General features: G+C 41.9%; 2 protein-coding genes across 3 annotated transcripts; both read left to right on the forward strand.

The window, feature by feature from the left end:
- Nucleotides 1–2,770: 2,770 nt before the first annotated feature.
- SPI1 (Spi-1 proto-oncogene) lies at nt 2,771–39,801 on the forward strand. Of its 2 annotated transcripts, none has more exons than XM_056850781.1 (5): nt 2,771–3,039; nt 24,724–24,817; nt 28,898–29,109; nt 37,191–37,347; nt 39,004–39,801. In XM_056850781.1, exons 1-5 carry the CDS (start codon nt 2,995–2,997, stop codon nt 39,318–39,320), a joined length of 825 nt encoding a protein of 274 aa, XP_056706759.1. In that variant the 5' UTR covers nt 2,771–2,994; the 3' UTR covers nt 39,321–39,801. The 2 variants fall into 2 exon arrangements, with proteins under 2 accessions (XP_056706759.1, XP_056706760.1); XM_056850782.1 differs by having other exon boundaries at nt 28,922–29,109.
- Nucleotides 39,802–48,673: 8,872 nt separating this feature from the next.
- Nucleotides 48,674–121,451, forward strand: MYBPC3 (myosin binding protein C3). Its single transcript, XM_056851370.1, has 34 exons — nt 48,674–48,782; nt 62,999–63,265; nt 63,710–63,817; nt 65,450–65,536; nt 65,658–65,806; nt 67,517–67,634; nt 68,941–68,989; nt 70,598–70,642; nt 71,587–71,643; nt 74,742–74,765; nt 76,403–76,569; nt 77,330–77,462; nt 77,734–77,736; nt 79,543–79,667; nt 81,535–81,640; nt 84,547–84,713; nt 85,086–85,251; nt 87,533–87,639; nt 96,454–96,483; nt 96,606–96,742; nt 98,546–98,623; nt 99,096–99,255; nt 100,418–100,522; nt 102,781–102,969; nt 106,369–106,503; nt 107,383–107,550; nt 108,997–109,085; nt 112,118–112,313; nt 114,793–114,932; nt 115,420–115,579; nt 118,074–118,210; nt 118,847–119,033; nt 120,787–120,829; nt 121,275–121,451. Exons 1-33 carry the CDS (start codon nt 48,758–48,760, stop codon nt 120,795–120,797), a joined length of 3,825 nt encoding a protein of 1,274 aa, XP_056707348.1. The 5' UTR covers nt 48,674–48,757; the 3' UTR covers nt 120,798–120,829; nt 121,275–121,451.
- The last annotated feature ends 11,615 nt before the right edge of the window (nt 121,452–133,066 follow it).

The raw sequence follows: 133,066 nt of genomic DNA on the forward strand, positions 1-133,066 counted from the left end.
CCATTGGACTCTATGGCATTGAAGTCCCTCCCCTCCCCAAACCCCGCCCTCCTCAGGCTTTGCTCCAAAAACCTCCAACCAGTGGCAGAGGGACCTGGCAACCCTATACTTGTTCCAGAACTAGCAGGTCTTTAAGTTTGTTGCACCCACTGATGCTGTATTTTCATGTGTCACAAGACCCAAACAGGAGTCAGTCAGAGGTGACAGGTTTATTTAACACTTTCAGGACGAAAACGCATAGTCACTTTAGCCTCCTTTATTCCCTGTTTCAGCCAGGATTCAGCCAGGATCAAACGCATGCGTTTTCGCCGAACGTGCGTTCGATTCTGGCTGAATCCTGGCTGAAACAGAGAATAAAGGAGGATAAAGCGACCATGTGTTTTCACCCTCAGTGTTTTAATTGCTGAGTTCCATTGCTCTGTGGGTGTGTTGAAGAAGAGGTAAAATGGTCATAGGCCTTTTATGCAGGGACGTTTTCCCGCGGTCACCCATGCCGACTGCTTTGGGGCTTCCTTTTGATTATGCAGGGTCGGGGGGGGGGAGCAGAAGCATGGCACATGCGCACGTCCTACCACAAGATGTGTACATTAATATGTGAGTTTAAAGTTGGTTAAATGTGACATCTGAAGGCAGTGAATGCCCTGAACTCCCTGCACATCTTTTCAGTGCTTAGCACTCACTCCGGTCATCTTCGGAGGGCCTGCTTCTGTTGCGATCTGAGGCTAGATAGGTGGCAACCTGAGAAAGGTGGCACCAAAATTTTGGATCTCCCTTCCCAGGGAAATTCATCTGTCTCCCTCTGTCAGTGTCTTTCAACAGGAGGTGAAGACTTTTTTGTTTTGTCTGGCATACCCCCAGTACGCCTCCCTGGTTCTGGGGTTGTTTGTTTATGTGTTTTTATAAAAATTGGGTTTTTGTTAAAATTGTTTTATAATTTTAAATGTTGTTTTTAATTGTTCAAACATTTCAACATTTTTAAATTCACCACCTTGGGGATCCTGATTAAATGGAAAGGTGGCATAAAAATGTTTTAAGTAATTTAATAATAAATAAAATTTTACAACCAGCACCTTCTTTCTATTTGTGCATGCTCTTGTGCTCTCCATACAGGGCTCTGCTTGCGTCTTCAGCTGGCTGCTCAGAACCGCACCCAGACTCTTTTCAGAGACCTGACCCCATCCCACTCTGGAATTTAAGATTCTCCATTGAGTTCCATTACTCACGACTCAAACTGTGAATTGGACCAATGTTCTTGCTAACACCGAAGAAATGCAATCCAAAATCTTCGGAGTACGTTTTCTTAACTTCTGCAAATGTGTTTTGGTTCTAACTTGCTTGTATATTGAATCTGGAATTCTGAAAAGAGAGGGTTTTGGCACATGGAGGAAAGGTATCTGTAACATTAGTTTGATCAGGGCGTAATAAGGTCAAGGCTTGATTTTGAAATTGTATTTAATACCTTTTTTAAGATAAGCAGTGAAAAGGAGACTGTTAAAAAGCAGAAATCTCTGTTGCTCAGGTCATATAGCTAAAGGAAACAACCCCAAAGATCAAACGTCACTTTTCATAAACATGAACAATGAATGGTAGTTGTGTGTTTTTTAGGAGTGAAAGAGAACTTTAGCCTCACAAAGTTCGAAGGTCCATCTCACATTTATCTGTGTGATCTTTGCAATTGCTTTATTCTTATTGCAGAACTGAAAATTGTTCACAAAATTACTACCAGCAAGATATGGTTTGCTTTGCCACAATGAATGTATACAGGCTAAGAGAATAAGAACATAAGATCAACGCCTCATCAAATAGTCTGGTATAACAACATTACAGACTTGAAACAATCATTTCCACTAGGGGAAACTAGGATTACTAACAGAATTCTCAGTGGCCTTTTATGCATGGCTGTTTCCCTCGCAGTCACCCCTCCAATGACTTTGGGTCTTTGCGTTGGTTATGCACGTCATTTCCGACTGTCAGAGGTCGCCTCACTCTCCCCCTGTGTTTCCCCGCATTTCCCCCGCATTTTCAGGGACCTGTTTTATCTCAAATTTGAAAATGCGAGCAAAACACAGGGAAACACAGGGGGAGAGCGAGGCGACCTCTGACGGTCAGAAACGGCATGCATAATCAACACAAAGACACAAAGTCATCAGAGGGGTGACCACGAGGGAAACAGCCGTGCATAAAAGGCCAGCATCTTACCAAGCTATATAGCCCAGGATTCTTTGGGAAAACACAAAGTAGGTGAAATAGTATAAAAAATAGTACATGAGTGTTTAGTGTAAATAGGATATGAATCTTCATGATTATCTATTTTCCATTCAAGAACTTTCTTTCAAAGGATTCTCACTGAAATCGTGGTGTTCTTATACCTCCTCCTCCTAAGGCCGCATAGGTATAAACTTCCATCAACAGCATTTTTTCCTAACCATGTTTTATTATCTAGGTACAACACCATCACTGTTGCCGGGCTGATGGTCCTGAATGACTGCTCCAAAGATGGTTGTCCGAAATGATGATTTAATTATTCCCAAGAGAAGAACTACCATCATGCTATACACACGAAAGCTTTGGCCCCTAGAAATGTTATCTCTCTGCACCCATTTGTTTCTGTTTGCCTGATCTAGGCTTATATTGTGTAGTGTGTAGCAAGCACCTGCCCATTACTGATCTCAGGCTGGCGACAGACTTCCTGTTAACGCTACAACTCCTTGAAATGAGATTTATGCAAACTGGGTTTGAGGCTGATGTCACACTAGGCTGCAACAGCTCAAGGGTTATCTCCATTCTACAGTTACTTCACAAAATCAGGAACTTCAGATACGCCTGAGGAAAGAGCTCACCTTTAGAACTCTTTAGGGAAAGTATGAAAACTAATTAGGGATCTTATTGTCCTGCGGTTAATCAATGCAAAAGGAACTTCAAGGAATTCCATATTTTTTCCCTTTGGTTTGGATCATCAAAATTAGAGAATTATTTCACTAAGAAGTTGGCTGGATGTTGCAAGCTTGTAAAATGGAAGGGTTCTCCCTCATTTCCCCTGTGAGTATCTGGAATCAATAATTGATTTGTTTCTCTGGCTTTACGGGTAGAGCACAGAGCAAAAAAAACAACAACCCAGGAGTTGTTGAAGAATGCTATACTTCTGATAATGCCTGGAAGTTGCATAGAGGAGTTTGGTGTATAAAGTTAGAGGTGTGTTACTTAATGCACGGGAAGTAAACATTTCTTCTCTGTTTCTGATCTCGGTGAGCTTTCACTGATATGGCACCAAGTTATTTTTGTGGGTAGCAAGTAGTAGAGTTTTCTGAACACTTGGGCTTTGTGGTTGATAAGATTGTTTTTTGTAATAATATTGCAATTTATGGTCAGAGATAAGACTGTGAATTCATAATATCTTGCTGTATTTTAAAAAGATAATACATGATCAAGAGCAGAGAGTTCTGTTCTATAAATTCTAGGAAATTTACTCTTGTGCTCAGTGTCTAGACTCCTCTAGATAAATCTTTGTTTAGAAGTGGTTACATTAATTTAAAGTGAAATTTGTTGTCTCTTACATGACCCAGTTTTCTCAGCTTCTCAAACTTAAATGGTGGCAAAAACAAAGAATTAGACAAAAACACAAGCCTTTTCCTGCCCATGGAGTGCTTAGGGTACAATCCTAGGCCCTGGTTTGGTTTTATTGCCCTGGAGATACAACCATTCCTCTTTCATTCCAGATGTGATGATACCTTGTCCTTTGAATATATTTTATTTCACTTTTTTCAAAATCAATAATTTGGGTGGATCTCATAATTTTCCAAAGGTGCAATCCTAAACAGAGTTACACCCTTCAAAACCCATTCAAATCACTGGACTCAGAAGGATGTAACTCTGCTCAGGATAGCACTGTAAGGTGTCAGACAAATATGGTCTAGAAGCTTCTGTATTATTGGATACTCTTTGAAAGTACAAAGTGAAGATTCTTGTAATCAATGAGATCCAAGTCCTAAATATGTTTACTCAGAAGTAAGGCCTGCTGAATTCAGTAGTTTGAACTATGGTTTGCAGCCCCACGCACAATAGTGCATTGAGTCTCAATAAAGTTTAGATGCACCTAAAATTCTTCAGATTCTGCACATTAACATTGCTTAAATATATAGACGTTTTTGGAAAACAAGACTAACTGATCTGATTTTTCTTTTCACTCTGATTCACTTTTCACTTTTCTTTTTCCTGTGTGATCAGGAGGGATGGGTAATTTAAAAGTATCTGCGCCATGGTGTGAAGGATATGGTCATAGAGATTTGGGCAATATTACAGTGGGAGCACTGTAAAAGAGGGCTGCCTTACAAATCCCCTTACATAGCTGTGCATAAAACACAAAGATTCTTGAGTGAAATATAATCTTTTTTCTGACCGCATCATTGTTTTTTTTCTTCTCTTTCTCGATTTTGCATTGGTGTGTAACTCTTTTTTCCATCTGTATATGTAACCCTTTAAAAAATTATCAGCTACTTTACATTATGTAAATAACTTTGATGAGAACAGATTCAATTTGTTAATATATGTAGCTGCAATAGGTCCTAGTTGGAATGTGCAGAATTTAGTAACTACTAAATGAATATTGAGAATCAAGAAAAGAATTGTATGTATACATAACCCCCTGTGTTGCCTAAATGTTGCCTAGTAAATCTTCTATCTTTGAGTATTTTCACAATAATGCTACACGTGTACACTAACTTTGAAGTCAGCCAATTCAGTTCGATGGCACATGCCTTTTATTAATATCAGTGTAAAATGCAAAATTAAAAAGAAGTGTTTTAACGCAAGGTATACATTCTCATCAGTGTATTTCATTCTGTTTATAATATAGGAATTGTAAAACTAGATTAAGCATAGTTTGTGTAAACACACTTTGAAAGTAATCAGCATAATCTTTAGATCATTTTCTATTTGGGGTTTGTTTATTTATTTATTAGTTTTATACCCTGCCCTCACACCCCAGCCAAAGCCTGGCTCAGGGCGGCTCACAACATGCAGTCCATACAATCAAATCAATTAAATAATAAAATTCATAATAAACAATAAAATCTTCATAATAAAACCATAAAATAGCAATCTATTATTTCCAGATTTCTCAGCAAGCAGGGAAATATTAATAATACAACAGCAATTACAATCCAGTATTGTAGGGTTTTTTTCCTTATCAATCCCTTCAAATTGGATTATTCCATTCAGGGTATTTTCATACATCTGCTAGGCTTGCCATCTATTCCTTATTTGATATAAACAAAAATACTCATTGAAAAGAAGAGATGCACCATGAATGCAAAAACAAACAAACAGAGACCCTTAAATGTAACACAATATATTTCAAGGACAATATATTCCAATAAATTATTGTTAATGTTCTCTAACACATGTAAGACGTAATGTTCTGACAATCTCATTTTTATTGTGTTATTTTGGAGATTGCAACCCTAATTAGGGTTGCCAAACTCCAGGTGGTAGCTGGAGATCTCCTGCTATTACAACTGATCTCCAGGCGACAGAGATCAGTTCATCTGGAGAAAATGGCAGCTTTGGAAGGTGGACTCTATGGCATTATACCGCATTGAAGTCTCTCCCCTCCCAAACCCCACCCTCCTCAGGCTCCACCCCCTAAATCTCCAAGTATTTCCCAATCTGGAGCTGGCAACCTTCTCTCTAACTGCACATGTGCACACATTATTAATTTCACAGGTGACACATTTACACCATAGGAAGAATAGTTACTCAGCATACCTATTTCAAATTGTGAGTAAGCATGGGGGTCACTGATAGGAGAGTATCTATGAATGACAGTTGCAATATGGGAATTGTTACAGACTAACAGTCAGTTAAAAAATTAGTATGCCCATTTACTGACAAGACATTTTTTCCAGTTTATAACCATAAACTCTCCATAGCCTTACAAGTGGTAAGTAAGAAAACTAGCATGGCGTACTGGTTAGAGTGTTGGACTAGGGTCTGGGAACCCAGGTTCAAATCCCTACACTCCGAATGATGTGACCTTGGACCAGTCAAACCCTCTCAGTCTAAGATACCTTGCAGGGTTGTTGTGAGAATAAAAAGAAGGACTGGAGGATGATTTAAGTCACTTTGGGCAGCCATTGGAAAGAAAGTCAGGGTATAAATGAAGTAAAATTTAAAAAATAAAATAAATAAAACATCTACATGGGGATGAGGTTGAAATATGTTTGCCTCCCTACTTAGTAAATTACCTGCAGATGAATAAATACCTCCACCTATCACTTTTTTATCCCACCATTCCCCCAAAGAGCTCATGGTGGTTTACTTGGCTCTCTTTATTTTATTATCACAGCAACCTAGTGAGGGAGATTAGGATGAAAGGAGCCAGTGTGGTTTAGTTAGAGAGCGTTGGGATAGGATCTAGGCAACTGGGGTTCAAATCCACACTGAGAAGTTCTCTTGGACAAGTCACTCTCTTTTATCCTAACCTACCTCACAGGGTTTTTGTGAGGAAAGGAGAACCATGTGTACTACTGTGGGCACCTCTGAGGAAGGATGATTAGATAGAAGAAAGTGATCATCCCACGGTCACTTACACTGCATTCCTAAGGAGAGTTACTCCAGTTTAAGCCCATTGAAATGAATGGGCTTAGGCTCTCCTTAGGAACGTACTGTTAGTTTCATGGGCTGAGTAGGGCTTTGAATCTTGATCTTCCAGTCCTCATCTGACAATATAACTACTGAACCACACTAGCTCTCACGCAGGCAGAGGGCTATATTCATATGGTTGCTCCATTCTTTAATGCTCATGATTTTATGACGAATAATACAACTTTGAACTTTCAGGTATTACTATCACTTCAAACCTATCATAAATACCTTCTGAGGAAAATACATTAGGAGGCACATGTTAGCCAGCACAAAATTTATACAAACCATTGTTTAAATCTTCTATTCTTAAAATTAGAGGTGGCTCAGTATAGGGTTTCCAACTCTGGGTTGGGAAATTCCTGAAGCTTTGGGGGTGGAGACTGGGGAGGGACCTCAATAGAGTATATAATCCCATACAGTCCTGCCCCCAAAGCAGCCATTTTCTCCAGAGCAACTCTTCTCTGTAGTCTGGAGATCAGTTGTGGTTATCGGAGATCTTCATGCCCCACTTGAAGGTGGGGAACTGCAGCTCTGCATGTCTCATCTGGTTTTTGGTCATGAATTCATGTTTCTGGAGCACATTTATTAGAAACATTATGTCAGAACCAATAGTCTAGATAACTCCTCCTGGATAATTACACCATATTTGTGTGTTTTGTAAGAACACTAAAAAAACCCACCCTCCAAGCTTCCTTCTGATTCTGCTGGGAGGAAACCACCCTGTTTTTGTGCCAGTTAAAGGCAGGAAAGTCACATCTCCATCTTTTGTGTTTTAAAAAACAGAATGTAGAAGAGAACTGGGTGCGGACTATGTTCTGTAAACTGGGCAGTTCTGGTCACCTCATGCAAAAAAAAGGATATAATAGAATGAATAGATGAAAGTCTTAAACATTTGGGGCTTTTAGAAGGGAAAAGACAACTGAGCAGGAAGCTTTAGAGAGATTTATAAAACTATGAATGGAGTGAAGAGAACACATTCTGGCCATCTCATAAAACAGATTAGCAGTAGTATGTTCTTATGACTGTATCTATAAAGTGCCATCAAGTCAAAGCTGACTTATGGTGACTCCATAGGATTTCCAAGGCAAGAGACTAACAGAGATGATTTGCCATTACCTTCATCTGCATAGCAACCCTGGAATTTCTTGGTGGTCTCCCATCCAAATATTAACCAGGGCTGACTCTGCTTAGCAGCCAAGTTCTGATGAAATTGGGCTAGTTTTGGCCATCTTATGACTGGATCTCTTTTAAAAACAGGAGCATATAGGCCAGCTTTAAAAATATATATAATGGAAAACATTACTGTGCCACACCCTTGTTTGTTTGTTTATTCATTTTATATCTCACTCTACTCCCACCAAGGTGGGGCTCAGAGCAGCTACTAACAAATCAAAATAGATATAGTACATATAATTAAAAGCAATACACAATAATTAAATATAGAACAGCAATAAAACCAAATCTTAAGATTCAATTTTGGTCAAGCCACTATAATAGCAGCTACAGCTAAACCAGCGAGCCCTGTGATGCAGAGGGCAGTACTGCTGCGGTAAGCTGCAGTACTGCAGTCACAGTTCTGCTCACAACCTGAGTTCGATCCCGACGGAAGTCAGTTTCAGGTAGCCAGCTCAAGGTTGACTCAGCCTTCCATCCTTCCAAAATTGGTAAAATAAATACCCAGCTGCTGGGGGTTAAGTATAGGGGACCGGGGAAGGCAATGGCAAATCACCTCATAAACATCGGTGTTTTATGCATGGTCGCTCTAACTTCCTTTATTCCCCATTTCAGCCAGGATCAAATTTTTCAGTATGCATGATCTCTCATTCCTTGGAAGCTCAATGCTGTTTTGACGCAAAACGAACCTGGCTTTTCCCATTCCTCTTCTGGCCTGAATTAAACTGTGCATCCTGGCTCATTCCGGAGTCACAGAGCATGCATACTCCATTTTCGGGTTGAGCTTCCCCACGCCATCATGCCCCACCCTTTTCCAATCCCCTCTTCAAAGCAGCATGCAGGGGAAAACAGAAGATTGGCTTGTCTCACAGCCAATCACAAAGCAGTGTGTAAAGAGGCGGGGATTCAAGTGCTTCCTGCTAGCTCAGAGCTCTTTCTGAGCAAAAGACAGTCTTTAAAAAGGAGGGTTGGATTTCTCCGCCCCCCTTCTTTCAGATTGCTCAGTTTTTTGTTTTGATTTTTTGGTTCTTAAAATGATATTTTATGCGGCAGTTGGGTTTGGGGGGAAGTAAATCTTCTCTCGGGGAGCACTGCGAGGTAAGCCAATTACAGAGCAGCATTTAAAGGGGTGGGACTTGATTTGAGCTTGGGAGACTGCTTTTCTGTATTCATGGTTCAATTAGCACACAGTTTCATCCCTGATCGTTCAAGCCAGTGCATACAGTTTCCCCCAACCTGGGTTACTTTAATGTGCAATGAACCCAAGTCCAAGCAGGGAGATCCAGCCCATGCATAAAAGACCATAGTCTGCCTAGTAAAGATCATGATGTGACATCATCCCGTAGGTGACCCAGTGCTTGCACAGGGGACGACCTTTACAGCTAATCCAAATGGCGTAGGCGAGAACAGCCAGCAATTTAACCAATTCCTCTCCCCAGCATTTAAGAAAAACAATGAATGGGGGAGGGGTTACCTGGTTACCAACCATAGTGCTAGGGGGAGCAGATGAGATTAAGTAAACAGTAAACAGAACCTTTATTGGCATTTACAATAACAGAATAAACAGGGCAAAAGCAGCTAGATATAAATCTAAAAACGTAGGAATACACAGTTCATCAGTAATTTCATAATAAACAATTAAATGTCTGCTCCCCTCCTTCCTTCTTCCTCCTTTAGGACCTTGGCCAGGAACTCGGCTACCTGATTGGTAACTTCAGGGCTTTTATCAGCCAATAAATGGGCTATGTTTCCAGTAATCTCCGCAGTAGTAAATTGTGGAAAAAAACTAATTAAACTGCATCGAAGCTGTGTAAAAAGTGGACAGTACAAGTGAATATGTTGTATTGTGTCAGGTTCTTTGCATTGGCACCTACAACATCTTGCTTCACGTGGAATTCTCTTGTATCTACCTCTAACAACAGCTGAAGGAAATATATTAAATCTGGCCATCAAAAATCCTCTACGGTGAGAGGGTATAGTTAAGTTAGAAAGATACTGGGCCATAAAATTTATTTGATAAGTAAGGCCTAAAAAACGTGGGGAGCAGATACCTTCTGCACCGGCTTTTCTTATTTGGGAATCAATGTCCCATATCCTCTTTTGGATTGTCCTAAAAATATAAAATTCACTGGAATTGGACAAGGAATCAAGATCGATCCCAAGTGATCCAATCCTATTTAAAATAAGCCGAGACCATCTAGAAACAGATGGGTCAGTATGAAAGGCTGCCAATAAACTACTTGGGGGGCATCGAAAATAAAAGCGTAACCAGTATTTAATAGTAGTGATCCATGCACCAGATTCTATCGTGTGCAGTCCTAGCTCAGCACACAGAGAAAAATAGCAAACTGAGTGTGTGACGCCAAGGATGCGTCTCAAAAAAACTGCCCTGAGATGCTCCACATCTTTATTAAAACCTTGGATCCATACTGGGATTCCATACAAAAGTTTTGGGATCACTGTAGCTTGGAAAATCTGTAAGGCTGCCGGAACAAAGTGGTTACCTTTCTTGTAGTAGAAACAAGTTATCGCAGCCATCTTATTTTTTGCCAAGGTAAGGGACTGATTACAATGTACGGTCCATTTTAAATTATAATGAAAAGAGACCCCCAAATATTTAAACGTTTTTACTTGTTCGATTTCTCTTCCCTCAATTTTCCAAACCGATTGCTTCCATGTCTTAGAAAAAATCAAAATCTTGGTCTTGAGATTAAGTACTAATGCGATCTACAAGAGGGAAGAGGTTGGTCCATCAACAAGAGGAGCAGTGTTGCCCTCAGCCATAAGCATGGTGGACCATCTCTGTCTTACAGGCCCTGCAAAACTGGGAGAGGTCCCATGGGGCCCTGGTCTCTTCAGTCAGAGAGTTCCATCAGGTAGGATGGCCAAAAAGCCCTTTGCCCTGGTCAAGGACAACTGGATGGACTTTGGGCCAGGGACCACCAGGAGATTCTGAGTATTGGATCGTAACGTTCTTGGGGGGACATATCAGGGGAAATGGACCGAAGGTATGATGGTCTCAGACCTTAACACAGATATATTTGTGGAGTAATTCAGAATACCTGTGTTTCAGAACAGCCAACATTATCTTTAACTGATTTTAAAAAGCATTTGTATACATATAGACTGAAAGTTTTCACACAGGCTAGTTTTGATAGATTCCCTTATAGTCATTTGTTCCATGCTGTGAGATTAGAGGTGAGAACATGCTGTGAGAACAAAAAGACAATAATCTTGCCACACATTCTGTTGTCCATTTTGCCATACATGTGTATTATGTAGGTGACAAAATCTCTCTTGACACTTTGGAGGGTGATAGAGATTACCAAATTATGATGAAGGAAGAAAGCTCACATGAATGGACTCCTTTGCTTCACTATCATAGGTAGCATCTGTCTCATGCTACAGAATGCTAGTTTTTCCACAGAACTCTGGGCCTCATGTCACCATGTTTATCAATATCTCTTCAATATCTACATGAAACTGCCAGGTGAGATCATCTGAAGATTTGGGCTTGGTTGTCATCAATATGCTGATGACATTCAGCTCTACCTTGTGATTCCAGCCAATCCAAGAAAGGCTCTCAAAATCCTGAACCAGTATCTGGAGGTAGTTTTGAAGCAGATGCAGGTTAATAAACTAAAGCCTAATCCCCAAAAGATGGAAGGGCTACTAGTGAGTGGAAGGTCTGATCCAAGATTCAAAGTGTCACCCTTCCTGGATGGGGTTTCACTCCCTTTGAAGGAACAAGTCTCGATTTTGGGGGTGCTCTTGGACCCAGGCCTACTGCTGGATAAGGAGGTAGCAGCTGTGACCAGGAATGCCTTTTGCCAGCTTTGACCGGTTAGCCAGCTGCAGCCTAGACAAAAAAAGATCTGGTCACTGTGGTTCATCTAGGTTAGATTACTCCAATGTGCTCTACATGGGACTGCCCTTAAAAAGGGTTTAGAAACTTCAATTGGAGACTGCTGCAGCCAGGACTGAAGTGGGCTGTAAGGACTCCAGTCTTGGCCCATCTACACTGGTTCCCATTCTGTTTCTGGGCACAATTCAAGGTGATGGTGTTGACCTTGAAAGTGCTATATGGTTTGGGACAACATACTTGAAGGACGGCCTAATCCCTTATGAGCATGACCACTGCAGTCATGTTCCTTGGTCCTAATTTGGATGCCCCTACTTTGGGAAATTAGGTAGGTGGCAACCCGGGGGAGGCCCTTTGTTGTGGCACCAAAACTCTGGAACTCTCTCCCTAGGGAGACTCTCCTGTCCCCTTCTATGCCCATCTTCCAGCAGTGGCCAGACTTTTTTGTTTCATTTGTCATTCCCCCAGTGATCCCCTTTTCCTGCTCTATGTTTTTTGGTTTAAATTGTTTTAATGATGTGGGGGATTGGTTGGTTTTAAGGTTATACTGACAGCTGTCAAGTGACAGTTTGGTTCATTGTATGAAAGGGTTCTCACAGATCAGGTTTAAAATAGTGGAACTAGAATTGCCAGCATTTTCTACTGGCAGGGCTCCTGTCCATTAACAGCTGCATGACAAGATGAAATGTGTCAAGCAGTATTTTTCTGGCGTGGAGATATTTTCTGGCGTGACTAGGAAAGCTCCACTTGATAAATTTCTGCTTATAGCTCAGTTGTCAAAGCACAAGAACCTTACAGAAAAATAGTTAGCAACCCTCATACTGGATAAGCACCACATAATTTTTGACTGTATGGCTAGGGTTGCCAGTTCCTGGTTGGGAAATACCTGGAGATTTTGGGGGTGGAGCCTGAGGAGGGCAGGGTTTGTAGAGGGGAGGGACTTCAATGCCATAGAGTCCAATTGCCAAAGCAGCCATTTTCTCCAGGGGGACTGATCTCTGTCGCCTGTAGATCAGTTGTAATAGTGGGAGATCTCCAGCTACCACCTGGAGTTTGACAACCCTATATATGGCCCCTACGGTGAACCATAGCAAATAGTTGCTGCAGCTTATAATCCCCCCTTATTTTTTGATACTTAAGAGCTAATACAGAAAAATGTAAACTGCTGCTGAGTTTTTGAGGTATATACTTTGTGCTGCTGGATTTTCGCTGTTCCACTCTCAACAAATGACAGGTTAGGTTTCTGCCACAGAAACTGAAGGCTTATCCATGCAGCCATAGACCACAAGGATTGGCTGGAACAGCACACTGTGCTATCATCAGTGATCTTATGGGAAGAAAGTTTCTTCCTTATCCAGGGATTCTATACACATGAACCTCTTACTCTTTTCAAGTCAACCGTGGAAGCATTCTTCTTTCTCTCAGTAAGTGCTGTTACAGCTAGACTAAGGGCGAAACTACACATTGTAATTGACACAAGTTCACCCAGGAGAATTGCAGCCATACTGCAGCTGCAAGTCCCAATGACGACTCTGTAGAAAAGCGTCTCAGGGTCCAGATTTGGATCAGGGCCACAGCGCGGGGTAAGGAGGAGCTGCCAGTCTGAGTAGACAATACTGACTTTGATGGACCAGGGGTCTGATTCAGTATAAGGCAGCTGCAAATGTTCAAATGTTCTGCCTTACCACCTTGCCAACATTTTGAGCTAAAAGAGCCCAGAGGACATTATTGGCCCCATCAAAGGGCTGTACATATACTGAATGCTTGTATATGCAATCGCCAGTGGGGCAAACACCCCACTCAGTGCCATGTCAGCTCTGCAAAGTGGGACAAGGTGGCAGGCAGGAGCCCCTCCTCCCCTGTGCTGCTGTCCTTACCCAAATTGGGCCCCATGGCATTTTTACACAGAGTTGCTAATGGGGTCTTGCAGCTACAATATGGGTGCCAGTCCCTGTTGGGAACCCATGCAAAATGTAGCATAGACTTTGGCCCTCAAAGTGCAATCCTAAACAGATTTACAACCCACTGGAGTCAATGGGATTGGAAACATATACATTTGGGATTGGAAGTTTAGGATTCCACTGTTAACCCTGCTGTTAGGGTGAGGTGGTCCGCCTCAAGCAGCTGTTTTTGGGTAATCATTGTAGGTCAGTTATTTACACTAGTGTGCGCTTTTTTGATGCAATCCCAAGCAGACCCTTCTAAGCCCCTTGACTTCAATGGATTCAGAAGGGTGTAACGGTTTTGGATTGCATCCAGTACTGGCCTAACCTGACTCAACCCAATCGCCAAGTCGCCAGGTATTGAGGAGTGCCAAAAAGCCTAGCACTGAGCTTCTCCTCTCCTCCAGGCTCAGCAGCTGCCTTCACCTTGCACCACTGAGGTGCCACCTGCAGCTGCACACACAGCAGGGCTGGCAGAGCATGTGGGAAGGCGGGGCTGCTATCTGCCAGCTGAGCCGCCGCAGCCACTGTCACCCTTGTGCTGCCCAGATGAAGCTCCTGGACATGCAGCAGGGAAGGGGTTAAGTGACAGGCAGAGGCAAGCACTGCTAGGGGTTCCCAGTAGTGGAGAGAGGGCCTTTTCTCCTGCATGAGGCAGAGGAAGAAGATGCAAGTGCGCACTCATGCTTTTAATATTTTTCTTCTGGTTAGGGTTGCCAACCTACAGGTACTAAGCAATCTCAAAAATATAACCTGTGCCAGTATTAAGAATACTTTAGAGAAGAGGCAGCACAAAGGCTCATAATTCAACAATCCATAGAAGGTAAATGTACACTTTGGATCTTTTATTTCTAGGCAAATTCAGCATTACTCCATACTGTTGCCTGAATAACAATTACACACAATAACATAAATCCCCTATCTACCTAAGACAACCTAACATCACAAAACATACAAGGGAAAAGAATTGCAATACAACAACGACGCGAGAGAGTCCATGTAACAGACATGCAAACGCGTCTGCACCCGTTCTTGACCACGATGGTTCCAGATGGTGCCAGAAGGTCCTATTCCTCCTAGGGTGCAGAAAAGGCGCGCACCCTGGAATGCCACGGGGGAAACAGGGTGTGCGCCTTACAGTCTTGGACTAATTGACGCACTTGTTGGGTTCAAGGAGGCATCCGACAGCATGCAGTAAATGTGAAATTGACATGCACTCGGAGCCTATAAACATTGAATGAGCTGACGAAGTGTAGCGAAACGTGCTACAGCTGGCTACATGTTTTCTTTGTGTTGTATTGTTTTGCCTTTGGGCTCTCCCTTGGACTTTCCTGCACCCTAGGAGGAATAGGACCTTCTGGCACCATCTGGAACCATCGTGGTCAAGAACGGGTGCAGACGCGTTTGCATGTCTGTTACATGGACTCTGTCGCGTCGTTGTTGAATTGCAATTCTTTTCCCTTGTATGTTTTGTGATGTTAGGTTGTCTTAGGTAGATAGGGGATTTATGTTATTGTGTGTAATTGTTATTCAGGCAACAGCATGGAGTAATGCTGAATTTGCCTAGATATAAAAGATCCAACATATACATTTACCTTCTATGGATTGTTGAATTATGAGCCTCCGTGCAACCTACAGGTACTAGCTGGAGATCTCCTGCTGTTACAACTGATCTCCAGCCAATAGAGATCAGTTCACATGGAGAGAATGGCTGCTTTGGCCATTGAACTTTATGGCATTGAAGTCCCTCCCCAAACCCCACCCTCCTCAGGCTCTGCCCAAAAACCTCCGGCTGGTGGTGAAGAGGGACCTGGCAACCCTAGTTCTGGTGTTGATTTTTTTCCATTTGTATTGTTTCTGTTGTAAATTTCAATGTTGTCTTTATGCTGTTTTGGAAAAGCCTCTTGGAAATGTGGCATATGTACAATGTAAATGAACGAAAACAAAATAAATATTCCTGGTTGTGTACTAAAGCACTGACCTTGGGAGCCTTATGGATATTCCTAAAGAAAACATTTGGAACTGTTCATACAGCCAACAGCAACAGGTATAAAAATGAGATGTCAGATGGGAAAGGAATCTAGTACTAAGGGTGGGATAAAAACACAGAGAGAATAACTACTTTAATAGCTTTAGTCCAGAACGCATTCTAAGAAGGAACATTTAACATGTCCTTCCAACCCCTTCTGAAAAACCATAGTTATTTTGTAATTCTTTCCAAGGAAATGAGGTTAGGGCTGTCCGTTAAACCAGCCTCAGCTGCACATCACGGGGAGTCATATTGGGTATTTCTGAATCATCTGCCGAAGAATATTTATATCATAATTAAAAATAACTAGATTTGTGGTCCATTTATGAAGAAATCTGAATTAGCTCTATTATATGCTGCAAAAACCATATGTTGTGAATACCCCGCCCCACCTTCTCCCCATAGTAATGATTTTGAAAAATGTTCTGATTTCTCCCTAATATTATCTTCCAAGTTGCAATTCCACTTGAGGTATAAGAACCGACACTCTTTTTAAATGTAGCAGATAGTAATTGTCATAACACAATATGGATCCTGTCCATTGATTTAACATTAGTATTAGCTGCCAATTTTCTACCATCATTATGTACCCCTCTGTCCATGTGAGAAATAAAACTGGTTCTTGATCATGGAAAAAATAAAGATGAGGGTGCACTATAATTTGTACAATTAGTAATTAATTCACAGATAAAGGTCTTGCCAATCTGTGCAGTTATCCCTGTAAGTCTTGTCCATTTGATTCTTTGGGTTTAGACTAGGCAACTTTGGACTGTGCTTTCAGATGCTTTCCATAATACTAGCATTGCCAAAAGCATACTGGGTCATTTCAAATGTTTTGGATGTTTACTCTGTCAACAACTCTAACAATTCTAAAGCCTTTCATGACCTCGGACTCACAAATTTGAAGGAACGTCTCCTTCCATATATCCCTGTGTGCAAACTATGATCATCATCAGGCAGCCATCTGTTGCCTATCCCACATAGGTTTGCCAGGTCCCTCTTTACCACCGGCGGGAAGTTTTGGGGCAGAGCCTGAGGAGGGCAGGGTTTGGGGAGGGGAGGGACTTCAATGCCATAGAGTCCAATTGCCAAAACAGCCATTTTCTCCAGGTGAACAGATCTCTATCAGCTTGAGATCAGTTGTAATAGCAGATCTCCAGCTAATCCCACGATTTAGAGCCTGGGCCTTTTCCATTGTGGCTCCAGATGTGTGGAATGGGGTCCCTGAAGAGGTAAGGGGGAGCACCCGCTTCAGAGATCTTCAGGAGGCACTGCAAGCCTGCTTGTATTGCCAGAGATTTTAAGGGGGGTTGAACGGCAGGCAGCTTGTAAAGGATTAGGGGGTTTTAAGGGGGGAGAGGGTAGAGATTCTGGGTTTGCTATTTTATTTTGGTTGTAACTGAAAATGTTTTTAACTGTTATTGTAAGCTGCCTTGAACCACGAAGAAAGGTGGAATACAAATGTTTTAATAAACAATTAAGACACTTTTTTGCACACCCATAGGATGGGAAATGATGTATCTTAATTCAGTTTATGAACTGCAATAGCAGTTTATATTACTGTTTAACATTATAAACTGTTTTACATTGGAAAAGTAGACAAGTAGACTCCGCCTCTAGATTAGAATTACAGAACATAAGAATAGAATCCGCAGAAGACTTCAGGAAGACTACAGGAAGCACTGCTGGAGCAACATTTTGAAGCAAAAAACCCACACTGACAAGTACTTTAGTCACGCAGTTAACTGCAAAACAAGTTTGGAAACACAATTATTACAACAGGAGGCCTTCTGGTTACATATTTTGAATACCAGGTTGGTAGGGTTGCCAACCTCCAGGTACTAGCTGGAGAGCTCCTGCTATTACAACTGATCTCCAGCCAATAGAGATCAGTTCTCCTGGAGAAAATGACCACTTTGGCAATTGGACTCTATGCCATTGAAGTCCCTCCACTCCTCAAACCCCACCCTCCTCAGGCTCCACCCCAAAACCTCCCACTGGTGGCAAAAAGGGACCTGGCAAACCTACCTCCTGGCCTGAATGCCAAATTAGAATTGGTTTGGTACATACAGTGGGAGGGGGCTCTTGAGCTATAAATAGTTGTTCTTTTTTGGTAGCATGAAGCATTTCACAGGCTGTGTAACTATTAGGCAATATTACAGGGTGATAACAGCCATAGTGCTCCTGTGTGCTTCTCAAGAGAAAATGTTCCTAGTGGTGCCAGATGAAGAAACTTGAGGGAGGTTTGGCAGCCATTTTAGCCCAGTTTATTGGTTCATGGTTTGATATTAGTTTCTGTTTTCATAATATTGCTTTTTCATATAACAACTATAACCTATTGTCTCAGTTCAGCCTTATTTTGAAACTGCAGTTTATTTCAACTTTATTTTTGGAAACCAGGATTCCATTTATGGATGACCACTCAGATCCTGGTTTGCCTCAACCAATAATCATACTGTTTTCTTTGCTCTGTAGCCAAGGAGGGTGGTGTTGGGGAACAAGCCATGATGTTTGTGCTAGTACTTCACATTAAACCATAGACTAATGGGTTAACAAATCAACTTCATTCCACAGTTTCAGATTCTGGTTTGATGGACCTTAATTAACTACAGTTAATATAGTGATCCATGGTAAGACAATCATAAGTACTTATATTTAGTTTAATTAAACCATAATTTCACATAGTGCCTGAATAGGGTTGCCAGTCTCCATGTGGTAGCTGGAGATCTCCTGCTATTACAACTCATCTCCAGCTGATAGAGATCAGTTCCCCTGGATAAATTGGCTGCTTTGGCAATTAGACTCTATGGCATTGAAGTCCCTCCCCTCCCCAAACTCCGTCCTCCTCAGGCTCTGCCCCAAAAATCTCCAGGTATTGCCCAACTTGGAGCCGGCAACCCCATGCCTGAACTGAGCCAGTGTGGTCCTTTTTGAAACAGATACACTCCCTCCTCTTTCCCCAGAGTAAGTTTTTAGCAGTTTTAAAAAATGAACTCCGTTTCTCTACTTTTTTCTCAGACACTTTACCTCTATGTATTAATAATTTTGTCATGTGTTATAATGATATGGCTTCTGTTTGGATAATTCCTCAGTACTGGAACTAGTCCCTCCTAAAAAAGCATGGACTCGCCTGAATATACTTAAGTGAAAACCCCATTGTACCTGGTACTATTTTCTTTCTTGTCTAGGTTAACAACATACAGATCAATGAGTGTCTGAAGTGAATATGGTTCATATCTATATATTTATTTATTTACTTCATTTATACCCCACCTTTCTCTCCAGTGGGGACCAAAAGTGGCTTATATTGTTCATCTCTCCTCCATTTTATTCTCTCAACAACCCTGTGAGGTAGGTTAGGTCAAGAGTGTGTGACTGGCCCAAGGTCACCCAACAAGCTTCAATGGGAACATGGGAATTCAAACTGTAGACTCCCAAATCCTAGTCTGACACTCTAACTACGACACCACACTCTAGTTCTGGCTGTGAAGAGAAAGGTAACAGCATTTCTTCTGACATGAGTGCTGCGCATCATCAAAGATGCCACGAAACATTGAGACTTTATGGCAATTCTGGCAGGAGCAGGTGGGCATTGGTCACTCTTGCCTGTCTCTTCCTGGCCCAGTATACTAGAGACAAAAAGCCCCCTAAATCCAATGTGTGAAAGTCACTGAGAGTGAGAGTACCATTGCCCTGTAGTGTTAGGATGTCAGACTAAAAGTAGGGAGACCCAGATTCTAATCCCCACTCTGCCATTAAACTCAGTGGGTGGCCTTGGGCCAGTCACTGTTTCTCAGCCAAACCTACCTTACAAAGCTGAAAAGATAAAATGGAGGAGGGAAAACCTGCCACCCTGGGCTCCTTGACGGAAAGATGGAATAAAAAAAGCTAGATAGGGAAGGTGCCAGGAGCTTCAGTCGTATTGTTGTTTCACATTAGAGTGACACCTAGGGTTGCCAGGTCCCTCTTCTCAACCGGTGGGAGATTTTGGGGACCGGGCCTGAAGAGGGTGGGGTTTGGGGAAGGGAGGGACTTCAACGCCATAGAGTTCAATTGCCAAAGCGGCCATTTTTCTCCAGGTGAACTGATCTCTATCGGCTGGAGATCAGTTGAATTAGCAGGAGATCTCCTGCTACTACCTGGCAGTTACAATCCAAAATGATAAGGCACCTCCGTGCTGATACCAAATGGTTAGAAAAAACTGCAACGGAGTCTTCAAATACAAAAGTAGCAAAAAATCTTATTGGTGTTTACACACAAATGACAATAACAGAACAGAGTGAAAAACACTTGAAGATATATACAATATATACAGTATAAATTTTAGTGCAGTCTCTATGCAACATAGTGATTTGTTCTTTAGGTATATATTTCTATTTTCTTCATTGAGTCCTATAATAGGTACAATAGTCCCAAAAGAGTCGTTTTTTGGGAAACTATGGGGGACGGCCGTTTCAAGTCTTTTCTTCAGCCCCAATCAAAATTACGTTTCCAAAGGTAAATTCAATTATCAACTCAGTTCACGGTTCCCCGAAGGATACTCCAAAGTGCAGCCGAGTCCTGCAGCGACTCTTTTGGGACTATTGTACCTATTATAGGACTCAATGAAGAAAATAGAAATATATACCTAGAAGAACAAATCACTATGTTGCATAGAGACTGCACTAAAATTTATACTGTATATATTGTATATATCTTCAAGTGTTCTTCACTCTGTTCTGTTATTATCATTTGTGTGTAAGCACCGATAAGATTTTTTGCTACTTTTGTATTTGAAGACTCCGTTGCAGTTTTTACTACCTGGCAGTTGGCAACCCTAGTGACACCCTTTTATAATTTAGGCTTGAAAGGCATTCATCCCCAAACAAACAGGTGTTGTGTAGAATCACATAAGTGGCTTTGAGATAGAAATAGAGGAAATGATAGGTAACTCTCAGATTGCTTTCTGGTTTACAGAAATTTTTTTTTTTAAATGCAGTGCACACACTTCTCCTTCCTTGATGTACAATCATAAATGCTGAATGGGAAAAAATGCTCCTGTGTCTTAATCTGCAGTGTGATCTACAGAAATGAGCAGATGAAGCTTTTCATTGTATGGTGATCAGCATTATTACCTGCTAGTATCTGCAGAGCAATCTGCCAAAGGGGCAGTTAAAAGTTGGCAGCCATAAATGAAACATGCTGAGAATACTTGAAATGCACAAAAGAAAAAGAAAAAAAGGGGTGGGGGCAACCAACATATCTTTTGTACCATCAGGAACTAGTTATAATGTACTGACATTTCTGTGTGTGTTGATAGGTTTTGATGGAATATACTCCCAGGTATGCATGGTTTTGTAACATTGGATTAGAAGTAGATGACAGCAGATCATGTAACTACTTATGTGCCAGCAAATTAACAATTATACCATGGTTAAAGATGGAATCCACTAGCTATTGCTCTGTACCCATACATTTGCATGAAATTAATAGCAATTAGTCATTATTAAAAAAAACACACACACACAAGCCCAACTGACAATACTTGTTAAAATTAATATATGTTCTCACCTTACGTTCAACTCATCTGTAACCCATAATTATCTATTGTCAGCTTGAGGCAGATCTTTATTGCCTAGTAAAATTAAACTTCATATAAGATTCAGGAACTGTTGCATATTTAAAATAGCTAAAGCAATCTACCAATTTAATTTTTTCCCTTTTATTTCCAACACATTGATTACATTTAAATATGATGATACCTTAATTCAGGAGTATCTTGATGAAAATAGAAAAAAATACATCAGCAAAAGTTAGTAAGAGAATATCTTAAACACATCAGCTGCTCTGATAGCTCAAACAACTTACTTGTGTTTATTGCTACATTGTTCAGTCTTTCCTTGAATAAAGAACTATGGTTATTTTTAAGACATGGAGAGTTTGATTAATGTTTCAGTGCATCTACTTGGCCAATGTATTAACTGCCAACAAGGCTTCCATTGCAAATATTAAAGGGTTTAAGGACCCATCCAAATATTTTCTGGTGGTGGTTAATTTCAAGCCATGATTGATGGCTGGAGCAGTGCAGAATCAAAGTCAGGGTCATCCAGACCCTGTGCATGTATCGTTCAGACCTGCCCAATTTGTGAATTGTCAAGGCAAACAAAGCCTGCTGCCCATGGATTGAGGCTTGTCAAATGGTTAGCTACCCCCACCCCCACCCCCTGCTTTTGCAGGATCATTCAGGCAGCATAAACATGAACTTCAGCCAGTGGTGGGTTATCATATATGGCTAAACATTTGCCAGAGTAGATGACAAATTGTGCTTCCTTTTAGTGCTATTGATGCTTGAATGAACCACAGAGGATTAAAAAATCCTATTTCCAATCTATAGGCAGGTTCTGTTTTCAAATCTGCAAGATGCTTACATCTTTCTTACTGCTGTCTTTTCCAGTACTACCATAGTTGCTGTGGATTTGAAGAGTTCATTTAGGTTCTAAAAGCCTCTATAGCTTTAAACCCTTTATTTGATAGTTCTGGCACAGTGGACCCAAAAAAATGTCATCAGCTGGCTTACAGCGAGGGTTGCCAGGTCCCCCCTCTCCATCATGGGAGGTTTTAGGGAGCGGGGATGGGTTGATCACACAATACGTGATTACATCACTTTTGGGTTTATCTGGGGGTTTGAGTGCTAAAGCAGCCGCGGTGATGCGGCACTTCTGGGGGTAAACCCGGAAGTGATGTAATCACATTGTGTGCGGCTGTGCACACACGCAATTGCTGCTCTGGAGCAGCCGGGTGGATTGGCGGGCAAGCATCCACTGAGGCTTTATACCCGCATAACAAGATTGCATAAGATAAGCTTGGATCAAAAATGAAAGTTGCTATCAATCTGTATTATTTTACATCCAGTTTCTTGCCAAGTATTACTTGAGCTGATTAATACTTTCTCATCTCCATGTTTTTCTACAATGACCAACAAAACAGAATTTCCTCTTCTACGTTGGGGGGTTGATCTACTGCATACTTTTGACTTTTTTAAAAATAAAACTGTTCATCTACTGATTTGCTTGGCAGGAGCAATCATCAAAAATGTCTTTGTTTTGTATTAGGACAAACAAAGATTCTAAAGCATTCAACACACATTTGCTGAATTTGTTTTCAGGATGGAGCATGTGTGTGGAAACAATTTCTTCCCATCATATAATGCAGGATGGCCTTCATGTATGAATAGAAAAAAGAAAAAGAGTTCTGAGCTCTTTCCCCTCTTTGCTTTTAGTAATAATTTTACAAACAGGTTATACTTTAAATCCAACAGGCACCCCAAGAAATTAGCTGCCTGGGCAGAACACTATCATAAACACTCTGTTTATTGCAGGGTCCATGGATATTTCATACTGATTTGATTTGCATAATCCTTATATTTTTCTTCAAAATTGTGATGTTACATTTGCCAAGTGCCCAGAGTGCTGAGATGTGATGTACCCCCGCAAATGCCACAGGCAGCTACTGGTTATTTTTCTGATGTAATTATTAGTGTTTCCAACCCTCAGGTGATGGCTGGAGATCTCCCGCTATTACAACTGATCTCCAGGCAATAGAAATCAGTTCCCCTGGAGAAAATGGCCGCTTTGGCAATTAGACTCTATGGCATAATACCCCATTGAAGTCCCTCCCCTCCCCAAACTCCACCCTCCTCAGGCTTCACTCCCCCCCAAATCTCCAGGTATTTCCTAACCATGGAGATGGGGACACAATTCTCCCCTCCTTTCCCCTTGCTGAGGCATACATCGTTATGTGACCTTAAAAAAAAAAGGATGTATGCTCTTGTGCAAGTTAGTTGTGTCAAGAACAATTTCGCAGTTTACTCTATGCAGTCTTCTCTGCACATACTACAGTGAGACCCTTGTCCCTCTAGGGCCTTATTAGGCTGCTAAGGCATTGCTATTCCACATGATAATCCTTTCATGTCCATCCCTATGGATAAGATTGTGATATGGGCTGCATCCACACTAGGGTTGCCAGGTCCCTCTTCACCATCGAGAGGAGGTTTTTGGGGTGGAGCCTGAAGAGGGGAGGGTTTGGGGAGGGGAGGGACTTCAATGCCATAGAGTCCAATTGCCAAAGCAGCTATTTTCTCCAGGTGAACTGATCTCTATCGGCTGGAGATCAGTTGTAATAGCTGGCGATCTCCAGCTAGTACCTTGAGGTTGGCAACCTTAATCCATATGTTGTTGGATATTGCACTATAGCAATAATTTGCAACTGGATTGTCTGGCTCACCTTGGAAAATCCAGTTGCGAATTATTGTTATAGTTCAACAGTAGAGTCCAATAATGTATGGATGCAGCCAGGTTTACTCAGAAATAAGTTTAATGAGACTTACTTTTTAGAGCCTCTGTTCCTCTATTTCATGCTTTCCAAAGCAGCTTCTGCTTTTTCCAGCTGCTAGCCATTTAATTAGTTGTTTCCTGAACTTGTTACCTTCCTGAAAAAGTTATAAGCATTCCAAATGCTCAAGCATAATGTTTCCAACCATTGCACTTAATTTATAAGCTTTACTTTTTGTAAGTATCATAGCACTTTGTTAATAAAAATATTTTTAAAATTAGTGTTATCATTAAAGCATGATAGCACTGATTTAAAACAAAACAAAAAATATGATACCAGCCAGTACAATAGTTTTCCTCTTCTTTCTCTCCTGCCTCAGATGATTCACCTTAATCAATGATCTCCAGCCACCACCTGGAGGTTGGCAACCCTAGCCATGGCTAGATCTCAGCTAAACGGAATCTTCTTACCTATTATAATGTTTTTGTCCTGCTTTATAAATTCATGTTAAATATTTATATTGTACTAAAACAAGGGAGCTTGAAGGTTTTAGAGAGGAGCTGTGGCTCAGTGGCAGAATATCTCAAGGTTCAATCCCTGGCACCTCCAGTTAAAAGGACCAAGTAAGAGATGAAGTGAAATGGTGAAAGACTTAGAGCTGCTTAGAGAGTTGCTGCCAGTCAGAGTAGCCATTACTAACCTTGACAGACCAATGATCTGCTTCAGTATAAGTCAGCTTCTAACAGTTTCTCCCCTCTCTGCAGCCCTCTGAAGACCTGATAACCTATGACTCAGACCTCTACAGACAGTCCCATGACAGTTACCAGTATCTCAATAGTGATGCAGACAGTCATGGTGGTAAGTGAAATATAAAGCATCTGGGAATATCAGAGTGAAGGATTTATGGACATTTGGAGGGTGGATTTATATTGTTAGCAGGTGTGCTTTATGTGCAATGTCAAGCAGTTTTACAGCAATTTTACAGCACTGGGATTCAGTCAACATATATACTGTTTGAAGGCCCTAGCGTCACAAAACAAAGTTAACTCCTTGTTTATTTAACTCTATGGACTGGGCATTTATAATCTCAGGGAAGAAGCGCGCACACTCAAACGCTAAGGACTCGTGATAGATAGATAGATAGATAGATAGATAGATAGATAGATAGATAGATAGATAGATAGATGTAGCGTGTGAATGAAGCAGTGTTTGAGTCCCCAGTCCCAATAGCTCTGTGCAGTGTCTGAGTGAAGGGTGATTACTAAAAAGGGACTGGGGTACCCGGTCTGCTGATGTCTTTGTGAGTGAGAGAGAGGACCTGGAATGTGAAATGGTCATGGCTCTATATATTTTAAAAGAGGCAAGACGGGTGGTAAACTGTGACCGCCTGACCTACCTGTAATCCTGAAGCTGTGGATCAGAGGTTATGGAGGGTGGTAGGCACTTTGAGTGAGTGAAAAAGGGTGTCACAGTTGCATATGACAACATTTCAAAAATTCATGTTTTTATTTCAGATGGGTCTATTAAAATGCAATTATTCTGGTACTGAAGATATCTATAGGGTTGCCAGATCCCTCTTCACCATCAGCGGGAGATTTTGGGGAGCCTGAGGAGGGCAGGGTTTGGGGAAGGGAGGGACTTCAATGCCATAGAGTCCAATTGCCAAAGCAGCCATTTTCTCCAGGTGAACTGATCTCTATTGACTGGAGATCAGTTGTAAAAGCAAGGGATCTTCTGCTATTACCTGGAGGTTGGCAACCCTAGATATCTAGGCAGAAAAATTGATGTCTTCCCAAATTTAGCTAATAGGGAATCAAAGGTAGGAAAAATATAAAAATTGTCTCATAGAAGGGAGTATATCCTATACATCAGAAGGGGGTAGCAGAAGTGGTTCTGCATCCCAACCTATGAATATCCCCTCTGTGAGTAAGGAGAGGGAAGTGACTCTTGCCCTGCCTTTAACCTTTCACTACATAAAAGACAAACACTCTCCATGGCTCTACAACAAAGTATTTTCTCACATCCTCTTTCACTTCATATTATATTTCTCAGAATGACTCCAGCTTTTTAAAAGCTACCCAATACTTACTGATATTTTATTTTGGCAAAAAGCCTTTTTTATTATTCACACATTACAGAGAGCACAGATTGGGTGTGGGTTATCAAATTAGTTCCCCTGGAGAAAATGGCTGCTTTGGAGGGTGGACTCTATGGCATTTTACCCTTCTGAGGTCCCTCCCCAAGCTCCACCCCCCAAAATCTGCAGGTATTTCCCAACCTGGAGCGGGCCTAAAGCCACAGTCTGAACCACAGTCTGTATAGTGTCAACCTATGCCATCACATGTTGAGATTGTGGGTTACATTTAACTATACGTTTGACGAATAATGATGGCCAGTCATGTGATTGCTTTAACACAGAGCTAGCTCACCTTGAAAGACAATTCTTTCTCAATTATTCATCTCCTTTTAACTTTGAAAAATGTATATGTATATGTGTGTTTGTGTATATTTATACTCACATTTTCCACATTCAAAACATGGTACTCCTATAGTATTATAAGAAAATGTATAATGTTCTTTTCTATTTTTGAACATTTCGATATCAAAGATGAAGGAAATCCCAAACACTAAACAAAGTAGTAACCACCTTCTAATGAGAAAGCCAAACTTGAAAGCTAGGCGAACCCCAAAATAGTTAAACATTGAGGGATTCAGTACACAATACTAGACTGGCTAGCTAGTATCTGACTAATAAAAGATCACATGGTTCTTTTGCTTCATCCTATACTGTTAACATTACTTGTTATGAAATGAACTATTCATCTAATCAGAGGAAGTTATTACACCTTGTGGGTAATTCCACAGTTAAGTATCTGGCACACATGAGACAGGCTCATAGCTTCTGTGTGCAAATTGGCATCACAATCAGGAATGTCAAGTACTGTCCATTAATGTATTTATTATCAGAGGATTGGCTTCAACGTACTGTAGAAATGATAAGTTAATGAGGTCTAACAATTATAACCTTTATCCTTAGGGCTAGTTAGCTGGGCAGTAATGGATATGATGTCACAGAATTCTAGTTAGCCAGGTATTCATCCAGCTGGCCAACTGCTGTTGTGTTTAAAAGCTATCATTGTATAGTTGTGTTTAAAGGTGCTTAGATAAAAGGCATCTCTTATGGCAGGTTAGTTGATATGCAGCTGCTATGGCAGATAGGTGGTTTTGCACCTACCTGGAAGGTAGGTTTCAGAAGACAATGCTGAGGGACTGCCACTGGCCTCCTTGATCTCTGCCTGTTGTGTCCCAAGTGGTTCCATCTTGTCCCCCATGCCTTTTTAACATCTACATGAAGCCACTGAATTGGGTCATCTGGAGATCTGATCTGGGTTGCCACCAATAGGAGGATGAAACTAAGCTCTATCCCACATTTTCAGTGGATCCCAGGGAAGCTGTGGAAACATGGAACCAGTGCCTGGAGGCAGTTTGCAGATGGGTGAAGGCTAACACACTAAAGCTTAATCCTGACAAGAGAGAGGTGCTATTGATGCACAGAAGGACTAACCTAAATGAGAAGATTCTTGGTTTGGGGGTTCTGCTAGATCCAGGCTTCCTGTTGGATGAATCGGTGGCAGCAGTGGCCAGAAGTGCCTTTCACCAACTTTGGCTGGTGAGCCAGCTGCAGCCTTTCTCTGGGTAAAAAAGATCTTGTCATCATAGTGCCCTGGCAACATCTAGATTAGATTATTGCAATGCACTCCATGTAGAGACACCCTTGAAGAACAACCAGAAAGTATAATTAGCTCAGAATGCTGCAGCAAGGATGTTGACTAAAGTGATCCATAGAGAACCATATCATTCCAATCTTGTTGCTTCCAGGTCCAGTTGAAGGTGCTGGTTATCTTTAAAGCCATATGCAGCTTGAGACAAGCATATTTTAAGAACACCAACTCCCATATGAATTTACCCAACCTGGAGCTCCCGTCATCTGAACCCAGATTGGTGGCAACTCGAGAAAGGGCCTTCTCAGTTGTGGCACTAAAACTATGGAATTTCCTCACCAGGGAGATTGAACTATCCCCCTCTATCATCATGCCTCCTTCTATCACTATGAAGAATTTTTCATTTAATTTGGCATTCCCTTACTCTCCTTCCTGTTTATATATAATACTAAACTAAACTAAAAAGACCTTTAAAAACAACTATATATAACACTACAGATAGATAGATAGATAGATAGATAGATACACACACACATATACATATATACGCTAAACTAAAAAGACTTTGAAACAACTTGAAAAAACAACTCTCAAGAAACAGTGTGTGTGTGAGAGAGAAATTTATTTATCTATCTATTTATTTTACTTCTGTCGCACCCTTTGACAACCAAGGTTGGGCTCAGGATGGCAAACAACCAATAAAATATACAGTGTGAAATGGATACATTATACAACATAAAGGTCAACTTTTTTAATAATTTCCAGCATTAACATTAAAATTCCAAGTGACACCCCTACTAATAATGTGAGAACCGACAAGAAGGACAACATTGTTTTTAAAGGTCTTTTTAGTTGTTTGCCACACTGAGGGCCCTTATTTGGGTGGAAAGGTAGGATAAAAATGTTTTAAATAAATAATAAAATAACTTCAAGTTCAGCTGTTTTCTACAAATTCTTACCATGAACCATCAGGCCTAAAAGCTTGCAGTTTCTTTCTTTTCCATAATGAAAGTCAAGACTCTCAGAATGCCTAATTCCACCCCAGACATTTGACTCCGTACTAAAATGATTGTAATTTCCAATGGAAACAAGCTCCCCAGGGAACGGATTCAAACCAGCTTGGTACAACTCACCACTCAGTGAATTGACCGCACTTTACAAAAGCACATTATGTGAAAGGGAAAGATTGATTTCTCCCCCTGTTCTGTATTAACAGGTGAATTGCTTTTGTGTCCATCAGAGCACTACTGGGAATATCACCCACACCACCTGCACCCCGAGTTTGAGAGCTTTGGGGACAACCACTTTGCAGAGCTCCAAAGTGTGCAGGCACCTCAGCTGCAGCAGCTCTACCGGCATATGGAGATTGAACAGATGCACGTTCTAGACCCTGGGATTCCAAACACACATATTGGTCTCAGTCACCAGGTACGGCCATCAGCCAGCTCTATAATAATTCTGTCTGGTGGGGCTTTTCACTCCAGGTTTAGTGTGACAAAAACATTGAAAAGAAGGTTCCAGGAAGCAGTAATGTGATAACAAAGGAGACACTTGGATGAATGATAGAAGTGTTTGCTCTCTCAAGCACGCCTCCCACCTCAGGCCTTATTGAACGCTCGTCGGGTATGATCTGTTTATCTGTGAACCCATGGCCCACCTCAAGCCTGGAAACTTCAGCTTCTTGCTGAAGGAAGCTGGTCTAATCAGACTCAGTCACAGCAGACCCTGACACTGTCACTAAGGAACACTATGTTTTGCCACATTTTCCTCACCCCAGCAATTCCTCCTGGCCTAGGGTTGCCAGCTGCAGGTTGGGAAATACCTGGAGATTTTGGGGGTGGAGCCTGAGGAGGGCAGGGTTTGAAGAAGGGAGGGGCTTCAATGCCATAGAGTCCAGTCGCCAAAGCGGCCATTTTCTCCAGGGGAACTCACCTCTGTCACCTGGAGATCAGTTCTAATAGCAGGAGATCTCCAGCCACCACCTGGAGGTTGGCAACCCTATCCTGACCCCTGGAAAGCTGACTCCTGGGGCTGCCAGATCTTCAAGGAATAATAGTCACTCGGGTTGGAGCGCGGTGGGGAGGGAGAAGGGGGCAAAATAGGTTCACTGGATGTAGGACTGAAAGCTTCATGTGACCCTGTGTACACTCAAACAGTATTACTATTTACAGGTAAGGAAGTAAGCAGGGTGGTGCTAGAATGTTAGGGTTGCCAAACTCTGGGTACTATTCAAAAATCACAGATGTAGGCTAATGATTCACTTATATCAATGTTTATAAATATAATTTCTTCAGATTACACTATTGCTTCATAGTGCCTTTTCAATCAACAAAATTAAATGTACAGTTTTATATATACAAGGCAAAATTCATAAAAAATCAAATTCAACAGAAATTAGCAATTGACTTGTGGTGTCTTTCTTTCATGAATTATGCATATATTGTCCATAAATGTCCTTGAGTCCAATTGGGTAGAACAGGATTCCGGTATCTTTGCCTGTTTCAATATTTCTTCAGCTACCCTGAAGGACATATATTTATGACGTCTGGATCCTCTCTCAGAACTTCCCTTGTATCCTCAGCATTTGTTTGTAATATCAGAATGCTGGTCTGTTGATAAATTATTTAAATAGAACTATAAATTAACATTCTAAGCATTGTAATATTAATTATTTTACACATATATAATATAATTACAATTATACTTACAATCATAAATGAATTTTCATACACAGTGACTTGTGTGGTGTCAACCCGACAAGAATCCTTTCTTGTTTCCAGTCAATTAATTCCATACAGGCAGTATACTTAAATGCTTACTGCATTACTCATTAGGATCGATCCCAGGTGCAGGTGTTAATTTACAAAAAGGAGGTAAGATCATTGGCCATATTTAACCCCTTAGGGGATATGCAGTCAAAGAGTTGCACAAAGCGTGCTTCCTGCTGACTTAAAATTCGTTCTATGTTAGATCTCTGGAACTTCTTAGGTGTTGCTTGCCAAACCACAAAGAACTGAAAGTCACTATCTGTATGTTTGCACTTCAACCAATGCTCCACTAGGGGCGCTTCTAATACTTGATTTTTTATTCTGGACCTGTGCTCCCCAATTCTTAATTTAAGGGGGCGTGTGGTTTTTCCAACATAAATTAATTTGCACATACAAATGACTAAATAAATAACATTTGCAGAGGAGCAATTTGTAAATTGACGCAGTACATATGTGAAACCAGTGTCTTCCCTTGTGAAACTCTTTACTGGGAGGGAGAACCGGCAGACTGCGCATGATCCACAGCGATGATGTCCAACAGCCCCTGTGGTGGGAGGTGCTACATTGAGATCTGTATGTATTAGCGCGTCTCTTAAAGAGCCCGTTCTTTTAAAACCAATCAAGGGTGGTATTGCACATCCTGCAATGCTCTGTACTATGTGCCAGTGTTTATAAATGATTCGTTTTATCTTAGTTGCCAAATGTGTAAATTGTAAAGAAGCTGTTAAATTCTGTTTATCACGTTTCTTGCAAGTAAAAAGAGTAGACCTATCTATCCCATCAGCTCGAAGGCGTGCACTATTGATGATATGTGGTGGATAACCTCTGCTCAAAAGGGTGTCTTCCAATTCTGATGCTGCTTTTATATAGTCCTCTGTGCGTGTTGCATTCCTTTTTAACCTTAAAAACTGGCCATAAGGTAAATTGTTCCTCATAAAGGAGGGATGATGAGACTTATAATGTAACAGAGCTCCCTTATCTGTGGGCTTTTTATAGGGAGCTACCCAAAGCTTTCCCACTGAGTCAACATTAACAATTACATCAAGAAATGGTAGACTGTCATGATCGGTCTGAAAATCAAACTGAATATGCTCATTGTATTGGTTAAGCTGTTCCAAAAACACATTACAATTCTCTTGATTGTCAAATAACATGATCAGATCATCCACAAAACGGCGAAAGAATAGAACATGTTTTTTAAATACCTCATTACAAAAAATAAACCTCTTTTCAAAAGAAATCATAAAGATATTTGCCACCGATGGAGAAATCATAAAGATATTTGCCAAACTCTGGGTACTAGCTAGAGATCTCCTGCTATTACAACTGATCTCCAGCCGACTGAGGTGAGTTCCCCTGGAGAAAATGGCCGCTTTGGCAATTGGACTCTATGTCATTGAAGTCCCTCCCCTCCTCAAACCCTACCCTCCTTAGGCTCCACCCCAAAAACCTCCTGCCAGTGGTGAAGAGGGACCTGGCAACCCTATAGAATGTTCTGAGGCTGCTTCCATGTGGGGATTTCCCCCCTCCCCAGATTTAAGGGGAACATGACATTGTGCTGATTCCGAGCATGGCGCATGCATTTTGAGGGCTTTCCCCTTTACCCTGAATAAAAAAACCTTTTTCTGGTTTAAAGGGGGAACTGTTGGGTCATAAAACATCTGTCTGGATATTCTACCCATATCCACCACAGGGAAGAGGAAAAGCTAAGCTCTACTTTGAAAAATGGTGTGGGGGGCAGCTTGTTTCCATGCACATTTTCCCCTTCTCCATTTAGCCCTTTAAAGGGCTTTATTCCATTTCTCTGCTGATCTGCAGTGAAGTGTTACAGGCACAGCACAGATCAGCAGGGAAGGGGGGTTCTGGGCCATTGAGGGATGATTGCTTTCATATCTGCACAAGCACAATGCAGGCAAACAGAGTGATGATCTCAGTGAGGATGTGGATGATCTCAGTGTGGATGTGTTTCCCACTCTTTCCCATGCTTGTTGCTGCTGCTGCTGCCATTTGGGGACATTTTTCATGCCCTGTCGGGAAGCAGCCTGAGATACTACTATGGATGGACGGGTATAATAAGCAGTAGTTCTTAATGTGTTCGTTGCCATTAATACAGATCGTGCTCTACAACATAAATAAAAAGCCCTTTCTCTGCTCATGGAGCTTTCTTCCGGCCTAAAGTTTGTCAGGGGGAAGAGAACAATGAGAGGGGAAGGAGCTGGAGAGGCAACGGTAACAATAAAGTAATATGAAGTTACAAATGTGCTCAATTGACCGTTAGCAAAAACCACAACTGTGTTAGGGTTGCTCCAGGTTGGGAAATACCTGGAGATTTTTGAGGTGGAGCCTGAGGAAGGTGGGGTTTAGGGCGGTGAAGGACTTCAATAGGGTATAATGCCATAGAGTCCACCTTCCAAAGTGGTCTTTTTCTCCAGGTGATTTCTGTTGCCTGGAGATCAGTTGTGGTAGCAGGAGATCTCCAGCCACCACCTGGAGGCTTTCCCCACAAGGAAAGCCTAAAGTGTTTACAGCTAGCCAGTTTAGAAAAACAACAACAAAAGTTATAAGAGCATGGAAGGCCTGGAGAAAGTGGTAGGAAGGACTCTCCCCCCCACAAAAAAAATAACAATGGAACTCAGGGGCACTTAAGGCCATTGATGGGCAGTAGATTCAGGACAAACAAAGGAAGTACGTTTTCACTCAATGAGTAATTAAACTATAGAATTCATTGCCACAGGATGTTATGATGGCCACTAGCTTTGATCGCTTTAAAAAGATTAGACAGATTTATGCAGAGGAGGCCAGCAATAGCTGTTAGCTGTAATGGCTGACATCTTGGACCTCTGTGTCCTTGTTGTGGGCTTTTCAGAGTACCTGATCAACCTGATTTAGGAAACAGGATGCTGAACTAGATGAACTGTCCATCTAATCCAGTGTGTGTCTTCTTATAGATTTTTGAATTAACATTGGAAATGATATCAGAGAATTCTCGTTTCACCTGTAGCCAGTCACATGATGCTCTTGCACTTTAGGGCATCCTACTGACTTTGTCTGCCCTCTCCCATATGGAATGCATTTTCATTGCCCCCAGAGACTTTACCATGGATCCAAATCAGCAATTATTAAGAGAGGGCAAACACACTGCATGTGTCACAACACACTATAAGAAAAAGTGACACATTTTGAACAGTCATGTTGTTTTGCTACACAGTACAGATTTGGAACCCTTTAATACCTTTAAGCCAACATACCTTGAAAATGATTTCTACTCTTCTAATCGAGTTCTCAGTTGATGTTACTGGAAGGAAAAGACAGGATGGCTGAGTGGGGGCCAATGTTCCCCATGTGAACTTTGTCCTCCCTCCTAGCTGTGTGACATCTGCATGGAAATGGACCACATTGTATGCCACATTATTTCTGCATTCAGTGGTGCATTTAGGGAATTATATCAATTATAGACTCTGGACTTAATGATAAAGCACAGAACAAGCATACAATGAATTTATCTAATCTAATCCTACCCTCCCCACAGATAAAAACACATAGTGTAACTAGGACATAGGAATTGCTAACTAGAACTTGCATGGGGGGGGGGGGCTGCTGAGCCTGTGAGCTGGGGCCCTGCCCCAAAGGTTGCCCCTGACAGCACCCCTGTCTGCATTTGACCATGGCCAGGACGGTGTGAGAAGTACCCTTTGGGAAGTGGCTCCTGCAATGCTGTGATAGCATATCAATCTATTCTGAGAGAAGACAAAGGAAGGACAGTTTGGTGTTCATCTTGGGATATACAGAATACCCATGAGAAATACTCGTAAATTAATTAAGCACTTTAAGCTTCTTTTGGCATCCTTCAGAAGTGATGTGGCAGGGCCCACTAAACCTGTGGAAAAAGCAGAATGTATAAAATCCAACGCAGTTTTGAAATGTTAGCTCTCTGAATCATTTCATTAATCATATGCCCCAACAGATGCTGTGGTCGGAACATTGTGACCTATTTTGTAATATCTTCAGGACCTTGTCACCTTGTATATATTGAATTTCATACTTTGGTGCAATCACTGTTACCCCCGCCCCCAAAAGCTAAACTGTAAAACATACAGATTCTGACCAGAAAAAAACATAAAGAGAGAAGAGTAACTTATCCAATGAGAATAGAGGAGACAAGTTGATATGAATAAGCCTGAGCAAGATTTTTTTCTACAAATTCTCATTTTCTTTCTGTTGATGGACACCCCCGACAATATCTCAGCACTTTTAAATGTGTTTTGCATATTCCTACAATTTTCTACTCGGAGAGTCACCACTCCTACCCTGCCTTTCTAACTGTCCCTCACTTTACAGTAGACATTACTAAGAATGTGCGCAACTCTGCTGAAATTTATTACTAGTTTCAATAAGGTTACATGAGTTTCTCTCCAAATGCCTCAGGCTGCCTGAGGAAGAACCACTAAATGTGCAATGAATTTCACTTCAGGCAAAATGTTGTGTTCACCTTGGGACATACAGAACACTCAAGAGGACTTCCGGTAAACTTAATTAATTTCATTCAACTTTTCTTGACATTCCTCACAATTCACATGAAGGTGACCCCCCCCCCCAGTTCATTGTACATAACATTTTTGATGGCAACTCTAGATGCTGCCTCTCCATTTTCCACTGACCCTTAGCCTTCTATCTCCTCCATTTCTCCCTGACACTTAGGCTGCAGTTCTGTTAACTGTAAAGTGCTCAGTGTGACTCCATGGTTGAGGACGAGGTCAGTAATTTTACACTTGAGGATTTGGCAGGAAATGTACACACACTCTTACCCAATCCTAGCTCTTCCTACCATACTCATCTCCAGTCAATCTGCCAAGTCACTAACCGCCTGTCTTTCAGGCCTTGAAGCAACCCAATTGCACATGCCTCACTGAGGCATTTCAGAATAACTTGCACACCAACAGAAAAACATCAGACGTCCATGACCCATGCCACTAGGTGGCAAGTCAAGGACAAAGTGCTATTTCTTATCTTTCAGAATCTAGCAGACCCAAGTAAAAATGAGAGCAGCCTTTAATTGTGGTGGAAAACTGATATCCTTATACAGATCTTTCAGCAATGTATCTGAAAACTAATACTCCTGAAGATATGTACTCTGCTCAGAGTTCCTACTTGTATTTGACAACGGGAGCTTTGTCTCTCAAAAGTTTATATCCCCAAAATCTTGTTGGTCTCCAAGGTTCTACTGGACTAAAATCTAGCTTTTCTACTGCAGACCAACACGGCTACCCACCTGAAACTAGCAGACCAACATGGCTACCCACCTGAAACTTCTCAGAATACATGTCTTCTAATTCAAATTATTACATTCTTTATCCTACAGCACTATCAATGAGAGTGGGGTTTCATGCCAATTGTACTGCTGTAGAGAGAAGCGAAATAGCTACAGCCTAAAGAAAAAAACTAAAGGGAACAACACGGTGTTATGACTGATTTTTAATATATGAAGATATGATTCTGTTCTCTCATTTATATGGCTATTAAACTGCTATTGTGATGTCTTTGTACATCTGCCCAGGACTGCCCTCCATTTGCCATCCCTGTTGGAGCCAGCATGGTATAGTGCAGGGGTGGGGAACCTTTTTTCTGCCAAGGGCCATTTGAATATTTAGAACATCATTCGCGGGCCATACAAAATTATCAACTTAAAAAATTATCAACTTAAAAATTAGCCTGCTATATTTAGTCAAACATTCAGCCAAGAGGCACGACCGGAGACAGCTCCGAGTATCTGCCACATAGAGCGACTCGCTTTTGAGCTCTGCCTTTCCCAGCTGGGCCTGAGAGATTCAGGCAGGGCAGCAAACACAAGACACAGTTTGTTGGGTGGTCCTAGCAGCTCCATAGCTAACGACTCTTCTTCAAGGGGGGAAAAAGGTTCCCTTTCTCAGCAAGACAAACTCACATCTGCCTTGAATAGAGGCTATTCCTGTCCGCGGGAGGGGGTGGATCGCTGGTCTTAGATCCTTCTGAGCTAGAGATCTGCCAGGACCCACAAAGGGCCAGACCAAATGATTTCGCGGACCTTACGCGGCCCCTGGGCCTGACGTTCCCCACCCCTGGTATAGTGGTTAGGAGCAGTGGACTCTGATCTGGAGAACCAGGTTTGATTCCCCACTCCTCCACATGAGTGGCAGACTCTAATCTGAAGACCCGGGTTCAATTCCCCACTACTCCACATGAAGCCTGGGTGACCTTGGGCCAGTCACAGTTCTCTTCGAACTATCTCAGCCACATCTACCTCACAAAGTGTCTGTTGTGGAGAGAGGAAGGGAAGGGAATTGTAAACTGGTTTGAGACTCCTTAAAAGGTAGAGAAAATCAGGGTATAAAAACCAACTGTTCTTTCTGGCATAGGAAACATCAACTGTCACAATAGAAGGAAAGGACATCTCTGCTGTAGCCCTTCAACATCCATTCTCAGTAGCAGAGAGAGGAGCCATCCCGCTACTTTATTATTGTTTATTACGACGTTAGCATAAGTTTCTTACCATTATTCTTATCTTCCATGGATTTACAGAATTTTTTCCATGCAATTTTCATTTTGTTAAGACATCCTGAGCATGCTAGTGAAAGCTAGGATACAAATGTAATCATCCGGGTCAGTCATTAGTCCCATAAACGCCTTTGTAGTTATGGACAATACACTCACCTTCTTCAGTTCTCTAACATTCTTCATCTCCAACATTCCTGCTGTCTCCTTCAGGTTACCTATGTGCCTCGGGTGTGCGTGCCGTTTCCCTCTCCTCACCAGCGCAGTTCTGATGAAGAAGATCTAGAGAGACGGAGCCCCCCATTGGAAGTATCAGATGGAGAGACTGATGTTGGTGAGCCGGGTCCTGGAATTATGGGTGGAGAAGCAGGTCAGTAGATAGTAAAAAAAAACAGAGGAACTTACCATGACTCACCCTATCTGTAGTATTTTTTAATCTCACCTTTTCTGTAAGTTATCTTCACAACAACCCTGTAAAATAGGTTACAATAAGGGAGAGTGTCAGGTCAAGGGTCATCCAGTGAGCTCCAAGGTTGAGACGTGGTCCTTGTCCATTCATTACCCCACACTGGCTCTGCCCTTATTTCCTGTTCTATCCCAGCCTGTGACCAAACTTCCCACATCCATCTGTACTGTCCTAGCTTCCTCTTCCCTTAAACAACTCTCTTGTTACTCTTTACCTCTTATACTTTCTCCCTGAATTCCTTCATGGCTTTTCCTTCAAACTCACCTTTTTTGTGAAGACTTTGGCTTAACCCATTGGTCCTCATCCCCATTAAATTTAAGTATATGTTCATATTGCCTGACATTATTTGTTGTTACCAAAGTCTCTGCCTCCCTCCACTATTGAAATACAGACTGTTAGCTCCTCATAGCATGCCTTATTTTGCTTCTGATATTTGATAAATGTTCACCTACAGTTTAAAGCACATATTGAACATTCTGTATGGAATGTATAATAGCTTAGTAAGGTTAAAATGTTACGATTATGGAAATTCTTCAATAAGAGGCCAGTCCAATAATCTGTTTCAGTTGAATCCCTTAATTCGGGAGTCAGCAATCTTTTCTAACATAATCATAAGGGCTGTATTGATTTATTAGCATACAAAATAGATATATATATTTGGAGTGTGACAGTGTCCTCAAGAATCACAATGGACTCCAGAAAACAATTGTGCAATTATTAATATTCTCTACATCAGTATCTTCTTCAGTGACAGAGGTTATTTTTGCAGCAGGTTTTTGAAAGAGGCTCTAACTTCAGAGTCAATGATTGTTACATCTAACCATTTTGTGATGTGTATGAGAGCACAAATAATTTGTTATATCCTAGACTCTGTATTTATATTGGATGCGAATTTATCAATCTTTACAATTAAATTGTTAAAATGAACAAGCTATTAGTTCAGCTTCCAACTGATGAGTTATCAGAAACCTGTATGCAAAAGCTGGACTTTACTGAAGCAGTTACACAATTTCATATGGATATTCAGTATGTATTTTGAATTTTAGGTGAACCTTTTCTTTCTTTCAATGTACTGTATTTGAGTTTACTTGTCTTCTTCTTTTTTATTACTGTATAAAGCACCATGTGCACAGATGTCTGTGTTTTAACATCAGCAACAACACATGACAATTATTATTTTAACATAAAAAGTGCCAACACTATAAAAACCCTTCATATATCCATCCCAACTTAGTTATTACCGCCAGGGTATGCAGGGTATGGCTCACGAATGTTCATATGGCTCACGAAAGCTCATGCCTTGTCAGAAATGTTGTTAGTCTTTAAGGTGCTACTGGATTCTTGCTCTTTTCTACTGGTATTGACAGACTAACCCGGCTACCCATTGTAAGCAAATACATAGTAGAGGTATATATGTCATGATGCAACTGCCTTGAACAATTTAGGTAGTGCTTATTATTAGTGTCAAGTAGCAGTCTCCTCTCCCACTCAATACCTGGGGAGTATGAATCCTTTCCCACTAAGGAGACTCTCCATTTCTTTCTCTGCTTCCTACCACAGGGAATAAGAAGAAAATTCGACTGTACCAGTTTCTTCTGGACCTGCTTCGGAGCGGAGATATGAAGGATAGCATCTGGTGGGTGGACAAGGAGAAAGGCACTTTTCAGTTCTCCTCCAAACACAAAGAGGCATTGGCTCACCGCTGGGGCATCCAGAAAGGCAATCGCAAAAAAATGACCTACCAAAAGATGGCACGGGCATTGAGAAACTACGGCAAGACTGGGGAAGTCAAAAAAGTCAAGAAGAAGTTGACATACCAGTTTAGTGGAGAGGTGATGGGAAGGGGAGGCATAGAGAGAAAGCACTATACTCTTTGAGCATAGATCCTGGAATCCTGAAAAGCCAAGCTATAAAGACACATTGGTTGGACTTAGCAGAATTGCTGAGCACATCTTTTACTAAGCTTACCATGGCCACATCCCTATCTTGTTGAGGCTTTTTAATGTCCAGTGTTTCTGGTACGAATTTCCTTCTTCAGCTTTCAAATTCCTACAGAATTCTTTGCTTCCACCCATCAAGCTGGACATACTAGGAGTTTATTTTAATGTATAGATTTATTATTTGCAGAAAACATTTTATTGTGATGTAATGAAGATAGGCAACTGAAACAGTTTGTTGTCCTTCACAGGCAGTACTGTTTCTTATTTGGAGACTACCTTAGCTTACAACTTTTAAACTAGCATTAATTCAGGCTCTGCTAAACCTCTCCATGGCTAGAGAGAAGTTTGCAGATCTTGGAAAATATACCTAACTGTTTAAATATTAATAACATGTATATATTTAATAAAGTCTGGAGTAATGTAAACATATTCTTTGTATTAATGGGGAACTGGTTCATGGATATACGTTTCATAGTAGTTGAGCACATAAACTATGCCTTAAACTTAAACTGGTTTATTAATTGTCCAAATTAAACACTACTATGTGAGTATTCAATTACATGGAACAATGACTTGGAGTGCTCACAGGAGGGAACTTCCTGGCCTATCCCCCTCATAGAAACCTGTCAAGCCCTCCAAATTCTGCTCTGGGGGTGGAGAGGGGGCGTAATTTGGAATCTGCCATGAAATGTTAGGAAGTTGCCAAAGATCATCCCCTTTACAGCATGCAGAAGTATTTTCCACAAGCAGAAAAATAGGAACTAAACCACATTAAATAATCATTCAGGGCCAAACTACACATGATGGCATCCTCGTGGCCACTAGGTAGGGTTGCCAGGTCTCTCTTTGCTACCGGTGGGGTTTTTTTGGGTGGAGCCTGAGGAGGGCAGGGTTTGGAGAGGGGAGGGACTTCAATGCCATAGAGTCCAATGGCCAAAGCGGCCATTTTCTCCAGGTGAACTTATCTCTATCAGCTGGAGAACAGTTGTAATAGCAGGAGATCTTCTGCTATTACCTGGAGGTTGGCAACCCTACCACTAGGGGATGCTGCTGCCATTTTAAAGTGATTTAAAATTGCTCCAAGGATGCAGAGCAGTGGGCTTAGGCACTCTTGTCCCCCCCACCCGCACCTTATCATTAGCCAAAATGCCCCCACAGGTGTTTCAGAACTTGAAAATGTGCAAGGGGGAATGGACGAGAGCACCACTCTATGCGGCTGATCATGATCAGGCCCCCCACTGCATTTTTAAATTACTTTAAAATGGTGGCGGCAGCCCCATGTCGGTCACAAAGATGCTATCATGTCATGAGGTGGGGCCAGGGCTCAGAGGTAGAGCATCTGCTTGGCATACAGGCGGTCCCAGGTACATTCTCTGGCATTCCCAATTGCTGAAACGTGCCTGTGTGGAAGAATAGATGTCTCTGAGTATATGCAGAGTGCATTTTATTCACTACTGAATAGCCACTGTCAAGCTCCTATCTTCATCTTCCCCCAGTTCTGAGATTAGGCCTACAGTGGCCTATACAGTGGTATAATGCTCAGGCAGATTGAAACTCCGAAACCTCTCAGATAGGGTTGTTGATCCCTCTGCCCCTAATGGGTGCTTCCCACCACCACCGGGGGAGGGAATGGCACCAAAATGAAAGGGACATCAGCAGTGTACCAACACACTGACACCACTCCTGGTGCTCCCAAAAGTGACAGCAGTGCGTTGTGGAGGGACACCGAGGATGTTCTGGCATTTGAGCAAAACTGGGTGCACAGAATGTTATATCAGCGTGTTGCTGGCAACATCAGTGTGTTGCTGGTTAGGGCCCCCACCACTTGGTAAGACCCCCCACACACACCATTTGCCAGGAGGAACCTGGCAATCCTACAGGAGAAAAAGTATTTTAATACAGAAGGCCAAAGAGCCGAGGGGGCAAAATATCCAAGCTATTTTAAGCTCTACCACCTCTCGCTAGAGAAAAGCAGGGTTTTCAGAGGATCTAAATAAATGTTGGGCCAAAAATAATTCCTTCTCTGAATGCTGAGACAAGCAAAAACACTCAGCACAAACCCAGAGTACTTTCCCATTACTACAAAGTAACCTCACATATAACTATGTGGTTCTAGGGGATACCTTCTAGGTTGGAGGAAGTGATTTGCAAGCAGGTGAAATTTAGGAATCTCCTATTTTAGTAATTAAGGCACTGATTTAACTGCTACCTCCTCCACCCATCCACCCAGCTTTCCCAACACAGTTTTGAATCCTACCCCACAGTCTTATGCCCTGAGAGTAGAATATAGGTACAGTAACTAAATCTACATAGTCTATTTACTTATAGGTTTGTAATTTGGTTGATGTGTCCTGGCTAATGCCATAAAAATAAATTCATTCATTCATAGTATGGTCATAAGCACATCACTTCTCCTTAGGGTTGCCAACCTCCAGGTACTAGCAGGAGATCTCCTGCTATTGCAACTCATCCCCAGCCAATAGAGATCAGTTCACCAACAGAAAATGGCTGCTTTGGCAATTGGACTCTATGGCCTTGAAGTCCCTCCCCTCCCCAAACCCTGCTCTCCTCAGGCTCCGCCCAAAAAATCTCCTGCCAGTGGTGAAGAGGGACCTGGCAACCCTACTTCTCCTGGGATAGCTGATGGTGTACCATATTGCCAATATATGGCTTCTAAGACTTCTACTCATGCCTCCTGGAGGCCAAGTCCTATGAGGAAAGGTTGCAGGAGCTGGATACGTTTAGCTTGAAGAGGAGAAGATGGAGAGGGGATATGATAACCATCTTGAAGGGCTGTCATATATAGGAGGGTGCCAAGTTGTTTTCTGTTTCTCCAGAAGGTTGGACCAGAACCAACGGGTTGAAATTAAATCAAAAGAGTTTCCATCTAGACATTAGGAAGAATTTTCTAACAGTTAGAGCGGTTCCTCAGTGGAACGGACTTCCTTGGGAGGTGGTAAGCTCTCCTTCCCTGGCAGTTTTTAAGAAGAGACTAGATGGCCTAAAAAAAATCCAATTAATTAATTAGATAATGTGCTATGGGGTTAAACTATCTGTTGCAGATCAGGTGAGGAGTTTAGGAGTCCTCATGGACCCTGTTCGGTTGCTTGAAAAACAGGCTGCTGGTATAGCCAGAAGCATCTTCTAGTAATTATATAATTGTCAACTGTTAATTCATCTGTTCTAGTCATGCTGATCCATGTTTTTCTAATCTTCAATTGGTCTGCTGCCAAAGACTTTACATGGGGCTGCCCTCAGAACTTCAGCCGGCACAAAACATATAGTCCCTTTGTTGCTGGAGGCTAGATGGCACAAACATGTTACACCTGTTATAAAGTGCTGACAGTAGTACCTGTTTCTTTTCAAGTTCAGTTTAAGAGGCCTTGGACCCTCATATGTGAAGAACTTTCTCTCCCCATATGAACCCCTGGACCAGTTGTTCTCCTCAGGCCAGTTTCTGCTTACCATCTCCCACCCCATGTGTGTCCTCCTCCAGAGTGTGTACTTTTTCTGTTCTTCCATGCACTATGTGGAATGGATTACAAGCGGAGGTGAGGATGTTTCCCTATTTTCAGGTGTTCCAAAATGATGTGCAGGATTGTTTTGTTTGTGAGGGTGTGTTAATGTTTGGTGCTTTTATTAATATTTTTAGTGATTGATTATAAGTTGCCTTGAGCCTAGCGTCAGCAAAAGACAGGATGTTTTAAATCGTTTTCACAACAGTCCTGTAAGTCCCATAATTATGAAATATTGAGTTGGGTTTGCGAAAGATGGGTGTGGTGTGCTTGTGTGTTCCTCCCTCCCCTTACATGACTACAGTCAATTACCAAGTTATTCTGGAGCACAGGTCATAATTTAAAATTACACCCTAACTGGCATACTGTGATTAGTATTTCCATGGAAAACCAGGTTTGCCAACCATGCTTTTATCCTGATTTGGAGAGGGAAATCAAACCATAGCTTGCCAGTTTGGACGTAACTCCAACGATGGTTTTTGCAAAAGAAGCAGTCATTCGTTGACTCTGACCATTCAAGGGGAAGGAAGGCACAGGTTTATTCACCTGACATCAAATTATGGTGAGGTTTAATATGGTAATAATTCTATAATACCAAAATGAAACAAGGAGTCTTTTTTGTCATGAAATTTTTAAAAAAGATTCTAGGTGCACCATTATATTCTAACCCATATTCATTTCAAAGCTAAGATGTTTTTCCCTTCCTTATTTTAGCTTTTCTAAAAATATTAAATCCCCATTTGTGACTGGTTGAGAGTTTCCCCTTGTTTGACCATTTCTGGATCACAGCTGTGAAGGAAACAAAATAACCTAAGCCTTGCCTTTTGTCCAGCTGCATTTTTTTTCAGCTGTGCATCTGCTGTCGTGTTTTAGCCAGCTGCATTCTCCAGGCTGTCAGCTATTCCTTTACCATAATCCAGAGGTTCCTTGCACGCCTACACCAAGACCCCAGCGCACAGATGGAATGCTCCTACATCTGAAGGCTTCCCCTTTCAGTTTAATGAGGAAGAATGCCCACAAAACGCAAGTGTAAAAAGCTTCTGTTTTAGAGGCTAAAAATAAACTCTTCTCCACTGTTACAAAACCAGCTGGTTATAGTTGGCTGGGCCACAGCTGAAATATGCAAGAAGCTTTCAGGAAAAATAATGATTGGATGCTAAGTGTGTGTGTAACTTTGCCCACAGATATTTCCAGAATCAATATTAAATCATACCTACCAACCATTATCAATCCTTTGCACATTTTCTTGGACTTCTCATTCTTATTAAAGAAGCTAAATCCTTTTGAGATTGCTATGTTGCCCCATTCAGAGATCTGAAAACCTCACTGGGTAGATATACGGATGGTGGAGATAGAACTGGAGCACCCTCCCTGTGAATTTAGTTTGCAATAGTTTCACAACAGTGAAGAGAAATTATTTTTCCACACAATTCATAATTAACGTATGAAATTTGCTACCACAGAATATGGCCCACAGCTCGGAAGGCTTTTGAAAATGAGACTGGTTAATGGGGGAGAAGTTATTAGTGGTATTATAGATGACAGGTAGAGGAACCTCCATAAACCTCTGACTACAATATGGCAGACAAGCAATAGGAATACTCTGTTCAAGTTTCTTTTCTTTTTAAAAAAATTATTTCCCCCCAACATTACAGATACAAACATTAAACATAAATATAAAAGCATATTCAGTGAGATCATTACAGTGTATTGGAGTTTACTTGAGATTATCCTTCAGTTATTAAATTCTTTGACTTCACTATATCATCATTATATTTTCATATCTTATAATATACATTTAATGTTCTAGAACATTAGTGATTTTGACTTCTGTTTCTTAGCTATATAATTTATAAACACATTCCATTTTTCATTAAATTCAGAAGTTGATCTATTATGTATTAATGGTGTTAATTTTGCCATAAGTACATACTCATTTAATTTATCCATTCATTCAAATCTGGACATTCATCTGTCTTCCATTTTCCTGCATATACTACCCTTGCCACTGTCACCATATACTTAAACATTTCATTATATACGTTTGACATATTATTTGGCAATATATTTAATAACATATTTTTTGATCCAACGGAAATTTAAACGTCAATATTTTTTGCATTTCACCATATATCATTATTAAGTGCATTTCATCTGATTGGAGGGAGGTGTCCCGTGGGGGTGCCACAGGCCTCGGTTCAGGGGCCGGCACTTTTCAATATTTTTATAAATGATCTGGTATGAGGCGGTGGAGGGACTACTCATTAAATTTTCAGATGACACCAAATTGGGAGGAGCAGCGAACACACCAGAGATAGAGATAGAATTCAACGAGATCCCAACACACTGGAAAAGTGGGCAGATATGAACAAGATGCCATTCAACAAGGATAAATGCAGAGTTCTAGATCTGGGTAACAATAATGAGAAACACACATACTGGATAGGGGATGCACTTCTGGGTAGCAGTGTATGTGAACAAGATCTTGGGGTACGAGTGGACTGTTAGCTCAATATGAGCAGCCAGTGTGATGCAGTGGCAAAAAAGGCTAATGTGGTCTTGGGGTGTGTCAACATAACATCCAAATTGCAAAATGTCATAGCCCCACTGTACCCCACATTGGTCAGACCACACCTTGAGTGTGCAGTTCTGGAGGCCTCACTTAAAAAAGGATGTGGACAGAATGGAGTGGGTGCAGAGGAGAACGACAAGGATGAGCACGGATCTGAAGACCAGCCCCTACGAGGAAATAATAAGGGACTTGGGAATGTTCAGTCTGGAGAAGTGGAGGTTGAGGGGGGACATGATTGCTCTCTTTAAGTATTTGAAAGGCTGTCACTTGGAGGGAGCTGTTCCTGTTGGTAGCAGACGATAAGAGTCGCAATTATGCGTTTAAATTATGGGCAGAAAGGTACCAGCTGGATATTAGGGGGAATTATTTTTTACAATAAGAGTTGTTCAGCTGTGGAAATGGCTGCCTGGGGAGATGGTGAGCTCCTTCTCACTGGCAGTCTTCAAGCAGCAGTTGGACGAACACTTGTCAGGGATGCTTTAGGCTGATCCTGCTTGAGCAGGGGATTGGACTAGATGGCCTGTATGGCCTCTTCCATCTCTATGATTCTATGTTATGACATATGTTGCAGGAGTCAGGCTTACAACATAGGATTGGATCTAATGGATCACTTCTGCAGATGGAAGGATATCTCCAGAAGTGACACCACCAAGTCACTGGTCTCTCATTTATTTGAAACTATAGAATTCTGAGTGAATACTAGAGAGGCTGGCAACGAGGTGACATCATTTCCAACTATGCAGCGGGAGATGACACCATAGGGGATGCAGTTCTGGTGAGTCTCCACCCCCAACATGACCAGGGGGTTGCCAACCAAGGCAAGGGCTGGTGACCCTACAGTACAAGGAAGGAGCAGAGCTAAGTTCAGCTTTCAAAATAGCACTGAGAAGCTTGTTGCCGTGTACCATTCCTTCACCTCTTTAGCCCTTTAAAGGTTTTTTTCCTTTCCCTGCTGTACTGTACCCTTACAGAGAAAGGAAAATGACCCCCTGCCATTCTGAGCCTTCCAGGTCCTGACCCTGCTTAGCTTCTGAGATCTGATAAGATTGGGCTATACCATGCTCCCTTCCCTCCCTGAAGACAGTTTTACAGAAATGCCTTGAGAGCTCCCCTTACTGAGGAGGTCTGAGATTCTGGGTATGTCCACAACAGACGGACAGACTGTAGGTTGCAATGCAGACTGCATAATATCATTGCCATTCCAACACTGCCATCTGGTAGTCAACAGCACAGTAGCAACAGCAAGCAAAAATATTATCAGTTTGATTTTTGAATATGAAAACAAGATCCTAGCCAAAGAAATAGTGCTTCACTTTGGCTGGTTCATGTCCTGTGTTTTTGAACAGCTATATATTCTGGGCTTTTATATCTCTGTCTCAGCATGTTCTTGCTTTGCTGCTCACTTCTTAATTGAAATGTGTAGTAACACTGGCTGTTACCGCACTAGGTATTCCCAGCGATGTATTAAGAGTTTGAAAATGTTATAAAAAATACTGTTTGCACTTTCTATGTATTCCCACCGATGTATTAAAAGTTTGAAACTATTATTAAAAATGCTGTTCACACTTTGTTTGGCCCCTTTAGCTGTGAAGACGTCTTCCAACCATTTTTTAGCCGTGGCAGCCAAAAACCCTTTTAAAGCGCTGTTTTTTATAACATTTCCAAACTCTTGATACGTCGCTGGGAATACCTAGTGCGGTAACAGCCACTGTTACCGATATGGGACAAACTCAATGGGCAAAGATAAGAAAGAAGGCTTCTTCTTCCACAGTCCACAAACAGGCACCACAGGAGGACAAGTTAAGCCCTCCCAAAGACTCCTGAGAATATTCTGTTTCCTTTTTTTTTTGCATGCCAGAGACCATCCACTTCTCATGCTAGTTTTTTTTTCTCTTTAAACCACAATAAAGTCCAAAGTTTAAAAAAAGCATTAAGGGTTTGATTAAAACCAGCAAAAGTGAAAAATACCAAAATAAGAATGGTTGCACTTGGATGACTATTTAAAACATTGTCATGTGTAGAAAGTTTATATAAGATTAATAAATGTAATGACGATGGTTGCCTGGACCAGCCAATCGGTGGAATGGGGGAGAGAGGGGAGACCTGGGAAGGCAGAAACCAAAATGCCATAATCCTAAAGTTAAATGCTTCAGATTCAGTGTAAGACTAATTAAGGTTGAAATCATTTAACTGTTGCTGGAGATACAGCACTTTAACATCCCAGCGATTTCAGTGGGGAAGATTTAAGCATGTGGTTATTTCTCCATTTAAATGAATGTGACTTGAGAATGATCAACTGTGGCTGGATGGTACTCAAATCCTAAGAACAATTTCCTGGGAGTAAACGACACTGAATATAATGGGATTTATTTCTGAGTAGAACTAGTTAGGATTGCTCCCATAGTGCCTGATGTTACACTCATAACTGGAAGCATTGTATGTCCGTATGGCAGCCGCAGGTATCATCTTCACTGGCCTCCCTACCCCCCTCCTTCTGTGTTATGCTGTATGTCAACTTGAGGGGCAACCTGCCGCTTGACTTGGTCAGTGTGGGTATAAATTGGCGCCATCTTGAGTCTCGAGTCTGAGGGTTATTTTAATGAGGATTTTACTGTTTTAAATTAGAATCTATTAATCTTATTGTTTATTATTGTTGATGTGTTTTAAATGATGTTACCTGCCCTGGCCTCAGCCGGGAGAGGGCGGAAGATAGATAGATAGATAGATAGATAGATAGATAGATAGATAGCCTGGAGGGGAAAATGTCCTCTCCCTTTAACAGAGATTTAATGTATGGAAATGGACAGCTGAAGATTTTCATGGCATGGGGGTAAATAGCACTGCCTGGTAAATAACATTCCAATAGCTCAACTAAAGGAGCAGAACATCTTTTCTCTAGGCTGTTGGCAACCCTATATGGTATTGCAACTCAGAAGATGCAATTACACGTGGCAGAGAAAGGAATAAGCAAAGAACATCACTGTAGGCACAGGCTTTGCACAGGTCCCTTATCCCATTAACTGCTGCCACCACAGCAGGGCCAGACCAGTCTGGGCAGTTCTGGCTCCTGGACTCATGGAAGCCAGCTATATTTATCCAGGCTGATTAATTCTGTCAAGTGCCCTGTGCTGTTGATAAGGTGCTGCTGCTGACAACAAGAGGGGAACAAGGGGGAGGAGCAGGAGGGATCCCAGTAGTATTTCTGTAGTGAGGCATCTTGAAAATCATTCGGTCTCCTTGCAGTTTCACTCAGATCCTGGCTTTTCAGCTTGAAAGGCAAACTTAAGATGCCTGAGCCTGCAAAGAAACCAGGTAAGGACCACAAGACAGAAAGAACTAATGCGGTCTGCCTGTTGGAAGGAGTGACTGCTAGGTGGAGCAGCTCTCCTTATAACAAGCAGAGCCTTAGCAATACTGATGTGAGAAATCAGGTGTTTTTCTTTTGAAGGAAGTATATGGATGCATAATTCAAGGCAATCAGATGCATAGCTACCAGTCAAATACGTGTAATTTTACAGCCGAGAAAAGAAGGCACTGGGGGGGAGGGGATTTGGTTCCTCTGACAAAAATTAGGTCTTGTAGCCTCTGAGAAGGTGAGGAAGATTTGATTTTGTCACCAGAAAAGCCCTTGATGCATTCACCGAAAGAAAGAGGAGAGCCAAGATTTATGCTTAAAATGATTAATTTTCTTTTAATTTGTATAGTTGAAAAATCTAGAATATTTGTGTCTGGTTTTTAAAATATTTACTATTGTTTTTCTGAAAAGCCGTGTACATACTTTTTTTTGCAAGGTCTAGCTGAAATTACAAGGAAAGATGTCACTTCTTTGCTGGAAATATTATATGTCATCTGTGAGTCAATCTAAGAGCCTTTCATCAGTAGATAATTAGAAGAGCCATTTCTCATTGTAATTCTGATATGATATTCTACTTTTTTGAAAAGGGTATCTTTTCTATAATGTTTCTGATTACTCAATTTTAATAAATATCCAGTTGTTTCAAATGTTGTATTGGCTGTTTTACAGGATATACCACTATGCCTTAGTTTCAAGCCAAATGGCTTGAAATAAATTATTCAAACTATGTATGGCTGTTTCACACATTATGTTTTTAAAGGGTACTTGTAAAGTATTGATACACAAAGTTATAAGATGTGAATATAACTGTCACATTTTGTAATTGGTATGTTTGCTAGAGAAGTGGCAGGATTCATTTCTTGACCTCTAACAGTTATGCAGAATAAAAAGTTTCAAATGTAAAACTTTCCTTGATCCTGCTAAAATAGTGGGCCTGTTCATGTTACAGTGAACACACATACATCCTGCCTATACATGCATACATCTTTATTTATTTACATTTTTATAGTCCTCCTTTCTCACAGGGACTCAAGGCATAGTGAGTCAGTGCAATCAACAAAATAGTACATTCAATAACTGATGCATTAGGAGATTAGAAGTCTAGAACCACCAGAAAGAAACAGAAGCATAGCATAAGTATAATCATGACACATTCAGCAGTAGAGAAAGTATACAATAAGATCCTACTTAAAACACAGTATATTCAACGGTGTAGACCAAAAGTCCCAATCATTTATCAAAGTAAGTTTGTGAACCATTTTGTAATGTGCAGCCTTATTACTAGGGTTAACAAATAATATGAAAAGAACACCTCTATGCTAAATTAACACAATCACAAAAATCAGCATAGGAAGCCAAAATATAATAAAGTCTCCTATTTCGGACAGTATTTTACACATACAACAAAGAAAATAACTATGGTTCTATAATGCACAACTTGCTGAAACAATTTAAAGTCCAAACAAATCAAGGGATCCACCCCAATCTGTCTTGGGTCCCAAGGTCTTGCTCACACAATTTCTCCCTACTTTCAGAAGGCGGCAGGAGATGATGGGTAGCTGTAGTGTAGAGGCTTCGTTTTTGCACTCATTAACAGGGACTTACTCTGTTCCTTAGCTCCTGGACATCTCTCACTCTAGTGCCTATTTCTCTCCATCCTGGTTATATTTACCCTAAAAGTAGGACTGCTAGGCACCTCCAGTTTTCACCAGAAGTTATGTCAGTGCACTGGTGTAATGCTGGCACACTAGTCTCCACCCCCTAAATGCTCCCAGAGGTTGCTGGCTACGGCCCGGCAACTCTAGGTAGCAAGTAGCTCTGGTGAATTGTATGTGGCCACTACCAGATCCAGACAAGTTGTGCAAGTTGTGCAGAGGCCGCTGCTGGGCTCAAATGAGTTGTGTGTTATGATCTGGTAGCCACCACCACACCGGCGTGTATCATGTAAATAGCATGGTAGCATGTTCCCCAGCGGTTGCTGCTGGCCCGGGCCCTGCTGAGTCCTCCCTCCAGGATCAGAGGAAGGGGATTAGGGATGGACTGGGAGGCCAAAATAGCCCCGGAAAGGGCCCTCCTTCTGCCCTTTACTACCTAGCAACCCACACAATAGTCACTGAGATCTCAGAGGGCATTTATTTCTTGAACGTACTAGCGCTGCTTCTATTATTGTGGGGGGGGGGTTTTAACCCCAACGTATTTTTTAAGATTTCAGATTTTTTTTAAAAAAAAAATTGGGGCTTTTCTCAGGTTTGTAAAATAATCTGTCTTGTCTGTTCACATTGGATGCAGATGCAGATCCCACATTGGATCTCTGATGCAGCCATGTTGAGAATTAGATATATTGATACATGTGAAGTGATCTGAATTCTTTAAAATTCTGGGTGTATCCCAAATACTGAACAATCTTCATATCTGTGGCAACCCATAATGCTCGACCAACATCGATATTTTATACTACATACAGGGAATAGGCTTCAAAGAGGCATATTGCTTTTGATATACCCAGGCAAAGTATGGAAGAACAGCAATGTTCATCTTTTCAGAAGACCAGGTGTTTTTTAAATAGTAACTGAACAGTTAAAGAGAATGCTGATATTTAAGGACTCAGGTGGGAATATTTTTGCTCGGTTTACTAAATTAAGCCAGTTTTCTTTTTGGAAAATTTAGAAGTCATAATCAGAATGCTCATCTGAATACACTCTAAAAAGAGAGAGAAATGCTGCTATTTTATGTATTATTACAGCAGCAGGATAACAGATGTTCAGAACTGTTACATATGCAAGGTTCTCAAATGATCCAGTGTGCCTGTGCATGCCCCACTGCCAGAGTTTGACTCATGTTACTGGAATTTACAATCTCAGCTGCTGAAGGGGAAGAAGAATGCAAGATAGGGAGCTTTAACAACTTGAGATCAAGGACCAACTAAGCTTGTAAGTGCACGTGCTGTTTCAGCTGTGGAATTTACAGGGACTTTATATAGTTCCAAAGCAAAATGTTTACAAGCTTCCTCACCAATTCCAACTGTAGAAATCAAACTTATTGCCAGATCGTTTTCTGAAAAGTCACAGCAGCAGAAGGCATACGAATAATTTAAAAGTGTTTGGGTCATCTCTCCAAAATCACATTCTCATATTTTGCCAATGAGTTGCCATCTCTTGAAATAAAACACTCTCATACTTAAGGGAAGCAGAGTTTCTGAAAACACGGACAGTTCAGAAGAGCAAAATGAAGTGGCCCGTCTCTACTGGCTTCCTATTTCCTTCTGATCACTTTTCAAGGTGCTCGCTTTGTTGTCATAGAGCCCAAGGAAACCACAGGTAGCTTGAGAAAGCGCATGTAATGCTGTTGAGACAGGAAGAGGAGGAGTTGCCATTCTCTTGCCAAACAAGCCATAAGGCCATAAAAAAAGAGTCTTGTGCCTGTTTTAAAGCAATTAGATTTATGGTAACTAGGCTTGCCAACCTCCAGGTAATAGAAGATCTCCTGCTATTACAACTGATCTCCAGCTGATAGAGATCAGTTCACCTGGAGAAAATGGCTGCTTTGGCAATTGGTCTCTATGGCATTGAAGTCCTTCCCCTCCCCAAACCCTGCCCTCCTCAGGCTCCACCCCCAAAACCTCCCGCCAGTGGCGAAGAGGGACCTGGCAACCCTAATTGTAACACGAGCTTCCAACTTAACACTACAGCAAGTGAGACCCGCAACAAAATGTTGCAGGTTGTGTTGTAAGCCTCCTGCCCTCCCCACACACCTCCAGTGATATTCTGTGAGCTCTTGCAGGTTAGAAGCTGATGGGAAAGTTTAGGGAGGGTGGCTCAGGCAGCAACCACAGAGGTGGGGAAAGACTCCTTCTCACAGTTTGCTGCCTAACCTACCCACTTTCCCATTGGCTTTTTACTGGCAAGACTGTGGGGAGCGGCGCTGGGGGCTCCTTCTCACCCCACTCCTCTGGCACCGTCGGCTTAGTCTTGCCAGTTAAAAGCTGGCGGGAAATTTTAGGAAGACAGCGAGCAGGTGAGAATGAGCCTCCTCCTCACCTACCTCCATAACCACTACCTCAGCTACCTTCCCTAAACTTTCCCAACGGTTTCTAACCTCTCCCACTCCTCCACTCACTCCCAACAAAATCTGATCAGTGTTTTTTGCCTGGAGAAACAAGACCTTTGCTCAATATGATTTTATTTATAAGTATTAATGTCATAGGACATTGCCCATTATGAGGAATATATCACTTTATTAAGTACTGTGTGGAATCACCCCTTACAGCCTATCCCGTGTCAGGAGCTGCACTTGTTTTCCAAGGGTCAGCTGCTTGTACTGGCACAAACCAAGGTAATTTATGCCACCTCAGCAAATAGCTTATGTGGATTTGACCCTTTGGCTAGTTATTTGGCAGCAGCAAAGTAACATGACTACTCTCCCAGAAGAAGTATATTGAGTCATATTGGAACTGGTGTGTTAAGATACACACAGGTATGGGACTAGCATACACTATATAGAAGTTTATGTAATACAATCTACCATATAAATGCATATGTCATATTTGTAATATGACAATAACAGTAAAGTTTTGGATTGAAGTGAGCATTTTCACTTCTTTTTTTACTGAGTTGCTTATTAATATTTGGTATATATAGAAAACTCCCCTCTTGGAAATGATCTGCAGCTGCATAGTAGTAAGTTCCTGCCTGTAGCAAAGCCTGAAAAGTTGCCATCAAAAGTTGGAACTTTTACATAGTGCAATGTTGTCAAGTGATTAACATATTTCTGGATATTTTTGTGGCTAACAGGGGCTGCAATCCTAAGCACTCTTACTAAGGAATAAGTACACTGAATGCAATGGGATATATTTCAGAGTAAACATTCTTAGGATTGCACTGAGGATGAGTGATAATGATTGAGCTTCTACAAAAATATGTCTCTAAATCTTTTTATCCCCAATGCTATGGGGAGAGGTGCCAACTGGTAGTTGCCAGTTCAGTGGTGCTCTTCCAAACTGGCTTGGCTCCCAACTGTGTTGTTTATCGCTGTAACTGTTTTTAGACACTCACAAATCTTTGCTCTCAAAGTTTACTATCTAGAGAATCTCTTTCTCTCAAGAAGTCAATGATGCACTGCAACACAGTACCATCCTCCAATTGAGCTCTTTGATCTTCCTCTATCCCTGCTGTTCCTTCCTGGGTGGCAACAACTTCAGGGGTCACTAGTTGCAACTTGGTGCTGGACTGTTTTTTAACAGCCTGGTCCATCCCACACCGGTCTAACATGCATTGGACTAGGCTGCCTTTGATAGCAAATGATGGGCTTGGAATCTGCCCTGAAGAAAACAAAATTACTATGAAAAATATCTTCAGCTTCAAAAATATCTTCAATTTTAGACATCAGTTCTTTCATTAGACAGAAATTATATGGAAAATGAAAGCTAGTTCTCATCAGGGTTTAGCCAGGAATTAACAAGCACAGCTCAAGAAAAACAGACAACTGGATTTATAAACAATGAAAATTGATAAGTGTGCAATGATAGTGCTAATAGCTTGAATACTCATGATCCATGAAGGGGAAAGGCTACTACCATGATTAAGTATTCTAAATTAAGCATCTGTAGGGTAAAAAGAGGGTTAAAAACTAACAACGATTTTTTCTATTACCTATCTAGGAGCACTAAATTTTAAAATGAGTTGCTGTGATGATAAGATGGAGGAGAACAATGTAAGCTGCTTTAGGTCCCTATTTGGGAGAAAAGCAGGGTAGAGAGGAAGTAAATACGTAAATAAATACATATTCAAGACTTTCTATTCCTTGGCTCCACCATCAACCAAAAGGGAGACTGCAGCCAAGAAATTAGATGGAGATTGAGACTGGGAAGGGCAGCCATGAAGGAGCTAGAAAAGATTTTGAAGTGTAAGGATGTGACTCTGGCCACCAAGACTAGATTAATTCATGCCATCATATTCCCTAGTACTATGTATGGGTGTGAAAGCTGGATAGTGAAGAAAGCTGATAGGAAGAAAATAGATTCCTTTGAAATGTGGTGTTGGAGGAGAGTGTTACGGATTCCGTGGACTGCCAAAAAAACAAATCAGTGGATATAGATCAAATCAAGCCTGAACTGACCCTAGAAGCTAAAATGACTAAACTGAGGCTATCGTATTTTGGTCACGTCATGAGACGACAAGAGTCACTGGAAAAGACCGTCATGATAGGAAAAGTTGGGGGCAGCAGGAAAAGAGGAAGACCCAACAAGAGATGGATTGACTCAATAAAGGAAGCCACAGCCTTCAATTTGCAAGATCTGAGCAAGGCTGTCAAAGATAGGACATTTTGGAGGACTTTCATTCATAGGGTCACCATGAGTTGGAAGCGACTTGACGGCACTTAACACAACACACACACAAAGTTCTAGCTGGAGACCAGAGTAAAAACAGCTGCCTTCATAAAATCACAAGTTCATGCTGCACTGCTGGTAAGCATCCAAACTCGAAAAAAGCAACCAGGGATTGTTCAGAGGAGGGGGTTGTAATTCACAGGAATCTCAGATTTTTATTCCTGTTTTGGGGGATCAGTTTAACAACCAAAAACCAGCGGGTTCTATGTCTTCGGTGCAGGAATTTTGTTATGCATATCTCTACAAGTAACCCTACATTTAACCTGCCTAGTCTAATCTGGTTATTACCGGTATGTTGTTAAACCTTGCCACTGGCCAAGGGGAGAGCTTTGAGACTGCAACTGACTAGATGTCACCAGCTATTGCATAGCCTAATATTTCAATAGAATTCAGTGTAAAAAGAAACATCTTAATCTAAGCAGTACATGCAACTGATCTGCTTTAACATCAGCTGTAGGTATCCAATTGAAATGGAATGATTATGGGAATTGTGTATCTGTTCTACAAGAATAATGAATGCTAGCTATTTACTGGAACTAAATGGTACCTGAAACTTGAAATGGTACCTGCATGTTCTTTTTTTTTTTTTTAATAAATTTTTTTATTATTTTCATAATAAACACACAAAAATAAAAAAATAAAAAATAAAAAATAAAATAAAAATTACATGTACATAAAAAGAAAAACAAAAGTTACATAATCAGGACACAATTTATCCATTATTACAATATTCAAATCATTTTATAAAACATGTGCCCCGAATACAAAACCCCTCCGCCCACCAGTGCCCTCCACCATTGGACTTCCGATGAAGTGTTATGGCATATAAAAAGAAAAAGCTATTATTATATCATATTAAAAATCATCTTATACTATAATTCGTTAACTATACTTTTAAAATCCGTTTTTGCCACTTTATCCCAATATGCGGTGGCCTTTGCCCACGTAGATTTAAATTCCTCCATATCTTTATCATATAGAAATGCTGTAATTTTGGCCATCCGCATATACATCCATAATTTTTCTCGCCACTCTTTAATTGAAGGTTTATTTAACTGCTTCCATTTTTTAGCAATTATAATTCTTGCTGCAGCAAAACTATATTGGCATATGACTCTGTCACCTTTATCCAAATCTTTTTTTGGTATTCCCAATAGACAAAAGGCGGGGTCTTTCTTAATTTTTAATTTAATCAAATCATTCGTTTCGTTCAAAACTAATCTCCAAAACCTCCTTATTTTTTTGCAAAACCACCAAACATGCATAAATGTACCTGTTTCTGTACCACATTTCCAACATATATTTTCCTCATCTTTCTTCATTTTACTTAATAATACAGGAGTTATATGCCATCTGTAAAACATTTTATACAAATTCTCTCTTATTTCATTTGAAATTGTAAACTTAAATTCTTTTTTCCATAACTTTTCCCAAATTTCCAAATCTATATTATAACCTAAATCTCTCATCCATTTCAGCATCACTAACTTAATCCTTTCTTGTTCTAAATTTGTCTCTATAAGTAATTTATAAATCCTACCTATCAATCCTTTATTACCCTTGGATAGTATAACCTCAAATTTTGATTTGGTTTGATTAAAACCTAACCTATTATCTTTATTAAAAACATCTCTTAATTTGTAATACATAAACCAATCTTTAATCAAAATTTCTTCTTTTGATTTCAGTTCCCATATACCATCTTTATATTCTGTTATTTCTCTATAATTATCACAATCCAAATTTAAATGTGCACCTCTTCTCGTAAATGCTTCTATAGGGTTAATCCAACCAGGTGTTTTACTTTCAAAAACTTCTTTATATTTATTCCAGATTTGCAGTAAATTTTTCCTAATAATATGAGAATTAAATTCTTTATTTACTTTCTCTTTATCATACCACAAGTAAGCATGCCACCCGAATCTCAGTTTAAAACCTTCTAATTCTAATAATTTCGGATTCTCTAAGAGAATCCAGTTTCTAATCCAGGTGAAACATGCTGCTTGATAATACAATTTCAAATCTGGTAATCCAAATCCACCCGTGTCTTTTTGCTCAATTAAGTTATTGTATGCAATTCTATGTCTTTCTTTACTCCAGAGAAAACTCATAATATCTTTTTTCCAAACATCAAATATCTGTACACCCTTAATTATTGGGAGATTTTGAAACAAGAAGAGCATTTTAGGTAATAGCATCATTTTTACTACTGAAATTCTTCCCCATAACGATAATGGCAGTTTTTCCCAACTTATCAAATCCTTTTTTATCTGTTGCCATTGGTTCACATAATTATCTTGAAATAAGTTAAGATTGTTATTTGATAACCATATACCTAAATATTTAACTTTATTTTCAATATTAAACCCCGTCTTTTTTACTAATATTTGTTGTTGTGAGAAAGTCATATTCTTAGTTATAATCTTAGTTTTAATTTTGTTAACTTTAAACCCTGAAAGCTTTCCATAAACCTCCAAAATTTTATTCCATCTGTCAATTTGTTCAATCGGATCAGTCAAGAAACATACTACATCGTCCGCATATGCTTTAAACATGTAATGATTTCTACCTATTCGTACACCAACTACATCACTATTTCTAAGATTATGCAATAGTAATTCTAATACTAAAATAAACAGTAAAGGGGAAAGAGGACATCCCTGTCTCGTTCCCCTTTGAATTTCTATTTTGGGTGATAATGACCCATTTATAATCAGATTAGCAGATTGTTGTGTATATATACCTTTTATAGCTGTTTTAAAATTCTCACCAAAATCCATAGAATCTAATACCTTAAACATAAACTGCCAATTAACATTATCAAAGGCTTTTTCAGCGTCCAAAAATATCAAAGCTAATGGTGTTGTATCTTGCTCTGCATATTCTAAAAGATCAATTACTACCCTCACATTCTGACTCATCAACCTTCCTGGTAAAAAACCAGCTTGCTCCTCATGTATTACTTGATTTAATACTCTTTTTAATCTTGTAGCTAAGACTGTTACAAATAGTTTATAATCAGTATTTAATAATGATATTGGTCTAAAATTTTTAACTTCCGATATATCCGAATTTGCCTTTGGTATTAATACTATATTTGCCTGTTTCCAAGTTTGAGGGATAATCCCTTCTGTCAATCCTAAATTCATTACTTCCAACAGATAAGGGGTTAATTGGTCTTTAAATATTTTGTAATAGGATGCATTAAATCCGTCTGGCCCGGGAGATTTGTTTAATTTACTTTTCTTTATTGCCTCTTCCAACTCTTCTTTAGTTATTGGCAAATCCAGAAAATCTTTATTTTCTTGTGTTAATTTCCCCCAGTCTCCTTTAGTAAAATACATCTCCATTTCTACCTCTGAAGGTGTCTTTTTGCTATATAAATTTGTATAAAATTCTACAAATGTTTCAAGTATCTCCTCTTTTATTCTTGTGACTTTACCCTTCCTTTTAATTTGAGTTATTAGTATTTTTTTCTCCTTCTGCTTAAGTTGCCATGCTAACATTTTTCCCGGTTTATTTGCATGTTCAAAAAATCTTTGTTTATTAAACATAAGTTTTCTTTCAATTTCTTCTGCAATTAAAAACTCATATTGCTGTTGCAAATTTCTAATCTTCACCTGTTGTTCATATCTACTTGCTTTATCTTGCAACCTACTTAAATATCTTTCTCCTTGTTTTATTTCATCTAAAATATGTTTTCTCTTATTCTCTCTTTCCCTATACCATCTTGTATTTTGTTGAATTAATAATCCTCTAATTACTGCCTTACCGGCATCCCAAACTATATCATGGCGAGTACCCTTATCTATATTTTCTTTAAAATAATTCTGTATTTCTATCTTCAATTTAGCAACTATTTTAGAATTTTTTAAAAGTAAATCATTAATTCTCCAGGGTTTATACCCTCTATTTCCCACTTGAATTTTAACTGAGACAGCATTGTGATCAGACAGAACTCTGGGTAAAATTTCTGGGTTTTCTGATTTCTCTGTTAGGCCTTGCGAAAGCCACAACATGTCTATTCTGGAACATGTTAGGTGTCTTTGTGAAAAGAAAGTATAACCTTTTTTATTTCCATGTGCCAATCTCCAAACATCAAACATGTTCCATTGATCAATAAGAGTGTCAAAAACCCCTGGTAACTTTCCTTCATTAAGCGCTTTTTTCTTTTTCCCAGATCTATCTACCTTAGGTAGTATAACACCATTAAAATCCCCCATCCAAATCATCTTTTCTGTGGCATATTCAGCTAATAAAATTGCTAATTTATCATAAAACATTTTTTGATTTATATTAGGAGCATATATTCCCACAAGCAATATCTTCTGAAATCCGGATGTTATTTCAATCATCAAAACTCTTCCCTCCATATCTTGATAAACAACTCTTGGTTCCAATGAGACAGGTATATACATAGCTATTCCATTAGTCTTTTTAACCCTATTGCAAGCCGTGAAGAGTGTACCTAGTCTTACATGTTCCAGTCTAAATATATCCTTTGGGAGTATATGCGTTTCCTGTAAACAAATAATGTTAGCATTACTTTTGAGTAGATGGTGAAATATTTTTCTTCTTTTATTAGGAGAATTCAGTCCGTTAATATTCCAAGATAGGACCTGTAACATATCAAAGATCAATTAGTTCCCATATTTTTCCCCACTCAACATAAACAACCATGTCAGTTATTGCCCCCCCTCCCCCCATTCTGCAGTCTTCAGTCGTCAGTTATGGAGTCCTCAGAGGAGTCTATTGGTAAATCTCCACCTCCAGCTGCTTCAGATGCCTTTTCTTCTTCTGTAGATTCTCTAGTTGGAACTTGCTTGGCTGATTTAGTAGGTTTTACCAGGTCTGCCTCATATCTTCTCAGAAACTGCTCCGCCTTATCCACTTCTGTATACTTGAACCTTTTTGCCTTGAAAGTAAAGGAGATACCCTGTGGGAATTCCCATCTGAATTGGATTCCACTAAGTCTTAAACACTGAACAATCTCCATAAAATCTTTCCTTTTCTTCAATAATCTTGCCGGTATTTCTTTCATCAATCTAAGGTTCATCTTCAATTTTTAATGGAGTCTTGTAGTGTGTATTTAGTATCAAATCCCGATGGCTCCTTGAAAATAGTTGAAGCAGACAATCCCTAGGTACCTTATTTCTGGTTGCATATGCAGAGTTGATTCTATAGGCTGTCACAATCATCCCAGCAGTCACTTCTTCAGTTTCCTGTAAAAAGTCAGCCAGAAGAGTTGATAGGTATCCACGTAAATCCTTATTTTCCACTTTTTCTTTCAAACCACGTATGCGCAGCGAAGATTCTTTTATCTTAAGTTCAATCATAGCCATCTGGTCTTGTTGTCTGTCGTCCCTTTCAGATGAGGATGCTATTGCCATCTCAAGAGTGTCCACCTTCTTCTTAGTTTCTTTAATTTCCTGTGTATTTTTCTTAAGCTTGGTTTCCACTCTATCTTGCCTGATAGTCAGGGATGAAATTGTGTCTTTCAAGGTAGCTATTGCAGCAGAATTTTGAGATGTTGTTACTGTATTCTGGGATAACTCCTGCTTCATTTCTATAACATCCTGATGGGTCTTAGTTAAAAGTTCAAAGACAGAAGTCAGTGTTACTTCAGGTTTCACTTTAGGAGGCATCTTGGCACTGACAGATGTTGAAGTAACTGGAGATGTTGTCTGTTTGGCTGGAATTTGAGTTATTGAAGGTCTTCTCGGAGGCAGTGGCACAGCCAACTTTACATCTTTAAGAATGTCTTTAGTATGTTTCTCTTTTTCTCCCATTGGTAGACTGTAAAGGCTGAAGGCTGAAGACAAAACAGCTGGTACTTGTAATCCAAGGGAATAGAGGAGGATGGGGGGGGGGGCAGAAATTTTCTTTTATCTCATTGCAGAAAAATTATTTCAGATGGAAGAATCCATATCAGAGAAAACAATCACCATGACATCTCATTTGATATTATTCCATGTCACTTGATTGTTCTCCAACTCTTTGTTTTTACTTCCAAGTTCTTAGTTTGATGAGAAACTTTTTAAAGTACGTCACACAACTGGCAAAAAGCCTGTATGTTCTTGACAGTAAGTACCTAAGCAGAGTTGCCCTTCTAAGCCCATTGACTTCAATGGATTTAGAAGGGTGTTAACTCTGATAAGAATTGCCCTGTTAAGCTCTCTAAAAAAGCCCAGTTATTAGTAGTACTGTTCATTCACCTGAACGGCTGAAGTAATACATGTTTAGATAATAGAGCTACACAATAACCCTAAATCATTTTTGCAGGGAGTGAAGTAATCAGCTGACCTAAAAGAGCCTTGCATGTCCTGTCAGCTAACCTACCAGAAAATCATGTTGATAGGTTTTTCTGATCAGGGAGCAGGGCTGGTAATTCCGGAATAAAAGCAATCTTTGGCAGATTTGCCGTATGTGTCAGATTCTTAGTAGGTAAAGATAAAGGTCCCCTGTGCAAGCACCAGGTCATTCCTGACCCATGGGGTGACGTCACATCCCGACGTTTACTAGGCAGACTTTGTTTACAGGGTGGTTTGCCAGTGCCTGCCCCAGTCATCTTCCCTTTACCCCCAGCAAGCTGGGTACTCATTTTACTGACCTCGGAAGGATGGAAGGCTGAGTCAACCTTGAGCCGGCTACCTGAAACCGACTTCCGTTGGGATCGAACTCAGGTCGTGAGCAGAGCTCTTGACTGCAGTACTGCAGCTTAACACTCTGCGCCACGGGGCTCCTAGATTCTTAGTACATGTGTGAAAATTCAAATCCATACTCTCTTCCTGATCAGCAATGGTCCTGGGGGGCTGTTGTTTGTACCAACAGGGAAATGGAATATGTAGCACAAGGAGCACACAATGGGGCAAATAGCAGCTCCCTGAGGCATCTTGAAATCAGGAAAACAACATAGAGGCAAACTCGTTCCTAACATCTGCAGCTTTGGAACCTTTAAACTGAAGAGTCTAGGGATTCTGATCTGTGGTCCTGATCGGTATTGGGCCTGCCTGGCAAAACGGAAAGCTCGGAGCTGCATGCTTAAAACCCACCACATAGTCCTTCCAAGCTTATTACATGTGCCACTCAAGCATTTTTCAGCCTTCCTCTTGCTGTTGATCTGCACATGGCGCCATGGTATTATCACACACATCCATGCATGCAGAAGATCTCAGGTTTAGTCCCTCAAATCTCCACTTAGAAGAAGTTCTCAGGCTGTAGATATTAGAAAATACCATTCTCTGTTTGGGACCCTTGAGAGCTGCTGCCACCAGGTCTCAGTAGATAGTAGTGGGCTAGTAGTGACACAGTATAAAGCAGTTTCATATGTAAATGCATATGTATTAGGTTTCTGGCCTGTGGAAAACAAAGGTAGTATCATGTTTACTTGTATCAGGTTTCTGAACTGATTGATGGCCATGCAAGGGCCAGGCAGTTTTTAAACACATTTATGTTTCCCTTAAGTTTACAACTCATTTGGCTGAAGACTGCTGGAAAATGTGTGACTGACAGAGACGTGTAAATCATTCAAGCAGGGTATTAACAGCATACCACCTCCCTGTTCTTATAATAGCGGCCTGTCTAAATGAATTCATAGCTGAAGTAAGATTCAACCGGGTATTTGTGCATAATTAATACATTTTGTTCCCCAAAAGAGTAATCTGTTCCAGATTTGAATATGCTTGTGGAAACTTCATATGCAGAATGGGTAGAAGAGAAGGTTGGAGAAAGGGGCAGACTATTTTTTTTTAATAATTGCTGAAGAAAAGTAAACATCTATTTCTTTAGCTTCAGCTTTCATCAAGAAACCAAAGACAACAGATGTTGTAGCCGGAGGAGTGGCTGTATTTGAAGCAGAGACAGAGAAGTCAAGCATCAAGGTGAAGTGGCAGCGAAATGGTGTGGAAATTACTACAAGTGAAAAGTATGTCATAAAGTCAGAGGAGAACAAGCACTCACTGACCATTAATAACGTTGGAAAAGAGGATGATGTGACATATGCTGTCATCGCTGGAAGTTCCAAGGTCAAGTTTGAACTCAAAGTCAAGGAACCAGGTAGATTGCCTGCCACAGAACCTTGTTTTAAAATAGCCACTGTGAACCAGCTAACAATGCATCATCCTTTAAATAACCATGAATGAGACACTGTAATGTACTCACATCAAGCTAATTACTTGCTGATTGGAATTTAATTTGTGAATAAACTCGCCGATCTGAACCAAAACTCTTTTAAAAAAGAAGAAGACAAATTCTGTAGAAAAAAATCACCTAAATTTCTTAACTTTTTATTCTTCCTGTCTTAATTTGGCAATGCATTCTGGTCAGAGAATTTGGATTTCTTTGTTGCAGCATAATTGGAACTTCTTGTGCATCAATTACAAGATGCTGAATATGAGATACACTGTCTGGTCTCCCCTTTGCTGAAGATTATCTCATTTCCATCATGTACCCTAGAACAGCATGGAGCTTGTAGTTTTTTTTATGTTCTCTTCCTTTTAGAAAAGGAAGAGGAGGTCATCCCTGCTGAAGCTCCTCCTGAACCAAGTGTCTCAAATGTGCCTCCTGCAGCAGAAGTTGTGCCAACAGGTGATAGCAAGACTTCAGAAGGTAAAAATAAGTAGCACTGGTAATATCTATTGTAGCCATATTGGTCAAAAGATGTGGATGGTTAATGTCAATGGAAACACTGGAAGAGGGTTAATAGTCCCTAGAAGGAGAAAAAGAATAATCAGACTGGGGGATGAGTATACATATTATTCTGTACATCTTGGTCATACAAGTAAATGTGCTTGTAAGCAACCTCCACTCTATCCGCCAAAATGCTTGCTGCTCAATTACATTAAACAGTGGTTTTTGTTTTGTTGTGTTTTGTTTTTCGCTGTTGAGTCACATCTGACTTACAGTGACCCCTGGTGTGGTTTTCAAGGCAAGAGACAATCCAAGGTGGTTTGTCATTGCCTACCTCTGCGTCACGACCCAGGTATTCCTTGGGGATCTCCCATCCAAATAAAGGGCTGATTGTGGTCTACACTCACATTGTATCTCGGTTCCCCATTTTAGTCAGACGTGCATTGCAGATTGCCTTTAATTCCTGTGCTCTGTGGGTTTCCCCAGGAGGGGCGAATAGGGCTCTTTCAGGAAAATGGCACCAGGGGAGAAGACTGAAGCCCCTTCTCCCTATGTGCTACAGTTACAATCCATATCGTGCACAATGTGGACATGAACTGAGGGGAAGCGCAAACTCAGGTCTGATTGAACGACACATTGGGGAACCCAGACACAACCTTTGTAGGCCATAATATGTGGGTCAGCTCTTTAGAGCATGACATGAATGCTATCTGGTGCACAGCCTGCCAGCCCCCTGAGAAGTGGTAGCCCTGATGAAATGTATTTCTGTTACATTTTTATCCTGTTCTTCCTCAGAAGAACTCAGGGTTTTTCCGTTCTCCTTTGTTTATTGTAATAGCCTGGTATACAGTAATTTATGGTGGAACCTCACTTGGAATACTGTGTACAGTTCTGGTTGCCATATGTCAAAAAGGATACTACAGAGATGGGGAAAGTGCAGAAGGCAACCAACATGTTTAAGGGGTTGGAGCACCTTTCCTCTGAGCAAAGGCTAAAGAGTGGTTTTTTCAGTATACAGAAAAAGGTGTCAAGGGGGTGGGACACAGATTTATAAAATGATGCATGGGTGGAGAACATTAATAGAGAGGTTTTTCCTCTCTCCTATAATACTAGCGCTCAGGGTTGCCCAGTGAAGTTCTTGGGCAACAAAAGGAAATACTTCTTTACTCAATGAGTAATTAAATTACAGAATTCACTGTCAGTGGCTGTGGAGATGGCCATGAACATAGTTGGCTTTTAAGGGCAAGCCTCTGAATACCAGTGCTAGAAGGTGACATCAGGGCCCCTATGCCCTGTTTGTTGGCCCTTCAGGGCTACTGGTTGTCCACTATGTGAAACAGAATGCTGCACTAGATGGATCACTGTTCTTATGTACCCTCATGACAACCCTTTGAGGTAGATGAGGTGATACAGTGAGTGGCCAAAGGTCATCTAGTAAGATTCACAGAAATATAGGTCTCCCCAGTCAAATCCAGTGTTGTAAAAACTGTATCACAGCACATTCTGGTGCACATTATATACCCTTAGTGTACCTTGGGGTTTGTGTAAAGATCCACTTCACACTCTGGAACAGATAATGTGGTTTTCTTCAACACCTAGTTTGCTTTTCAGCTCCACCAGTAGAAGCCCAGCAAGAGGTGTCAGTTGATCCTATTGGTCTCTTTGTGACTCGGCCACAAGACGGGGAAGTAACTGCTGGTAAGTGCACAGCCTACTAAAATGATGCTTCTGACTGTTTCTCTCCAATAGTTATACCAGGATTTAACAGAGATTTTAAATATCAAGTTACAGATTCCTTTTAATGTATCTCCCTTTCAAGGTGGGAATATCACATTCACTGCCGTAGTGGCAGGAGAAAGCTTACTGAAGAAACCTTCTGTGAAATGGTTCAAAGGAAAGTGGATGAACCTAGGAAGCAAAGTGGGGAAACATCTCCAGCTTCATGAGAGTTATGATCGAAATAACAAGGTATAACTAATGGAACAAAATCTTGATGGCCTTTGTTTCTTCTTTTTTAAGCCTGCTTTCAGCTGATTTAATATTTTCCCTGGCATAAAGTGCCTACTGCTTGTACTGGATAAAATCTGATGACCATTTAACTTAAATGTTCATTATAACCTGCTGTCTATTACCACCTAGGCCCAAAATAATGAATTCATACAAGTCCATGAGGAAGGCTTACAGTGTAAACCTAAGGAGAGTAACTCCCTTTTAAGCCCATTTACTTCAGTGGAATCCTAAGACCAACCCTGTAAATCTGTTTAGGACTGCACTGTTAGCTCAGCAGAATAAGAACATAAGAAAAGCCCTGCTGGATCAGACCAAGGCCCATCAGGTCCAGCAGTCTGTTCACACAGTGGCCAACCAGGTGCCTCTAGGAAGCCCCCAAACAAGACGACTGCAGCAGCACCATCCTGCCTGTGTTCCAACCTAGGATCCAACCTTGAAGATTTACAGTTAATACAAACCATTCAGGATAGTTCAACCTTGAGCTGCCTATACTGAGCTATGAAACAATCTCTCCAAACTTGACAAGTGTGCAACAAAATGACAAAATGAGGGTAAGCAATGCATATTAGGCAAAAAAAATCTTAACCACTTATACAGTTATCAGGTATGAACAGCCAGGGCTCTCACCAAGAAAGTGATCTTGAGCCATGGTGGGTGCTAATTTAGTGTATTGCAACAAGGAAGCAAATTTTGTTTACTAATTTGCTTAGAAAATCTATATGCTCCCTCTCCAGAGAACCAACTGGAGACAGCTTACAATTAATAAAACAAGGAATCATTGGGGGAAATATGGAAAATAAGACTATTAGTATTGTAATGTTTTTATACAAAGCTGTAGTGTGTCCACAGTTGGAATATTATGTACAGTTCTGATCACCCCATCCTAGCATGGATGTTGTAGAATTGGAAAAAAGTAGCTAAAGTATCATTATTGGAGCACCTTCCCTACAAAGAAAGGCTAAAGCATTTGGGGCATTTTAGTTTAGAAAAAAACATAACTAAGAGGGCGGAGGTGTGTTAGAGGTGCATTACAAATTATGAATGGGATGAAGAAAGTGACTACATAGAATTTTCTCTGCATCAACCAGTGAAATAGGCAAGAGGAGATCTTTAAACAATACACACAAACACACATGGAATTTGCTGCCACAGAATGTGCTTTACCCCGGCTTAGATAGCTTTAAAAGGAGATTTGTCAAATTCATGGAGGATTGGTGTGTCGATAATTATTAGCCAAGATAGCTAAATGTGACCTCCATGTTCAGATGTGGTATGCCTCTGAATACTAGTTGGTGGTGGATTGGACACTTATTGCCCATGTCCTGCAAAAGGACACTTATTGCCCATATCCTGCAAAAACTTAGGTCATTGTGAGAAACAGAAGGCTGGGATAGATGGATTTTTAGTCTGATTCAGCAGGGGAAATCCTATGCGCTTCAAAAGAAAATGTTCAGCTAGGAGAGGAGAAAAAGAAACAGAAACTGTGTAGGTATGTGTATCATAGAGCTTTAAGGATGCTCACTGGGCAGTGAAGACCAAAGAAGAGTACTATGTTTTTGGCAGAGAGACTAATGTATTTTACACCTGGGTTCCAGAAATGGAATAATAAAGTCTCAGATGGAATAACCCTTAGTAAAATGGTCCATTTATTTCTCCTATTTGCTGTAGGTTTACATCTTTGAAATGAACATTATCGAAGCAAAAATGACTTATGCAGGTGGATATAGATGTGAAGTGTCTACTAAAGACAAGTTTGATAGCTGTAATTTCAGCCTCATTGTCCATGGTAAGATGTCTTGCATAGCTGCAGTAGCTGTGCTCTTCCTTCACAGCATATAATAACTTTTCTTTTTACCTTGGACATATACTAGCTGACAGAGCTACAGATAACATTAAAACAGGGAAAAGCTTAACTGATGAGATTAAAGGACTATTAAATCTATCTACTGAATTTTTATTCCGCCCTTCCTCCAAGGAATTCCCCCCATTATACCCTCACAACAGCCCCATGAGGTAGTTCAGTTCAGCTCTTTATTATTACAACTGGTCCACGACCAGTAGGTACATAAAGCAAACATTAAATACAGAAAGAATAAAAGTTATATACAAACAATCTTGATAGACACAGGATAGTCCTAATAGACACCAGCTAAAACTGCACATATCTGTCAGCAATTTAACACTTCAACATTCTCCTGGGCAAAGCCCCATGAGGTAGTTTCCATCTGCTCCAAATGTTTACATTACAACTGGGCAACTGTGTGAAGTTTGTATAAAATTGTTCCCACCTTTCCTTTGTTCATATTTTCTAATTTAAGCTTCACCTCTCTAGAAGCTGAAATTTTGAGCTGTCTAAAAGATTGGTAGAGCCTGGGACAATAGGCAAGCTGGTGTTTCTGGCAGCCATCTTTATACAAGCAGAAGCTGTCTCAGGGGCCAGTGGGCCAGTAAAGGCGGGCACAGTTTACATGTAAGAAAATTGTCAGTGGTACTTCTTATCTTCTGTTTTGAACCCTCCCCACCGCCCCGAGAGACAGTATTGGTAAGATACAGTGCCACTGCAACTCCTTTCCGACCCTTTTGGTTTCTCTTGAATAACTCATATCCACCCACTACTACATTCCAATCATGGGAATCATCCCACAAAGTCTCTGTAATATCTACTAAATCATATTCCTCTGTCATGACTAGGATTGCACTGAATATCACTGGGAACTAAGTTACATTTCTAATCTAGCTTTGGGCAAAAATGCATGGTCGCTTTATCCTCCTTTAATCCCTGTTTCAGCCAGGATCGAACGCATGCATTTCACCTAATGTGTGTTCGATCCTGGATAAAACAAGGATTAAAGGAGGATAAAGCGACCATGCGTTTTCGCCCTTTGAGATAAAATGTAGTTGCTCTGTTTAGTTTGGTGGGTGGCAGTTTTTCTCTACATTTCACTTGAAGTTGAAACTTCACTTTCCAAAAGAACAGCCAAAGTAAAAGCTATGAAAAGTTTCGGTAGGCAGAGGGGGAGAGTTCTGGATGTGTATTGGCTGAAGCTATTCTCATTGCCCTATTCTGCTTTTTCTGTTCTATGCCATCATAGAGGCACCTGCAATGGGAGACATGGACATCCGCTCGACGTTCCGACGGGCGTGAGTATAATTACTGGTGACTTAACTGCCCAGCCCCTGAGGCAAAGGCCGCTTTCATACATCCTGAATAATGCTCTTCAAATCCACTTCCAATGCACTTTAACTATTGTTTGCAAGTAGGGTTGCCAGGTCCCTCTTCGCAACCGGCGGGAGATTTTGGGGGTGGAGCCTGAAGAGGGTGGGGTTTGGGGAGGGGAGGGACTTCAATGCCATAGAGTTCAATCGTCAAAGCGGCCATTTTTCTCCAGGTGATCTCTATCGGCTGGAGATTAGTTAAATTAGCAGGAGGTCTCCTGCTACTACCTGGCAGTTGGCAACCCTATTTGCTAGTGGGTTTTGCCATTTCACACAGTAAAATCCAGCTGCAAAGGGCATTGAAAGTGGATTGAAAGTGCATTATTCAGGATATGTGAAAGTGCCTAAGAGACTTTTGCTAGACCACATACTAAATGTATTCTCAGAGGCCACTTTGTTTTTCGGAGGCACAGCAGAGTTTGGTTCCGTTGCCAAGATTCAGGGATATTTGCTTGCACAAAGAGTTGCATATAGCTAGTAATACACATGGTGATACTCACATGGATTGTCATTAGGGTTTCCAGCAGGCCTGCCCTGTCTAGTGGAGGCTTAATGTGTAGAAAGGGGCATTTAATTGCATGGAGGAAAATAACATCACCTGGTAAATAACACCCCATTAAACCTCTATTAAAAAGACAGGATATTTTTTATCCAGACCATTTGGCAGCCCCAATTGCTACTTGCATCAGAGACAGTGCATCCCTGTCCGGATGGTAAAATGTTGAGATGGGTTGCATTAGCTAGATTGCATGTGGGTGTCGCTTTTCTTTTCTGTTGAACCCAAGTGCGTGTAGTTCCTAATCCAGTACTAGGAACCGTGCACACAATTCCAGTTACTAGCACAGGCATCCTGCTAGAGGTCGGTAAAATGAGTACCCAGCTTGCTGGGAGTAAAGGGAAGATGACTGGGGAAGGCACTGGCAAACCACACCGTATATATAGTCTGCCTGGTAAATGTTGGGATGGGATGTCACCCCACGGGTCAGGAATGACCTGGTGCTTGCACAGGGGACTACCTTTACCTTTTACCTTTGGTCTATAGACACCTGAAATACTCTTGTGCATTCTGTGTAGTTTCTTTGTAATAGCTGTTGTGCTGTGTACTGATACTGCTGAAGGGAGACTTATCTTTGGGCAGCCCAATCCTGTGCACATTTTCTCTGAAATAAATCTTGCACAGTTCAGTGGGGCTTGCTTCCAAGGAGAAGGGCAAAGGACTGCAAATCTTAGTCTGGCACTCTTACCACTACTAAACAAAGTCCCAAATTCAATCCCTGGCACCGCCTGTTAAAAAGATCTCACGTGGCAGGGGTGCCAAAAACCTTGGAGAGCCTCCACCAGTCACATTGATATGGATACACAAACACCTGAATGATTACCTCCATACGAAAGTTTTCTTTGCAAAAGTGCCGCTTTTAGAGATACTAGGTGTTTCCCAGTTTAAGCTGAGGGTTTGGAAATGTTAAGGTGTTAGAAAAGGAGGCCGGAGGCCATTGTGCCCAACTGATTTCAGCCTGTGTTTCTGACTCCTAGGAGCCTTCTGGGAGGAGGGAGACGGATGACTGCAGCCCTGTCCAGGTAGCCTTATTTACCTCAGAACTGAGATTCGGACTTCATAATGAACAATCTCTCACTGGCCAGTTAAAATTAAACATTTATGGCCTGTTTTGAACAATAAGTATGTCACGATCTACTAGTTATGATGCAAATTGGAATTGTAGCATACAGTTCTCTGGAAATAGGGTTGCCAGGCCTCCAGTTGGGGCTTGGAGATCTCACAGCACTACAACAGATCTCCAGACTACACAGATTAGTTTCCCTGGAGGAAATGGCTATACTAAATACCTAATAAAGGTTCTGTAGTGTACTATAATTCTTTAGTAAATTCTCAGGTGGAGAAAGGCAAAATTAGAGTCTGGTTTTCCTGTGCTGCCCCTGGACCAAAACAGTTGTCTCTAGCCTTGTTTGCTCTTTCTCCCTCTTCTTTATGTGGGAGAAAGTGGATGTGGCATTTGATGTGCATATGTTTTGCTGCATTGAAAGATCTTCCCTCATTCCCCCATCACCCCTACAGCATCAGTGGACACAAACCCCAATGACATTTCAGTCTTAACACAAGTCTATTAGATCAAAGATAACATGCTGTTATGGTTGGCAGCATCCAGGTGGTGGCCTGAGATCTCCCAGGATCTGTCCCCCTGGAGAAAATGGCTGCTTTGGAGGATACATTCTCTAGCATTGTACCCCGCTGAAATCGCTCCCATCCCCAAACTCTGCACTCCCCAGGCTCCACCTCTAAATTTTGAGGAATTTCTTGACTCAGAGTTGGCACCCATACATGCTGTAGACAATTGATCAGCAGGAATATAGGGAAACAAATCAATTTTTAAATACTGTGGAAAGGATCTAAGAATTCATAGGAAATCTCTTTAGCCATCGCCTTTAGCGTGGAGGTTTGTGAATCATCCACATCATATTCTCTTCTCTGACTGCATTCCGTTTTTGTACTATTTGCCATTCAGTATGGATGTACATGAAGAAGGCAGAGAGTTGGATTTCAGTGCCTTGCTGAGAAAGAGGTAAGTGAAAGATTTAGGTCTCTAAAATCCAATTCTAAAAATAAGTTTCTAGCCCCTATGATCAGCTGGGAAATCTTGGAAACATTTCTAAATAAATTATATGGCCCATTGAATGGTCAGGGAGTCTCTGATGCTGTAGCCTTACTGGAGCAAAGTAGGTATGGTGAAAAGGAAGGAGTACAGAATCCTGTGCTTACCTGGGCTGGTTTGTTAGGAGGAGACTGCATTTATTGGCAAATATACACACAGAGCATGTGTGGAGACCCACAAGCCTTCCTTCAGAGGAGCAGATCTGCCACCTCACATCAGATCCCCAGAGAGAACCTGTACCCCAAGGTGCTTCTACCAATTTACCATTCCATCTGCCTTTCTGTCTCCATAATTTAAATTCTGCTTTCTTTTCACACAGAAACACACCTGTCCCCTCCCTTCATCTAGGAGAGAGGGACCACTTCCTCCAAGCCCATCTTATTTGCTGCTCACATTCTTAGCTTCAACATTGCACTAGTTCACAGCCATCTGTTTTGGGACAAATAATTATTGCCTTCTGTTGAAATTCTTCTTCGCTTTGACATCCTGTGTTTATTTCCTTTTTAAAATGTCCCCTCTTCTCTTTCTCTTCTATTTGTGTCTGCCTGATAATCTGCCTGTCTCCACCTTGTTCTGCTCATGCATCTGTGGTCTGGAAAACTTCCTTGGAATTCTGATGACTGGAACAGAGAGTAAGATGTCCTTTTAATTCTTCTATAAAAATGCATGGAATGGGTGAGGTTAAAGTGTTACAGTGCTTGGACAATCTTCCCTTTAATAGCCCTTGGAGCACCATGAGTTCAGCCGGAAGAGTTAGTCACCCTACAAGCATTATTTTCAAACTGCTAATCTAGATGAAAAAACTGTGAGACAATTGTTGTGTTCATTTGCTTTCCTAAAGGTTCTACTAATCCATCTGAAGGCCATTTTAAAGTTAGCACAAGATCTTTGTGGTTTTCATGCTATAGAAATGCTGTTATCCAAACTCAGGCTGTTACTGCACTAGGTATTCCCAGCGATGTATCAAGAGTGTGGAAATGTTTAAAAAAACATAGCTTTAAAAGGGTTTTTGGATGCCCTAAAAAATGGTTGGGAGACGTCTTCACAGCTAAAGGGGCCAAACAAAGTGTGAACAGTATTTTTTATAACAGTTTCAGACTCTTAATACATCGATGGGAATACATAGAAAGTGTGAACAGATTTTTTTATAACATTTCCAAACTCTTGATACATCACTGGGAATACCTAGTGCGGTAACAGCGTCAGTCATCCAGAGCTTTGAGTTATCTTGATTCCATCTGAACCCATTTTAAATAATGTTTAGGAGTTACACAGCTGCTGAACCCCTTTTAAATAATGTTTAGGAGTTACACAGCTGCTGGATCCTATCCTACTCCAGTGACATAGGGTGTGCATTTGTTCATCTGCACTGGTTTGAGTGGTTTGGTGTTCACAGTGTAAGCCAATAGACTAGCAATTCACACAATGTAGTTCCTAGGGTTGTCAGCTTCCAGGTTGGGTCTGGCAATCTCTCAGAATTACAATGGATCTCTATACTACAGAGGCCCGTTCCCATGGAGAAAATGGCTGCTTTGGAGGGTGGACTCCATGGCATTATACCATCAAATAATGGATTTCCCTCTGCCTGACTGCATTTCCAGCAGAGAATATTTCCATGTCAACCCCCCCCCCAAAGCAGCATAAATATCAGCTGATATCCCCTGCTTCTCTCCCATTTTAATCAACAAGTGAAACATTTCCTGGAGGTCATGCTGGAGAGGGGGAAACTGCATTTTATTTTGCTCTGGACCAGTGTTTCCCAGCCGGCTAATCTGATTAGATGACATTGGCATACAGATGCCATCAGGAGGAAGAGAACAGTTGTCACTGTGCCGGTGCATTGGATGACGAGGGGAGACCTTGAAGGAGGTGACAGCTGACAGGTTTGAATCGATCTAAAGTAACAGGATAAGAAGCAGCCATCACTGGGATGTGTGGGACTATTTTTAACTCTTCTGCATCTGCTTAGAACACCCTGGCCATTTAGGTGTCGTACTTTCAGCCGGTCATACATAATGCTTCCTAGTTCATGGATATACTGTGATGTGAATTCCATCGCTGAGATCCCTCACAATAGGGAAAGTCATGCGCTGGTGCATTGTCAGGGACAACATGGGAGTGCAGAAAAGCCCATACTGTGGAAGAGGAGTTCACTGTCAACATCACTCCTGGGATGACCCTGCCTGACACTTCAGTCATGCACAGCAGCACCTGTCGGTAACGCAGATGGCAGCAACACAATGGGTATGGGATGGGCTCTGAATCTCAAATGGACCTTGGAGCAGAGCTTTTTTATTTTTGCAGTCCCTCCCCTCCCCAATCCCCACCCTCCTCAGGCTCCACCCCAAAAATTTCCAGGTATTTCCCAACCCAGAGCTGGCAACTCTAGCCCTGACTAAGGTTGGAATCATTTGGGCAAAGCTTTACCCATTACCGACAGTGCACTGCCATTCTGTGGGAGCCCCATATAAATTTCGTCATTCAGCATGGGGGGGGGGGCGTGGCTGTATGCTAAGCCACATATTTTGTAGGTAGATGGTCCCAGGTTCAAACTCTGGGGTCTCTAGATAAAAAGTCTCAAGCAGCTGATGGTGGGAAAGGCTTTCTTCTGCTCTGAGATCTGCTGTCAATCAGAGTAGACAATAATTAAGTGCACGAGCTAATGATCTGATTCAGTGTAAGGCAGCCTCAGCTGTTCAATATGCCCGGTGCATTAGATCGCATTCCAGGCTGGTGGAAAGGGATTGCCTGAGGGTGTTGTATATGCAGACAAAGAAATAGTCATAATTTATTCGCACTTAAGGGGAAGACGTGTGTGTGTGTGTGTGTGTGTGTGTGTGTGTGTGTGGAGTGGCTATAGAAGGGCAGAATGTTTCTGCATCCTGTGCATATTAAAGCCTGCTGAAGGCTACTCAAGGCCGTTAACACTAATACATGTTGCCCTTTTCTTGCTCGTGGGGATGCTGCATGCTCTTCCAAATGCTTCTCTGCATCGTTCTCAAATTCAGAAGCTTCTTGCGCTCCGTAAATCGGTAAGCTTTCCTGGTGAACTCCTCTGCTAATATAAATAAGTTTGCAAAAGAATGTAAATAGATGTACCTGCCTAGAAGATCTAGTATGTAGCTATTGCTTTAGTCAATGAGTAATTAAGTGGTGCAATTCAATGTGGTGGCCACAGACAAAGATGGCTTTTAAAGGAGATTAGACATATTCAAGGAGGCTAGGTCCATCTATGGCTAATAGCTATAGTGACTAAAGGGAACCTCCACATTCAGAGGCAGTAAACCAGTGCTAGGGGGCAGCGTCAGGGGAAGGCCTTGGCCTCTGTGCCCTGTTGTTGGTCCTCCAGAGCAACTGGTTGGCTACTATGTGAATCAGGATGCTGGACTAGAGGGATCACTGGTCCGATTGAGCAGGGCTCTTCCTGTGTTCTAACTAGTCCTCTAAATTGGCTCGTTTTCGCCATTAGAGGTTAAAGCTGCTTTGAACTGATGGAGGAAAGGTATAAGGGGAAAGTGTTAAACAGTCCCCTTCTCACTATGCTGGTCTGCCTCTTTTAAGTTGCAGCGTCCATGGCTGCACTCTGTTTTTAAATGGGATGGGTATTTCTAAGATTCACTTTTGAAATGAGGCATTTTGTGGCTGGCTCCACCTTCTGTGGCAGCCATTTTGTGGCAGCCATTTTGTTACTGAGCCCACCATGGTTGGGGATCCCTGATGTAGATTATTTGGGGAGTCTGAAAAACAATGTATCCATATGTAATCACGCAACCTGATTGCATTTCTCAGGTGCATATTTAGAAGCATCCACAATCATTTATTTATGTGGAAAATTTATACCCAGATTTGTGGTAAACAGCCCTTGTGGCAGATTACACACACACACACAAAAACCTTAAAAATAAAAGAATGAGGAAAAACAATAAAACCATACAGCATAAATAAGAATAGAACCGCAACACAATCAAAAATAGAATAGAAACTAGAAATAATGCTTAAAAGGATCTTAAATACCATAAAAAGCACAAGAGAACAGGATGGGCTTCTCATGGTACCTATCTGTTAAAGATGGCACCAACAGAACATGCCTAGGAATGGAGTTCCAAAGTGTGGGAATTCCTGAGAAAGGAATTTAACAAATTTTAACAAATTGCCTCACTTCTTAAGGACTATACAGAGATGGGCCTCATAGGCAGATTTTAACTGATGTGCAGGTTTATGTGGGGGAAGGTGAACCTCAGCCACAGTGTATCTCCATCAAATGTCAAAATTATCCCTATGGTAAAATGCTGTAGGCTTGGCACAAGCACCTCTTTTGCTTACTGGATAAGGCAGCCTCAAGATACTCTTGGTCTTCTCCTCTCCTCTCAAGAAAAATCATACAATATTTCTTGCCCTGTATCTCTAATGTCTCATATACTTGGCCTATTGCAAAGAAAGAGGCTGATTTTGTTAAGAAACCAGTCTGGGAATCCTAAAATACAGACTCAGTTATTGGCTTTGACATTACTATTGTTTACCTTTCAATGTCACCCACCAATGAGACAGTTAAATATTTTTTTGTTTAAATGCACAAAGGAATCCATGCTCTAGAACCACATCCTGATTGCCAGCTTGAAGGCTGTTTTGAAGCCCCCTCTAATACGATGTTGCATTCCCTTTTTATCAGAAGTGATGCAAAAACTGAATCACAGCCAGATGTTGATGTCTGGGAAATCCTTCGGAATGCCCCTCCATCGGAGTATGAGAAAATTGCATTCCAGTATGGCATCACTGACCTGCGAGGGTTGTTGAAACGCCTCAAACGCATAAAGAAGGAAGAAAAGAAAAGCACATGTAAGCGCAGATTACTTTTCTTTGTGTTAACTTCATACATGATGCATAGGGTTGCCAACCTCCAGGTTGGAGATCTCCTGCTATTACAACTGATCTACAGCCAATAGAGATCAGTTCACCTGGAGAAAATGGCCACTTTGGCAATTGGACTCTATGGCATTGAAGTCCCTCCCCTCCCCAAACTTCGCCCTCCTCAGGCTCCGCTCCAAAAACCTCCTGCCCGTGGCAAATAGGGACCTGGCAACCCAAAATGATGCATGAAGCAGCTCTCGGCTCTACATGGAAAAACATCCCTAACAGCCCATTTCAAGTTCTTGTATCTTTTGTCCAATTCTATTTATTATTTCTTATACAAGAAAGAGAACTGGGGTCAGAGAAGGAAGGAAGATTATAAAGGTTCCAGGAGGAAAGAAGAAGTGTTGGTTTTTGTACCCAGCTTTTCTCTCCTGTAAGGAGTCTCAAAAAGGTTTACAATCACCTTCCCTTCCCCTCCCCCCACAACAGGCACGGTTCATCAGATTAGAGTTCGCTGTTCATGTGGAGGAGTGGGGAATCAAATCCGGTTCTCCAGATTAGGGTGCACCGCTGTTAGCCACTACACCATACTGGTGTACAAAGGTACAAATTGTAGAGAGATAGTAGGAACCATAAACTCTCCAGGGTCTCCATAAATCAGCTGTGACTTATTCCCTAATCATAGTTACAGTGTGAAACATTTGAACAGGACATGTTTTGATTTGGTAAACCCTTTTCACCCTAGCCTTTGTCAAGAAACTGGATCCTGCCTTCCAGATAGACAAAGGCCAGAAAATCAAGTTAATGGTAGAACTTGCCAACCCAGATGATGAAGTGAAATGGCTAAAGAATGGGCAAGAGATTCAAGTGAGCGGCAGGTAACAGAAAAATGCAGATTTAAGAAATATACATGGGAAACTATATAACTGTGGAACAAGTGGATAGTTCGGCTGTCATTGGCGGGCAGAAGAAAATAGAGACATATAAGAAGGGAAGGGGGAGAAAATGATACATGGGTTCTTAAGGAAACAGATGTTTCTGTGAGCAACTGCTAATCAATATGTCAGTTTTTACAACTGTCTGATTTTCTTCTCCCTCTATTCCATCTATGCACTTGGGACGAAACCTGGCCAATGGTCACTCCATTAGCAAGTAAGTTTTTTCCTATGCCTTCCTCTTTCTGATGCAATCAATGTTTCTTTCTTACGATATAAGGGTGAAGCTTTTGCATACAAACCCTTTACTATTTTTCTGATTTACTGGAAATTTTTTATTAACACTTTCAAGGTTATATTGTTTGCTGGGTCATCTGGCTCCAATGATGACGACTTCTGACTCACATTCTAGAATAATGAAAGCCTTTAAAGTAGTGGTATTATTCACAGCATGGCCCATAAACCCAAGGGAATCATTTTGCCACCTAAATCAACCTGGGCTGAACCCTGGTGAATACTGCTTTACTCATCTGTCTTTTTATTGGGTATATTTGGTTAATATAGCAGAGTTTTGCCCAGTCATGAAAGCCTGATACTGAGTGCAGTAAATCAATCCTCCCAAGAAGTAAATTGCAAAACGTAAAACTTACATTTGTTCAAGTAGATTCTGTTGACATTCTTGTTGCAGTTGGTAGATAGAAACCTGATCTAAAGAGTACATTTCCCTGTCACAAATGGCCAGTCGGTCCAGCATCATTTGTGTGCAAGTATGAGATAGTGTTTCTACAGGAGAGACCTGTCTGCCTCCATTGCAGTCCATGTGGATAGTGAGAATGGCTACTGAGAGGAGGAAGAGGGGTTAGAGGGCAGCTCCCAGGTTCAGACAAAGATAGGAACTTCCCATTCAATAGATAACACTTATATACTTAAAGTTTGTGCCCACCCCGCAATGTCCAGGAATGCTGAGCTGCTCACTTTTCAGGGCATTATAAGTACCTATTTACACATTAATATTTCCTTAGTAGTCTTCAGGGCCATAGGTGGGGGCAGTGGCAGATTTACTATGAAACTAATGAAGCTTAAGCTTCAGGGCTCCCAATCCCAGAGGGGCCCTAAAGCAATTTTTTTTTTTAATGAGTGAAGATTTCAACAAAATTAATAGAGTTTTTTAAAGTGTTTGTTATTATAATAAGGCTATTTTAGTGATAAAATCATAAGCCAATGGGTTGAAGTACTTAATATTGACCTTAGAATGTGTTCTAATACCTATTTCATATGGCCTCAAAATGTCTGTAATTGGTCAAAATTCCAAATTTTCTCGGGGGCTTGCAGCTCCAGAACCCCCAGCTGTATGGACTCGCTGAGTTCACCAGAATCTATTCATAACATACATTTTGGCAGCTGGATCCTCGAATCCTTCGTTGGTGCATGGCTTAACAGTTCTCTAGCTCAGCCCTTAGGCTAGAGCCAATCTAAAAAGACATCTGAATTCTCAATTCAGGCTGCACTCATCTCACTTGTGCATTTTAACACAAAAAAATCAGATTTTCACATCTTTATCCTAATGAGCCACCTCTGATAACCTTCTACCTCTCTATTAGAGAACGAACCAATACATCTGCCATAGAACAACCCCACTGAAGAAGATAACAGTAGTTACCCAGACCTCGTTGCTGGTGGGAAGGGGCTCACTGTATGGACCATTTTCAAGGACTCCACCCCACACCCTGTTTTCTGCCATCTGGGCCTCGAGGTCCTTGCAAGGGCAGCAAGGCCCTTTGCACCTTGTTGGATGTTGCCCTATTGTTGCTGGTTGTAAAGGACCCCCCATAACAGTTCAAGCTTCAGGGTCCCAAAAATGTAGGTTTGCCACTGGGTGTGGGGGGTATCATATCTCTTTACCTATGGTCCATACAAGATTAGGACAGCTTGTCAAACATTCTCCCTCCTTTCTGACATGACCAATCCCCCTGGGTACCAGCTGTCTGTTGATAATCTTTGGGCTTGCTTTGCATTTCCACAGATATATTTTTGAAGCCCTTGGAAATAAGAGGGTTTTGACGATCAACCACTGCTCACTGGCCGATGATGCAGCATATCAATGTGTGGTTGGTGAGGAGAAGAGTTTCACAGAGCTATTTGTCAGAGGTGAGCATAATTAGCATTGATAGGGTTGCCAACTCTAGGTTGGGAAATACATGGAGGTTTTTGGGGCAGAGCTTGAGGAGGGCAGGGTTTGGGGAGGGGAGGGACTTCAATGTAATAAAGTCCTATTGCCAAAACGGCCATTTTCTCCAGGAGAACTGATCTCTATTGGCTGGAGATCAGTTGTAATAGCAGGAGATCTCCAACTAGTACCTGGAGGCTGGCAACCCTAAGCATTGATGTGTTAGAATCAGAGGACCCCAGTTCATACCTAGGCTTTGCCTTCAAGCATGTATAAAAGGTATGTCAAAAGTTTCCTGAAAAACCCACATCTTCCACTTGTTCATTCTTTTTTTTTTTTTTTAGCCTGTCTGCAGTCTGTTTTCTCTCTATCAATATGTGATCCCAGCCAATCAAGGGAACACATCATTAATGTGCAGACCACATGGAGCCAATTAGATTGGGCTATATGATGAAGTCAGTGAGGATAAATGAAGCCAATTGCCCTTCTTTTGCAGCCTTAATCCTGCCAGAATGCACATGTGATTCTCTTGTCCTCCATTTTATTCTCAAAACAGCCCTGTGTTAAGTTAGCTGAAAGTGTGTGACTGACCCAAGGTCACCCCGCACACTTCCATAGCAGAGTGGGGATTTGAACCGGAGTCTCCCAGAGCCTATTTTGACACTTTAACCACTGCACTACACCACACACTAGTCATGATCCAATAAATATGTGCAGATTGGGGGGGGGGGCAGAGCTTGCCTTTGTAATGCCAACCCCATGCACATTCGTTTGACTCACAGTGAACATGTGCACAAGAGCACATTCTGAGAAGTGTCCAAATGCCATGTTTTTGATGCAGGGGAATTTTGTTGCCGCAGCACCGCATAGTAAAACAGGGAACAACAGCTTGGTTGTATCTCCCTCCACTGCATGCTTTCATGCTCCTTTGAGTGAACTCTAATTGATCTAATTTTTGAAAAAGCAAAATTTCGGCTCCCTGTTTAGTTCTTACATTACATAACAGCAACACTATCCTGATTATGATTGCACTGTAAGTGTGCTAAATTTATGATTACTTATTTATTTATTTTATTGGACTTATAGCCCATTCTCCCCAGCAGATGCAGCTCACATAATAGTAAATATACAATAAAACGTATACTTATAAAACCAACTGATTAAAACAGCCCTATAAGATGATAAAATGATAACATCAGCTGTTCCCAATGGTGCTTGGCTTGTGACATAAGGCAACTGTAAGGCCCGCAGGTGGTTCACATAAGATGCAGAGCCTGCAGATGGAGTGGAAGCTTTCCAGGCAAGGTGGAGTGGGGTAGGGAGGCCAGCAATAATAAAGAAAGCAGTAGCTGGCCTCAACCATAAGCCTGGCAGAATAGTTCTGTCTTGCAGGACCTGCAGAACTCCATAAGGTCCCACAGGGTCCTGGCCTCATTGGAGAGGCTATTCCATCAGGCAGAGGCCAGGGCAGGAAAAAGCCCTGGCCCTGGTCGAGGCTAGGGGACCACCAGTAAATTGGTATTTGAAGATCTTAATATTCTCTGGGGAACATACCAGGAAAGATGGTCCCGTACATACAATAGTTACAAATGAAAAAGGGGGAGATAACTGAGTACTCCCTTGTTTCAGAGTTTCTCAGATAAGCAACCCGTAAGGTAATTCAGCACCACAAATCCATTATTCCTATGAACAGACATTTTAGCAAGAACTCCAGGGGAACAAGGATCTGTTTTGCTTGCCTACTGTGGAAAGGAAAAATGCTTTGCCACAGTTGAACATCAACCTGAACTGAATGGGATTTGGTTGCCCTCGATTCCCTCTTTGAATTGGTTTGCTTTCACATTCTAGAGCCTCCTGTACTGATCACTCATCCTTTGGAGGACCAGGTAGTGACTGTTGGAGAAAGAGTGGAGTTTGAACTTGAAGTGTCTGAAGAAGGGGCTGCTGTGAAATGGTAAGAAAGCAAACAGGATATGGGATATTCTGTTCCCTGGAAGGGTTTAAGATGAGAGAGGAGTTAGACTTTTAAGTGCCGCACTGCCTGCCCACCTTTTGGAAGCAAGCGATTGTCACAGAGTTCGAGGTGTTTTCCACATTGGGCCTGGCTTGTGTGGTTTCCACACTGCAGCTGCTGATACTGTGCAGTTTCTACATGGGTTTCATTTTCTCCCCATTCTCCCAGCAACAGCCATTCCCACATAACCTGGAAGATATGGACCTTCTCATTCACATGATTGCCACTCCAGCATTGCTGAGATCTTTCCCCAAGCATCACAGAAAAGCAGGTTTGAGAAAGATCACAGGAAAGACAGAGAAAACCCGAGAGGTGCACATAAGCACCACGATGCTATAAGGAAGACAGAGAAAAACCTGTTTCCCAACAGCATCCAAGCCGGGGCAAACAACCCATGTGTAAGTTGGGTTGCCAACCTCCAGGTACTAGCTGGAAATCTCCTGCTATTACAACTGATCTCCAGCCGATAGAGATCAGTTCACCTGGAGAAAATGGCCACTTTGGCAATTGGACTCTGTGGCACTGAAGTCCTTCCCCTCCCCAAACCCTGCCCTTCTCAGGCTCCGCCCCAAAATCCTTCCACCGGTGGCGAAGCGGGACCTGGCAACCCTATGTGTAAGTGACCCTAGGTCTTCTGCCTCTAAGGCAATAAGCAGAAGAATGGAGGCACCCACTTCTCTTATGGCAAAAGAAGTACTGGTTTAATACAGCTTTTTTTTTTTACATTCAGTTTTAAAAATAGAAATGTCTAAAGGTTGTTTCTCATGAGATGGTTTGTCTACAGTTTTCTACATGTGTAGAAAAGGCCTGTAACCATTGCTTTTGTAATGAAGGGCAAGTCATTTTTTGGCTTTATTCTAGGCTTCCTCCATGTGGCTACAGCAAAGTATAACCCATCCCTTAAACTTCCTTTCATATGAGATCTTCACGTGCTTGTTCGCATTTGCAAAAAACAAAGTGAGGAACTGTTCCTTAAATACCTCTTACTTTCTCAAAGGCACGTTTCTTATCCATTCTTTGTGGGTGGGGAGGGGACCAAGAATTTAAAAATATTCACTATACATTCATTAAACTGAAGGCAATACAGCATAAATATACATTTGCCTTTTTGCATTCACTTAAGGATATCTGAATGTGTGGAGTGTGCTGGTGGGTATCGAATCCTTCCCAAAACTCAATGCAGCTGCCACTATCTGATCCTGTGGCTCAGAGCTACTCCCTGAAATATAAATACTCATTATAGAGTATTGATATCTGTGGAATGGAAATCAGGCAAGGGTGAAAGTACAGCTGTCCTTGCTTTATATGGAGCCAGAAGCCAGGGAGAGACCTCTCAACTTCACAATAAATCTCTAAAAGAAGTCGAGTATCTTGTTATTAGTACCAACGTAATGACCACAGAATAGTGAGTGGAGGGCTTGCAATCTAAATAGCACTAGGGATGGTTTTGAACATATTTGAACACATGAAGCTGCCTTCTACTGAACCAGACCCTTGGTCCATCAAAGTCAGTATTATCTACTCAGACCGGCAGTGGCTCTCCAGGGTCTCAGGCAGAGAGGTCTTTCACATCACCTAGTTGCCTAGTCCCTTTAACTGGAGATGCCAGGGATTGAACCTGGGACCTTCTACATGCCAAGCAGATGCTCTACCACTGAGCCACAGCCCCTCCAGGAGAACTGATCTCTATCAGCTGGAGATCAGTTGTAATAGCAGGGCTCTTATCTGTTCAATCTTTTCTTCTTCATCACAGCCATTTCTGGTGCATCTGAAAAATTGTCCTGCACCTGGCACTTATTCCTCTGCCACATCTCATTTCCATTTCAAGAAAGCAACAGTCTACAGATTTCAGACATCCCCTCAAGCAACTTTTTTCCTACCCTCTGTGCATGTTTGTGTGTTCTTAGCATCCAGTCTGGTGAAGAGTTCTGAGAACAAAAAAAAAGCTTCTGTGATATTTTGTGATATTTCCATTGCCCCTAATATATTTTTAATCCATTATTCTACTTGTTCCCTGGATCAATGCAGCTACCTACAGGTTTTGTATAAAATGATGTAGTCTCTAGTGTCACTCTGCCTCAATTCAAGAATGCCAGAAATGATTCCTATTCAACATCAAGAGGAGGGAAGTACAAAAAAAATCCACATAGGAACATTGTCGCAATTCAGAAGCACATTAAAATACAATTACAATAACATTCATTTCAATTATGTTCTGATAGCTTCCATTAATGCTGCATTCAAATTTCATTAGCAAGAATTGATTCCTCCCCATACTACATCTCCTAGAAAAAAATTGGGTCCATTTTGCTAATGAAGAAACTAAGAAATGACTGGTTGCATCAAAATCACTAGGGTTGCCAGGTCCCTCTTTGCCACCGGCAGGAGGTTTTTGGGGCGGAGCCTATGGACACAGCCTGGTCCCGTGCCTTCACCATCAGATCTGCACCATCAGATGAGGAGGGTGGGGTTTGGGGAGGGGTTTCAATGAGAGAGCAATTGCCAAAGCAACCATTTTCTCCAGGAGAACTGATCTGTATCAGCTGGAGATCAGTTGTAATAGCAGGAGATCTCCAGTTAGTATCTGGAGGTTGGCAACCCTAAAAACCACAGAGCACTATTTGTTTATCTTTGGTTAAGTTATGAACATATTGCCCCTTGCCCCTTAGGTTCTCCAGAGTGTCATCTTGCCTCATAAAACTGCAAACAGGCATAATATTTTCCTCATACATACAGCTACATAGCTGAACCTAAGCTATATGTGGGGCATGATAACCCATGGGAGAGGCTGCACTGCTGTTGAGCTATGAGAAGGAATATAGACTAGCAATATTTGATACCTACAGGGAGAAGGATGGAGTGGAGCTGACCCGGGAAGAGGCCTTCAAATATCGTTTCAAAAAGGATGGGACAAAGCACTACCTCATCATTAATGAGTCTACCAAGGATGATAATGGGCATTACAAAGTGCAAACCAATGGTGGGGAATCAGTTGCTGAATTAATCGTACAAGGTGAGACATGAGGAATATTACCTTTTCTAAAAAAAAATTTTTTTTAAAGAATGTACTGAATCTGGTTGTAACTTGCTCTGAAGTAATGGCTGATGCAGAGATACCTAACTGTATGACAGCTAATACTTCAGGCCTCCAAAAGCCTATTATGGGGATTGTTGGACCTATATGCCGGATGTAATAGAATCCTAATAACAACAGGTGCCTGTTTATCATGTCTTATTAAAACCTCACGTGCTCCAGATATCTCCTCCAATTTCATCTTTCTTTAGCCTCTTCTTTCTGTAAAAGCGACATCAACGGTATCAGTGTTAGGCTGACCTCTGACCTGCTGATGTTTATGCCGCTTCTTCCCCAAATTCATGTTTCCAGAGAAGAAGCTAGAAGTTTACCAAAGTATTGCGGATCTGACAGTGAAGGCACGGGACCAGGCTGTGTTTAAGTGTGAGGTTTCCGACGAGAACGTGAAGGGCATCTGGTTGAAAAATGGGAAGGAGATGATCCCAGACGAAAGGATTAACATCTCTCACATTGGCAGGTGAGTCATTCTTCAGAGGGCTAGGGAAGAACATGAATGTTGTCTTCATGGGAAGGTAGTATCAACCAAGATACTTTTCTGATTTTAGTTAAGACGGGTCATCTGCTAAAGAACACGGGGTCATCGGCTAAAGCTGGAGGGTGAGAGATTCAAAACAGATAAAAGGAAGTATTTTTTCACACAACGCATAGTTAAATAGTGGAACTCCCTGCCCCAGGATGTGGTGATGGCTGCCAGCTTGGAGGGCTTTAAGAGGGGAGTGGACATATTCATGGAGGAGAGGGGTATTCATGGCTGTTAGTTAGAATGGATACTAGTCATGCTGCATACCTATTCTCTCTAGTATCAGAGGAGCATGCCTATTATTTTGGGTGCAGTGGAACACAGGCAGGATGGTGCTGCTGCAGTTGTCTTGTTTGTGGCTTCCTAGAGGCACCTGGTTGGCCACTGTGTGAACAGACTGCTGGACTTGATGGGCCTTGGTCTAATCCAGCAGGGCCTTTCTTATGTTCTTATGGAGAGTGGAGGGTTGTAAGCAGATTTAGGAGGATACTTTACCACTACATGTTGTGAATTATTAAGTAGATATGAGGGAATTGGTTGGATTAGTTCCTAAGTGTTATTGTGCATATATCATTTATTATTAAGAAATTTATATCCTGCCTTTCCCATTACTCAAGGTGGCTTACAAATCCATAATTTAAAAGTAAAATAACAAAAAATTCCAATGCCCCCCAAACCTTATAAAATGCTTGCAATGTACATTCTACTAAAAGCTCTACTGAATAAAATAGCTTTACAGTGCCTCCTAAAGTTTTCCAAGGGCTAGCGCCCCCAGTTGTCTTCTCGGAGAGCCCGTTCTGTAAAGTGGGAGCAACTACTGAGAAAGCACAGGCTCCAGTCAATGCCAGCCGGGCTACCTTTAGTGAGGGAATACTCAGAAGGTGGCACGCTGGTTGCTGCACAAAGGGACATATGGGGAGAGACAATCCTTTTGCTGGGCGAGTCCCAGGCTATGAAGGGCTTTAAAGGTCCTAACCAGCACCCTGAACTGAATTTGGAAATAAAGTGGCAGCCAATTTAGTAGTTGTTCAAATAAGTGAGATGTGTTCCTGTCAGCCAGCTCCCTACAACAATTGTGTTGCTCCATTCCAAACCAGCTGCAATTTCCACATTTCCTTCAAAGGCAGCACAACATACTGGCCAAGTAAGCTGAGTCTAGGAAAGGAAAAAAATTGGTAAACCAGATGCCGATGGTAGAAGGCACTCTTGGCTACCCCACGAGCCTGCTTTCCAAATAGGAAGGCTGGTGCCCCCAAACTCTAAACCTGCTGTTCTGGTGTTATGATACCCAAAATTTGGTGACTCAAGGAATTTCAACAAAGTCCAAAAATAACATATAATACTCCACTTTTTAGACATATTCAATTGGATGCTGATGTGTATACTTGGCTGATTATAGCATTCACCTGGATTGTCGGCATTCAAATATGGATGTCCACATTTATCAGATTTTGGATGTTCATACACGTGGGATAGCTATTTTAGTCTGTTAAAGCAGAAACAAAAAGGAGTCTTGAGGCCCCTTAAAGATTTTTTTGAAGTCTAAGCTTTGGTGGGCTATATTTATTTAAGCATAGAAACCACAAAATTTTGTACATCAATGCTGTTAGCCTTTAAGGTGCCCCATTGACTACTGATATATAGACGCACACATACAACACTGTTATTGTGTGTATTCTATGTATGTATATATACATACGGGCAACAAAGGGTTTTTGAAACGAATACGAAATTGCTATTGAAAATTGCTTCTACTCTGAAACACCCTTGTATGGAACCACTGTATTTCATTTATTTATTTAGAAAATGTATATGGCACCTCTCCAGAGACCTGCTTGAGGCTGTTTGCAGTTAAAACAATGGAACAAAATAATTAAAACACAGCAGTTAAAAACAATCTGACGCTATTAAAACAAGCTGCTAAAACACAAGCCATTGCCATTAAAGTGGATCTGGGTATATCTAGGATTCAGTCCAGTCCAGTATGTGGAATGACTCCTGAAGGGCATAAAAGCCCAGATTCCTTCCGGCACTGTACTTGGTCAAGGAACGGGAACTCTGAGTGTTCCTAGGTGCAGTGGGGAGAGCTGGTGGCCACCCTTTCAGAGATTTCCTTAGTGGAGTTCATTGCTGCCTTTCTTATTTTGTCCACTGTTGTGTAGGATGGGGTTTGCCATGTATAAGGGGTGAATGGAGTCTTACAATGTGTGTTTTCCAGAATCCATAAGCTAACTATTGATGATGTAACCCCAGAAGACGAGGCTGATTATTCATTTGTTCCTGAAGGATTTGCATACAACCTTTCAGCCCATCTTCAGTTTTTGGGTAAGTGTTACAGAGTCTACTTTTTCATACTTAGTACAGGAACTGCTTGTTTGCTTGAATTAAAAACTTTTGAGTTAGGTATTAGAAGATGCAAGTAGGGGGCCCACATGGACTTGTGGGGAACATCACATTTCCCCCTCCCCCATTATTTCTTCTTTTCTATCCCTGACAGCCCCATTATCTCTCCCCTTTTCCTGCTTCCTTCTCATCCACTAACCAACCTATTTTTACCTTCCCACCTAGGGTTCCCAACTGTGAGCTGGGAAATTCCAGGAGATTTTGGGCTGGAGCCTGGGAGGGGAGGGAACTCAGCAGAGTATAATGCTAATGAATATAGTCCACCCACCAAAACAAAGGGAAAGGGAAGAAACAACAAGGGACCCCCGGAATAAAGGAAGAAATGGAAAATAAAAGTAGGTAACGATAGGACAGGTAGGGAGGCCAGCTTAGATGGAACTGTCGCTGTCCTCAACCATAGGCCTGGCAGAACATCTCCATCTTACAGGCCCTGTGGAATTGAGCCAAGTCCGTGGGGCCTGGGTCTCCTTTGCTAGAGAGTTCCACCAGGCCAGAGCCAAAAAGGCTCTGGCTGTGGTTGAGGACAGCTTGATGCTTCTTGGGCCAGGGACCACAATAAATTGTTACCAGCTGAGCGTGGTAACACTCTTTGGGGGATGTATCGAGAGAGGTGGTTCCACAGGTATGATGGTCCCAGACCTTTTAGAGCTTTAAAGGTCAATACTAAAACCTTGAACATGATCTCCGTCCCATGACCAGGTCAGAAGCTGGATTGAAATGGGTCCAGAGCCGATGTATCCTCCAGGAAAGCCTGGAGCTGTTCTGCTGCCACTCTCTCAACTGTTTTACCCAGGAATTAAAGATTAGACACTGGGCTGTAGTTGGACAAATCAGTAGGATCCAGAGATGATTTCTTTAAGAGTGGCCTAACCACTGTCTCTTTCAATCCCCCCAGGAAAATCCCAGAATTTAGGGACAGATTCTGATTCATAACTTGGATTAATAAGACATTTACAATTGAGAAAGAGTTCCCACCACTCTTTAGGATAAAGTTGGCTATTACTTTTCATTGTAAACACTTCTGCCGTTCTAAGTCATTAGTGTTTATATTACTATTCCCAGTTGTACCCTCTTATACACTGACCTATGGGGCCAGCAACAGAGACTTGCATCCCTATAGATTTGTGAAGGAAACTTGTAATGGGAAATCTTATGGGGAAGGGAGAGGAGTCATCAAGGCTTGGTGTGAATTGTGGATATGGAGTTTTCAGGGACCATAACCACGCCTCTTTCCATTTGTTTTTATAGTCCTTTGTTTTTATGCTCCCTTTTCGGCAGCAATCTGAAACCTGAATCTCTGCCCTTTCCTGCAGATTGCAAAGGCTCTTTACAGTTTAAGGTGCCACTGGACTTTTGTTTTCTAAAAGAAAATCAATTGCTTCACAGCAGGTGGGCCCTAGGAAGCCCCCCAACCCCGGCTTTGGTCCCTGTCCCACCTTACAAACCATTGACACAGGCTCTGCTGTGCACAGACAGTGAGAGAGGGGGAAACAGGCCTCTGTCCTTTGGAAGGGTTGCCAACTGCCAGGTAGTAGCAGGAGATTTCCTGCTAATACAACTGATCTCCAGCTGATAGAGACCAGATCACCTGGAGAAAAATGGCCGCTTTGGCAATTGAACTCTATGGCATTGAAGTCCCTCCCCACCCCAAACCCCGCCCTCCTCAGGCTCCGCCCCAAAAATCTCCCGCCGATGGCGAAGAGGGACCTGGCAACCCTATCCTTTGGGGATCTCCCCATGCATAAGTGCTGAGCCTCTGGGGCACTGGATTGAGTTCATTGTTTATTTAGCTTTTATTTCACCTTCCAAATCCTCGAAGATGGCATACATAAATCCATAAAATTAAATGCAACAAACTGCATTGCAGAATCTGTCTAGTCACACATCCAATGTCCTAATGAAGAAAATTTAAGAAAGAACTGGACTGTTGATCACAGTATGGGGATGATTTCTATGACTGCCTAAAATGGAGAGAGATTAAATAGGCTAGAGCGATAGCAAACACCATGATAATGCATAACTTCAGTTCTCATATAGATTAACTACAGCCCAGCACAGAGTTAAGCACACTTAAGCCCACTGATCTCAGTGGAATTTATGTATGCATAACTATGCATTGGATTTTAGCCACTATGTAAAGGTCATGTCTGGGTGTACTGCAGAGAAATGGTCCTGCACACTATAAATTATTGTTGCCTAAGTAACTCCAGGATCCACAGGAGGAAAAATAACATTTATTTTGATTCTAAACAGAATGCAAAAGTTGATCCAAGATAATGTCTGTCCTGGCTGCAGGAATTTCTCTGCTCAGAATGGCTTCCCTGTAGGGATGGGGCCATGGCTCAGTGGTAGAGAGGGGCCCTAACAAGATTAGGGGAGGGGCCGTGGTTCAGTGGTAGAGCATCTGCTCGGCATGCAGAAAGTCCCAGGTAGGGCTGTTGAATTAAAAAAAATTCGGTATAGTTCGGATTCGGCTGAATTCGGCCCGTTTAGATTCGGCATATGCCGAAGTCCGAACTCCCCCACTTCGGGTCCGTGCAATTCGGCGGGAATTCAAAGTTCGGAAAAAAAATTGGCCGAATAAAGCCATTAAAAACACAACCGCGCCTTTCCGTGGCTCTGGGGGGGGGGCATTTTTGGGGGTAGAGCTTCAAAGGACTTTTCTTGAAAGACCCCCCAAGTTTTGTAAAGATTGGGTCAGGGGGGCTGAGATATGGGCCCCGAAAGGGGTCCCCCCCACCCTTAATGTGCATCTCTGAGCAGAGCTTGCCGCCCACGCACAAAGCTCCCAGCCCCGACAATCAGCTGAGAAGTTTTTTATGAATGAGGGAAAACCTGAAGACACACAACTGAACCCCCCCCCCCCTCAAACCAGGGAGAGAGAGACTCGAGGGGGAACACACACCCCAGGCAGAACCGGCAAAAGCCCCCTTTGGCTTCCCCCCCCACCCACAGAAACTGCTCCCTCCCCACACACACATAGACTCTGCTTCCCCCCCACACACACACACACAGGAGAAAAATTATAGATTAAAGCCCCCAAAGGGGTCTTACTGTGGCTGTCTTCTGTTCCATCAGGAGGGGCTGGGGAGGACTGGGTAATCCAAGACGTTTCCATTTAGGCACGGGACGTTTTTCTCTGGAGGAGATGCATACAGGATCCCATTCATCCCAATAGGGAAAGGGGAAAGCCCGTATCTCGGGACCCCCTGACTCAATGTTTACAAAACTTGGGTGGTCTCTTAAGAAGGCTTGCCTGAAGCTCCGAACCGAATCAACAGCCCTAGTCCCAGGTTCAATCCCTGTCATCTCCAGTTAAAGGGACTAGGCAAGTAGGTGATGTGAAAGACCTCTGCCTGAGACCCTGGAGAGCTGCTGCCAGTCTGAGTAGACAATACTGACTTTGATGGACCAGGTGTCTGGTTCAGTATAAGGCAGCTTTGTGTGTTCGTGTGTAATGTACACCTAAAAAAAACCCAGTATTTTTTGGATTCAGATTTCAGGAATGGGTTCCATTTTGGTATTCTGGAGTACTCAGGTACCTCCTATACCATTTCAAAAATCTGTTTGGGCAACGTCAGAATTCCAAAATTTTCCAGGTCTGTTATTTTCTATTGGCAAAGTCTTTCTTGGGCATGGAGTGGCTGTTTTTCAAGCAAATGACACCACAATCCCAGGGTATTTCATCCTGCCTGTCCACGAAAGAGTCCCCAAAGTTCAAGAGAGTTGGATCAAGGGGGTTCTACAGGCCCTGACCAAGGTGTCCCCAGCCATCCTATTTGTCTCCATTCTTTCCTTTGGGGGAAAGGTTCTATGCTTTCTCCATGGAAAATAAGATAATAGCCAAGCACACAACAGCAACCACTGGTCAAAAGTCTCCAAATGCAAACAGAATCATCAAGCCAAATGGAATTAACATCATGTCAGCGAATCTCAGCAGAACCACAGGCCAATATAGCAAGCCCAACACAATCAGTGTCAAACCAGAGGCCCAAACCAAACCAACATAAGCAAGGGACACTGTTGCTATCCCAACAGACCCAATGTCAAACCACAGAAGCCAAGCAGAATCTAGGGCCAACGTAGCAAGTGTAAACTAATGGCAAACCAGATAATTCATCTTAGGATCTCCCACAAAACACAAACTCTTTAAAAATTGAACACTTTTTAATGATATAGAAAATGCAAAAACTCACCAAGAGAAGAGAAACCAACAAAACAACACAACACGACCATTTAAAACCCTTTTTAAAAACAGCATAAAACAAAACCAAGGAAAACTATTGCTTAAAAGAACCAAAAAGAAAACAATGCCCCCCCAAATTACAACCTCGCAGGCAAAAACAAAAAACATTGAACAACTTGAAATAATATTGTAAACAATATTTTCGACAAAGGGCAAGCCAGACCTTTCACAAAAAAGAAAGATTCCCCAAGAAGGCAGCAGCAGGCAGCAGTATCAATCTAAGGTGCAGACAAGAGCTGCAGAGGCACACCACTAAAAAAAAAAAAAAAAAAGACCTTCAAATGGAGTCAAGTGGCAGCCAGGCCTGCTTTTTATCCTCTTTGCCCATGCTCAGAAGTCTACAAGAGAATCGTCATGATAGGGCAGACAGTTACGGTATTCCCCCCTAACATGTGATCCTGGGACATCTGTCTTTGCCCCACCCCACACACACAGACATGGCCTGGTAAACCTGTTAAATGGAAGAAAAACAGGCCTCAGAGCCTTATACTTATAAGGTATTTTTCAGATATATGTTCAAACCAGAAATATCAGAACACACATCCCCTGTTGATGTAAATGAAAGGAGCCAATCTCTGTATACATTCTTATACTGAAATGAATGGAGACCCACCCATGCACAGAAATTCCATGCATTTAACCTGGAATTTTTTATGCCAGTTAATAAGAAATATAGTTGATACAATGCATATATTTTCAAATAGCAGTCCCTACAATGAGGTTAATAGATTTCAAATACCTACAGATGAGGTTAATAGATTTAGGCTATATTTAGAATTTTTTGGATAATAGAATGAGGTAAGAGTTGTTATATTTCCATGTGTTGTTTATATATATTTAACAGCTGAAACGTGAAGATGAAATTGAGCATTTGGTATAAAAATTAGCTGACATAGTAGCAATAATATTTTTCAGTAGAAATATTGGAAAAGCCAGCGAGCACCTAACTGTTCCGAATCAATATAAATGATACACCTGAGAGCCATTAAGGTATAGTGGTTAGAATGTTGGACTAGGACCCAAGAGATGCCGGTTCAAATCCCCACTCTGCCCTAGAAGCTTGCTGGGTGACCTTAGGCCTAACCTAGCTCACAGGGTTGTTATGAAGATAAAATCGAGGAGAAGAAAGCTATGTAAGCAACTTTGAGTCTCCATTGGGGAGAAAGGAAAATGAAGCATGTAAATAGTAGGAGTTTTGAATGTGCACAGAATGTTCTGTGAATACAAACTGGCAAATTGCTTCTATTTCCAAAAAAGTGGGTGGAGGACAGATCTGACAATGAAGGGTGTGTATTTGGATATTCTTGAGACAAATATTTACCCACAATTAGCTGATCCAGGTTGGCTTGGGTATATCTGAAGTGACCTGAGGAGGGCGGGATTTGGGAAGTGGAGGGACTTCAGTGCCATAAACTCCAGTTGCCAAAGCAGCCATTTTCTCCAGGTGAAGTGATCTCTATCGGCTGAAGATCAGTTATAATAGCAGGAGATCTCCAGCTAGTACCTGGAGGTTGGCAACATTAGCTACCAGCCATTACTTTCTATGGGAGAAATTATTATTAATTCTTCCATTTTTTTCCCCATGTCTCTTTAAAGCTTAAAAGGAGAGGAAGGACTGAACCTGCCCAGACTTGCCTGGCTGGCATCAGCCCTGCTCATAGCTCCAGAGCCATCTTGCAGGCCTTCTTCCCAGTTACATTCCCCACCACCAGCATCAGAGGTGGCAGAACCCACCCTGACAGTCGGCCTGGGCTCTGGAAGCCCATAGAAACTAATGGCTGTTTAAAACTGTTTAAACCTTTAAAACTCCCTCCCTCTCTCTTGCCTGGGGGAAAATGCACTTTAATTTTGAATTTAAGGGTACACTTTTTAAATTCGAAATTCCTGAACCCAAAAATTGTGTCTGAAAATTATTTTAAAAAATTAAAACACCCCACTTCCCAAATTTCAGCATAATGAAAATCATGCCCTTTAAAAAAACAAACAAAAAAAACACACCCTATGTTAAAATTAAAAGTGCTTACTCCTTACTGACAACTTTGCTTCTACGTATATAATTTACTTTACTGGATAGCTGTATATAGCTAGCTGAACTGATGAGTGTTGGTGATGAACAACTGAGAACTGTTTTCACTTTTAAAAACAATGCAGAAGAGGAAATTCAGTCAGGAAACAATGTTTATTTTAACTACACAAAAACAATTTTTAAAAAGCTTTGATAAATCCAGTATCAGACAATTAAATATATAGCAGTGATATATGGAGCCTAGCCCTGTATTCAGGTCAAGTTACATGGTGGCTGATTTTTAGCACTGTAGCCCTGACCTGGATAGTCCAGGTTAGCCTGATCTCATTAGATTTTGGAAGCTAAGCACAGCCCTGATTAGTATTTGGATGGGAGATCACCAAGGAATACCAGGGTTGCTATTGCAGAGGCAGGCAATGGCAAAACACTTCTGAATGTCTCTTGCCTTGAAACCCCTATGGGGTCACCATAAGTTGGCTGTGACTTGACAGCAAAACAACAACAACTAAACTTGCCGACGTGGGGCAGGGTAGCACAACAGTCTCTGGTTTCGACTGTGTCACTCGCACTGATCTCCATGGACCATAGTCTGCTATTTGAATTCAAAGTTATCAGCGCAGGAACCAGAAGAATCCCCATGTAGTCTGTGGGTATCAGGTGTGTGGAACCGGTCAACCCTCCATCTGTCCGCTTCCTAGCTGAGCAAATGGAGAAACAGTTGTTCATATTGAAAATGAAGATACATTGAGAAAGAAACATGAGTCTAGACTAAGGGCCAGATAGAATTCCAGGGGAGCTCATGAAGCCAAGGGGTGGGCAAGAGTGAAGGCTATCTTATGTCACTTGACAGTCTGGTCCGTAAGAAGAAAAAGCAGCCAGATGTACAGAGACAAGCCATGGCTATGGAAATGTACGGGGCTTAGCACTTAAGTAATGAACATTGTTAAAACTTGTCACACAGAATAATGCATGGCTCAGCTGGTGGACTGAGTGGCCAATATGATAATTGGGCAATATAAGCCAATGTGGGGGGAGATCTGAGCAATCACACCAGGAAATTATTTATCTTCATTTCACTCTTCCTTTTAATGTAGATGGTACAAAATCAATATATGTTGTGAAAGATGGTTCATGTGCAGCCTCAGGACAAGATAGTGTACATTTTAAAAAGTTATTTATGCTCTCTCTGAGGAGATGACAAGCTTGTCACAATTTGGGCCTAGGGTGGTATTTATGCATGGGGGGCAAGAAAAGTTCATGAAAAATGACTGATAGAGGGTGGCATGGGCTCAAGGGAAATGCTGATAATAAATTGGATTAATGCCATCAAGAAAGATGAAAATGCCAGGTATAAGCCCAACATGCAAAAGATGGCAATGTGGTATGCTGGCTAGAACGCTTGGCTTAGATGAAGGAGATGCAGGACCTGAACATGTAAAATTTATGAGATCTCAGCCTAACCTGCCTCACAGGATTGTTGTAAAAACTAAAAGGGATAATGCACACTGGGATAAAAGAAAATACAGGAATTTAGAAAGCCCTTTGACATGTACCTTGATTTGCTAATGCACACATGGTGTAAATGAGTTGTGTATAGTATCATATAGTATCATATCTAAGCCCACAGAAGTCTTAGAAACCAGGGCACAAGGATGATGGCCCAGAAACATCATATGAATGAGGTAGAACTACAGATTGCAGGTATGGGAGATGTATGCTTCCCACTTAAAATATCCTTTATATAGTTTGCTACTACATCGGAGAGAGAACTTTAGTATGCTTGTTTATTTACATGTAGAGAAGATTTTTTTAATATAGGAGTACCTTCAAAAACTATTTGTTCACCTGCAGTGCCCAGAAGTCTACCACCTTCGTCTCTGTAACGTGTAGAGTAACTTTTACTTGGGTAACTTTGGTAGAAAGGAAAGCACTTAAAAGTCCTACTGGTTTAACGGGAGGATTAAGCATTTGCTTGCTCATTTCCCATTTATATAGATGGGACGACACACTTAACTTTGACTTTATACTCTGACCTAAGAATGTTATTTAAACACAAGCAGTTTAGCCCAGTCTAAGGGAGCAGTAAGAAAGGAACAAGTGGACAGCTAGGGTGCTAAAAGGCATGTGGCAGAATTGCCTATGTGTTGTTTCTACAGATGGAAAAATATATACAGATTATACACAGACCACAGTAAATTTATTGTCAGAAAGCCACCAAAGGTGTTGAAGAGGGAACAATTACATATAAACAAAAATCAGTTGCAGTGTTCACAGTAAGTTGTTTGATCTTGTTTGAATGATTTATAAGTCTCTTTTTTCCCATCATCACTTAGGCTTCAATTTATTATGATACCTCAAACCCTGGGAGGCTGTTGTTATGCTTTGTTAAAAGTTAACCATAAGCTTATTTCTGTTTGGTAAACTTCAGATACATTTTTATCCCTTTTCCTTTTTTTCCTTCTAGAAATTAAGATTGACTTTGTGCCTAGACAAGGTAAGGGCTATGATTGTTATTCTACATATCAGTAAAATGGAGCTAGACAAAATCTGCTCTGTTTCAGAACGATATCCAGCTGTGTTGGAAAAGGTTACTCTACTTTAATACTTTTGCTGCAGAACCCCCCAAAATCCACCTGGACTGCAGGGGCCAGACTCCCGACACCATTATTGTGGTGGCTGGAAACAAACTGAGACTGGATGTACCCATATCAGGAGATCCAGTTCCCACGGTGATCTGGCAGAAAGTAAACAAGGTAACAAGGTGTCTCAAAGTACATTATGTCTGAGATGGTTTAATTACTCCAAATAATACTTTTAAATTCAAAATTCAATTAATGTTTTCTTTATTTTAAAAAAGCTACTAAAAGATTCTTATTTTATTTGAAAAGATACTGATACATTTTTTCCAAAGTACAATTTTTTAAAAAGCAACTTCAGTTTACTTCTCCAAGTAGTCATATTTACTTGGAAATAAATCCCATAGATGCCTCTAGAGCTGGGGTCCCCAGCTTTTCTCAGCCTGTGGGTACCTTTGGAATTCTGACACTGGATGGTAGCCACAACTACAAAACGGCTGCCACGGGAGGTGGAGTCAAGCTGCCATAAGAGACGAGGCCAACCACAAAATCTCAGGAAGTGAGGTCATGCATAACTCTAATACTAACAATTCAACATTTTGGGCAGAAGCTCTGTTTAATGGGATGCCTTTTAAAATGAACACATTGTTTAAAAATATTTTCTTGCATACACACAACTTACCTTCAGTCATGCAGTGAACATTCTTGGGCTGTGGTGGCAGCAGCTGCTGCTGAAGCAACGTATTAAAAAATTGGCACAGTCAATCAGAACTCCAGTGGCCAATCCAAAGCCCTACTGTGCAAAAACCCATCTGGCCCTGCCCAGTTCCTAAAAACACTTGACAGGCACCACAAAAGGTGTTTGGAAGGCTCCATGGTCACTACATTGACCACTACTTCCTAACCCTGCACTAGAGCATCTGAGTAGGCTTAGGGTAGCAGGCTAAGCAAAGCAGTTTTCACTTATTATTGTGGTTGAACTCTGTACATATCATCAGAGAACCTGAACAGGCAGACATACTATTGCCAGTTACCATCATCTTCTATCATGGATTATTGCTTCTTGTTACCTCAAACTCTTACTCAACAATGGGGAGTCAAGCTGCAAGGGGATCATCTTTATCATGCCGTGACAATTACATCAACTGAACTCCTGTTACTACTCAAGTAATCCCAAGGAGCATTTGTGTGCATGTTGGAGTTATGTTTTATGTTTTGCCATAGCAGTTTGCACTGCCAAAGTGACAAATAACAATTAGTGCAAAGGCTATACCACTGACCCATAATACCTCCAAAAAGTCTGGGATGAGTGGGTCCTTACTTGCTGCGTGGGTCCTTCTCACCACCAACTGGCTTCTCATGCAACCAGCCCTTTGACCGCCACAGAAGGGTCAAGACTCAGTTTGATCCAAAGTTCATCAGGTCATATCCCTAGCATGGTTTGCCTTAAATATAAAAAGTAGTTCCTTTTAGCATGTTCAAAATACCTTCACGCTGAGTAACTACAGCCATGACTCACATGCCTAGTGTTTAGAGGAAAGGCAGCCATGTCAGAGGGGTTGAGCCCTAGCCCTTCTATTCAGCTATAAGTTATATTTTTATCCCACCCTTTCTCCAAGGAGCTCATAGCACAACACCACTAAAAGATAGACTTGGCTAAGAATAGGGGTAAGAGGGTGTGACTGGCACAAGATGACTTAGTGAATTTAATGGATGAATGGCAATTTGAACCCCTGTCCTAATCTGACATTAACTATTCCACTGGCCCTAGCCTTGGTAACGTCCTCTAGAAATTAATCACTGAGAAGTCCTCCTCTGATGCCAGAGAGCTTTCTTTATAAAGAACTTATTTCCATCTCCCGCTGAAGTCTAAGGGCTACTGCACCCACAAATACTGTTTTAGGCAGTTGCCTAGGGTTAGGAGATCATTCTTTCCCTTCAGTGAAATCTCCTTCTTCCTGTGTTCTGTATCTCTTCTAGAATAAGGACATGGTAGTAAAAAATGATAGATCCACAGCTCCTATGGACACATTTGGAGAGCTGAGTAATGACAACAAGGCCAGTTTTTCATTCTTCACATATTGCCAGAGAAGTACCTGGCCTTTAAGAAACCCTTTGTGTGATCTATTAAGGCATGCATAAATTCACAAGCTGGTAAAAGAAATAGTCCTTTTGTTCACTCTATTTTCTTTTGAAAATGTTCGTTTAAAAAAGAGCCAGGTTTCAAAGAACTCGTGTGCTTGTACCCAGTCCTGGAGTCAAACCACATTTTCTTCCTTTGGCCACCCAGTCAGTGTACAATGGAAGATGCAAAGGGTACGGAACTCTGTACGTATTATTTTACTGCCTGTAAAAGACCATCTATTTAAAGATAGAGCTCTCCCTCTCCTTCTCCCTCTGTTTGTCAGAGATATACCTCTGTTGGGACTAACATATCCCCCATCACCCTCAGTACCTAATCACTTCAAATGCTGTGACGGGCTTTCCTCCTACTTCCAGGCCTGTATTAACTTTTTAAAATTGTGCGCAGCTCCTGGCTGATTCTGAAGGCAGAGTCCGTGTGGAGATGTTGGAAGACCATTGTGTATTCACCATTGAAGGAGCTGAGAAGGAAGATGAAGGAGTCTACAGAGTTACACTGAAGAACCCAGCAGGAGAAGATACCGCTGATATTACTGTCAAAGTTATCGGTAAGGAAGACAGATTCATTCTCCAAAGGTTTCCAGCCACCTCAGTCTGCCAGCTTGGAACACAATACCTCCGTTGCAAGATCTACATTTTTTTTTTCATTTGAGCCTGTGGCTCAGTTGTTGTGATTTCTCCTGTTTTTCTTCCTCTTGGTACTTTGGCCCACCCTCTTCCCCTGCTGACTATAATAAGAGGTCTATGTGCCACACAAGAATCAGGAGAAAAAACAGACAGGAGAAGGCCCAGCTTCTGAGTCTGCTACTTCTTTCATTGAGAGTTTATGCTTATGGTGCCACCAGGTTGCAATATGGTAATTCCTACCCTTAGACCCATTTTAACTCCATGACCTGGAATGAGCCAATGATTGATCATCAATGAATTAAAAAGAAACAAATTTCCTAACATAGCAAAACATTTGAGGGTTTTTTTTCTGGTCATTTTGATTTAGGAATTAATCTCTTTTCTATATCCCTACGGTCATATCATTCCCTTTGTCACAAGGAAAGCTCCACCATTAGAGGAATGGAATCTCTGAATTCAGTCAGTAGTAGGCAGGAGCCAAAGTCCTGCAAGCAGAGCTCCATGCACGGGACAGAGTTGTCATGCTTCCCAATCTTCTTCTGCTCCCCCCATCACCCCCAAAGCGGCTCCTGAGGGTCAGGGGACTCTTGGGAATAGTGTGGTATGCAGCCTGCATGAATGGGTATGCAGTTGTAGTGGGTAATCTGCAGAAATAGTGAATCTCTCATTGGGCATGTGGAAGTTAAGAGTTTACATTTTTATAATCAGTATAAAGAATCCAATTCATTTTACTCTCTCTTTTTAAAAATAAAAAGCATCAACAAAAACATTAAAGGCAAGGATTCTTTCCTTAATAAAGAATGGGCTTTAAGTAGTTGGATAGAATCATTGGAATGTGGTTCTGGTTACATTCCAATGAGCGCTATAGGACTGAAAGAGTAAACCAAATTAAGATTTTTAACTGGCCTCTCTCTGTTGTCTTTTATTCCATATTATGTGTTGTTATTTTTATAGGGCATTTTATTATGTCTTAATAAATACAACAACAAATAAATCTAGTTGTAGGGTCAGAGACACTGTGATGAAATTATACAAAACCATTTGTAGAAAGGGAAACTTTTCTGCTTCTCTTTCTTTCTCCAGATGTACCTGACCCTCCTGAGGCCCCCCAAATCTCTAACGTCGGTGAAGACAACTGTATGGTTCAGTGGCAGCCTCCTAAATATGATGGAGGACAGCCAGTACTTGGTAAGAGTCCCTGCTGATATAACATTGTCAAAAGACTTTAAAAAACAAACCTTGAAGACCAAGGTTGAAAAGACTACTTTCAAAGAATCAGAAATGATAAACATCACTTGGATTGGCCAACCTTCTCTTTGGTTTCTCACATATTCTTGTTTTCTGTCATTTAAAGAATTATAGTCACCACCTATACAGTCAAAGGGCAATTTAGCAACATTGCATACAGAGAAATACATGCTTCCCATGTAACATATAGAGTGCCCTAGATACACAGAGTACACAAAACATTCAAGAACATCCCTTTCCATTCCTCTGTTGGCACTTGTTTGTAATGTGTGAAGCTGCTCTCGGGTCAGGGACACATTTCACTGTTGCAGCCAAGACTACCTTTGAGCACGTTCACTAAGGGGTGATATTGAGTATCTAGACAGAAGGACAGGAAGAAACTGTCAGCTGCGCCAGCTGACGTTCAAGTCCACTGTCCAGCCGAGATTTAGGCACTCCACCAGTGTTATAGGAAGGCTACCAAAAGTGCCGCTGCATCATAGATATAGACTGGAAGAAGGAGTTGACCTGTAAAATAAGTTTCTACACCTGTAACTTTAATTAAAAGGCTATACTCAATGTACTAGATTGCACCCTGGGTTTTAAACGAACTCTTTTTCTCTTAATATATCACATTTGTAATTGATGCATAATTGCAAAAAAGCATTTTAATTATTTTAGTAGCACCTGAAGAAGTGGGTTCTGGCTTAGAGAAGCTCATGCTGGAATAAATGTTGCTAGTCTTTCAGAACTTTTTAATTATTATTTTTATTTTAATTATTTATTTATTTTATTATGTATTATTTTTAAATTATTTTTATTTTTTATTAATGATTTTGAATCCCTAATAGACTTGCAGTGCCATCCTATGGAGAATTACACCCTTGTAATTTGTCTTAGAAGAGTGTAACTCTTCATGCATCATGAGTGGCATTATTAGATCCAGTAAGATTTGTTGGAGTATACAAAAGGGTAGCTGGGCTCCTTGATCCATGTTGGAGTATACAAAAGGGTAGCTGGGCTCCTTGATCCATGTCCCAGATAGGGAATGAGCAGCTGTTTCAAATAGTAAATCTGTCTGTAAGCAACAGATTACAAGCCTGGCCTTTTCTTTGAGCTTGTTTAAAAACCATTTTCTGGGATCAGTTTAAGTCAACTAAGATGCCTCAGAAGGGTGTTAGCTGGGATCTACACCCATTTCTGAAAAACGATACAAATCAGCTGCTGTACTGTCAAAGGTTCAGCCTGCTTCTTCTGCACAGAATGATCTCTTTACATTCTGACAAACAGATGATCCTGACACACGTTAGGCAGGATGGGTAAGCAGTTACTTTTGGCTCCAAGAACAAGAATACTATACCATGTTTGAATGGCTTCCATGCAAGGAGCTCAACCATTAGTTTAATTAGCAGTTTAAACAAATAAATCTAGATAATTAATGTATAAGGGCTCATTTTAAACCAGTAAGTTAGAAGACACAGTAGTTTATTTTCTAACAGGGATTGAAAAATAAAATCTTAAATAGGGCCTTTCCATCTAACAATGAGTACACTATCTCATCAGGTTGGTTATTCAAGTTACATTACATTTCACATTAAGTATATCTCAAAAAGACTTACATCTGGAGGTTTTGGTTAAATGTGAATATGCTTACATTGTAGGGTTGCCAGGTGCCCGCTGGTGGCAATTTCCCCCTCTGCCCACCGACCACCTGAGGGTCAGCGGGCAGATGTGCACGTGCATACCACATGCGTCACTTCCAGTTTAGAACCACCTGAGGGTTCTAAACCGGAAGTGACGCGCGCACGCACTTAACAAGAAGAGCCTCCCGCCGGAGGAGGTAAGGTACCTGGCAACCCTATTACATTGACTAGGAGTCTGGTAGCGCCTTAAGGACTAACAAAATTTATTTCAGCGTAAGCATTCATGACTCAGAGTTCACTTTCAGATGCATGAAGTGTACAACCAATGGGCTTGGTTTTTATATATAATTGTGTTGGGGGGTGTTACAAAGAGAGGCCCGGGTAAAACAAGATCCGGTCAAATGACTAAACTGTTCACCAGCTCTGTATGGAATAAAATTTATTTGATAACCAGAAATGTGGACTGGGCATTTCTGTGTATTATTAATAAAATGAACATATTTGTGTCTCTGGCCAATCAGATTGTTGCCCCGGCCAGTTCCTCTACATAACTATAGACTTTTTTTCAATTTGCAGGCTATATCTTAGAAAGGAAGAAGAAAAAGAGCTACAGGTGGATGAGGCTGAATTTTGACCTTCTGAATGATCTATCCTATGAAGCTAAGAGAATGATTGAAGGAGTTATTTATGAGATGCGCGTTTATGCAGTGAACTCTGTGGGCATGTCCCGGCCTAGTCCTGCCTCACAGCCCTTCATGCCCATTGGTGAGTCTCCCAACGTGTTGCACTGCTTCTGAAACCTCCAATAGGCGACTATGTTTTCTTTCTCCACGTGCTCTAAAAGCAACCTCTGGGGTGCGTGTGTGTTTGGACAGGTGACTGATTGACTATTCTTCATCTGTTTGTAATAGGGTTGCCAACTGCCAGGTAGTAGCTGGAGATCTCCTGCTATTACAACTGATCTCCAGCCGATAGAGATCAGTTCACCTAGAAAAATGGCCGCTTTGGCAATTGGACTCTATGGCATTGAAGTCCCTCCCCTCCCCAAACCCCTCCCTCTTCAGGCTCCGCCCCAAAAACCTCCCGTTGGTGATGAAGAGGGACCTGGCAACCCTAGTTTGTAATAATGTCAAGCCTCCCCTCCTCTCCCGGTAACTGGAAGGTTCCAGTTTCATGAACTTGCTGATGAATTTCTAACTGTTAAATTTAGAAGCGCGAGAGGCAAGCTGGGTCTGGATGAGAGAGGGGAACTAACTGGCAGTGACCTCCCAGCCTTGCTCAGCTTCCCCTTTTTATTATGGCTGCAAATACCACAGTAAATGACACAGTGCTCCCTTCATCCCAGCCCCTTGTGAAGCTGCGGCCATCACTAGTTAAGAAGACAGCCGTGGCATTATTTTCCATAAATAATTGCTGTGACCCTCACACCGTGCAGCCTTACCATCAGTCTCTGATTGCTTGAGGGAGAGCAGTAGCTGAAATGACTAAAGTGGTGCTCCAGTTCACAGCGGGCACTGGCTTGGGGACAGAGCGTTTCAAAGGAAACAGTGTGAAACTACAAGCCCCTGATGCTGGTGGGCCAGCAGAGAAGGCAAACCTGCAAGAGGAGCTGGTGAACCCCAGTCTTCCAGCACCGCTCCACAATTGGGCTGTGGAGAAGGAAGACATGCAAGAACCCCTGCAGGGAGAAACTGCTCTAAAAGGTCCAAAGATTCTCATGGAATAAGGAAAAAATTACTGGAGTAGAAGTGAAACTCCAACCTATGGTTAGGGTTGCCAATCTCCAGGTACTAGCTGGAGATCTCCTGCTATTACAACTGATCTCAAGCCGATAGAGATCAGTTCACCTGGAGAAAATGGCCGCTTTGGCAATTGGAGTCTATGGCATTGAAGTCCCTCCCCACCCCTCCTCAGGCTCTGCCCCAAAAACCTCCCACCGGTGGCGAAGAGGGTCCTGGCAACCCTACCTATGGTGCTGGTGAAGAGGGATTGGGTTGGCAGTGTGCATTGTGTGGCGATGTGCGAGCATCCCCATTCGTCCACAGTGTGATGCACACGTTTAATTTTTTTTTTAATGATGGGCTTTGATTAAATGTAGCAACAGGAAAGCAAGTGTGTAAAACGTGTTTGTTGCAACACCTCGAGGTTGGATGCTAACATTAGGATCTCCATCTGTTATGTGATGGGGGGGTTAATGCAGTACAGAACATTCTGCATACTTTGAAATATTTTAAATAATGCACACAATATGTTTAAATATCACAGTGCTATCTGGCATACGATTAGCACACATATGGCACAGCAAAACATTATTTCGTTGAAGTGATGATGATCATATACTAGCTAAAACGAGTAAGTGTTTAAAGTCCCCAGAATTCTTCTACAGGCTGAGTGTTAAAAGGTTGGGGGAGGGAGGAGAAGTTGTTGCTGGACATGCTGGAAAAGCCCATTTGTAGTTTGTAAGATACTTACAGTGGAACAGAGAAAGGGCTGTGCAAACTGAATTTTGTCTTTACTGTTCACCAAAGGAGTACATGTTGCACCTAAACTTTTCATCTAACGTTTAATCTAATTGAGTCTCCATGTCTTTATTAAGGCAATTTCTTCTTTCTGTGTAATCTAAATGGCATGTGAGTGAGTCAGAGTTAATAAACGTAAGCTGCTTCACACTTATGAAACCCTTCTCCATCTTTTGCAAAATGTTTTGCCCTTACAACAAGTGGTGTTTCTCCAGTTCAGGATTTGTTATGTATAAAAAATGTTTTTTTCAAAAGAAAATAAATGGGCAGTGTTGGTATTTAGTTTCACAAAAATAGCAGGGGTCATGCTTAACTTGGAAAGTAATTTTGGACTTCCAAAAACATGGATGTGCAACTTTGGTAGCCGGTAAACTAAGCTTCACAACGGGACAGTCTCTGCATTCCCTCAAATACATGGTGACCTCTGCCCTTCCTGCAATATACAAATGCACCCCGAATTCTCTAACCCAGCGTGTCTTCCACACTCTTTGTGCACTCTCTCTTTCACATATTCTCAAGATTATCCTAAGCCTTTTTTCTTATACCATTTGTCTTCATTTCAAAGACCAGTAATTACCATATCAGGTGCTTCGCTACTGCCAAACAACTTTTTGTGGCCTGAAGGACTGATGGTTACAATGTTTGGCTTACAAGGGGCTGGCCTTGAAGAGCAGTTGGAATAGAGTTGCCAACCTCCAGGTACTAGCTGGAGATTTCCTGCATTTACAACTGATCTCCAGTCGATAGAGATCAGTTCACCTTGAGAAAATGGCCGCTTTGGCAATTGGACTCTATGGCATTGAAGTCCCTCCCCTCCCCAAACCCCGCCCTCCTCAGGCTCCATCCCAAAAACCTCCCGCCGGTGGCAAAGAGGGACCTGGCAACCCTAAGTTGGAAGCAACAAGGAGCGCAGAATGCAGCCAGCCAGCCTCCTGTAGGGATGCCAGTTCCAGGTTGGGAAACACCTGGAGATTTTGTGGGTGGAGCCTGAAAAGGGTGGGGTTTAGAGAGGGAAGGGACTTCACTGCCATAGAGTCCAATTGCCAAAGTGGCCATTTTCTCCAGGGGAACTGATCCCTGTCACCTGGAGATCAGTTGTAATAGCAGGAGATCTCCAACCACCACCTGGATGTTGGCAAACCTAGCCTCCTGCCAGGAACCAACTGCATATAATGATATTGCACTGGCTTCCTATTGACTTCCGGACACAATTTAAGGGGATGGTGTCATCCTATAAAGCTTTAAATGGGATATGTATACATTAGGCATTAGTCGGCTCTCCATATAGACCCTCCCACCCTTTTATATCTTCAAAGGAGATCTTGTTTTGGATTATATCAATAAAAGCACAACACAAGGCCTTCTTTGTCATGGTCCCAGTTTTGCTGGACTAAACCCATTGTCACAGGAAATCTGCATGCAAGTATACCTGTTTTTATTCAGACAAGCAGGTAGAGACATGTGTTGATAAATGGCTTTTAAAAAGTTTTTATGTTCTATTGCTGATATTATGGTTTCAGATTGCATTTTGCATAATTTGTAAGTATTTTAAACTACCTCAATAGTAAGAGAACTGGGAGATTGCATCTTTAACACCAAACACAACATTAACACAAAGCCTCTGGATTTTTTTTTTGCGGTTTAGCTCCTCCAAGCGAACCAACACACTTTACAGTGGAAGACATTTCTGACACTTCCGTTACTTTGAAGTGGAGGCCCCCTGAGCGGATTGGAGCAGGAGGGCTGGATGGCTACAACATTGAGTACTGCAAAGAAGGATGTGAGTAAGCCTTGGCACAGGCAGCACGTTCCTAAGTACCCACCTGAATCAGACCACCTAGTTCAGTATCATGCTTCTCAGGAAGCCTACAAACAAAAAATGAAGGCAGTAGCCCTCCCTCACTCTTTGCCCCCCCTAGCTGTATTGCCTCCGCACATAAAACATAGGTAGTATCAATTGATAGGTCTATCCTCCCTCAATTTCTCTAATCCCCTTTCAAAACCATCTAAGCCAGTGACCTCTCATGACAGGAGTTTGGGTTGTCTCTGGTAATGAAGGAAGCAGTGAAAGAGATGGGGTAGAAACAGCATTGCCATTGAATGAAGTCATGTGTCTGCCTTCAAACACTTGGAATGGGGGGGGACAGAAATGTGTGTCTTCCCAGCAGAAATTAAACACAGACTATAATTGCATAGAATCATTACAGAGATCGTATAACATAGGAGTTAAGAACATAGGCTGTGAACGGGAAGCCCCTAATGGAAATCTGAGAGCCAGCATGGTGTAGTGGTTAAAAGTGGCAAAATGTAATCTGGAGAACCAGGTTTGATTCCCCATTCCTCCACATGAAGCCTGCTGGGTGATCATGGGCCAGTCACAGATCTCTCAGAACTCTCTCAGCCCATGCAAAGGCAGGCAATGGCAATCCACCCCCAAATGTCTTTGCCCTGAAAACCCTACGGGGTCGCCATACATCAGCTGTGACTTGATAGCACTTTCCACACCAGTGGAACTCTAAGTTCAACCATGTACTTCCGGGACAACCTTAGGCAAGCCGCTGTCTCTGAACCTCAGCACCTGTGCACTGATACATTTTCATTAAAATTACTGACATTTCGAAAAGGATTGTCTTTAAAGTGAGGGGTCTTGTTTTTGCAGCCACAGAATGGATTCCAGCTCTTCATGGCCCAATTGAGCGCACCTCTGCCTTGCTTAAGGATTTGGTGACAGGAGACAAACTTCATTTTCGGGTCACAGCCATAAACCTGGCTGGTACAAGTCAACCAGCAATTACCAAAGAGCCAATTACTATCCGAGAAATCTTGCGTAAGTATATGGAGCCAGTGTCCTTCATGCTGAGCCCATTTCTGATGATATCATTAATGAAGAAATAGTTAGAGAATTGGATGGTATCAGGACTCTATTAGAGAAATAAAAGGAAGCACAGATCTTCTCTTTTTAGGGTATCTGCAGAACTGTGCTCCCAAACACTAAATTCATGTTATGTACTAGACACAAAAGTATTTAATTTCTGGTTATAGAAATATTACAAGGGTCAACAATAAGCTGGAAATTAGCTGTTTTGGGGCCAGCTTGGGGATATCTGAAATGACCCCAAACACTCCTGAATTCTAGGAGAAATCAAAATCCAGGTTTACTCCCATAGAAAATAATGGTCATTAAAAAGTTAAAGAGCCTGGAGATGCCAACTAATAGCTGATCAGGTGGACCTGACCTTAGAGGCTAGGTCTATTGCGCCTGGATCTTGCATTCAGCAACAGCTCTGCTTTTCTAGTCTCAGTCCCGCTGTTGCATAGGCTGCTCAAACAAAATTTGCTACTGGCCTGAATTCATTTGAATGCAACCTTGTACAACACTGTCCAACCACTGAACAATCCTTAGCACTGTGCTAACAGTTTTCACTCTAATTTTGTTGGTCTGACTTTCTGGGGCAACAGAAAACAACTCGGCACCATCCTCTATATGACAGCCCTTCAAGTACTTCAAGATGGTTATCATATCACCTCTCGGTCTTCTCCTCTTCAGGCTAAACATACGCAACTCCTCCAACCTTTCCTAAGACTTTGGTCTCCAGACCCCTCACCATCTTTGTTGCCCTTCTCTGGACACCAATACTGTTCTTCCCCCTACCCCCAATGCACAGTTACATAGAAGTGTTGGGTGTGTCCCAGAAGGAACTATTATATTGTGTGTTCATCCAAAGGGGTAGTAAGGCTCGACAGGCATGTCCAATAGGCTGTGTGAACTGCATGTGCTCCCTAGAACACACTTGGGAATCTTCTACAATAGAGGGATTCCGTGGCAATCATGCAGGGGATTCCTCAGCACAGCAGGCAACTCACTGTGGAAAACATTATCTGACAATTAAGTTAATAATTACAATAGCAAAATTGAGATGTTTGCCCTTTTAGAGTTACAACTTCCCCAGTGTTCATATCATGGTAGGCTTCCACTAGATGCAGGTTTCTGCCTGGATCTTGTATTCAGCAATAGCTCTGCTTTTCTAGTCTCAGTCCCACTGTTGCATAGGATGCTCAAACAAAATTTGCTACTGGTCTGAATTCATTTGAATGCAACCTTGTACACACTTTCCAACCACTGAATAACCCTTAGTACTGTTCTAACAGTTTTCACTCTAATTTTGTTGGGATTTATAAAATACTTTATATTAACTGCCAGCACAGTTCCTTCATTCATGTCAAGGAAGGTTATGAAATACCCAGTAAATTGGAATCAATCTTTTATCTACAGAGCGTCCAAAAATCTGGATGCCACGCAACCTCAGGCAGACCCTAATGAAGAAAGTGGGTGACACCGTAAATATTGTGATTCCTTTCCAGGTATGTGACTGAATCTATTTGATCATAATACAATCTCTTCCTCCAATTCAGTTATTCCTGGTGGGCCTGTAACTCTCTGATTTCATTAATTTCTCTAGGGGAATTAACATCATTTAAAAATAAAAACTCACACACAATTGTAATTCCACTGAAGAGAATGGGAACACTGATGTACATTTCAGGATACATCTGCATCTCCAGATCAGGCACTCTGATTCTGTAACATTTTTGTAGGGCTGTCAATTCGGTTCGGCCCGAACTGAAAATCAGCCGAATTTCCCCTGATTCGGTGGTTTTTAGTTCGGGAGGAACCGAACTCAAAACTGGCGGGCAACCGGGGGGGCCGAATTCAGTGAGTTCGGGAGTTCGCGAATAAATTCAGCAAATTCGGCCGTCAGTAAGCAGCATAACCGTCAGTAAGCAGCATTCTCCTCCCCCGGCCAATCGGTGGGCAACTGGGTCTTCTTCTGGCCAATCAGTCAGGATTGAGTACTGGAGAAATCAGCTGATGTGCGGCCCGGCCAGGGAGAGAGAGAGAGAGAGCGAAATCCTCGTGTGTGTGTGGGGGGGTGCTTGTGCACATTCGCTCCTTTCTGTGGCTGCAGGGGGCGTATTTTTTTGGGTACAGACACAAAACTTTCACTGGAGCTTCAGATTAAGCTTCTTAAGGTACCCCCCAAGTTTTGTAAACATTGGGTCAGGGGGTCCCGAGATATGGGCTCCCCCCTTTTTCTTTCCATGGCTGCAGGGGGCGCATTTTTTGGGGTACAGATCCCAAACTTTGATCGGAGTTTCAGACCAGTGTTCTTAAGATACCCCCCAAGTTTTGTAAACATTGGGTCAGGGGGTCTCGAGATATGGGCTCTCCCCCTTTTCCCTCCCCCCCTTTTCCCATTTATGTGGCTGCAGGGGGCGCTTTTTTGGGGATATAGCTCCCAAACTTTTAGCATAGTTTCAGTCAATTATTCTTAAGATACTACCCAAGTTTTGTAAAGATGGGTTCAGTGGGGGCAGAAATATCGCCTCCCCCCCTTTTCTCTTTCCATGGCTGCAGGGGGCGCATTTTTGGGGGTGCAGATCCCAAACTTTGAGCGGAGTTTCAGACCAGTGTTCTTAAGATACTCCCCAAGTTTTGTGAACATTGGGTCTGGGGGTCCCGAGATATGGGCTTTCCCCTTTCCCCTTTCCCCTTTTCCCTATTGGGATGAATGGATCAGCCGATCCTGTGCATCTCCAGAGCAAAACGTTTCGTGCCTAATTGGAATCATCTTGGATTATTTACAAGTCCTCTTCAGCCCCTCCTGATGGAACAGAAGACAGCCACAGTAAGACCCCTTTGGGGGCTTTAATCTATAATTTTTCTCCTGTGTATGTGTGTGTGTGGGGGGGAAAGCAGAGTCTGTGTGTGTGTGGGGAGGGAGCAGTTTCTGTGGGTGGGGGGGGGAAGCCAAAGGGGGCTTTCGTCGGTTCTGCCTGGGGTGTGTGTTCCCCCTCGAGTCTCTCGCTCCCTGGTTTGAGGGGGGAGGTTTCAGTTGTGTGTTGCAAAGGTGTTGTTTAACAAGGTTGTGTTGTTTTGCAAATTTCTCAGCTGTTGTCGGGGCTGGGAGCTTTGTGCGTGGGCGGCAAGCTCTGCTGAGAGATGCACATTAAGGGTGGGGGGGACCCCTTTCAGGGCCCATATCTCAGCCCCCCCCCTGACCCAATCTTTACAAAACTTGGGGAGTCTTTCAATAAACGTCCTTTGAAGCTCTGCTGAAATTTTGGGACCTCTAACCCCAAAAATGCCCCCCCCAGAGCCGCGGAAGGCGCGATTGTGTTTTTAATGGCTTTATTCGGCCGAATTTTTTTCCTAACTTTGAATTCCCGCCGAATTGAACGGATCCGAAGTGGGGGAGTTCGGACTTCGGCACGTACCGAACCCACAAGGGCCAAATTCGGCCGAATCCGAACTGTACCGAATTTTTTTTTTTTGACAGCCCTACATTTTTGCCCCTTACAGATTTCTGAGCTCTGTGCTGATGCTCACTAAAATGATAGATTCACAAATCTTGGAATCAACTGTAATGCCTTTCAAGACAATCAATATACAATAAATGTTTCTTTCTTGTTACTTAGAAGTGAGATGCTGGTTCCCCACACACACACACACACTGAGTGTAGTGATTTTGCTGAAGGGTGCCTCAAAACACCAAGAAATTTCTATCCTCTTTGCATGCTACCCGGCTACTGTATCAGTTATCACTGTTATTGATAAATGAAATGTTGAGGAAGTGATACAAGCACTGATAGGATAGTACTTGAAGAGAATTACAAGAAAGAAACATTTATTGTATATTGATTGTCTTGAAAGGCATTACAGTTGATTCCAAGATTTGTGAATCTATCATTTTAGTGAGCATCAGCACAGAGCTCAGAAATCTGTAAGGGGCAAAAATGTTACAGAAACAGAGTGCCCGATCTGGAGATGCAGATGTATCCTGAAATGTACATCAGTGTTCCCATTCTCTTCAGATATCCTTAGGTAGGAACAACACAATTCCACCCCTTATCATTTTATGTCCCATACACTTTTGTGAACTTTTGTGAACTCTTATTTATTTTTCTCCCATGTCCTTTCACAAAATGGAAAAGTCTCCTTAAGGAGAATAAAACTGCCAACTTCTCTGAAAACAGAGTTAGGCATTCATATTTGCTCATCTCAAAACTGCAAGTGAAAAGGATTGTTGGTTTCATTGATAGGGTTGCCAACCTCCAGGTGCTAGCTGGAGATCTCCTGCTATTACAGCTGATCTCCAGCCGATATAAATCAGTTCCCCTGGAAAACATGGCTACTTTGGCAATTGGACTCTATGGCATTGAAGTCTCTCCCCTCTCCAAACCCCGTCCTCCTCAGGTTCAGCCCCAAAAACCTCCCACCAGTGGCAAAGAGGGACCTGGCAACCCTATTCATTGATTGCATTAGGAAGGGATGGAAATAAAACTGCCAACTTCTCTGAAAACAGAATTACTAACTAGTGATTTTTCTTCTTCAGGGCAAACCCAGACCTAAAGTTATCTGGATAAAAGATGGTCAGCCATTAGACTCCAAGGAGGTGGCAGTTCGGAATAGTACCACCGATACAATCCTATTTATCCGAAAGGCCGAGCGTCACCATTCTGGAATATATGAAGTAGAGGTGCAAATTGAAAATATGAGTGATAAGGTTGCTATCACCATGCAGATTATGGGTAAGAAAGTACTAGAGTCTCCTAGGAACTCCTCCTTTAAACAGTTATTCCAATACAATAACTTGTTTCACATGCAAGAATGAGGTGCATATTTCAAGTGCTTCCAAGAGCATCCCCATGCACTCCATTGGAGAGGGCAGCTCCACATGCAGGATTTTATGCATATTTATATCCTACCTTTCTTCCACTATGGAACTCAAAGCAATATACATACTGTTTTCCCAGGATGTTTCCTACCCAGACTTTGACCTAGATGCTTAGCTTCAGCTAGATCATGTGCCTTCCAACTATATATTGGGGACATGGAGTATCTTCCGCTACTGAAATGAATGGAAAAGCCTAGCTTTCCCAGGAGTAGTTAATAAAATAGTGATTATTTGAGGAGACCAACGAAGGGCTTTTCCACTTTTTTTGTCAGTCCTGGCCACACGCTGCTTCAGTTTATCCCCTGATTTCGGCATGCATTTTTGTGCATTTATTTTTCACTTCATTTTTGTTTTTTCCCCTTTCCCCCCATTTTTTTTAAGGCTTTTACCCTGATCTTTTTCCGCAAGCCAATTTTGAGTCACCTTTTTCCTCATGTGTAATGTTTCTGTTCGGTGTCTTTGTCTCACCCATTCCCCTGTACCTCCAGACCCCTTTTCGATGATTGGACTATTGTCATTGGCAAACTGCCTCCTTTCCTCCCCCTCCCCCGAAGATTAGTTCTGTTTTTGATTTCCCCCCCAAAAAATTGCACTAAAATATCAATATACTGCTGTAATGATAGGTCAAGGAGGTTCTCTGAATTCCCAGCTTACTTTTTTCTTCTTTTTTTAGTAAATCTCTAGCCTCTTGGCCTGCGAAGATATGCCTTTTTCCTTATATCCCAATGAGGGAAAGGGCTAGAGACTACTTTTTAAAAAAGAAAGAAAGCAAGAAAGCTGGGAATTCAGAGAACCTATTAAACCAGTACATAGATATATTGATATTTTGTTGCTGATATACCAATATCAGCAGGCACAAAAATAAAAATGAAAATCCTGATTATTTAAGGCACATGCAGAATAAACTGACTCCACAACTGTGAAAAAATTCAGGGAGGGCAGATGTGCAGAAGAACCCTGCCCAAACTATTTCCAAGAAAATCAGGAGTAAGTTGAGCATGTGGAAAAGCCTTTAGGTAGATGACCTTCCTGGATAGGTGTTTACTTACAGAGGGATTAAGGATGCTGATACCCTTTGTGGGGGGATGACACATATTTAAATTAGAGACATGACTGTTTGGGAATGAAGTACATAACCTTCCAAGAGAGAGGGTTAAAAAGAAAACCCTCTACCTTCACATTAACAGTAGCTTATGCTGTCAAGTCACACTATAAAAAGATTTGTGTGAGGAAGAATTACGCTGAAAATTGGCAACAGTCCCAAGTCATAAAGCCAGTGCTGGCAATGAATTTTGGCATTCCCCTACACATTTTGGCCCATATTCCTAGATGCAGCAGATTGATGGAGTAATATTAAATCAGACTGTGACTCCAGGGTCCACAAAGTGGCTTGGTTCCTGATCTAACACTGAGACAGCTAATTTTTATTTTGCCATTATTAGAAACTGGCAGTTTCCAGGCCTTGGAAGGTTTGTATCAGTCTGAATTCATTTAGCATAGAACTTCCTAAGCAAAAAACAAACAAACAAAAACACCCTAAAAATAGATAAAGGCAAAATAGTTCCTTCTGTTTACAATGTCATCCAGTGCTATGACTCCCCTGCTTAATCTTTTTCACTCAACAAGTTCATAGCCATTCTTTCTGTGATGGGTTCAGGTCCTGATCATTCCAGTGAGAAATCTGAATGTCCTCACCCCACTGTTTGAGGACTGCTGGAAAATAGGCAGGCTATGTAATCTCTCTTGCCCTTTTTGACTACTGCAAACAGACTAACACGGCTACCCACTGTGAATTATGTAATCTCTCAACAGCCTTCGGTGCAATTAATCATTGCCTCCTTTTGTGTAGAAATAGATTGAGAAAGACTGCTTTCCAGTGGTTTTGCTATTAAAGGCTGGTTGAATGTGGTGCTGCTGTTCTCCTTGTGGGAGCCAAATTCTGGAGTTTTAGCATGTGGATTATAGTGGCATATCTTGCCACAGGGACACATTCATTTTTTTGTTATTATTAAGGCATTTATGTATACCTTAAACCTTTGAGTGGACAGTTCCGCTATGAAATAATGCTTTTGGATGAGGGGCAAGGGGAAATTTCATTACTTTTAAATTATCAGTGGTGAACAACAAATAACCTAATACTTAGTCTTATCCCATTTGTTTTGAAGGGGTTTAAAAAAGATATCAGGCCTCTTTCAAAGGGGAATTACAATAAATGGCTGGCAACTAATAACTGCTTTAATTTCACATCTATTAGGAGCAGAACAGAAAGAAATATGTTCGTTCCTTGTCTGTGTTAAAGGTAGATCTTTACCTCTAGAGTTTTATTTGTGCAGACAAGCCTGGTCCACCTCAGAATGTGAAGATTGTAGACGTCTGGGGCTTCAATGTTGCACTGGAATGGAAACCACCCCAGGATGATGGCAATGCTCAGATCACTGGATACACGGTCCAGAAGGCAGATAAAAAAACAATGGTAAGGGTCACCGTTTGGTCAAGTCTATGAACCCACCACCCTAGGGTATGTCGGACTGCTCTTTTCTGCTAACAGCCCCTGAACCCTGCCCCCCTGCTGAGAGTCAGGAACCTTCAAGACAATAAGCCACACAGGGCTGCACCAAGAAGGGAGGTGGCAGGAATAACCCCCTCTTCCACTTGTTCACATTGCCCCCATCCATAGCACATGGCATATTATTCAATGGTCCCTCAAGCCTCACCAGTGTCTTGAGGGGGGCAGGGGCAGTTGGAAGTGGAAGCCAATAAAATATCTTTCATTAGTTGTTTGAATCCATCCCATTGTGGAACATCTGCTAGTCACTCTCTCACCTATACCATTTCATATGCTTGTCTCAAGTAACCTGTTTTTCAGCATATTATTTCAGAAATTCAGGCTAGACTTATTATTGATGACACTTTTCTGACAATGGATCCATCTCTTCTGACAATTGATTCTTTAATTTCAGGAATGGTATACTGTGTTTGATCACTATCGACGCACAAATTGTGTTGTATCAGACTTGATCATGGGAAATGAATACTATTTCCGCATCTTCAGTGAGAATCTATGCGGACTGAGTGAAAATGCTGCAACGACCAAAAATTCAGCCTACATTAAGAAAACAGGTAAATTATAGTTAGTCCCTAAAACTATTCTTTAAAAAATCTGTTGAAAAAACTGATGTGATAAATTCACTAAGTATTCCATGAGTGCTCAAATATTCACTAAACACTTGGTATCTGTGTAAGCGACAGCATTGTTAATTTGAATATTTGATATCATTTGAGTATGTTTCAGTGCTTGTTAGTATTGAACAATATTGACAGCTGATAGTCTCCTGTTTGTATATGAGGAGTAAATGAGTCTAACATGTTTTTATTCTATTATAAACTTTCATGGACGAGACCTACACTGGGTCAGATCAACTTCAACATGATGTTGCAAAGTTTTTCTTTTTCGCATAAGAACAACAATAACTTGTGCTTTTTTAAGGATATCATAAGGCTGCTGTTTATTTTTGCTGCAACTAGAACACCTACCTCTCTGGAACTATTGCTTCTTACCCTGGTTTTCAAATTATCTACCTTCATGGAATACATCTGACTTTAGGATCTGCCACAGAATCCCTGTTTTTAGAGGGGATCCTGGGGTATATTCTGTGAGGCACACTCAGTTCACCTAGGGCATTATTGCCCACAGTGGCATATAGAGAAGAAACATACTCAATGTTCTTTTGTGAATGGCACATTCCAGAGAAAGATTAGCAATGGTAAAATAGACCATCTCCTTTGCCTGCAGAAACTCCCAGGTTCAATCCCTGTTACACTCAATTAAAAGGATCAGGTACTAGGTGATGTGAAAGACTGACCTGAGACCCCAGAGAGCTGCTGCCAGTCAGAGTAGACAATACTGACCTGGCGTGACTTGTTTAGGCAGACTCATATGTGTCCCAACTTTTCTTCTCATTGAGGAGGCCCTGATAAACTCCAAAGAACACAGGATTCCCAGGAAGCTCATCTGAAATCCACTGTTTAATCAATCTCTACAAAATTTGATGGTTGGTGTGCTGGGCCTTTTCTACCATGTGAGAGGACCCTCTTATGATTTTGGGGAACCAGGTTTGTTTTAAAGGGGAAGCTGTGCCCTCAGTTGTAAGATGTTCCTCGGGTAGCAAGAAGTGTAAAGACTTTGGGTTAGGTGGTGTGAGGGAAGTTTTGTGGCAAGCAAGAAGAACACAGAGATCACTGAGGAAGAGTGGTATGTAAATAACAAAAGAAGATTTTGGGTGAAAACGCATGCATTTTGCTGAACGTACGTTCGATCCTGGCTGAATCCTGGCTGAAACAGGGAATAAAGGAGGCTAAAGAGACCACACGTTTTCGCCCTTTATTTGGTTGGTTTTAAACAGATCAGCAGCACAGGTCTCCAAACAGTCAAAGGAGAAACCTGGCTGAGGCACAAAAGTTTAAACTAGTTATGACTTCATAGTGTGATTCGAATTCTCTTTATTGCTTGCAGCTCCAAATAGGCTTTTACTGACTAGCCACTATGTTGGATCCTTTCACACACACGATTCCACCCACACCAACCTGCCCTTTTCCAAGAGTTAAACTAAAGGGTACAAGGTCTGCTCATCTCCAACAACCTGGTACTCTATTCTCTTCCAGGGGTAGAGATAAATCACTCTGCCATGCTAGCAGGCAAAGCTACCTTTCAAACTGCCCTTTCACTGAGGCAGACCCTTTCAAACTGTGCTCCCTGAAGCCGATCTGAACACTCCCCCCCCCCCGCTGTGCTTCCCTCCAGCATTCCAACCCCCCCTTTGAAAGGTGATATGATGTTGGAGCAGCACTCCTATAGGCTCAGCTGAGTGGCTGTTTTTCCCTTCAAGGGCAGGACAGCCTCCGGTCCATGACATTTGGTATGCCACAGTATTTAACAATTGACAAATACCATCATTGCACATTAACCTCCTTCTTCTGGCATTTTGCAGGCATCATCCAATACTAATTGGTACTGGACAGGAAACTGCTTACAGATATATGCAAAATTCAGCAAATTGCATATATTTGCAGTTCTTTTCATCTCCCCCTCCCCAGTGTATTAGTTAACTGTATCCCCTATAGGAATTAATGACAGAGCAACAGGTATTCAAGAAAATTCCTGTTCTACCCAAGAGCAGCTACCAACAGAACTGATAGAGCTGGGTATAGGCAGCTTTATGTATGGAAGTCAGCAGATGCACTTAGGGGGCCCCAATAAGACAGGCAAAACCTGATGGGATGGGGCTCTCCATTCACCTCAGCCTTCCCCCTGTTGCCCATAAAATTCCATGGCCCAGTAGTCCTATAAAGGCATTGAACAACTGTCTCATTGATGCACCAGAAAGAGAAAACAAAATAATCACCAAAAAAGTGGATCAGAAGTGCTTTTACTGGACACAATGTAGAAAATAAGGCCATCTTTCAAAAATCTGTGAGGTGTCGATGTTACTGTTATTTTTAATATTTCAGAAGATTTGATCAAATAATTTCAAAACTTGTTTTAAATTATGCTTAGCTGTACAAGATTAAGAAGTGTACTTCTTATTAGTTATTCCTTCCCCCTTTTGAACCACAGGCACAGATTATAAGCACCCCAGCTACAAAGAGCATGACTTCTCTGAAGCACCCAAATTCACTCACCCGCTACCAGATCGCTCGGTGATTGCTGGATACAATGCTACACTCAGCTGTGCAGTGAGAGGAAGCCCAAAGGTACAGATTACATCTGCTTTCTAAATGTGCACTTATGGGAGTGGGGTAAAAATAACATAACTTCTTCTGGTTATTGGTTCTTGTAGGTTATCCGGGCTGTGTAACCGTGGTCTTGGAATTTTCTTTCCTGACGTTTCGCCACCAACTGTGGCAGGCATCTTCACAGTAGTAACACTGAAGGACAGTTACTACTCTGAAGATGCCTGCCACAGTTGCTGGCAAAACGTCAGGAAAGAAAATTCCAAGACCACGGTTACACAGCCCGGATAACCTACAAGAACCAATGAACTCTGACCGTGAAAGCCTTCGACAATATTTCTTCTGGTTAATTAACAGTGCAGTCCTGTGCAGTTACTCCAGCCAAAGCTCACTGAAGTCAGGACACTTAGACTGAAGTAACTATGCATAGGATTGTACTATCAACTATATAAAATATATAATACATTCAGGGTTTTCTGAGCATTAATAAAGGTCCTAAGAATTTTAAAAAAAAAACTTTAACCATCAAAGAAGTCAATATCATTTTTTAAATCTCTCCCCTTCCCATTTCAAACTAAAGTGTCTACAAATACTTAAGTCTTGAAGACAACCATCCTTCATCCTTTCTTTTGGTGTTCTGTGCTTTCATTTACTCAGCCAAAAATCTTCTGGTTCAAAAACAGAATGGATCTTTCTGGAGATGCCAAATACCGCATGTTCAGTAAACATGGAGTGCTGACCCTGGAAATCCGAAAGCCCCGCCCCTTTGATGCAGGCCTTTACACCTGCAAAGCTGTGAATGAATGTGGAGAAGCGGAAATAGAGTGCCGGCTGGATGTCAGAGGTAAGGAGGAGGATTATTGTGCATCTCTCATACTCTCCAAAGCAAAACAAAGCATCTCTTCAGCTTAAGTGGGCTCCTTTTAAAAAAGAATGAATAACCAATAGGGTTATTCAGCATATCTTTTGGCGACAAACAATACCTTGTTTGCCTACAGACGCAGAATAAGGAGAGCCGACACCTCAGCTGGGAGATCCAATGAGCCAGCTTTATTCAATTATTTATTTACATTGATCAAAAAGGATCTGCGATGCCGGCAGGCCAAACCCCATTCTAAACCCATTTGCAGTGTGGGTTATTGGTGGGATGCAGAAGAGTCAGGCCTCCTCTTGTTTGTGCATCCCTGGTTTTATGGGCGAGGCCATCCCAGCTCCAAGCCTTGAGCCGTCCCATACCGACGGCTCAGGCTCCTCCTTGCCGAGCCTTTGTGATGCTGGAGGGAGGTGTGCCACTTCCTATCCCTCTAGCCGTATGGTCCATGGGTCAAGAATAATTACACCACTCAAAGGCTTCCTGTCCCAGGTCCATGAAGGCACCAAGGCCCCAGGCCTGGTCTGAGGGTTAACCCTTCACCACCAAAATGATGCCCCAGGGTGCTCACCTAAGCTGTATTGTGTACCATTCAAGCAACTTGACCTGCACTGCTGCCACCACAAGGGGGTACCAGCTTGCTGCTTGGTTAACCACTCCCCCACCAGGCCCCAATAGAGGCCATGCCGCTAGGGTTGCCAACCTCCACGTAGTAGCTGGAGATCTCCCACTATTACAACTGATCTCCTGTTGATAGAGATCAGTTCACCTGGAGAAAATGGCTGCTTTGGCAATTGGACTCTATGGCATTGAAGTCTCTCCCCTCCCCAAACACTGCCCTCCTCAGGCTCCACCCCAAAAACCTCCCACTGGTGGCAAAGAGGGACCTAGCATCCCTACATACCACAAGTCCCCCTGAAAGCATCGCGGCCACATCCATAAAAGACCCTGCTATCCCAAACTAGCAAGGTGCTATCCCAGGCTCCCCACTCTGGGCGACTCCAGCAGGTACTCCATGCCTCTTCCAGTGCCCCTGACAAGCTCCATGACAGGACATGCCAGCCAAATCAGCAAGGCAGCCATACCAAGCCCAAATCCAGCATGGCTGCACGCAGTCTGTCCATGCCATGCCTCTGGCAAGTGCATCTGCCATGATCTCTGCTTTGTACATCCCTGATCTTATGGGCAAGGCCACCCTGGCTCTGAGCCCTGAGCCACCATGCGGGTATGGCAAGTTGTGGATTCAGGAGCTGCTGTCTCTTCATGTCTGTGAATAAAAATGCGTAGTGTGCATGAATCACAGCTGAGCAATAAACTCTAATGCTAGCTTCCTGGGTGTTTTTAAGTCTGCCCAGTGACTTAGGCCAGAAATCTGCTTACCAACTTTATTTAGAAGAAAAACCAGTGAGTTTCCCAGGGTTTGAAACACATTTTCTTGCAGCCCTTTTCAGATGTTTAATTTTGGCACTTTGTTGTGCACACTTTCCATGTACTTGTAGAAACATTCCCTCAAAAATCTGTACTATTCATATACAGCAAAGCTACACATGCATGGAAAAATCATGTGTTGCTGCATTCACACAAAATGATGACCACACATACTGGGAGGATCACACATAGTGCACTTTCCTGTTCTGCACAGCTGGAGCACAAGGGGCTTGTGTTACTTTATTATCAATGCGCTGTTTTTGGTATTGCTTTTTAAATATCTTTTTGTTTCTTGCAGTTCCACAATAGAATCCTGATCTAATGGTTGCTGGCAAGTCTAGGTAAGGATCAAATCATACTCTAGAAATAAAAGACAGACAGACAAGTCAGTGAGACAGCAAGGATACAGATGGATATCACAAGAACAGCTTAGAGGTTGTTGGGGGTGGGAATACCTCCTTAATAATGCCCATAGAGTTTTCGCTGTTTACAAAACATCTGCCAATTGGCTTCTAAAGGCAAGGGAAACACCAGCGTTACCTTTCATAAGCAGGTGTATTCCTCCTTGGAAAGGCAGCTGTGCGAGGATGTGGAGGGGGGTAGGCCTTTCAGTAAAGAGGAAGCTGTTCAGCCCTCATCTCTGTGAATTACTCTAGGCTGGCCCACTGGCATTAGCTAAATTAAAATGTAAGCCTGATGATACAGAAATTAAATATTTGTTTCATACAGTGACTGAAAAAGCTGGCGTATTTGCTTGACACATTCAATCCTCTGTTTGTCTTTCAGATGATGTTCTGATTGTAGCAGAAATGCAGAAGTGTCTAAAGGATAACCTTAGCTGATTTAATCCCCTGCTAGTCTTTAAGAGCATTTAAAAAATAAGTGTGCACAAAGAAGAGAATATGAAGGTGCAAGATAAGACTAATGAAACCTTGCAAATAAAAATTATTTCCTTTGTTTGATCAAAAAACTGTTGACGCCCTGCTCAAAAAAGCCGCTTGTGCACATGGATCTCTCCTTTGCACAGGCTTCTTCATTATTCCCAGTGGAAGGGCCCTATCTACACACTGGTTTGCGCACATGCTTCAGCATTCACAAAGATACAACTGCATGCCTATAAGCAGTCACTGGACTGAAGTGATAGGTTCCTTCTGGAGACCCATTTGTACATCATCAAAATATCAGAATTAGTGGAAGCAGGTCAATTTTGACTTCTGATTCAAGAGATACAAGGCTTCATCTACTAGGAGTGGGAAAGCAATCTTGAAGTCTCTGGTTTTCCTGGTCACACAGATTGTTATGCCGAAGACTGTTCTTATTAACTTCCCAGCTGTTGTCTTCTGATTTCATTACATTGTTTTTTTTAATGAAGTATCAAATTTTGAGCAACCTTTGTTTTTCCAACAAATGCACACAGAAAAGAACAGAGGGGAAAAGACTATTCAGTTTCCCAGATACAGTTGCATTATTAATCATTGCTCCAAAATTAGTTAAGTGTCACACCTTGACTATAATGAAATAAACCACATAGCAATTTTTCTCCCTAAAGAAAGTCTCCTGCTTCATTCACTGTCAGTTCTGAAGCAATTTTTACTAGCAATCACTGGTTTGATAGTGCAGTTGATTTCATAATTCACACACTTTTGGCAACATTTGAGTTTTTGAAAGACAGAATAATAAAGATATAGTGAAATATACATGTTTTTGTGTTTTCTTCATTGCAGAAGACTAGCAGTTGGATCCTGCTGTCCTGTCCTGCTGGCACCAGCACATTCCTCTGGTTTTTGCAATTGCAGAATGCAGCTGGCAGCAGCAGAATAGACAGACAGGATCCAGTCCTAGAAGCAAAAGTGGCTACCATTAAATGAGGAGAGCTTTGGACAAGATAGGTAGGTAGGTAAAGAGTAGTAATAATTAGTGGAAAAGGTCATAACATCTAAAACACATACAATTGCATACAATTGCATACTGATCATGTTTACTTCATACAACATTCATGAAGGGTTGCTGATGTACCTGCCTGAAATGATAAATTGCACAGTTTTATACTGAAATATATATGTCCATGAAGGTGCCTTTTTGAGGATTTACGGGAAAGTGATGGTTACTCTAAAACACAACTTGCTATCAAACAAAAAGCAAGTAGCCCTCCTCAGTATTGCTCAATGGAGATGTCAGTTTTTACTTCTTCCTCAAATCTGAGTACATGAAATTGAAAGCATACCACAGACTGAACCACTCCACATATTACAGTCAATATTGTCCAGTCCAGTCCACAAGTTCTGGTACCCGCAGGAGTGAAAGTTTGTAAAATGACCCACACATCTGTTGCTCTTACTGCACTAATCAGGAGAAACCGAAAATGAGCAACAGGCTACAGTTCAGGGAAAAAGTGATGTTCAGCTTCAAAATTGAATCACAGAACCCACTTCCATTAGGCAGTGTCCTAAAGCCACACAACGGAGGGTGCACAAGCATGCTGCATGACTTTCCAAGGAACCTGTGACAACCCCGTCTAGGCTGTTGTGTCTCCTGAGGTAGTGAAGTGTTGACATGTAGGAAACCACTTTCTCTTGGCAGAGCTCAAAGCTTTTGCTAGGCCTCAACACTTAACATGCCATCGTGTGGTAGCCATCGCACTGAACGATAAGGCGTTTTTGCCTTAGCTCAAAATTATTATCCTACTACTCCATGCATCACATTCCCAACCTAAAAGGACTGAAAAATGTTCAGTCAGTATCAGTAGATACAAAATCAAATAGACTTAGGAATGCTTCGAAGAAACATGGTAGTGTTTCAATTGCAGAAGTGGATTGCTATTCTTTTACAAACAGAGACATCTGGATAATATAAAAATAGAAGTTATGGTGAGTATTCTCCCCAATTTGTTGTATAGAACATCAGTTCAAATTAAACAGCACAAGTGGGAAACACACAAGGATTTGTGGCACTGCAGAAATCTCATTCTTCCTGCCGACTCCATTCCCCCAACTGCCACTGTCTCTGTATCCCCCCCCCCCCTCCAAATGTCACTTTCCTTTCATGGGGTTGGGCAGCTGGTTCCACTGCCTCTCTGCAGCCTGAACTCTGGTTTTGCTCTTAAGGTTTTTGGATGGGTTTCTTCTTGTAGTTGTCACTAGCCATTGTGTATAAAATATACACCATTGTGTATAAAATAATTACAAATTTCATAGAATTACTTTTAAGTTTTTGAAATTTCTGATTATTTTATGCACTGTCCTGAGCTTAACATTCCAACCACAACACCACAAATTTAAATATGCTCTCACCCATGGCCCACTGCTCTAATCAGATTCAGAGTTTTTGACAGCCACTTTCTTTCACCTAGTCTAAAACATGGGAGCACAAAAAAGTGCCGCAGTAGCAGCACCAAGAGGTATAGGGCAACTGCTTGCTGTTGCCCTAGTGTTCTCTACAAGACCAAGTATCCTGCTTCAGTGGGAGATGCCCCAGGCTCTGCCTGCCGCTGAATGGTGGGGGGAAAGTGATGTCACTGTGCAGGTGTGACACTCTAGGATTCGCCCAAAACTCTATGGTTTTACCACCATCCGCACTCATCTCCTCTCTCACTGGTAGTCCATCCTCTTTCATTTGCTTCTGAACAGAAGCACAAAGGCAGTGGAGATCACACTATCCCCCCCCACCCCAGTAGCCCAGCAACTTGTTCTTCCCATTTGAGCTGCTGGGAAAAGAAAAAAAGTCCTTAAAATGGCCAAAGAGGAGGAGGACATGCAGTGATTAGCAACACTTAGCTCCATCCCCCTCCCTATAGTGACTGCGGGTGGAGTCTCTACACTGATTGCTCTTGCCCACAGCCACCCAGTCTTCAAACTTGGGGGTCTTTAAGAGGGAGGGAGGAACTGGTACCCAGCAATTTTTGTACCATTTGATCTACAATTTCCTGCTCGAGACCCCCAGGAAGATCCCTTATTCCCCCACAGGAAACAATACACATAAATGCAAAAATCCAAACAACACCCAAACCCGGGGGGGGGGGGACTCGAACCAGCACAGGGATACATGAAAATTCAGGATTGTGGTAGTGCTACCCCCTCACCCCCCAAAATTCCAAATCTGATTTTTACTGACCCCCCCCCACAAATTGCTCATCCCTATGGAATGTGTCACATTATACACTGTTATTTGGAAGGAAGGTTTCCAGGCTTTAAATCTATGGTAGTAGGGATAATAGGTAGCTCTTATCAAACTCAGGGGGGCGGGACCTGTCAAAAATTGCAGGATTGTGTGTGTGTGTGCGCATTGGTGACTGAGGGGGCGGGGCAATGTGTGTGCGGGGATGGTGTGTTCCAGCTGCTGCCAGGCAGGGTGTGTGTGTGTGTGATTCCCAGTGTGTTTTTTTTAGCACGCACTTTATCCTCCAGCCTGCAGGGGGTTCAAGAGCATGTGGTTAGGTTGCCAGAATCCAGGGCTGGAGTTTCCCCCAAACAAGTGATTTTTTTTACTAGGGAGAGGTTGTGGTTGTTGGAGCATGCTTTTATAGCCTGCAGACCCTCTCCCCCCCTCTAAAAGCATACCCCTTCAGCTTTTTCCCAATCATGCAGCATAGGGCAGAGAGAGAGAGAGAGAGAGAATCGAAGGTTTCATAAAACCCCTGTAAGGAGCGGGGGCTTGGGTGTGTTTTTTTAAATAAGATCTTACCATCTTTGCACTCTATCGAATGAAAGAAAGTAACCGGGCTGTTGAGGTCTATACAATAGAGGAAACGCCTCTTGGGAGGGGGAAAGAGAGAGGGAGGGAGGAGCCAGCAGGAGGTAGGGGTGTGTTTGGAAAAACACATGTGATCTGCCCCACCTTCATTGGGGAGTGGGAGTGGGGGGGAGGCACTGAATGGCTGCTCTGTCACAAGGCACATCCAGACAGGAGAGAATGAGAGACAGAGGGGGGGAAAGAGAAACTGCTTACCAGTTCTCTGCAAAAGTGCTCACAAAGTAACGCAGACATTTTTTCCACCAAGGGAGGGGGAGGGGGGGCTGGGTGCCTAACACAGCTACAGCGAGGGGATCTGGAGGCAGGCAGGCAGGCAGGCAGGCGAGATTCCTATTCCACCTTTGATTATGAGGTGGTAATCAAGAGGTGTAGTCTCATCCTCTGGCTGCTGTGGCACAGGAGTGCTTATACAGCAGACCCTCCCCCAACCCCTCCAAACACAAGTTCCTTGCAGGAACTTTTGAGAAAAGCAGATTTTTGCACAATAAGTCTGCAGTGGACAGAGAAAACGCCCTCCCTTCCCCCCTCAAACAAGCCCTGCAGTCCCAAAGCCCCTGGTTTTTTAAAAGTTTTTCTTTCCCACTTTACAGCCAAGACGACTCAAAATCTACAGCCCCCTCCTTGCAAAACAAAACAAAACTGAAGAGATAGGTAGAGGGTGGGGGTGGCTGCGAACGTTTTTTTTTTTTATGCAGAACAGAGCTGATTCCTAGCCCCACTCATTCCATTCCTGAACAGGTAGAGAGGAACGGCAGGTCTTTCTGAGGGGGAGGGGAGGAGGGGAACTTTTACAGACACACAAAGAGTGAGAGAGAAAGAGAGACAGAGAGATAATTTGTAAGACAAAGGCAGGGGGGCTGTGAACCCCCCACAACCCCCACCCAGTTTTAAGGTGTGCTAATGTTCAACCAGATCTTACCACCCAGCAGAGAAGTGTAGCAAAAATAAGTTTAAAGCGGTGCTCTAGAGGTATTTCTTTGTTTAACAGACCAGAGCTGCTCCTTCATTCAAACAACCGCGGTAAAAGAGTCAGAGAGAGAGGGAGGGGTGGGCGGAGACTGAGGGAAGCCTGCTATGGAAACCCCCAGAGGTTGTTTTTTCAGGTTTCTGCCGAGTCATTCCTATGTAGGGGTGTCAGTCTGATGGCCCTCTTATCAAGGCCTGCAGCTCAACACGTGTTGTACAAAACAAGCCACGCTATCAGAAACTTTCCCCTTCTTGCTGTCAGCATCTGACACTTTCTTTAATTCTAGACAGTTTGATTTTTTTGAAACACAACACCCAGTTTCACGCTTCTAACAGCAGGGGTGTCTGAAGCCATGCGGTGGCGGATTCCAGGAAGCAATCCTGCCGTCTTTGAAAACAGCCACAGACCTCGCAGTGAGATAGGGCTGGTTCTAGGGGGCTGAATGAGGGAGGGCTCTCAGACTCCTGCTTGCTGCTTGGCCCGTGAAAGTAAAACTAAAACACAGAGCTTTTTTTTTCTTTAGCCATAGGCAGGATGGCTAATTCACACCAACAAAACACACAGATGCCCCCGTTTCTGACCCTCTTGTGTGTGTTTTTTTAAAAAAACACCTAACGCCGACCCTGCCAGGTAGGCTCCAGTGACCCAACTCGCGGAGAGAGCCGGGCAGAGCGCCGAGCTTTGGCACGGAGGTCAGGGGCGGCAAGCCTGGGTGCCCCCCCATTTATTTTGTGGCATTCAGAGCTGTTTTAACAACGACCACCACCAGGGTGCTGTCCTGCGCGTGTATCATCAGGAGGGTAGCGACTGACCCATCACCGGATGCGTTTAGGCGAGGGGGTGTCAGCTGTGTCACCTCTGAGGGCCTGCGGGGTGGTACGGAGGAATGGTGGCGTAAAATGACCCTCCTCACAGCTAGATGTTGCACTTTTATTAGGCACAGGGGAAAAGATTGCCTAAACCTGTTCTATGAGGCCGGTAAAATGCCTTCTAAGGACCATCTTCCTCTTTAAGAACATAAGAGAGGCCCTGCTGGATCAGACCAAGGCCCATCAAGTCCAGCAGTCTGTTCACACAGTGGCCAACTAGGTGGCTCTAGGAAACCACATACAAGACTACTGCAGCAGCACCATCTAGCCTGTGTGCCACCGCACCCCAAAATAACAGGCATGCTTCTCTGATACTAGAGAGAGAATAGGTATGCAGCATGACTAGTATCCGTTCTAACTAATAGCCATGAATACCCCTCTCCTCCGCCATCACTACATCCTGGGGGTGTTCCACAATTTAACTAGGCGTTGTGTGAATAAATATTTCCTTTTATTTATTTTGAATCTCTCGCCCCCAGCTTTAGCAGATGACCCCGTGTTCTAGTATCATGGGAGAGGGAGAAAAACTTCTCCCTATCCACTCTCTCCAAACCATGCATAATTTTATAGACCTCTATCCTGTCTCCCCTTAGCCACCTTCTTTCCAAGCTAGAACAGCCCTAAGCGTCCTAACCGCTCCCCATAGGGCAGTTGCTCTAGACCCCTAATCATTTAGGTTGCTCTTTTCTGCACCTTCTCAAGCTCTGTAATATCCTTTTTTAGGTGTGGTGACCAGAACTGCACACAGTATTCCAAGTGTGGTCTCACCATAGATTTGTACAAGGGCAGTAGGATATCAGCAGTTTTATTCTCTATTCCTCATCTAATTATGGACAGCATGGAATTTGTCTTTTTTACAACAGCCGCACACGGGATTGACCATCTTCGTCGTGCTATCCACTACCACCCCCAAGATCCCTTTCTTGGTCTGCCGCTGACAGCACAGAACCCCTCAGTGTATAGGTGAAGTTGGGATTTTATGCTCCAATATGCAACACTTTACACTTACATTGAATCTCATTAGCCATTTTAATGCCCTTTATTCCCCATATGCAGAGATCCTTCTGGAGCTCTTCACAGTCCAATTTTGTTTTAACTGCCCTAAATAATCTGGTGTCATCTGCAAACTTGGCTACTTCACTGTTTAACCCCAACTCCAGTTATGCCCAGCAGACCTTGCCCTTCTATATGCTTGACAATTCTTGACAGGTCCTGCCCCCCGAGTTTGATAAGAGCTACCTATTATCCCTACTTGTGGTTCAGGGCCTTGAAACTGCACTGACTCATCTGTTCTCAAAATAATGCAATCCTTACATGCGGAGCAAGTGAAACAATCCTTTTTATTGCAATGAATTAAAATGCAGCATGTCAACAGTATCCCCACTCAGTCACTCACGTCTCTGGGTCAATTTGGGCCAGTTCTCTCTTATAACAACCTACCTGTTTTGATGATAACAAAGGAGATGGAAGAACCACACAAGTTACTCTGAGCCCCTTGAAGGAAGCATTAGATAAAAATAATAAATATAATATTAAGAGTTCTTTCAAGATGTTGGGGGGGGATTCTAACCCGAGACATGATTTAAGTCTGACTCATCTTTGTCAACAGATGGTTCCAGTCTTGAAATAGAAGGAGAAAGTACTAGACTGTTTTTGAAAACATTATACCACCACCGAGTTGATACTGGTGTGGAGACTTACTCAAGCGAAGACAACATGCCACTGCCATACTCGAATCTTGTTTTACCATGTATAGTTTTATTTTTATGTACATCATTTATCATCTCCCTTTCTCACTGAGAGTCAAGGAGGATTACATAATTTTAAAACAATAACTAAGTTAAGCATTGAAGCAGTGAGCTTTAAATTCTTTCTTTAAATTCTTTTTCCAGAAGACTCATACCTCCAAGTTCCACAAAATCTTATATTGTGGAAATCAAGGGTTGAAAAGAGAAAAAGCCCCCTCCCTCCAAAAAAGCCAGAAGGAAAAAGCATGTACACCTAACAGACAGCTGCATTTGTGCTTCCCTGGACTGAAAGCCTGACCCAAGAGCTGGGGCTATGCAGTAGTGACATCTCTTTGGGGGGAAAGTGGGGGGAAGCAGGTGGTTGGAATGAGATCTGTCCTGCCTTCCCCCAGAGCCCCGACTCAGGCTTTCAGGGGGCTGCAGTGTGCACTGTTTTCAGATGTCCGGGGACAGCAAATACGTCAAGCAACCAATTTCAAGCCACACCAAACCAAGTCCAGACAGAGTATCAGTTCGCTTTGAACTACATAAAAGTAATTCTCTCGTCCTCATTTTGAACTTAAACTGGCTTCACATCTTGCACTGGCTTTTGTATTTTGCAAAAGGGAACATTCCCCATGAGTACTTTGTCCCAGCAGCCTCGGTTTCATGTGAAATTCTGACAAGTAGCCAGATCAAGCACTTTTCCAGAAGAGGTTTTTCATCAGTTTTGGCCCACATTGCTTTGGTTTATCACCTGATTTCTGCATGCATCTTTGTGCCTTTAGTTTTTACTTCTTTTTTTGTTTCCCCCCCCCCCCCGGGTTATTCCCAGTTCTTTTGAGACCACTTTTACCCCGATCTTTTTCTGCAAGTGGAATTTGAGTTGCCTTTTTCCTTGTGTGTAAAGTTTGTCAGTTTTCTTTGTTCCGCCAATTCCCACCCACCTCCAGCCCACTTTTTGTCATCATCGCACTCCCCCACCCCATCCTGAAGATTCACTTTTGGTTTTTTTAATGCACTAAAATATCAATACAGCTTTGTAATGATGGGGTTAGCAGGTTCTCTGAACTCCCAGCTCGCTCGCTCGCTCTCTGTTTTTTTTAAGTGCGTCTCCCCAGCGGAGATATGCCTTTTTCCTTATATCTTCAGGAAAGGAAAGGTCTAGAGGCTGACTTTATTTGTTTAAATGAAAGCTGGGAATTCAAAGAACCTGCTAAACCTATCATTACAATGCTATATAGATATATCAGTATTTAAAAATGCAGCCATTACAGCAATATATTGATATAAGCATGTACAAAAACTAAAAAGGGGGATGCAGTGACACCAACAATGACAACAGCACACACTTTTGAAAATCATGATTTTTTAAGACATGTGTGGAAAAGAATTAAACTGATTCCACAACTGTTAAAATGCAGAGGGAGGGCAGACATGTGGAAGAGCTGTGCCCAAACCAATTCCAAAGCTTGTGGGTTGACTGCCAACACAATCGGTTAAGTTGAGCATGCAGAAAAGCCCCCAGACTGCAAACCTAATCCTACCTGAATTTAGTAAATCTGCTTCTGAGTAAATATGTAGGCTCACATAGAAAAAGAAAGAAAAGCTTTTTAATCTTAATACTAAATGGGAGAAAGTCTATGTATAAGAATAAGCCAGGTTTAACACCATGCTGAGGGACAAAACTGTCTATCCTCTGCCTTAAAGCTTTTGAGACTCAGTGTGGTGTAGTGGTTAAGAATGGTGGTTTGGAGTGGTGGACTCTAATCTGGAGAACCGGGTTTGATTCCCCACCCCCTCCACACGAGCGGCGGACGCTAATCTGGTGAACAGAGTTTATTTCCCCACTCCTACACATGAAGCCAGCTGGGTGACCTTGGGCTAGTCACAGCTCTCTTAGAGCTCTCTCATCCCCACCTATCTCACAGGGTGTCTGTTGTGGGGAGGGGAAGGGAAGGTGATTGTAAGTCGGTTTGATTCTTCCTTAAGTGGTGGAGAAAGTCGGCATATAAAAACCAACTCCTCCTCTCCTTTGACAACCAACATTTAGCCTGATCTAAAACTCCCAAACTATTCTGAATACAAGTTGTTCCTAATAAAAAGGCATGAGCTCATTCATTATGTGATTTTTGTTGGGTAACATCAACATGGTTACAAGTCTTCAGTATTTTAAGAGAGTAACCTGAGTAATTTTGGAAACAGCCTTACCAATCTCTTTTAAGTGCCACACCAAGCACAAGCATCTATTTTAGGCCAACAAAGTAGTTGAGTAACATGTCCTTACTTGTGCAAAGTATACAGAGTTCCTCATAAGCACCCTATCCTAAAATGGCATGAACTGGTGAAAGGTGGAGAGCTATCTGCGTGGAGAGTATGTCAATCAATTCCTGGTGATAAGCAAAGAGGATGCCAGTACCCAGAGTCTTAAAATAACTGGATTATTGAAGATAACCAAGCAGCAAACATCCAACAAACCTTAGCTAAAAATTCTGGTCTGCAGAGGTGGGTAAAAGAGATCTAATAGAGACGACTAGTGTCCAGGAAGAAAACTAACCCATGTTCAATTAGACAGATGACTTGACAGCTAAAATAAGAAGGGGTTAAAAGTAGCTTTTCTTGCATAGTTATAAAAGGTCTGAGATTCAAATAAATTGTTAGACTACATCCAGAACCTTTGGGAATAATGTTTACCACATCTACCCTGATTAAAAAGTCATACCCTACCTTTCCATAAGTTGAAGCAGTTTGCCTTACACAATAGAATGGGAAAGAAAACAAAACACCACTGCAGGATTTCCATGTCCAAGACAAAGTTCAGTATTAACGTAATCTGCCTTGCCACCAGAAGCACCAATATCCCAGAAGTCATGTAGCACAGAGCTCCAAAATCTAGAGCAAGTACTTCTAGAGCAAGTACTTCTAGAGCCATCTAAGGCTGGCAGTATCCTGACCTGGATGGTCCAGGCTAACTTGACCTCGTTGTATGTCGGAAACTAAGCAGGGTCGGCCCTGTTAGTACTTAGACTACCAAGGAAGTCCAGGGTTGCTATGCAGAGGCAGGCAATAGCAAACCACCTCTGCTCATCTCTTCCTTTGAAAACCCTATGAGGGGTCGTAATAATTCAGCTGTGACTTTACACACACGCATGCACAGAGAGCTATAGGATAATCATCATTCCTAGTATTCAGTTGGGGGAGCAATTACATTTGGATGAATTCCAGGAGTCTTTAAGTCTGTGCAAATGATAGCTATGTAGATGCTGAAAGACAGTATTATAGAGCTAATGCTGTCCGCATAACACACTTTCATGTTCTGAGCCTTCAGCCAAAATGCTTACTGTATATCACTTTAAACTGTACCCTAGAACTGCCACAACTAGCCCCAGAAGCATTACTAACTATAGTGCCATGGATATACATTTGATGAGGCTCCCCAAGTTTTTTGTGCACTTTGTATCTAAAATAAACAGAATTAAAATATTTTTGTTTCGTCTCTGCTTTTTGTATCTGTGCTATTAAACACAACTTTCAGCATGCAGTAAACCTGTTTCACAGCTGTTCATATTAACAATGGAATGGTTTTATAAATTAATTTCATGTATGGCTTCACATGTATTTGGCATTACTACAAATTTAAGTCACCCATACAGCAAGTAACACTATCAGAGTTCAAACCACAAGACTCAATGATGGTTTAATGATAGTTTATTTTCACATTCAGACAACTGTACACTTTTCTATAAACAGATGTGGTACTGGAATATTTACATCCCCCCTCCCCCACTCATGCTTAGTACACTCCATTCACCAGCCACACAGACCAAGCTGCGGGGAAAACAGGCCCAGTAATTCCTGAAGGCAGCTGCCAAGCATCTATTTCAACTCATTTCATACCCCGATACCAGTTAAATGTTCCACAGTTTATTGCATACCATAGATCCTTTCCCTTCATGTACCCTGATGCTTTAAAAAAAAAAAAACATTTGAGTCCAGGACAGTCCATGAAAAATAAAAGACATTTTGAACATTCATTTTTCAGCCAACTACAAAATAAAGGGTCAAGTGGGTACTTTACCTGCAAGGGAGGTTTCATTGCACAGTAGCACGGTTTTTGCAAAATTCTTTGATATATATGTACAGTTTGACAGAAGCAGTGGCTAAAAGGAGACCTGGAACAAGGATATAAGCGCTATTGACTCCAACTTCTGCATCCTTGCAACGGTTTTCATAACCTGGTCTATTTCTGACATCGTGCTACAGAGT

This window comes from Euleptes europaea, chromosome 6, assembly GCF_029931775.1.
Source record: "Euleptes europaea isolate rEulEur1 chromosome 6, rEulEur1.hap1, whole genome shotgun sequence".
Taxonomy (NCBI): Eukaryota; Metazoa; Chordata; class Lepidosauria; order Squamata; family Sphaerodactylidae; genus Euleptes; species Euleptes europaea.

Bases quoted from the DNA above. Each gene is read 5' to 3' on its own strand.
- SPI1 (XM_056850781.1), top strand. From the start codon at position 2,995: ATGTTGCAAGCTTGTAAAATGGAAGGGTTCTCCCTCATTTCCCCT. The intron at 3,040-24,723 runs GTGAGTATCTGG...CCCTCTCTGCAG, and splicing joins GGTTCTCCCTCATTTCCCCT to CCCTCTGAAGACCTGATAAC. The intron at 29,110-37,190 runs GTACGGCCATCA...TGTCTCCTTCAG, and splicing joins ATATTGGTCTCAGTCACCAG to GTTACCTATGTGCCTCGGGT.
- MYBPC3 (XM_056851370.1), top strand. From the start codon at position 48,758: ATGCCTGAGCCTGCAAAGAAACCAG. The intron at 79,668-81,534 runs GTGAGCATAATT...TTCACATTCTAG, and splicing joins CACAGAGCTATTTGTCAGAG to AGCCTCCTGTACTGATCACT. The intron at 102,970-106,368 runs GTGAGTCTCCCA...TTTGCGGTTTAG, and splicing joins ACAGCCCTTCATGCCCATTG to CTCCTCCAAGCGAACCAACA.